The 124,117-nt window shown below is 32.2% G+C and overlaps 2 protein-coding genes and 1 long non-coding RNA gene across 3 annotated transcripts; all 3 read left to right on the top strand.

Moving 5' to 3' along the window:
• Positions 1–17,351: 17,351 nt before the first annotated feature.
• Positions 17,352–82,250, top strand: LOC132720325 (sushi, von Willebrand factor type A, EGF and pentraxin domain-containing protein 1-like). The gene is made up of 41 exons (XM_060704483.1): positions 17,352–17,603; positions 23,631–23,705; positions 40,104–40,178; positions 46,419–46,529; positions 47,924–48,139; positions 48,785–48,952; positions 50,152–50,325; positions 50,641–50,814; positions 51,446–51,619; positions 55,713–55,886; positions 56,074–56,247; positions 58,945–59,118; positions 59,412–59,585; positions 60,227–60,400; positions 61,102–61,275; positions 61,818–61,991; positions 62,918–63,091; positions 63,307–63,480; positions 66,187–66,360; positions 66,631–66,804; positions 68,528–68,701; positions 68,950–69,123; positions 69,666–69,839; positions 70,773–70,946; positions 71,152–71,325; positions 71,572–71,745; positions 71,998–72,174; positions 72,416–72,517; positions 73,633–73,724; positions 74,014–74,217; positions 75,978–76,049; positions 76,187–76,301; positions 76,627–76,758; positions 78,304–78,373; positions 78,576–78,678; positions 79,145–79,191; positions 79,449–79,561; positions 80,359–80,535; positions 80,660–80,833; positions 81,756–81,866; positions 82,129–82,250. The coding sequence occupies exons 1-41, from the start codon at positions 17,543–17,545 to the stop codon at positions 82,248–82,250; spliced, it is 5,997 nt and encodes a 1,998-aa protein (XP_060560466.1). The 5' UTR covers positions 17,352–17,542.
• Positions 82,251–86,397: 4,147 nt separating this feature from the next.
• On the top strand, positions 86,398–87,989 carry LOC132719581 (uncharacterized). The gene is made up of 3 exons (XR_009624251.1): positions 86,398–86,491; positions 86,945–87,059; positions 87,927–87,989. It is a non-coding gene; the product is annotated as an uncharacterized LOC132719581 (long non-coding RNA).
• A 682-nt stretch (positions 87,990–88,671) lies between these two features.
• On the top strand, positions 88,672–98,320 carry LOC132719713 (adhesion G-protein coupled receptor D1-like). The gene is made up of 12 exons (XM_060703591.1): positions 88,672–88,771; positions 89,215–89,317; positions 90,112–90,262; positions 90,876–90,945; positions 91,145–91,211; positions 92,246–92,331; positions 92,725–92,851; positions 93,354–93,395; positions 93,573–93,641; positions 94,407–94,449; positions 94,766–94,836; positions 95,091–98,320. Exons 3-12 carry the CDS (start codon positions 90,172–90,174, stop codon positions 95,256–95,258), a joined length of 834 nt encoding a protein of 277 aa, XP_060559574.1. The 5' UTR covers positions 88,672–88,771; positions 89,215–89,317; positions 90,112–90,171; the 3' UTR covers positions 95,259–98,320.
• The last annotated feature ends 25,797 nt before the right edge of the window (positions 98,321–124,117 follow it).

Here is a 124,117-nt window from a genome sequence, read left to right as displayed (position 1 = left end):
AAAATAACAATGACCATACACGACCAATGACTACCAATAATTATTTATTGCAAATGTAAGCTTGAGCCATCTAACAAGTTTACTGAAATAAAAATCTGTTGCATTAAAAATAGCGAATGAAAAGTACTAGCTCTTTATTGAACAAGTGTAAAAAGTAGCCCAGAACTAAGATCATGTACACCATTCAAGTTATCTCTTTGTGGTTTTTTTTTTTGTTTTTCTTCATTAAGAAAATCTTAAAATTTTAAAGCCAGCACAGTTACAATTCATGATTTAATCTTGACTGTCCGACGGTAAACAAATAAATCAGAAAGCGTGACGCATTGTATACGCCATTTTAATATCAATAAAAGTGAAGAGGATAAAATGATTTTTAATGAAGTAAAAATGAAACCGAAAAAAATATCTTGTTTCAGTTTTTTTATGCACAGGGAACGTTAACTACACTCGTAGCAACATATTCCTTATTTTACAAGTCACAAATTACCTACTATGTGTTTGCCTAGCCTAAATATACATGTATAATAAAAATGGACATGTCGCCTATGTATTAGAAATTACACATGTATAACTTATATCTCCAGTGCTTGAGGATTTAATATATAGAAACTACCGGGATATTGAATGTGACTTAAAGGCACATGTGCCTGGGTGCTTTTGTTTCTTATTCTAAATATTTGTATATGGTTAGTTTATTATATATAAAACACTCACTCACTCACTCACTCACTCACTCACTCACTCACTCACTCTCTTTCACGATGAAAATTAAGACTTGGATGAGTAAATCACACTAATTAGTGATAGTTTAAAGGGTTCGAAACATGTTTAATATTTCAAAAAGATATGCACGCCACTAGATTGTATGTTGTAAGAACACGTGCTGTAAAAGATATTTCAGTTTCAAAAACTTAATGAATACGCTTCTGTGTGATTATTACAAATTTCTATTTTCAAATTCTGCATTTAAATATTTTTTTTTGTTTAATGAAAAACTACAATTACCAATGTTTTTGTTATCATTACTATTTTTAAAATAACAACGAAATAAATTAATTCGCAATTTTAATATTCCCTATATATATATAAAATATGGATTTATATAATACATAAATATTAAATGAAGACTTAACTTGAAAGTTCATTGAACGGCTTAATTATGGCAAAAATAGAGTACATGATTAAATGTCAGAGTTTAGGACACGATTTATTTTCGCTAATAGTTATTCATTTTCGGCTGTTTTGTACATTTCGTTAATTGACAAATTTATTCTACTCAGTAATTGCAATGTGACACAAATGTTGTTGTACTTTAAGTACCTGTCAACAATTTCTCGAGCACTTAATTTAATGATGATAAATTAATATCAATCTATTTCCATAAAAATAGTCCGATTGTAAACAGATTGTACGTTGTTTGTGTCATTATTCGTACCAATTTTATTATCCATATATATGGTCAATATTTTAAATGGATTTCAGTTAAACTGAGCCTGCGCCTATCACATTTGTAGACTTTGTCTGCAGTCTTAGTAATGATTAAACTTCCAAAAAAGGTAACAATTGATGACTTATGAAGGGCTGGTGGGGGCGTGCGGATAAGGTTACATATTAAAGCATACTATTTTTTGTCTAGAAATAAAAACACAATTTTTGAAGTAACATTTTAAATCTAAACATTATAATGGTTTTACCGTTAGCCTGCTGGTGTCTACTGCGTGTCCCCATGCGACCGTGCCATCTGCATTTTTCATTTTTCATGAGTGAAAAGTTTCCCTACAAATGATATTTGCTTTTGTCCATATTGAAAGATGAAGAAGATATTTTGCATGATAGGGTTAAGTGTGTTGTGCTTTTTAAATAAAAGCACCTCATTTGTAAAAACCCTTGATAGTACAAAAAGTAGTAATAGTACATAACTATTTTTTGAAGGAAAAACTTTAACTTTGCATATATAAAGTATATTTGTACAACATTTTTGGTCGTATTAAATATAAGTATTTTTAAAAACATTTCTCTTAATAATTTTTTGGAAGCACTAAATGTATTTTCTCTTCATGTTAAGTTTATTGTTTCTCAAATATGTTTTCAGAATTTGTAGGATGAGTGAAAATGTGCATTCAAGGAAGTACGTCTATTACAGAAAATAAGAATAAATTCTAACGTAAAACGAAAATATTAAATTATAAAAACAATCGAAAATAAACATTGCATTAATCTATTTCTTTGGATATAATTGGAACTGATTAAAACGCAGACGGTTGTCTGGTATTTAAATGAATGGCACTATGAGCAGCTGTTTATAGATGGTAAAACGGGGGTAAAAAGGTCTTTCATTGGAGTGTATTTTAAAAACTTGATATTTATAAATGTTCTTAAAAAGTAGAGAAAGAATTGATAGGGTATTAAATACTATGTTATGATTAATACACTATCAAATAGTATATGTTAGTTATGATATACGTTTATCACTTCCAATGCACATGGTGATCATCATTATTAATTTTTAAGATGTGGAAAAAACTTTTTTGATGCACGGGAGGCCAAATGAGACCAGTATATATATGCAGTAGATATATACTGACTACATAATGTTTTTATGTTTGTATTATATGAGTTTTTTTTAACCAATTAATACAAACAACACAAACATAAACGTTTCAAATGATGAAAAACGTGGAAACAAAGCACAATTACTCGTTACACATTTTAATAAAATCGTATGTATTGAAAGCCTACACACTAATATACTTTTTGCTATGGAAGCGCGAACATTTGACTATTAAGAAATTATTGGAGTAGAAATATTCGCCCTAAACATGAGTTCGCGAATCGAATGTCACCGCGAAGATCGCGAAAATTAGAAGCTCGCGAATATTTCTACACAAACAGTAACTTAACATTTTTCATAGCATTTATTTAAGATGTTAAGATCGTGATTGAGTTTATCTTCCATCGTACTGATATTATTTGTAGACATAGCTAAAGAACTAACATCTGCAGAAAGTCATGTTATACTTAAAAGGGAATCAGCATTATCATTAACGTAAATATATTAAAAACAAGAGATGCCAAAGACCGAGCCTTGAGGGACACCGCCATAAAGGTAACGTAAAAATTACTTGAAATTCAGTACTGTTTTAATTTGAAGATTAAACCCTTATGCCTAACGTTTTAGATATATAACATGAAACAACCCTTGTCGGAAGCTTTACAAATCTGATCATACAAATCTATAACTTGAAAAAACTGATAAGAAACCTGATTGATTTTGAAATATTAGCGAGTTTTTATGTAGTTAAACACGTGTTTAAGAACCACACGTTATATTACTTAGCCATTACAACTCCTTATAGAATAAATAGGCCTGTAATTTATCTATGTCACCTGTTTAAAAAAGAGGCATTAAATGTCCTTATGTCGAACTCTAAAGCTATATTTTCTCTGACAATAAACGGTTATAAAGAAAATAAAGTGATTTACACAGTGTTTTAGAAGTTCCTACCAATTTTGTCAGGCCCAGATGCTTTGGTTACCAATAGATTTGCCAGAATATCTGTATATTTCTGTTCACATATTGTAAAATTTTAAGAGTTGCTTGTGTTCTTAAAGACAAATCTGTAAAATTAGGTTTAGATTTGTTAAGGTTTGAAATGGTAACAAATAATCCATAAAGCGTATTTGCCTGTTCAAAATCTGTCATTGAATATTATTAGATTACTTTCATTATTCGAGTTTTCATTGACAAGCAGTTTTCATTGACAAGCATTTCAACTGTATGGCAATATATACGAGGATTCAAAGAATTAACCTTTTACCGCGTGAGAATATTGCTGTTTCATTGAAAAGCCTCCTGTTACCAGTTAAATTGCTATAAACAACAAAAAATGCTTCAATACTGATCAACTAGTCGGTGATTCTATTGGCGTTTAAATTGTGTTCAAACCCAAAATATATAGAATTTAAACAGAAATACATGCTGAAACTTTAAGAAATGTCATTTTAGCGTGATTTGAGTACATAAGATCATTTTAACTTTTTGTCATTATTTAGCCTGAATATCCCTTTAAGGGGGAATTTCAGATTATTATAACTATTTCTTGTGCATATTTTTTTACATGTTATTTATTGTTTTTCTTAATTGTTTATATAACACCCAGTCAAATGATCTATTAGATTTCAATGCTTTGTGAAACTGTCTTCATCTTTGACGCGATTTTCTGATTTGAGCCAGGGTTTTTCTTTAGGCCTTATCAATGTCATATATGTAGGAATACACTGTTTTCTAAGATAAAGTCAAAAGCTTGATCTATATTTTCATTTTTCATACCTGGCCATTCAGTGAAGCGCATAACATTATTAAGCTTGTTTGTAGTCTAAACATGTCGTTATAATGGTTTATTTGAATGAAAATCGATTTTTAGAATATAGAGATATATTTGAAAAGGTCACTATCTTATTTGGTGTTTCAAATATACCCGAATCAAAAACAAAAATATTGTTTGTAACTGCGATAGGATCAAGACATGTCTGAGAAGCAGATGTTATTCGAGTTGGTGCATTTATAAAATTAGTCATATTATTTAGTAAAAGGATATCAAGGAATGTATGATTGGAAAAATTGATACGTCTTCATTTATATCACCGATCGCAATTATATTCTGTTTTAGTTCAAGAGCTATTTCTAAACATCAATTCACTTTGTCCCAAAATGCGACGATGTAGTGTGGAGGTATATAATTTTTTCATAAAAGAAACGCCAGTTTTTGTCATTATCCAATCTGATTTAAGAAATACATTTTCTGAACTAAAAAGTCGTTTAGGTCATAATAATGCAGACACATAAACTTCAATTCCGCCGCAATGACTAGATATATTTTCTCTCTCAAAATAAAATCAAAACCTGTTAATTTTAAATTACTATCTTTTACATGTACGTCAAGTTTGGACTTCGTAAAACACAAAATATGCATACCTAATAGATATAATTATCATTTATAAAATCAAATTTGTTTCTTATGCTCCGAATAATTTGATAAAGTATAAATAAACCATCTTCATGATTAACCTAGGTTGGTCTCAATGTCGCCGGACAAATTCAATTGATATACTAAATATAAGAACTAGATAGTTATATTTAAATTGACGAGCGAAATATAATCATTAATATTAGTATTTTCAGCAAATCTAATTGAGTTTTCAAAATTTAAGAGTAATTGGCGTGGTACCAAGGAGAATATTTTTGTGTTGAAGTTTAATTTCAATTCCAATACTGCTGTATTGGTTATCCCTAGATCGAATCTAATAGTTACATGTATGTTATCATTTACGTAGAAAAGAATTCCACCCTAAGTATCAGTGATTCTGTCTGTTCTGTGTAGTGATGAACAGTTTCTGAAATGTTAAGTTGAAGAATTAATGTCTGGGCTTTACCATGTTTCGATGAAAGTAATAATGTCGATATTTGATAGCTCAGTGAGAAGAATATCTTGTTTGCTTAGGAAGTTCTACACATTGTAATGAACAGCACTTAAAATATTGGCAAAATGTCAAACACGGATGTTATTGATTCAGATCTTGTATTGGTATGCACGTCACCGAAATGTGTAATGTGTAATGAAAAGGTTTAACTCAGCAGAGTTTTAAATTTTTTTTTTGTTCAGTTACCAGTGAAGAACAGAGAAAAGACCTAAAAATCTGGAAACAAAGTTATAGTTGCTTAGCATATAGGAGTATTGATATTTACCCATATTGTTATTGAAAAAAAAATGTAGTAAGTAAAAGCGAATTCGAACAGCAGGCCCAGAGGGTCAAAATAATAAACTTTATACACAACGTGTCAATAGAATAAAGAAAATATAGAAATAGACGCCATGACAATATCAACTTCCAGTAGATTCCCGTTTCACGATATCTTTTTCACGAAGTGGAATTATTAATCCGTAAATTGGATTTAAAATGACTTTGTGCTTTATGACAGGCTGATTGAATTTAAATATATCATATAAAGCGTGAAATAGTTGTATTTCGAAAGAAAAAGTGTATGGTAGAGTTGAGTGAATTGTTCGGCCTAAAGTGTGCGGTTCGAAGTATATTGTTATCATAAAATGTGTATTAAAAAGTTTGCAGCAGCCGAAGGGTTTAACAAATATGGCCATAAAAGTGATATGTATTCGATCTATAATGTCTTTTCAAAGAGCTCGATTGGAGGATGTGCCTAATTCATATTATGAAACAATAATAACTATTCATCAGTAGAATGTCAAACTATTGATGCATAAAACACAAATACCTTTTACTTGCTTTAACTCTCCTTGTAATAATTTAAGTATTTTCAAAAAGGGACACTAACAATGAAAACTAATAAGCACAATGACTTGTTAAAAGAAAGCAGTTGCTTCCCCTGGCACGATGATAATATGTTACGTTTACCCTGCGCAAGTATGGTAGTCACGTTTATCCTTTTAAATGGGAACGGTCAATTTTTAGCTAAATACATGTTAGAAAATTCAATAACAGATAACCGAGGTTAGTAATTGACAAAGAGGTGGAACAGTTTAAAATTGATTCAAGAGTTTTTATAAAAAAGATATGACTAAACAATGTATTTTTTTCCGATCTGATCGGGCACGATACGACCTTGGCGGAAAATGGTTACTCCCAATTCGGATATGTTGTTTAATAATTTTGACCTTGTCATGAAGAATCAAAGTTTATGTATAAAGTTAAAGGATTTTATTAGTACGGTCGGTTAAATGTTAAACACGATTATTTGGGCGTGACATCCCTACCTTCGAGTTTATGATGATGTAACAAAAGTTGTTTTGTATTGTTAATATCTTACAATGTCGTTTAGGTTTACATTCGTGCATGCCATACTGGTATGTGTACATACTCAATAAAACCGAGTCTGCAATTTTCCACTTTATTGCTTCCGAGGGATCACCTTTTACCAGATATTTACAAGGTTACAATACCAAGGTCGAAAATCATAAGCATTTAAACGTAAAAGTGTATAAAACAAATTAAAATAAAAGTAATGAAATTGGAGATAAGCTGATGTTTTAGTTGAATAGAATGTAGATAGCCTTAACAGCATTTGTGCAATGGGTTATCAAAAAACAATGTTTGTTTCCAGATCTAGTTAGTTGCCATCAATATAATATTAATTTTTATTCAACTAAACATTTATTATTCAATCGACACAATATGCAAAAATACACACTATAAAAAGGCATACAGATAATAGTATGTAAAAAGTCATAAATACAAACAATTTTATCATCGTAGAACATATGTGCATGTCTAGTTAATTTGGATATTGTTGCATTTAATGCTAACCACTGTTTACACCAATTTATGAGTACAATAGTCAAAACAGAACAGCCATTATCCAAAATACAAGTCAGAAAATACGTGTCAGATATATAACCAGGCATGGTTTTGAATACCATTATATAAATTAATCATGTTACAATACTAACAAAATTGACACAGACTATGGGGAGAACCGTAGGATTCATAGTCTGTCAAAACAAGTTAATTAATAAACATCCGACTGCGGACTGTTATTGCTGGTTATTTTAATTCTGTTTGGAAAATTGGAAAAACTGCACATGAAAAGCGATTTTACATTGACGGCACTATTTACAAATTTACAAATGAAAGGAATTCAGCTAAGCGTGAAATTGTAGTGTTTGCACGTGGACCCCATGCATGCTGAACGATGTCACAATGCCACAATGTTTACCATAGCAGAGGGAAATCAAGTTATAGAAATGCCGCTGGGTGGGGCTTCTGTTGTTGACGTGAGTGGAACGTTTAACTGCAACACAGTTCATGAACTTGTAAGACACTATAGACTTACAGGTGATTTGCACGATAGTCCAAGGCCAGGTAGGCCAAGGGCAACTACCCAAAGGAACGATCGTGCAATTGTTTTAACTCAAATACGTGATAGGTTTAGACCGGCGACCTTGACCGCACCCGCGTTTAACGTAACTGCTCAAACCATTCGCAATCGGTTGCGTGCACAACAACGCCCGATTAGAGCGCGATGCCCATATACGAGGGTTGTCCGGAAAGTTCGTAGACAAGTCTATAAAATTATTATAAACTGTCATATCAATATGATAATTGAATACTTTGCTTAAGTATTTATTTGCTACATATTTCTAAATTAAAAGACATGATAAAATAAATATCTGTAAAGCGCCGATCACTATGGAAACATGATCAACGAATCACGGAGCACTTTGATTTCATAACAATAGCTACTCGAATAATAAGTTGCTAAAAGTTGTATTTTAATGCAATCTGTCGTTTTAATTTTGTGACATCATAGGATACTATTACATGATATTTAGTGAAAATTATATCGTCATACGTAAATAAACAGCTTGTTAACGACGATTATAGGCAATGAAGTTGTATAAATTTTGTGTTGCAAAAATGACGTCAATTTTACAGACGGAGCAACGTTATGATAATATTTAACTTCATAGCAATGCTAATATGGCGCCAACTGAGATTTTAATCAACAAAATCAACCATAAAATGTTAAAGGCAACTTGTGTTTAAATGTCAAACAAGATTAAGAAGCGGTGATGACAGGATGTCGTATAAGAAACGCTCCAGATGACCAAAAGTAGCATGGCCGATATATCGAACATTGCGTTACAATTTTTGAAAAAGACAGACATCTCGCACACTGTATGGGAACCAGTGACATCTTTGTTTTTTAAAGAATAATTTTAAATATGAAATTTATGAAGTGCTAGTAATAGCAAAGGAACATTACGTGTATTAAGTATACGCCAGACAGGTGTACCATGGTTATTGAAAACGGAAGAAATTGAATAGTTGGTAAACATGAAGTTAATTTGACGCCGTTGACGCTGTCAAAGTACTCCATGACGATGTATATATGTAAATACTGTTAAATTACAAACGTAAGTCACAGTTCAGTAGTGTTTGATAAATGTGTTCGCTTGATATGTATTTTCATGCTGACAAAATTTGTACAGCGTATGTATTGTTATACAATAAAAAATGAAGATGTATATGAACTTTCCGGACATCCCTCGTACAGGTGGTATTCTCATTTTTATGCCATTGCAAAGCACGTATTAGGTGGGCACGTGCGCACCATCACTGGCGGCGACGTGACTGGAATACTGTCATGTTTTCAGACGAGTCTCGTTACAATCTCAGTCTTACCGACGGCCGTGTAAGAATTTACCGTCGAAAGGGCGATAGGTTTGCACCTGTCTGTGTTAGACGGCATGATCGTTTCGGTGGTGGAAGCGTCATGGTATGGGGCTGGATAATGGGTGAACAGAGATACATCAACGAAGTCTTGAATGCCGAGGCTATTCCGTTTATGCAAAGAAACGGTCCCGTTGTGTTTCAACAAGACAAAGTAAAAACAAAATAAATAAACAACAAAATGCATATCAATGTTGTACACGAATCTCTTTTTCATGCCCAACATTCGTTTTTACATTACCGTCATCGATTTCCTGAAAATAATAATAAAATATGCACTGTCAGAATTCTATTTTTTGCTGAGTGTATTAAATGTAAGAATTGTTTCGGTTTAACTTCATACGATATTGAATTTATTTATTTTAGTTATCTTGTATATTTAACTCAAATATTATGTCATGTCAAAATCAAATTTGCGTTGGAGTGACATTTCAACAGGAATTCAATGCCGCTATTGGCTAATGAAGAAATCATAATAACTTTTCTTAAGGTTAATGGTAGACAGGACATGTCAGTAGCTTAGTTAAGTATGGTGTTAATGTATGTATGTTTTGATATATACTATAGATATTTATATACATGACATTTTTAAATATTCTTTTGTATTGGAAAACAAAATAATCTATATATAGCTAAAGTTTACAATAAAATTATAAAACTTTGTTTCTTATCTTCATATTCATTATCCGTTAAGTATAGGTTATAGTTCCTATATAAGATAGTATATAAATTTAGTGCAATGGGGAGTAAGTGGCCGCTGCACTTTTTTTTTATAAAATTCTAATATGTGACCTAAAGCCGGCTTATAGTTCACTCTTCCTAATTTTTAGCGATCCGTTTCATGTAACTTTCACCACACTCATAATAGGATATAAGCAGCTGTTAAAATTTTGAGCGACGAAGTAAACGTGTGACTATTTTCCAAAACCTTGTAATACCAAACGGACGATAACATTTTACTGAACAGGTAGAACATGAATAATTTGCGGGTCAGTTGATGGTAGAACATCGACTGGTCATTGCTGACGTATTTAATTTTAATCGATGATACAGTATTTACTGTCAAAGGGAGAAAACAACATGTCATTGAAGCAGTTACTGATGATGAAGACGCAACAGCTCCTGAAAGAAATACATACAGTCTCAGCCCTTTTTTCGTGGCTCTTTTGCACCCCAACATATTTAAAAAGTTGTTCGGTCTTGAAGTCAAACTATGAAGACTATTCCTTTTGTGGAAGTTGGGCTATGTTGTGAGAAAGCACCATTCATACTTGAATGAGTGTAGTTTAATACTAAATTTATTGAACGAGTTGAATAAAATCATATTATGCGAGCCTCTGGCGAGCAAAATATTGTTTTCTTCAACGAGTTCAATAAATTTAGTATTGAATCTACACGAATATAATATTCTATTTATCACATATATAAAATAAGATCAGTAAACTGTTAAAATGAGTATTTTTTCAATGACGCGCCAAAAATGTAAAGCTAACATTAGCGCGCTTTTAACGCCACGTTTATATTTAGCGCAAATGATGTCACGCCAAAGTGTTATTACACTAGTGTAATATCGTTTTTATTAAATGGCTTTATTATACTTCTGCGCCGCGGTTCATGTGATAAACATTTTTATTAACCCTTCTTATCTAATTTTGTTCTTTTAATATATGGAGATAACGTTTGTCGCCCTCTGCCCTTTATTATATGCATGAGGAAGAAATATGATAGATGTAAAACATTGGTTTGCCTTTATTTTACAGACAAAACATTGAACCTACGACTGTTTCGTTTAATATGTTAATTATCAAATAACATGAACAGAAAGAGTCAGTCTGTGCTTAAACAGAGCTTTCTTAAGCCACCCCTTTAATTGTTTCCTCAATTTTCTTGTTTACATAAAGAAATTGCGCAATATTGATGATGTTCAATTTTTACCATATGAGTAAGTGGAGCAAAAAGTTTAAAATATCTCAATGGTGATTTGGTGAAAATCATAGGTAGGTGCAGTGTGAACTATAACTTTCATTTAAAATATCAAAGTATTTTTAACATGTCCTTTTAGAAAAACATGATACGATTACTTTAGAGTTGAAGCGAAACCTTACTAAAAAGTTTGTTAAAACATTACTATGCTGTTGTAACGCTCATCCAAAGTGTATACAAACTGCATTAATTCGTTCAAATGTTTATGCAATGTATATTTATATTTTCAACTGTCATGATGATTAAAGTGAAATGTTTTGTATGAATAAAGTACAGCGTATAATATGTCACATTTAATACATTATTGTAAATTAAAAAGAGAAATATCAAATTTTAGACACAATTATCGGTAAACTGAAGATGTTTTTCAAACGTAATAGTAGTATATTGTACCGAGTGTTAAACCTCTCTACCGCTAAACTTAATTCACATGCAAGGTTGACTTAATTTTATTCAGTATGTAATAAATTATTTTTCTATTCATTGCGTGATCATTTTGTTACCTGATACAAAAAAGGAAAAAGGAAAATTTTACGAATTTATTTTCTTTAAATGTTATGTTTATTGTCACAGTGGTAGAACACCCCTAATGACAGTATACAAAACTGTACAATTGACAACAAAGGACAGTTATACGCCTTAAAGGACGCGTGTTTGCAAACTTTAAACAAAATTAACCGTATGGTTTTTGAGTAAGGGACATTTTTCTGAACTAAAATTTTGCCATTAGAAGGTTTTTTTCAGAAATGAAGAAACTTTAAATAATCTACAATATCATCATAATGAAATTTGTTTGCCTATTGATCATTGTTAAGAAACAAATAATAGTATACATGCAACAAATTACACGTGCAAAATGATTGTTTCTACACATAATGCTTTCAATATATATGAAAATGTTACCTACCCAACCAATTTTAAACACATATTTGACAATTTCCCTATTTAAAAGCCTTATTCAAAATATCCCTGAAATTTACCACAATGAGGGGTTGTATTCAACCCTAAATTATCTTAAAAGTATATTGGTTGATCTAGCAAAATATAAAATACTTCTACCGTGTATATTTTATTTTCACTAAACTTACCTACGATAATTATATAATAAAAATTCAAACATTTTTTCCATCCCATTACGGATCTGAGAGATACATAAATAATGTTAAAAAGAAAAAAAAGATAAAAATTTGCCCCTTTTGGGGTTTGAACCCATGCCCCCAAGGTTTCAATTCATCTAGCCTATTTGAATACTTTTCAAAGCGGAGGTAATGCAATAGAGGTATACTACCTTAACATGAAATATCTATTTTCAGTATACATGTGACCTTTTTGGCATGATATGTAATCTTAAAGCACTTTCTTATTGCACAGTGCCTCCCAAGACATTCCGTATAATAAGTCCTTTTAATATAATTATTGAACCCTAATTTTAGATTCTATGATAACATTTCAAGAAAAGCGATTGCAATATTTTGCATAAAAAAGATTTAACTTTTTACCGCAGGAGCATACATTTGTATTTTATAATTTAAAGTTTTCATTGAAAAGCTTTCTGTTACAAGTTCAAACTGCTATGGAACTATAGAAATTCCTTCAAACTTGATGAATATCGACTGAACCATACCCAATGCTTTTGTAACAGCATGCTCAATCTAAAATGTCCTGTAACAATGGCAATGAATTGCCAAAAATCACTATTTTGCATTTTTCCCCATCAAAACTGATTTCAAAGTGATGCAACCTTTCAATGGATAGAGATAGAGTAAATGGCTTTTTAACGTTGGTTACACATTACCTTAAGATCGACCTGAGGCCATTTTTAGCTAGCCTGTCACATGTCAAAAATATTCTTGGCGATGAGGGGGACTACTGTCCCCTTCAAACTCCCAAACAGAAAGGGGGCACATCGCCCTATGGACCCCAGAGGTAAAATAGACAGTAGGAATTTCGGTTGCACGTTTATATTATTGGTAAGTATTAAAAAAGCTGATAATACAAAATTAGACATCAAAAGTTTAATGTTATATGCCTTTGAAATCTTATAATGATACATTGCTTTGTTTTTTAGCATCGTATTGTATACATGTCATATCTAATTTTTACACTAACATTCTGATATTTAAAACTTATGTCTAACTATACATATTAACATATGTCTAGCCTATTGTATTATTTCAATCTTGTTGATATGTTATTGATAAATAAAGAAAACAGAAATAAGCAATTTTGTATCAAAAATTTATTCAAAATGGATAATTATAAGTGCCCTTCATGCATAAAACACAACTTTGTAACTGTTCAAGACATACATATTTATTCAACTCGGGCAAATTAGCACACTTTAAGAATCCCAAATGTAAAGGAAAAGATAATAAAACCTTCTTTTATAGTGCAATTAATGACTAGAATGCCTTGCCTAAAGACATTAATAAAGGGCACCATGCGAATGACCTTAGAAATGATGTCAATATATTTTTGTAATAGTCATTATTTGTAACACAATGCTTAAGTTCTTTTAAACAAATATATCTATTTACTGCTGTTATAAAAAAATTAATGTAGAAATGAGTTATTGTGTACATGCATATGTGTGTTTTTAACCTGAATAAAAATCAACCAATTCTCAATCTACATTTTTTTCTGTAGAACAATATTGAATCTCTTTAACACGTGTTACTTCCGTATCTCATAGTAGAAACAACGAACCAATCGAAAAGTACAAAAGAAAACTTCATAGCAATGCCAATCTATTTAACTAAATAACACGTCAGTTTATATATTGCTTCCAACACCTGGCCCTTAAATATCTCGTACGTTGCATTAAAAGAACCATCTGCGGAAATTGTAATACCTAAAAACGAATTTCATCAATATCTACGATCTTGAAATAAAAGCTATATATTGTATGAGTAAATAGAAATCGTTTTTGTTACCCCTGATCCTGATCCAATGAATATGGAATATACGTTTAACCTTAAAATTTTAAATTAATGTGTTTTATAAAGTCTTGTTTTCAAAATAGCTGTGGTTGGGGTTAGACTAGTTGACATGGGTAACAGGTTTAGTAAAGTTCTCTTTCCAAAGTTCAGAAATAAACAAACTTAAATGGTGCACTTTTGGATTATCTTACTATAAACGGGAATGCACGATGGCCTCAATGATCACCTCATGTCATGATATACTAGTTAAATCAAAAGTACAACAAGTATAAATGTTGCTGCAATGCAGCAATTGAGAAGCTCCGCGCAAAATGCGCTCATTACACATACCTTACCAAATCATACCGACACACAGGTCATGTTCTATTCAGATTAAGATAGGCCATATTTTAAATTTCAAACAGATAAATGTTAAGTTCTTATGCAAAAACATTTTCAACACTTTTTCTCCGGGACTTATTCGTAAATACGATTTTGTTTCGTAAATAAAAATATTAACTCGTTTTACGAAATATTATTTCCTATTTTCTAAAGAATAATTCGTCAAAACAAAATATAATTTTTTAAATACGAATTAATAGTTCGTTTTTACGAGATAGATCCTGTGAGTTCACGCAATCACTATAGCAACATTAGCTTCTTTCTTGCCGGCTCAATAACTTAATACCTATGACATTTACTGTCTTTATATTTAATAAAGGAAGAGACAAGTGAGGCCCTGGCCAGTAGATGACCCCTATTTATTTTCGGGTCTGTCGTCAAAGTCAATGTTACAATGACATTACTGTTAAAATCATACAGGGCTTGTTCCAGCTATTTTGGGAAAAAGGCCCTTGTTTCAATTTTCGAAAATTATTTGAAATTTTCAAAAATTATAAAGATATCTTATCGGTGCGATTGAAAGGGGGTATAAACGAATTATTATTTCGTTAAATGAAATAAGATTTCATAAAAACGAATTTATATTTCGTAATTACGTATTGATATTCGGTAAAACGAAATAATATTTCGTAAAAACGAAATTATATTTCGAAAAAATCGAAATAATATCCGTAATAATTACGAATTAAGTCGCGGGAAAAAAGTGTGGATAATGTCACCTTGGGGATCGTAGTTTCATGCTTAGCTGTAATTATCGATTTGAATGTGTGCGCTTGTTATGATTTATATAAGTATAAAGTAAATAAACGATTAAAAGTCACGCATCATTTACTTATGGTACTTTGCAATATGAAAATACTTGATGTTTACTTTATTAATTGTTTTTGTAAATGTTATTTTATTTCATTCAGAAAATGCAACTTATGCACGTATTTGATAATTATTATGCTGAATATTATTTTTTTTTATTTCTTATTAACAAAAATAATTAAATCCAATAAACAGTCTTATTTGCTACTTTATACTTTAATATATGATTCTTTCATGTGAGGAAGCTATCCAGCTAGCTTACGGAGCGTCGGTGGTTCTACTCAGGTACCCGTTCGTGCCTGAAATAATGAACGGAAGGGCACCTGAGGTCTTCCTCCACCAGTAAAGCTGGAACGTCGCGATATGACCTTTACTGTGTCGGTGCGACGTAAACCCGAAAACAAACAAACAAACAAACATAACTTTAATATATATTCGTATATATGGACTTCATGAAATTAGAGCGCTTTTTAAATATCATATTTATCTAACTTTTTGAACAAATGTATTACACTAGCCACGGGCAGAAGTGTAATAAAACCATTTTGTTTGTAACAATCCTCGATGGATTTTCCGGTCCTTATAACTTTGAAAATGGCGGTACGGACAGCACAAATAAATGCATACGCCCGAGTGATAATTGTTAAACGACATTGTGTAACTTTTCATCATCTAGATTGGCTTGTTTTATCTATGAAATTATTATTCATGATTTTTGTTTAACATTAGTAATATCATCGCCATCTTAGATTGATTTTCTGAACTTTTTTTTTAGCTCCAGTCTTCATAAATCTATAAGAATTTCGTCCGAAATTGAGGCTATCAGTGGGTATTCAAGTAAACATTGAATAAATATGACTTTAAATCATATTTAAGCATTAGAAAGAAAAAAAAGATCTTATTGTGTGTGTGTGTGTGCGTGCGTGCGTGCGTGTGTGTGTGTGTGTGTGTGTGTGTGTGTGTGATGTAATTGTATTTTTTCTCATGAACTTCACGAGTGTTTTCTCACACGGGGCAGCCACTCATGAGATACTAATTGTAAAGCTCACTCGATAAAATATTATTTATCTTGCTTAAAGTCACAGACATATTCTATTTCATACTATTATTGTTATACAAATCGAGCAAAAATACAGGCGTGTAAATGGAAAATGTTAGCCAAATGCGGCCATTTAAAACCCGAAGACATTTTATTTATTATCTTTAAATGTCATAGAGAACATATTAACCTCGATATCTTATAACAGCAAGAAACATTTTGACTCCAGTGACCGTAAAGGTCATTGCTTAACTCTAAATGTTATCCTTCTTTTGTCAATAATAAGTCGAAGGACAAAAAGAAATCCGCGCCATTTTTGTGCAAGTGTTGTAGAAATTCTACGAAAAGGTCGAAGGTTATACCTGTAGGCCGCAACGTTTTGTTCCTTTACAACGTCTCATAAAATATCGCGGCAAGTAAAAGCAATTTTCAGCCGAGACTTTTCAATGAGACATTTACTGGCATAAAAAACGAAACTTTATGCTTAAACTCGACTTTTTACAAAGAATGCATCAAAACAAATTATCGCGGATTATAAAGACCGCAATGAAAAGTATGAAAATAAATCAATGCCTTACCTGACAGGGTCATTATAAGCATAAACAAAGATTTTGAATTTCATAAGGACTGTATATAATTATTGTCTTGGGCACATCACTTCCCTTTCTCTCAATTGATTTATATTCAAAATTTATTGTTAAAGGCTTTTGAACTTCAATGGGAAATTTAAACATTGTGAAACAAAGTAACTTCAACGTCCTGTTCTTTTGCGTTAGAAAAAAAATCAATTCTGTTCGTGTTCTTTTTTCGTTTTTGTTTTATTTGGGGAAACTTTTATTTTCTTCCTTATATCCTTTCTCATTTACCTTATATATGTTACCTTTGAATAAAACAAGGATAAACGTATTCCGACGTATAACTTTTCATGCCTATTGTCATGTAAACAGAAACAAGATACGCTTTTATTGAAATATATTGTATAGGCTATATAACCTAGTTAATACATACTTTATCTAACACTTTACTGATCTGCTTATTTCAAAAATAACAGAATTCAAGCGTTTAAAACGGTTCGAGATAGCGGATTTAAAAAAAAGGAATAAAAACGAGGAAATAAGAGAAAATGGAGTTTTTGTTTCGAATTTACATGTTTTACATAATCCTCCATGGAATAAATGCAATAGGTAAGAAAGATATTTATTTCTTAAATATTTCACATTTGTAAATGTTTGCAAAAATAAAAAATATTTTTTGATGAGAAGATAAGCTTTTCCTGTATATTAATTGTGCAATTTTTACTGTGATAATAAAATTCATTGTTACAATTTTTAGGATTTTTGTTCGTGTTAATATATTTTAATAGAGTTCTTCATTCGATTGCAAAGTAAACTCTAGATATCAATGAAGAAACACTAAAATATAGCTGTTTTGTCAACTTAAAAATAAGAAAAAATACTCGTACACCTCATGAGTTGTTGTTTCTTTTTGTGTTTTGGCATATCAAAACTATCTAAACAAATCTGTGATTGCAAACGTTAAAAGTTATACAAGGGGCATTTTCATATAAGTGTCAATGGCAGCGCAAAATTTTAATAAGTCATACCTGTAAAAATGATAAGAAGGTCCATCAAAAGATTCAACATGGTCCTATTCACACTTTTTCAGCCTCATAACTCATTCCGAAAGCAGTTTTGAACTGTTTTTTAGGAACAATGTTAAACAAACGTAGAGAGTGCTTCCGACGTCACAACGGGTTTCGAACCGGCGACAGCGAAGGCAAAATTTGATGTATGGACTAAACCAAAAGTCACAGGATATGTTCAGGACTATAAGCGGGATGTAGCAAATACCTTAATTATCTGCTCCTCTAAATAAGCTTCAACCAAGGCTGACCGATGCGCAGTGATTAACTACAGCAGTGAGATCATGGTTACGGTAAAATATTCCAGTAACACTACCCCTGCCAGGCACAGCTACACGGGTCTCTATTCCATCACTGTCAAAATATGTAACGTACATAACTCTTTTCACTTTCCTGCTACGTCGATCACACCAACATTATGTTACAGATATTATTCTCGTGCTTAAACAAATAAAGCCACGTTAAATCCCCTGTGGCATTATTTTCATGCGTCTAGGATTTCGATCTATAAACTTAGTCAATAAGCCCGAGGCTTTTTCAGCCCTCTCCTTTTTCTAGTCAGAAGTTTGCAAATGCAGGATCCAAAGGGAGCACACTTTTCTTAGCTTTAACTTTTCTTTCAAGAAAACACATATGATACACTAGGGCTCTATATGTCACATATCTCCTCCACGGTAGATCTTGCATCTTCATCAACTATGTCTTTGACAGTGCTGATGTCCTTTTCAGAAGTAGCGAAACTGGGCCGCCAAGGGCGGGTATCATCCTTAACAATAGTTCTACCTTTCTTAAACATTGACTTTCACCTGGAAATTGAACAATTATGGAAGGGTATTTTCTCCAGAAACTAAATCTAGATCCGTTATTATTTCTGGCGCGCATATATCCAATTACCCATGAATTTTGCCCTATATCAAATCACAATGCAACTCAGACATCTTTACAACAATTACAAAACAATATGCATTAAAATGACCTGCTTATTTATATAGAATTGCTCCTGCTAAAATAAAACTGTAGGATAGAAAAATCAATAATCTTAATAGATGTACTTTCACGTGCAAGTCATGGTTAAATTTAGTTGTTGTCACTTATTAAACCTATCGGCTCTTTTGTAGCGGTCTAGTAAATATCACTTACCGACCGCTTAACAGGTCCGCAAATATATACCGACCTCTTTTTGTTCTATTGTTCTCTATACAAAGAAAATATTCGAAGTCAATATTTACTGTAAACGTATATCCCGTAACTCAGAAGTTTTGAAAAATAACGCTGAATTGTGCAAATTAATATGGAAGGGGGGGCGATAATGACCACTTCGAATAGGAAAAAGGGTTGATATATATTTTCAAATTAAAAGAAGTGAATTAGCGCAAACGGCTGTAAGGACCCTCATTACATATGTTCCAGATTATTTGTGAGAAAAACGAACTGGCTACTGTTCTTGCGTTGAAGTTTGTGTTTTCGCCGATATCAATAAGTACAATAACGCAAAGCCTTTCTTTATAGTTAGCTTTTCGGTATACCTAACACACGAATTATATAGCTTCATTAGATACTTGTTTTCAGTATTATTTCCACAACTATGTTAACCTTTGCTCAATCTTGCATTATTTTAACAGTTCTGCATTATGGGATATATACGACGATTACAAATTATTTCCTACTATTCAAACATGTATTTGTTTTCTTTGAATTCCTTATCAGTTACAAAATATTTATCATTTTAGTGATTATCCTGTCCGTGCTCTGTCTTGTGCCCTTTCCTGTTTTTGTTTGGGGTGCGACTGGGCTTCTTGCCACTGGCTCTTGTTGCTGGGTCATGTGGGGTTGCGTTCATTGAACGCCGCCTTTCCTTTGTTGATCTTGTTTATCATATTCTCTTATTCAAGTTGTTCACGACAATATCAATTTTAAACGGATCAGAATTTATCTTAACTTTATTTCTTCATAAACCATATGTAATTTTTATATGAGATGACATCATGACCAATTTATGGCTCTTGAGGATACGCAAGATATATAATAGAAATTTACTATTGATGACAATTAAAAATACACAGGCTATACCTTGTTTTGGCCGAAGATTATTCACCTGTGTAATTTCAAATATGCACTGGAGTTATAAATGGAAAACGCTATGAATTAAATTTTCGTACTTTATTACAATTTTGTTTACACATGCGCTACAAAAAGGTAATTCCGTATCTGGTTAATTCTAAAGAGATGATGAATCAAATTATAAATATTTATTGATATGATTAAGATCAATCAAAGCTGGATAATCAAACAGTCCCTGGGTTGGTGAATAGGCAGGCCGTGCCTGGTTTAGACGCTACAAGTGAACATGAACAGTCCCTGTCCCTTGATGAATTAAACAATTTTCCTTTCAAAAGACTCCAAGAACACCATACCTTCATCAAAAATAAGCTGGATTTGGATGCAGAGATATACGTAAAATGTTATTTACATCACTGTTTAATGTAAGATTAGTAACATCCTTTGTGTGACTTTAGCTCGACTATACGAAGTATATGGAGAGCTGTCCTACTAGCCCCGGCGTCGACGTCCGCGTCCAGATTAAAGTTTTGGTGCAGTACAATGTTTTTTATTATAACTTTTTCATTTCTTAAGGTATCAACTTCAGGCTTCATAATCCTGATCCCGTTTCAAAATTCCATTTTATTTAGTTTCGGCACATGCATTCCTTTACTTGGGGACCATACGCCGCTTTTCGCGGAATGGCACTACTCCAAGATAACCGCCGTATGAACACATCTGCGGATGTTTTTAAATTCAAAATTTCACCATTTTCGTGTTTAAATGTTGAATCTTGCTTAAGACGGTGCTAGAGGGCGTGGACGGTAACTTGCACTGTCCAGTACCGTCCATGAACAGGCTCATCAAACAGAGCCTACAACATTTACAATTTTACTGTGTGGGACTTTCTTTAGGGATTCTGTATTTCTCTATTTCAGATATATGTTCCTTATCATCAACCACATTTTATGTGACAATAACTCAAGCACCAATATTTTCAGATTTATCTCCCCTTGAACTTAGAATTTTCCTAAAAATTACTATTTTTATTGTTACTTCTTTACTTCTAAAGAGATCAACTTCATACTTCAAATATATGTTTCTTATCATTAATCATATGTTAAATAACAAGGTTCATAACTCTAGCACCAAGATTGCAGGAATAATCTCCCTATAAACTTAGATTTTTTTACTTGAAAAATATTATGTTTGACTATAACTTCTTTAGTTTTAAAGTTTTAAAACTTCAAATACTTATTCCTTGTAATCAATTTATCTTATGTGACAAGGTTCATAACTTTTGAAGCAATATTTTCAGATTTATCTCTCTTTGAACTTAGGATCTTCTTTTAAAAATATTATAACTTCTTTACTTTTTAAGGTATTTACTTTAAACTTCAAATATACATTTCTTATAATTTAACATATGTTGTGTGACAAGGTTCATAACACTAGCGTGACTATTTACAGAATAATCCCCCCTTGAACTTTGAATTTATGTTAACAAATGATATTATTTTACTATAACTTAATACATAATTATACATTATTGATTTTTCTTTAATAGTTTTGTCTTGCTTACTGCGTCCAGTATTTTATAAGTCGAGCTTTGCTGTCTCCTGTGACAGGTCTTGTTAACTTAGACAGACATCTTGCATAGTTATAAATAACGCAAACTTATCATACGTAATATTTTATCTACCATGTCCTTTATGTCACTTTCATTTAAGTAATTATAATTCTGAATTATTTAATGTTTTTCGCGTGTGATTCCTAAATTTGAAATAAAAGCAGGTTTTGCATTGAATTAGATGCAGAAGTCTGGTGTTGATAAAGATAAAAAATGATAAAATAATAAGAGGATATTTTTTCGTTTGAGTGAAATATGGAATATATTTTCACGAAACATGATAAAATGCCACATATTTTCACGAGCTGGGACAGCGAGTGAAAATATGTGGCACTTTATCATGTTTCGTGAAAATATAGACCATATTACACGAAAAACGAAAAAATAACATTTTTATTTAATTTCATTGTCAGAGAAAAATGGTTACAGACTCCATTGCTTGCTTACGCAACTGCAATTGTACAGCGCGCAGTAATATATTATTGCGTCTTGTTTTGCACGCGATATTTGACGCGACATTATGACGTCACGTTAACAACTCTTTAAACGTCTGTACAGCGTTAATAACCGAATTAAAGATATTGGTCTTCGGATTTATTTTCTTAGACCATTTTCTATCATTCTAGATAGTTTTCAAAACAAAATTCAACAAAAAGTTGTATTTATCAGATTTTTCAAGCAAAACGGCGAACTGAGTCCCTTAAAATAAATATGAGCTTGACTCCGCTCACTTTTATATTTATATTTCATATTTATTTAAAAAAAAAGAAATACATGTATATATGACTGATATAGCACCATATTTCATGGGTAAAATTAAATAATTGGCAGTATAAGCCAAGGATATATTATATAATTTACCGTATATTCATTGAATGAAGTTATTGGTAAGATACCTCGTGTATGACCTCACAATACAATGGAATATGAATATCACTATTATAACTAACTCAGAAGTATAACAAAAGTATCGTGTAGAATTACGGCTTAAATATGATGGCATTTATATTTGCTGTTATATGCGCCTTATTTATACAAAATGCCTACGATTGCTTTTATTAAACATTTTTGTCTTTCTCAGAATACTTTAACGTCATGATCTGCTATATGATCGATGACATTTGACGAACTTACACAGATGGATATTCGTCACATTACATAATGATGAATTTGGGTTATTGTTACGATCCAGGATATCCGTTTAGTATGATGTCACAAAGGTGACTTTCATATTTTTTTTAAATTTGAATTTTCTTTTATCTCATTCCCCAAAGACACTCGTATTACCGAGTCACTAAGTCGTGGAGCAAGATGAAAATGGGGAGCAATTTAAAAAGGTATTGCATATAATTTATTAAAAAAATATAACGCAATAAAAATGAACCGTGTTATGGAAAAAAATGTACAATAGGTACGTCTAGGAAATGGCTTATTTACACGTGTGGACGAGGTCAGCTATATGTCCCGAGAACGAGTTAGCTAAATTCCGTCGGAATGAAGCATTAAGTCCTTCCTCGACATATTTACAAACCTTTGAAATAATCCATCTGCTGGATCGGAGTGCCATTTGTCACTACTTTTAGTCACAACTCTCTCTTCTATTACACATTCATATAAAAAAATAATAAGTGCGTTAACTGGCAAAGGTTGCCATGGATTTGACATTGAATATAAATCGTTAGAGATCATATAATTACCAGCATAAGCGGCGCCATTTGTTTCATTTAAACCCATATTCTTTAGATGTTCCCGGCATTAAGCGGTCATAGCCAATCAGAAATTTCCGAGTTTGACGTTAGAGTTTTGCGTCCCCGCAATTTCCCGTGTTTCAGTTTTTTCCAAATGGTATTTCAAGGTTTTTTAGGTCATTGCTTTGGATATGTACTGTTTCTATTACAGCTTGCAGCAGTAATGCAGACTGTCCCAATGGAAGCAACATGACTTGCGATCTACAAAACTTTCATTGTATATACGGTAGGTACCTCAGCTTATCATCCTTTCAGTAACTTATTTAATTGAGTAGAGTGTGATAATTGCACTCACTTTTTACTGTTCTTTGATGACTATAAAAATGACCGTTTTGTTTTGGGACGGAGATGATTAACAATGCGTTCACTTTGAAAGTTTCTTATATGTAAGCAAATTTATTGACATCGGGATCATACGTCTTAAATTATACTTGCTTTGTTTTAAAAATCAATTATCATGTTTGATAGGAGTAGTATAATTTGGACACTTTCAGAAAGCTTCAGTATTAAGCAGCTAAGCTGCTAACCAGCTGTCATCTGGTGACCTATTATATAACAATGGGGTAATTCACGCGTAACACCGTGCGAATAATGGGTAATACTGCACCACCGGTATCAGTTTTCGTGAGATCATACCCGAAATGTAGGTCAGACCCATTCATTTTACGTAATAACGGAAGGGTCTATTATAATACTACCCTTAAGGAACTAAACAATAGGGTCATAACAACGCTGCCGCTTTTGTATACATAAAAAAGAGGATTTAAAGATTCCTTTCATTCCTAAATTCATTCCGAAACATTTCCTGTACCATATGACGTCCGACACACCTAATATATCGGAAAATTCCGTTATTGACCTTACCTACATTCCGTCCTTTTAGTTACATAACACAAGAGATTGGTCATATTTCACACGGGGGATAATTTAAAATACCATACATCGATAATAGTATTACTATTATTATTAACCACGGTCACTGTAACTTTATACATCCTTTTTCAAGTCAATAAGTAAACATATAATATTTCAGCTTTAATTTTTGACAATACGGCGTGTGCGAAGGGCGTGAAAAAAGGATATTCTCATACAAGTATAACAGTATTTTTTATCTTTTTTATGATCGATTTCAACGCTTAAAACTTGAATAAAGTTTCATTAAAAAAAAAATTAGCCCCTATCGACTGATATCAAATAACCAGTTGCCCTAGGAGCAATATAAAACCAAACTTTTTTTTCGTAATTTGATAAATTAATTATCATTTTACATTTGAAATTCAATTTTAATTAGTCTAATCTCCTCTTTTACGAAGGAGATTTGGTGCAATAGCGCCTTTAAAGTTTTTCAAGTTTCTCAAAGTTTTGAACCGTCAAAGCCTAAAACAAAAGAAAACATTCTAACACCGATATATCAAACAATTATATCAATTTAGTATCATTCCGTATTAAATATAATATCCAAGTATCCATATCTATTAACGAATGTGCGCACGTCGTGTCAGTCTAGAAATTACAAATAAGTCAATGCCCTACGAAAATGTGGTTATGACAAAACGGTGTGTGCGCAGAGCGCAAAAATGGTTGACAGTAGTTTTATCTCTTTAATCAATTTCAACGCTTAAAATTTCAATGCATTTACAGTTAATATATTAAACGTCAAAAACATCTTGTCTCATTCGAAAAGTAAATTTTGATATCGTATCCTCGTAAAGAACAAATTTGATACAACATGAACGTTGTATGCGATAAGTGTACTATACCTCGAGTCATTTAGTCCGGTTAATTTTTAGTATGTTTCTGGGATAAAAGCATTATTGCCCCGATGATGACGAAGGGTTTTATTACGACAATGAAGGTTCTGCATTGTACTGCGAGAGTTGCCTGGATAAAGACATAAAGAACGCACAAGGTTCAAAACGTCTAATTTCATCATAAGCAGTGATCGTGTAAACATCGTAAATATGAGTTACCAGTGTAATTTATGTGACAAAAACTACATTTGGGAACACGACTTGAAAAGACACTGCAAAACTAAATATACTAGTTGTCAGCAGCAGCAATATAACAGGGATATGTTTCAGCAGCAGCAGCAGCATAATCAGCTTCCACCAGCACCACCACTACCTTAGCAGCAGGAGCGACCAAAACCACCACAGCAGCAGCAGCCACCACCACAGCAGCAGCCGTTACCACCACCACAGTAGCTGCCACAGCAGCAGCAGTTACATCCACATCAGCAGCCACAGCAGCAGTGACCACCACCACCACAACAACAGAATAATCATCATAAGGAATTCAAGTTTCAACATCCTTTTACCTGTATGGTGTCAGGACCAACCTGATGCAATATGGTGATAAACCATAAGTTGGGTTCCTTTCTTAAGGCTAATGTATATGCTTATCTTAATTTAAAGGATTGACCGCGAAAGATCAACAGGATACGGATCTCTTCACAGAGGACAGTCATCACAGGAATTTTTCAGTGATTGCCCTGAACCAAAACTTGTATTTTAGCAAGGATCCCACACAGAGCAGAAACTGTCATAACGTGGTATTATTAATTAATCCTGTAGATAAACAGCCGACCGCGACCCTGGCTAAACAAATATATCCAACAAATCCTTAAGCGCTGTTAAGGCACTTTGACGACGCTACAAGTCAGCCATACGGATATTTACTGGTTGACTTAAGCCAATGATATATTTCGTATAAAAGAGACATACGACCATGATAACGATCATTTCATGGAAAACAATCAGAGAGTACACCCCCTGGAAGTCCTGTGAAACGGAAAGATAGTTACAACTACTCGACGCGAAATCGTCAGAAAAGCATTTATCAAGGGGGAGCAATACCTTCTTGCGACGACTGTGGTATCGTTTTCGAAAATATACACGATCACGTGAACCGTTGGTGTTCCGAACGTCAATCACAAAAGCGACAATCACCTGATGAAGATGTGTATCCCAATAAAAGGATGAAATAAGAAAATAGAAAGCGATGACCCTTTTCAATACTCGGATCAAGAAAACAAGGTTTTCAAAAAGTTGGCCGAGATTTTTAGGGTTTAAAATGAAAGCGGGAAGATAAGGTGGATAAATACAAAAAGCAGGGTTTGTATTCTTTTAAAGCTAAAACCAAAGCCAATAACGTCCTTCGAGATGACGACGTACGTGCTTTCATGGAAGCATACGCCATGTTCATATCTTACATTTTCAAAGTGAAAGAGGGTTATCTTTACAACAAAATTATGAAACGTGTAGACAAATTACTCCAACAGGAATTGGATCTGGAACGCGTCGCGCCATTCGTCTATCATTAACGAAATACAGACATTATTTCGAAGCATTTATGGACGAGTATATTAAAAAGAAAGATGTTGAAAAGACAGAAGCGACGAGAGCGACGTCGACGACGATGATAATGATGGGATAGATTGAAAGTATTTGCCACATAAAGTACTGTATATCTATTGCTCGATACTTTGTTTAAAGTATTTAACACTATGACATAAATGAGTACAGACGAAACTATGGGCAAATGTCGGAAGAGGAACGTAACAAAATCAGCTTCAAAAAGTATTTCACTTCATTCTGGCAGTCCGGTGAAAGACTCAAACCTATGGGACAACCAAAGAATGAACAATTTTATATACGCCGGGTTCTACTGGCGAAACAGATGACAGCCATAGCCAAAATAATGCTTGAACGTCAGGCAAAACGGAAAGATTTTTCGATCCCATAATCAAAAAAATTTACCGTTATAGGAAGGAATTGGAAAAAAACCGATAATGTGACAATCTGAACCGACTTGAACCCCATAGTACTATTATGACATTATCGATCATAACATAGCTATAAAAAAAATTTACGCGATATATGTACAAATCAGACCAATAATTGAGTGAAATATTACTTACGTGAAACCTTTTTTCAAGTTTTAAGCGTTGAAATCGATATTAAATTTAAAATCATTTTATAATTGTATGGGAATAAACATTTTCACGCTCTGAGAACACGCCGTATTAAGTTAAGGGTGAAATATTATATGTTAACACACAAGGTTAATGATATTGACTTAAAAAGGATGTATACAGATACACTGAATGTGGTTAATAATAATATTATTTTCAAAAAAATGGTAAGAAATTTAGCTGCGGTTACGTATAAAATCTATACAGATGAGTATAAATTGAAATAGTGCGTGGCAACGTAATTTTCATGTATAATATCTTAAATTATCCCGCGTGTGAAGTATGATTAATCTCTATTGTTTTATAACTAAAAGAACGGAATAGGTAAGGTCAACAACGGAATTTTCCGTTATTTAAGGTGTATCGGACATCATATTATACATGAAATGTTTAGGAATGATTTAGGAATGAGAAGAATCGATAAATCCTCTATTGGTATGTAATACAAAAGCGGCTGCATTGTAATGACCCTATTGTTTAGTTCCTGAAGGGTACGGCTCTGACAATATGGGATTTTTTAAGTAATATAATAGACCCTCCCGTTTTTATGAAAACAGGATGGGTCTGGCCTACATTACGAATATGACCTGGTGTTTTTTTTTACTGTTTTTGTTTCCGTTCTGTTGCATAAAAGTTTCTAATTATTCAAGAAAACAACACTAAACTGTTGTTTTTTTTCTCAATAAATCAACCGTCAACTTATTTGTAAGTAAGAATTAAATAAACATACCCATGCATATTATGAGTTGTTTTTTTTTTTTAGGAAATCAAAATTTAACTCGAGTACATCTTCAAAACGTCTGTGATTAAAAACGTATCAAGTTATACTAGGGGCATATTTTAATTTGTGGCGACAGAAGCGCGTTTTTTATAAATAGGCCATGCCTTCAAAATATTCACCATTGACTTGACACACCTAAACATCCTTAGAGTCAATTCCGAAATCAGTTTTGAAATATTCTTTGAGTATACTCTTTATACACTGGTAGAGAGCGCTTCCGATGGCACTACGGGCTCTAACCGGTGACTGCGAAGGCATCTTTTGATGTATGAATGTAACCAAAATGCCACAGAAAAGGAAGTCAAGCTTATTAGCGGGATAAAGCTAAACCTCAATTCTTCTTCTCTAGATAAGCTTTAAATCAAGGCTAATTGGTGCGCAGGTTTATTATCATGGAGTTATCTGATCATGCACACCCTTGAATTTGAGTTCTTTGTAATCTATTGATTAACTTCAGAAGTGAAAACATGTTCACGATCAGATTTTCCAGTGACACTACCCCATCTTTGGCATAGCGACACGGGCTACTATACCATTTATATTACGAAATAGTGTATATAACTCTTAAACGCTCCTCATATGTCGAAATCCCATATTTTGCTACTGAGTTTATATTTGTACTCCACAAAATGAAGCCACATTAAATCTACCTCCACAATTTCTCGTTAGCGTCTAAGGTCTCGATCTTTTAACCTAGTCAATAAGGCGAAGACTCTTTAATCCCGCTCCCTTTTCTGGTCAGATGTAAGCAAATGCGGGTCCATCGTGTAGTAATATCAGCTGATTAGCTAGTTTATAATATATGCACATTGCGCATGCTCAATAACATGTCTAGCCAGTACCTTGATGTTAGGGATTTGAGGAGAATAAATTTACATCGTGTAGAGTATACACGTGTTTGTGTTATTTCTTTATTTGATTATTATTACTCCCAACAACAAAACAATCGGGTGCACACTTTCCTTAATTTTAACTTTTCTTTCAAGATTGAAAATACATATGGTGCACTATCGCCCGATATGTCACTTATCTACTACACGGTATATATTGCATCTTCATAAATTATTGCTTTGTCAGTGCTGATGTCTTTTTCAGAGGTAGCAAAAATTTAGTTCTACCTATTTAAACATTGACATCCACTTGGCAATTATACGATCATCGAAATAAGTTTTTTTTATTTCTGATGCGCATTTACCCGATAACCCACAAATTTGCAATAAGCTCTTTGTTCTCTCCCAATTCACAATGCAACTAAGCCATCTTTACAACCAGTTCAAAACCAACGTATTTTAATGACCTGCTGAAATCTTATTGCACGTGCAAATGGTGCAAAAATAAATTGTTGGTTACAACAGTCCATAACCTTTAAAAGGGTTACTTACACATGTCTTTTTACGTCCAAATTAAGCTGAAATTGAGTTTTTGTCACTATTTAAAATATGTCTCTCGCACATTTAACATAAAAGTTCAAACTTATTTTAAAGTGAATTGCTCTGTAATGGAAGGTCTGTAAAACAATAGATAATAACGTTGATAGTATTCAGTATATTATAAAACTTCGAAATAATTGTGTATGGGTGATGTTGGCAAATGTGAGACACATGATCCATTATTTTACAAATTTATTTAAAGATAATAAAATGTTCAACACCACACAATGTCGCTATCACTTTAATTTTCATAGTAAACACTTTAGATAAGATAACAAGATGATGCAATTGTTTTATTTTTAATAATATTTGAAAAACTCATGGAAAATGTGTTCATTGTAGACCTTTTCTTGGCTCTCGCCAAAACCGCTTGTAAATATTATGAACAAATTTCACAAGTACAAGAACAAATAAAACAGAAGTAAAATCACTATGGGGTTAAAGTATTGACCCCATGTATCGATAGTTGTAGGCCTGAAATTACCTAACTGCTATACACAAAATTATTTACCTTCAAAATAACAACAGAATGTTTAAGATTAATTTAAATAGTAAAGTTATTGAATATATTGTGCAATGTTAATTTAACTCTTATGAAAATAAATCTTTTGTAAAAAATGACTCTTTCGTTAAACTATTTATGAAATGCTGCGACATTTGCTCGTGATATGCACATGACATTGTGTATTGATAAGTCTACCGGATATATAACAGACAGTTGTTTGAAATGATGCTACTTCCAATTAAAAATTTGAAATATACAAAAGAACCTAGGGTGTGAGATAAAAACAAAACAAGTCAAAATTTGAAGTAAATTATAATCCATATTTATCAAAGAAGAATCAAATTTTCAACAAAACAAAAATTAAATTTGTTTGCACAACTTCATGGAAGGTTTTACGTGTTTTCTTCAAGGATTGGAATTTATTTTAAATTTGGAGTTATTACAAAGTTTAAAAAAATAAAAAAAATGTTTGCTACGTGCGAGGTTAAAAACCACTTAACTTACTAAAATGTGTTTTTTTTTCAATCGTTTTGCAAGTAAGACCTGCCTAAATAATTATTGGCACAAAACAAACCTTATTCACATAATGTGTTCTATGACGTCATGAAAATGTTTAATGGTTTTTTGTCAATTGATAATAAACAGAAACCAATTGTACGGGAACCAAATGTACGGCAACCAATTGTTTTGACGACTCAGTTTTAAACAGTATGACTTGCATCGCACTGATATATTTCAATATCTCATTTAAGACACCAGATACAAATCGTTTCAGGAGCATTGGACCTTTTTTCTCAATGTTTCTACCCGTGTTGTTTTGCATATTGATTGTTCTTTGTATAATTTGTTATGTACTGCTGTTTTGTATTATGATTGTTGAATATATACTTCCTGTTTGTATTATATATGATACACTGAGTGATTAAAATTGAGTTAAGATCAAATGCAACCGAGAAACTCATTCATTCATTGGGCGATCACGACCGGATTTAATAAATTTTATGTAGAGACATACATAAGAACTTGTATACATCTCTGTTATATGAAAGACTTGTAACATCTATAGTGTGATTTTGAAACTAAATGGACATCTTGGATAGTTATCATCAACCTAAACTTATCATACGTAATGTTCTATCTATCATGTACTATACGTCACTTTCATTTATTTTGTGTCAATTCTGAATTATTTCAATTTTTACAAGTGTTATTTACTTGTCTTAAACACTTTATTTGTTTCTCGTTTTGAAATGTAAACCGGTTTTGTCTTGCGTAAGATTAAGAAGTTTGGCTGGTTTATAAAGATAAAAAAATGATAAAATAATTACTCGAGGATACATTATATAATTTAACTTATATTCATGAACTAAAGAAATTTGGCAAAATACCTTGTATTGTCGCAAACTGTGTTACTTCAATGGATTATGAATGCAACTTTTATTAACTCAGAAGTATGACGAATTTTTATCATGCAGAATTACGGCATTTATATGATGACATTTATATTTCGCCGTCTTATATATAAACATATGTATGCGATTTCTTTTTTACATTTTCCTTTCTAAGAAACGTTGACGTCATGAACTGCATTATGATCGATGACCTCTGACGAACCTACACAGTTGGCAATTCGAAACATTACGTATGATTAGTTTCGGTTATTAATAACAATCCAGGTTGTTTTTTGAAAAAAGAAGATCGTGGGAACGAGTTAAAGAAAACGGAGTGTAGTCACATTCAGTATTGTATTTAAACAAAAGAGGAACAATAGCGCTATCAAAAATGAACCGTGTTATGAAAAAGAGCAGTGTACGTAAGCTATGTTGGAACGAGTAAGAGTAATCTATATGTCGTGGAAATGAGACATTAAGTCCTTCCACGACAAAGCTAACAACCTTTAAAATAATTCATTTGAAGGATCGAATTTTTGTCAAAACTTTCTAAACGTATTAAATGTGTATTTGAAATTGCAAAGATTCATGGATTTGAAATTGAAAAAAAACATTGTCATAGGGCAAATTATTACCAGCCTTTGCGGCGTTCTTGTTTCATTTAAACCCACAGTCTTTAGATGTTTTCGGCATTTAGCGGTCACAGCAAATGAGAGATATTGTCCGATTTTGATTTCATATTGTTTAGTCCCCAAACGTTTCCGAGTTTTAGTACTTTAAGAAATGGTATATTACAGTATACATGTATGTCGTATGGTCCTTTTCAAATGTATGAATGGTCGTTTATGCCTGTAAGGACATAAACATACGCCTTGATAAATAAATAAACAAGATAAACAATTTCTGGCGCAAACCAAGAGAAATATTTATACCAAAGTGCATATAAATACAGATCCGAAATACATAAACGATCGATGGAAATATGCATGATAATGAAACATAATGAATAACAACAATTACCTGTAAGGACATAAACATACGCCTTGACAAATAAATAAACAAGATAAACAATTTCTGGCGCAAACCAAGAGAAATATTTATACCAAAGTGCGCATGCGTGAGGTGGATTTTCCGGGAAGTTTGTAAAAACGGAGGCCCGGCATGCAAATTATGTCAAAATGAAATATTAGAGATTAGTTGTTATATTGAGATGATGAAATGGAATGATATAGGAATGATATGGGATAATGGATTGTATATCGGACTGTAAACAGACAAATACAAGAGATATATATACAAATACAAGGACAAAATGATACATAAAAACGATATTCAAAAACACGAATATCGACCACATGACATACTTCCCCACTTTGGGGAATGTCGCCCCGACATTCATAAAATATTAAAGAGGAAGAGCCTGAATCAGACATTGCAAGAAGCAAGCTTAGACCATAAAGTAACTAAACTACTAGGTACTACATAACTAAATCTAAATACTGAAGGCAATTACAACCTGTGAGTAAATATATAATACCCGGGCAAAATACCTTAAACTCAAGCATGTTCCACAAAAATACCGTATGCCGCGAATCGCGAAAAATATATGTCACGCGGAAACAAAATTTTAATTTATCAGTAGAACTGTGAATTCATTGAAGAGGTGCACTCTCAACAATAAATCCTTTATTTTTAAAGTACTGTAAAGTACATTTATAAATTACCAAGGTAAAATATATGGTACATGGTATAAAACATAAAACGAAACACATCAGGTACTAAGCAACGCCTAACTTCAAAGTTGAAACACACCTAGACTATAAATCAAAAGAAAAAGCATTAATCTAATTTCCAGTTATCATTAAGCATCCATCCGGGTTTCTTTCTTGTACGTTTCTGCCTCTGTAAATTGTTGTTGTTGTCCTTAGATGGATTTCTCAGTGCAGGAATGACATATTTTGAACCTGTAATAGAATGAGATGTTTTATTTGGAACAGAATAAGAAGTTTGAGTTGTTGACGTGGCATCTTGTTTGCTGTTTGATGTTCCTGTAAAAGAAGTTGACATACAATTGTTAGAATCATGTATTGTGGAAGAATTGCTTTGTGAAACATTTGATGGACTTGATGTAAGTGAGGGATTTGAATCTAACGGAGCTGTAATGGAAATATCAGAGGAGGGATTGGAGAACGAGTTCTGATCCGAATGTAAGTCAGAGGAAGCGGGCTTGTATAAGGACTCAGTTGTTTTGCACATAGGCATCCCCATAAATGTCCTTGCTGTTTTCCTTCTTCACCTCATAGATGGGAATTCCAGAGGTGGGCTGGCTGAGAATGGTATAGACATCTTTCTCCCATCTATCGGCAAGTTTGGATTTTCCCCGAACACCTACATTTCGGACCAGTACTCGATCCCCGGGCTTCAATTCCGCTTCTCTCACACGGAGGTCATAGTACCTTTTATGTTTCTTGCCTTTTTTCTTGGCCTCTCGGAGTGGTGCAACAGAATATGCAAATTTTAGTCTGTTCTGGAGACCGGAGACGTAAGAATGGTCCTTGACAGGAGATTTGTCTGGTTCGATGCCAAGAAACGCATCGATGGCGAGCCTTGGGTGGCGACCAAACATGAGAAAGTGAGGAGAATAACCAGTAGAAGAATGGGGAGTAGAGTTATAGGCATGGACAAGAGCGGGAACATGAGACTTCCAATTGACCTTCTTGTCATCTTCCAGGGTCCCCAACATATTCAAGAGGGTTTCGTTAAAGCGCTCAGGCATCCCATTACCCTGTGGATGATACGGAGTAGTCCTGGTCTTGTCAATATTGGCCAACTTGCACAACTCCCGGATAACTTCACTTTCAAAATTTCGCCCTTGATCACTATGTAACCGACTAGGAAAACCATAGTGACAAACAAATTTTCAAAGAGAAGTTTAGCGGTAGTATGTGCAGTTTGGTTCTTGGCAGGGATAGCCTGAGCAAAACGAGTGAAGTGATCAGTAATGATCAAGATGTTTTCATAACCACCCCGAGACATCTCCAGAGAAAGAAAATCCATACAGACAATTTCCATTGGATAACTCGACTGAATAGGATTTAACTTAGCAGTCGTTTTATCCAATGACTTTCTCCGGATACATCTGGGGCAGTTTCGTACGCCGTGTTCGATATACTGCTCTAACTGAGGCCAAAAGGAACGTGAACGGAACAAGGAAATCGTTCTTGTACAACCTTGATGTCCTGCCTCATCATGCAAACCCTGGAAAGCTAAATCAAGCATATGTTCAGGGAGAACAAGCTGAGTAACAGGATAACCATTTGAAGTACCTTTACGGTAAAGAATTGAATCCTTAAAGTAAAGGTTGCTCCATTCCTTCAGAAACGATCGCACCTTGGCCGTTTCATGTGACTTTTGGCGTTCAGTTAACCTATGACTAATTTCAAAGAGTTGAACTAAACGGGAAAGTGTTGGATCATCTTGCTGCTCCTTCTTCCAATCAATAGACTTAAGGCTGCTTCCGACTTCGATCTCGTCTCTTGGATTAAGAGAAAGAACAGTTTGATTAAAAGAAATACATTCAACAGCTGGAAGTTGACCTGGACCTTCAGATTGAGAAAACAAAAGAGCCTTGACAGCATCTGAAAGGAGAATGTTAGAATCAGGAAGAGAAGAAGCTGAAGGAATTCTAGAAAGGGTATCGGCGTCGATCTTCTCTTTACCAGCTCTGTACCGCAAGTTGATGTCATACGCAGACAAGGAGGATAACCACCTGTGACTGGTAGCATCAAGCTTGGCAGATGAAAGCACATAGGTAAGTGGGTTTTTGTCTTTTCTTACTTCCACAGAATTACCATAGAGGTAATCATGGAACTTATCACAGACAGACCACTTAAGAGCCAAGAACTCTAGTTTGTGAGCAGGATAATGTCTTTCTCCTGCTCTCAAACCCCTACTGGCATAGGAAAAAACATGCTCCTTACCATCAGCACCAATCTGGTAAAGAACCGCTCCCAAACCGCTAGAACTGGCATCAACATTAAGAATGAATGGTTTATTGTAGTCAGCAAAAGCTAAGACTGGAGGAGAAGAAAGTTTATCTATCAAAGCACAAAAGGCATTCTGCTGATCTGGACCCCAATTGAAAGGAACTTTAGATTTCTTAGAAGAACTTTTGCAGGTGGGAATACCAATAAGAAGGTCATTCAAAGGTTTGGCGATCTGTGCGTAGTCTTTAATGAACCTCCTGTAATAACCTGAGAAACCTAACCCTTTAAGTTTAAGATTGTGCATCTCAAGACGTTGAAAGACAGACTGAAGGCGACGGAAATGAGAATCAATAGAATCAGAAAAGATGATAATGTCATCGAGATAAATCAAACAGTCACGAAGGTGAAGTTCGCCCATACAACGCTCCATCAGACGCTGAAACGTTGCAGGGGCATTGGTAAGACCAAAAGCCATTCTGTTGCACTCATAGAATCCGAGAGGCCCAACACTAAAGGCAGTCTTTTGCTTATCAGATTCTTTGACTGGGACCTGCCAGTAACCTGAGCGTAGGTCGAGCTTAGAGAAAATAGTGGAACCTATGAGAGAATCTATAGTTTCGCCGATGCGAGGAAGGGCATAAGCATCCTTGATTGTACGGTTGTTCAGTTTCCGGTAATCGATACAAAAACGCAAAGACCCGTCCTTCTTTCTTACTAACACAACATTAGAAGAAAAAGGACTCTTGGACTCACGGATCGCTCCTGCCGAAATCATGTCTCGTAAATGCTCACGTACCTCCTCAAACATCCCTGGTGGTATTCGGCGATAAGGGTCTTTAAAAGGTGTGGGATCAGACAGATTGATTTCATGTTCGACCAAGTCAGTAGAACCAAGATCAGTAGGCCCAGAGGAGAAGATATGTTTCCACTGATTGAAGAAGGAAGTTGCCTTAACCTGCTGTTCAGAAGTTAAAGTTTCAGTGGGAATAGAAATACCAAGGTCATCAAGAGACTTGTCTGAATTGTGGGATTTATCAGCAACGCCCTCTGAAGGATCAATGGTGCGAACAACAGACACATCATGTAAATTACAAAGAGTCATTCTTGGATGAATGGTAATAGCTCTAGCAGTCAAGTTACAAACACGTACTGGAACCCTGCAAAAAGAAGTACCAGGTTGTAATTTAACCAATCTAGGGCACACATTCAACATAAGAGAATCAGTAGACTCTGTAACACCAGATGACATGTTGCCAATATGTCTCACCTTGCCCTTGTTGTTGTTTCAAAAGGCTTCACAATGACAGTCTGATTATGAAGAAGAGTAACAGGTTTGGTGACAATGTCAGTCAAGGAAGATATGATGTCTGAAAGTGGAGATGATGTTGACTCTGTTCCTGATGACTTCAAAACGTTCAGTATGTTGGTGCCTATTATCAAAGGAACTCTGCATGAGTACTCTGTGTCTGGAACAATCAGAATAGGAGCTGAAAAAGATTCTGATGAAAGAGAAGGAAAAGAAATATCAAGAACTGAATATCCAAGATATGGTACCTTAGAACCATTAGCAGAAGAAATATCCAACATAAAATCTGACAACTGTGACATGACAGGCTGGGGCTTTAAAGATTTGAAGAATGAAATTCCAATAGATGAGATCATAGAACCAGTATCTATCAAAGCTATAGTAGAAGTACCATTTATAAGAATTTCAGTTTCATTAGAACAGCCAACTAGAGGAAATGTAGAAGCAGGGGAATTAGAAGGGGAAGTGTGACCTCTCATCTGCCCTGCGATGGAGGTCGACTGTAGTTTAAAGGACTGGCAGAGGCTTTGACATCCTGAGTGGAAGATCTCTCTTGTTTCAAGCCCTTAAGTTCCTTCTCCATACTAGACAGCCTGGACTCCATGCCTTCCATCTGCTTAGAAAGGGCCCTTATTTCCTGGAGAAGTCTACTATCTACAGTAGTGACACACTGCTGTGCAGGATCAGACTCATTAGGAGTATTAGAAGTAGAAACAGAAATATTGGCCTGCTTGCGTGGAAGAGTAAGAGAAGATGGTAATCTGGACAAGCGCAAGTCTTCCTCAATGGCTCTCAACTCTTTACGAAGAGTATTGAAGTTGAGGTCCTTCTGAAAAAGAAATCGAGAGGCATTCTTCAGCTCTATATCTCGAAGGCCTGACCACAACCTACCCCGCAGCATCTCATCCTTGGACATCCTATCAAGATTGCACGGTATCCTGCTAAGCAATCTCTCCAGACGCAAACTATAATCAGCAACAGACTCATCCACCTTCTGCTGTTCATTATAAAACTGTTCCTTCAACCTTTCAGTTGAATGAACATTACCATAAATGCCATCTAACTCATTCAAGATCTCAGGAACAGTGGCATTTTCACCTAAATGCAAAAGAACACCTCTGGCACTGCCTTTCAAAGATTTACGAATGGCCTCCCTGATAATAAATGGTGGATAATTACCCTCATCAATGACACAATTAACATCATAGCGCCATATCTCGAACATTGACGAGTTGTATTTCCCATCTCCTGAAATAGAAGGTAACTCAGGGATACGGGCATGTACCAAGTCCCTATTTGTCACAAAAGACAAGTATACTTGAGGGTTAGGCATGGGTGGAGGAATGCTATAAACAGGTGGAGGAAAGTGAACCTGATGTGTACCTGAACTGCTGATATGTTCCCGTATAGGAGTAGGTGTAACATTAAATGTATGACTTGAGTGTACTGTATGAGGTGTACTTGCCATTGCATTAACTTGAAACTTACCAGATTTCTGTAACTGTCTAGCAAAAAATTCTAGATCTGCATCTGAATAGTCTAAGGACTGAGTTGTACCATCCGCCATGATGAGAAAACAAAAAAAAAATGGATTGGACCAAAACAAAATGAACGTGACTTAAAATTCAGGATTTCAAATGGCCCAAATTGTACACCATACACTTAAAAAAAATGATTTACATCAGTAACCAGCTTAGGACTATATAGATGTAATAAAAAACAAACAATAGAAATAAAACAATTTTATTTCAAGAGAAAAAAACACAATGACTTGAAAATAATCAATCAACTTTATTCAAATTATGACCCACACAGTGCACCATACATTACACCATAGATCTAATAACACTGATATTCAGTCTCTATTATAAAGCAGTATTAAATTCAACTGAATAATATTCAGTGCTTAACTAACTAAATAAATAACTTATCACAGACACCTTAGATTGTCAAGTTACAGGTAACAAGTCTATAAAATTATATTGTGAAATGCACAGACACTTGTTCAGTTACTTGCTATAAATTTCAACTAATTTATGGTAATTGCTAGAGACACACAGGCTTGTGAAATTATATGCAGGAATTCTGTATTGCAAACAATGTTCAGTCCAGTACTCTATACAATATCAGAAAAAAAATCCCAAAGACCTAACTTACATGTATATAGATTATCTATAAATTTACTTGTTCAGGCACAGACTCAACTGAATACAAGTACACACAAAGCTTACCAGGATAAATAAATGTGTAAAGTTTTCTTTCTTCTGGTTTAGACAATTTTTTCAATGCAAAATGTTTTATTTTCAGTTCATAAAGTAAAATAATATACCTATCAACAGACTTTTTATAATGACTAAGTGAGTAGAACCCAAATTATCAACTTTTCAACTGTGATACAGTAGCAACAATTGATTTGCTATTTGTATATATGTTAAATTCTTGTAAATATAGAATAATTCTATATAAGAAAATATATTACCACTTACACAAAATACTTCACTATTCGAAAATGAAGAAGAAGTTTAGTGTCGGTTCTCAAAAACTGTGTATAAAAATATAAAATCAGCGGGATTCAAAAATGAACAATTTATTCTAATTAAAGAATTAATATTTCACTTCAAATCTATTTACCGGCTACATGATACCGTCGCAGTATTTCAAATGAAATGCTATTTTAAGTTTACAGAATTTTGAATATAATTGATTTTAACTGCCCGGGTTGAACAATTTATTCTAACTAAAGAATAAATATTTCAAACCTACTTGTATACTTTATATTTACTCACAAGTCAACTACAATGATCTGTTCCTACAATAAATGCTAAACTATTCAATCTACATGCTTACTTCAGGCAAAATTCTGGTTCAAGCAAGTCCTGCTTTAAATAAATAATAATAATAAAGATAGGTACAGTAAGTAATCAGGTACAATAAGTTATCAGGATAGGATATGAAATAATTCAGCTGTAAGATATATAATATCTGGGGTAATATAGGATTTATTACAGTAAATGGACAATACCAGACTGGATGTAAATAATTTCAAATAGGGGCAGGTGTAATATACTAGTTATTCAGACCAAGATGAAAGATAAAAGAGACAGAGTGTTAGCTCACCAACCACCTGATAGTTAAATGCTGTGTCTACATGTCTGTGAACTGTATCAATCTTCTCCCCTATATAGTGAACAGTTCTGAACCGTGACATGTATATTTTGTTAATTTTTGGATATTGTATTGTTTCTATTTCAGCTTGCAGCAGTGATGCAGACTGTCCCCAGGGAAACAACATGACTTGCAATCTACAAAAGTTTCATTGTATAAACTGTAGGTACCTCAGCTAATCATCCTTGCACTTTTAAAATTTGGTAAAGTGATATAATAACACTTACTTCAACGATTCGGGTGAGAATAAACATTTTTGACATTTTTGTTTGAGATGGGGATAGTCAAATTTAAGATAAGATCTACAAGATTACTCTTTAAAAGTTCCTAATTCGTAAGAAAATTCATTGACATCGGGATCATAATACTTTTATTTCACCTACTTTGGGAAATCAATTTTCAGGTTTGGTAGGCTGTCTTATTTAACTTTAACTTATATTTTGTCTTGTGATTTTGACTGGTTTTTTAGTTCCTCGTTCTGTTGCATAGTAGTTTTTTTTAAATATACAAGGAAAAACACTAACGAATAGCTTTTTTCATAATAAATCAACCCCGTCTTATAATTTTTATGTTAGAAATAAGGAAACATACGCATACATCTTATGAGTTGTTGTTATTTTTTAGCATATCAAAAGTTGACTAGAATATATCTTCAAAACTTCTGTGAGTGTAAATGTATCAAGTTATACGAGGGGCATATTTAAATTGGTGACAACTAGGATTCTTTGTAATCTAGTGATTAACTTCAGAAGAGGGGACTTTTTCAATACTCCTGAAAATATTCCAGTGACATTACCCCTTTTAGGCACAGCGACGTGGGTCACTATTCCATTACTGTCTAAAAATAGAATACATAACTCTTTAACGCTCCTGCAATGTCAAGAACGCCGTTTTTACCTACCCATATTTTGCTACTGAGTTTATTATCGGACTCAAAAATGTCACGTTTAATGCCCATTAACGATTTCTCTCTAGTGTCTAAGTTCTCGATATTTTAAGCTTGTAAAAATTGCCAAGGCTTTTTCAAATCCATCCCTTTCTGGTTTGGAGTAAGCATAATTTATGCGGGATCTAATCGGCGCACACTTTTCTCAATTTTAACTTTTCGTTCAAGACTGAAAACACATATGACACACCAGGGTTCGATATGTCACTTATTTCCTCCACGGTATTTTGCATCTTCTATAGCTATGTCAGTGCTGATGTTTTTTTCAGAGGTAGCGAAAATTTGCCGCCTTGTGCGGGGATAATCCTTAAAATAAGTTCAACCTTTCTTTAATAATTGTACGATATTTGAAGACCATTTTCACATTAAACTAAATCTAGATCCGTTATTATTTCTGATGCGCATTTACCAAATAACCCTCGAAATTTGCAATGAGCTCCGTGTTCCTCTCTCTAATCACAGTGCCACTCATCCATCTTTACAACCAGTACATAACCAAATGTTTTAAATGACCTGTAAAAATCTTATTCCACGTGCAAATCGTGCGAAAATATACTGTTGGTTAGAACAGTCCATACTCTTTCCACGGTTTATAATACATGTGATTTCAAGTGCATATCCTGTTGAAATATTGTTGTTGTCACTAGTAAAATATATGTCCCTCGTATATTTAACGTAAACATTCATACTTATTTTAACGTGAATTGCTCTGTAACTGAAGGTCTGTAAAACAATAGATAACTACGCTGATAGTATTCAGAATAAGATATATCAACAAGTTTTATGTATATTATTGCATATCAGACAGGAATATCTACTGTTTACACCGGTGCTTGAAAAAACCTGTCTGACACCCCCGTGTAAGACAAGTGGTGTCCCTTAAATGACGTATATCCGCGCGCCTTTTATGAATGAATTCCGTTCTTCGGATGACTTTATATTTTACAGTTTGAATAAAGTTGTAAAATATGATAAACAAGATCAACAAGGAAAGGCGGCGTTCAATGAACGCAACCCCCATATGACCAAGCAACAAGAACCCAATGGCAAGGAGCCCAGGTGGACCCCAAACATAAAAAGGACAGGGCAAAGACACGTTAATCATTAAATGATAAATAATTTGTAACTGATTAGGAATTCAAAGAAAATAATAATAAGCCCACAAAGGGGAAGGGGACAGGAGACCGGGGGAAGGGGGGAGGGGGTTAATCAAAGAAACAAAAACTAGAGGCAATGGGGAAGATACTTACCGTAGACGAGAAAACAACAAGGGACACAAGCAAAAGTGTCACCAAAACAGTATGAAACAACATAGACATACATCTGAGGAACACAGTGGGGCGCCGCCTTGGAACGGTCAGCAGCATGATTAATGACTGCTGGGAAGTTTAAACCGGTTAATGGTGCACCAAACCTCGCTCTTAGCCCCACCATGTTCCTATAAACGAGACAGTGTAAATAAAATGAATCCCCCCAAGTGAAACTCTAACAGTTGTCATGGTTACAAAAGTAAATAAGTAAAACACTAAAATGATCATGTAGAAACATATAAAAGTAAACCCAATAACCAAAAGTACTCAATGTGCTAAAGGAAGATAGAGCAACAAGAAAATCACCTACAAGGGCCCGACGAAGCAAGGCAGAAGACGAACATTAAGACAATTCAGTCCCAAAGGGCTTTACGAACTGTCCATCATAGTCTCCCACTTGGTCCGTCAGATGTAATCAAAAGAGGAAAGCGTAGTGTCCAACTGTAAAAAGGTTGAACACTAAACATGCAGCATGTCTTAAAATAGTAGGGTCATAATCTGTTTTAATAAAACGTTTAATGATTTTAGTAAAAACAGCAGAAAAATTACCATGACACAAAATCTTACGAAGTTTTTAAAACACATCGCCATAAAAAACAAGCTGGTTAATCCCTTGTCGCAGTCACTATTGAATTTAGAAATTAAATGTTACGATTGTAAAATTAAGTAAAATATTTCCGTAATTTATGATAGCGGTAGCCCTGTTTTAGAAGCTTGCTGGTAATAAAAAAAAAATATTCCGCTCGTTGAAATCCTTTACGTTGCTACAAGCTCTAGCGAATCTAATTAACTGAGAAACATAAACCCCGTAAGATGTTGCATGGGGTACGTCTCCATCTAAATGTGGATAATTAACTATACAAAAGTCAAAGTCATCTCTTTTATCATAAATTTTCGTGTGAATAGAATTGTTGTTGATAGTAATATGAAGATCCAAAAATGATGTACTAAAATTTCAAGCGTTCGTTTTATTAAGTTGTAGTTCATGCGGATAAATGTCAGACACCATTTGATCAAAATAAGGATTATCTAAATTAAAAATATCATCAAGGTATCTGGAAGTATTATTAAATGCGACTATAACATCTTGTTGTTTCTCTTCAGAGAGACTCAACATAAAGTCTCTTTCATAGCAGTACAAAAACAAATCGGCGACCAGGGGTGCACAATTAGTACCCATAGGAATTCCTACGATCTGTTTAAATAGGGTATTACCAAACCTGACATAAATGTTGTCTAAAAGAAAAGAGAGTGCTCTACAAACTTCGTCACAGGTCCACATAGTATAATGTTTAACAATACAGTTAGTAAAAAAAGCTTTGTTAGAATTACATGCTAGAAAGGTAACTTTTTTCCCGAAGTTCATACGCTACTATAGTAAAAAAGTGCATGATAGGAATATCAGTTTCTGCAATTTCTGTTCTGAAAATAATTGATATGTAATATGCAAGAAAAGAATCATCAGCAGAGCCTCGTAACCACCATAAACAGTTACTCTCGAGCTAGATATTCCGGTTTGTAACGGCAGCCATTGTACGATTCTTATAAGATATACCAACAGCCTTCAAAATAATTGCATATGGATGATGTTGGCAAATGTGAGATATATGACCCGATATTACACATATTTATAGATAGATCATAAAATGTTCCACAACAAAAATATTATCCTTCACATTTATGTTCATACTAAACTATTTAGAACATGTCAAAAATAATGCATGAAATAACAAGATGATACATTTATATTGCTTGTAAGAACATTTGAAATACTTAATGGAAAATGAGCTCACTATAGACCTATCCACTTAAAGTTTCTTAGGTATCGCTTAAACCGCTAGAAAAGATTATAAGGAAATTTCACAAGTAAAAGAAAAAATAAAACAAATAACGCGACGTAAAATCATTAGCAGGGTAAATAGTACAGATAGTTACAAGCCTGAAATTATTTGATACTATGCGCAAGTATATTTACCTTCAAAATAACGAAAGAAGTTGTTAAGTTAAATTTACATATATAGGTAAGTTATTGAACATGTTATTGAACATGTTGTGTTATGATGTTAAGATCTTATTTAATTAACTCTTTTGTAAACAAATGACTCTTTCGTGAACCTATTAATAAAATGCTGCGACATTCCATCGTGATATGCCCATGACTTTCTGTACTGATTAGTGTGTAGTAAATAATTGTTTGAAATAATGTTAGTTTGAGCTACTTTTTTTAAATATTCTAAAGAGCGTTGAGTGCGAGTTAACTCAAAAGAAGTCACAATTTGGGGTTAATTATAAACAATATTTGTATAAAAAAGGAAAATATTTCCAACAACAAAAAGTATGTTTTCATCAATTCGCGAAAGGTTTCACTTATTGTCTCTCTCTAACTTTGGCAAGGGTTACAGAAATCTATAGAATTGAAGTAAATGCAAAGTTCAAAAATTGAAAACAAAGTTTGTTACTGTAGAGTTTATACCCACTATACACACTAAAATGAATTTTCTTTCAGAATGGAGGTTCTAAATTCTTTGGCAAGTACGACCTGCCTAAAACAAACCTTATTCATATGATATGTTCTTTGACAGCATATGGGGCGTCCGTAGCCAAATGGTTATGGTCGTTGACTTCAAATCACTTGCCCCTCACCGCTGCGGGTTCGAATCCCGACATGGACTTTGGATTCTTTCATGTGATGAAGCTATCCAGCTAGCTTACGGAACGTCGGTGGTTCTACTCAGGTGCCTTTCGTGCCCGAAAAAATACACGGAAGGGCACATGAGGTCTTCCTCCACCAGTAAAGCTGAAACGTCGCCAAACGACCTATACTGTGTCGATGTGACGTACAACCTAATCAAACAAATCAATCAACTTTGACATCATAAAAATCTAATAGTTATTCTTCCTTTGACATTATGCGAGGAACAAATGTACGTGAAATAAATTGTACGGAAACCAAATGTACGGGAACCAAGTCATTTAACTCATTTGTAAACAGTATGACTTGCATCACACTGATTTATTTTAATATCTCATTCAAGACTCTGATACGAACCGTGTCAAGAGTATTGAAACGCTTACGTTGTCTTATTTTTGATTTCCGTAGTTACGACTTTTGCAAGCAATGTAAGAGCATTAGACTTTTAACATACTTGTTTTGCATACTGATTCGTGATTGTTCTTTATATTATTTGACATGTACTGCTGTTTTGTATTGTACACTGGGTGATTAAATTTGACTTAAGATGAAATGCAACCGAATTACGTCCAATTTCATTTCCATTTGGCGATCACTGCTGGAATAAGTAATTAATTATATTCAGAGACATACATAAGAACTTATATATATTTCTGTTATATGTAAGAATTGTAAACTCTATTGTGTGATTTTTAAACTTAACGGACATCCTGGATAATTATTATTAAACCCAAACTTATCAAACATAGTATTCTATCAACTATTTGCTATAAAGCAATGGATTAAGAATATTACTATTATTCCTAACTCAGAAGTATAACGAATTTGTATCGTGCAAACTAACGGCTTATATATGATGACATTTATTTTTCGGCTTAATATCCGTCTTATTTTTAACAATATACATGCTAGTATCCAGGATGTCCGTTTAGAATGGTGGCACAGAGTTCATGCATATTCTTTAACTTTTTCTCTTTTCTCGTTCCTGCAAGACACTCGTTGGAACGAGATCAAAAAGGAGTGCTGTTATATTATGTACAGCATTTCAAGAAAAAGAAAGCATATGGCTATCAAAAAAGAACCATGTTATAAAAAAAAAACAGTGTACGTGAGCTATGTCAAGGTTAACGACTTACTCGTAGGAAAGAGCAATCTATATGTCATGGTAATGAGAAAATAAGACCTTCTAAGACAAAGCTAACAACCTTTGAAATAATTTATCTAAAGGATCAAACTTTAGTACCATTTATAGTAGTCACAACTTTCTCAGTCATGTGTAAAAAGTGTATTTAAATTGGCAAAGTTTGTTATGGATTTGAAATTAAAAATATGTGATAGGGCAAATTAATTCCAGCCTAAGCGGCGTTCTTGTTTCATTCGTGTTTTTTTACAAATGGTATATTATAAATATATATATTTTCATTTTTATTAAATATGTCTCGTTTTTATTTCAGCTTGTGGCAGTGATGCAGACTGTCCCAAGGTTAACAACTTCACTTGTAGCAGTGTCAATGAATGCGAGTGTCCATCTAATTATTTCCTATATCACAATTATTGTCTGTACGGTAGGTATCTAAGCTAATTATCCATTCGGTCAATTATTCAATTGAGTAGAGTTTACTGTTTTATTTGATTATAAATTTTTCACCGCTTGTTGGGATTGGGTTTGTCAAAGTAAGGAGAATATGGAATTTTATGGATTTACACTGTGTTCATGTTAACAATTTCTTATGTGTAGGAAGATTCATTGATATCGGTATTTTACTGCTTTAATTATACATACTTAGTATTTAAAATGTAATTAAAAAAAGGCTGATAGGTTGTCATTTTAAACTTTACTAAAATTGCGGTAGGAAGTTACCACCAGAGTACCTGTTCAAATTGTGAAAGAAGAAGTATCTATAAAAAGATGTTTGGCCATTTTATTACTTTTTAAATTTTTTTTATGAACATGGATTTCTTTGATCGTGAACGTTATTGGTGATATCGTTATTATAGACAAGTCTTTTAAAATATCTAAAAAAAATACAATTTATAGCAAAATTGTATGTTATATGAGTTTATTATTAGATGGTAAGTAAAATTCTAAAATATAAAATGTTTAATGGCTGAAAGGTCCATAGATATTATTGAATTAAAGTTGAAAGTTTGTTTTCGAGACTCCTTTAGATTATCTAGGAATTTAAACGTTATAATATTTTAATAATTTAAGAATGACCAATAATATTCCCTGATTTCATATTCTAGCTTTAAAATGACCAAATTGAATGTAAATTATACTTATATTTTCTTATTCCATGCACATTTAAATGAAAGTCAAACAATTCTCCGACATACTTCACAAATAAATGAAAGAATAAACAACATAAATTCTGAGAGAACACGTACTAATTGGAAATAACTAAGGGGTTAAAAAGCGAGATCTATAACCAGCGTTAAAATGAAAATGAAATATCCGATAGTGGGATATTCAAGATTTTTATAGATAAAAACTGGAATTCTTTTCATCAAGTGGTATAAAAGTGTGCCGAAAGTTGCAGTTGTCGCATGTGAAATATGATAATTTGCATCCTCGTACATGATGGAAATAATCTGTGCATTTATTATAGAAAAAAAAAACAACATATGTTTATAATATATTTTTGATTTTTGACATTTACAATTTTGAAGACCTCCCCCCTTAAATTGTGCGCATAAGCTGAATTTAGAAAAATGTAGTCCGGCAAAACACCAATGAAAATACGGAAAAAATTGTTTAACTGTAGTGAAAAATGTTTTCTTACAATAATAATACAGATAACAAAATTAATTTCACCCACATTTCCTAATATTTCAAATATAAGTATATAATATGTATTTTCCTCACAAAAATACAGCAATTATATTCTTAACAATGTGTACCTTACAAAAATACAGCAATTATTACTTTGTAGAATATTTGCATCTCATTCTGTTTCAGATTGTGGAGATCCGCCAGTTTTTGAAGTAAATGGAATAAACTTAAACTATACCTTACACTATGCTAACGGTTTTGAAGATTATTTGGTATTTTATAATTGTCCTGGCGGCTATACTACGCAATGGGATTATATAGGGGTGTGTCGAGAAGGAGGCTGGACAGCTTATTATTTTTATGACGGTTTCAGAGAAGTGTGGAGTGACGTCTGCTCACGCGGTAAATGTTATTTTTAATTGCAAGATTTTTTTTTAATTAATCATGTAATGAGTCATAACTACATTTTATGTCTATGTGAATTTCAAAGATTGAAAATTGATCTTACTTATTCTTACTCTTTTTTTGTCAATAGATATAATTACCGCCGGCTCAATCAAACCTAGCCTGCAACATTTTCAATTTTGCCGTGTTGGGCTTTCTTTAAGGATTCCTATTTTCTCTATCTTATCGCCACATCGGCGTTGTTTGTGCCGTACGGAGGCTGTAAACATTCAGTCAGAGGTGTTGTATTTCCGATCCTTAAAGATCGTTCAGCACGACATTATTTTTGTTCTAATGGTAATTAATTCTTTCGTTTTTGGGTGGTTCCCGTATTCCCCACTTGAATACTGTTAAATCATCCTTAGGATATGTGGCCTGCTTTTTAAATCTTATCAGTGATATGCAGCCTTCATAACCTCTGACCCCCTTTCAAAATTCCATTTTATATAGTTTTGCCCATTGTTTTCTCGTTTAGGGCACACGCATTCTTTTACTTGGAGTTCGACAAACAATTTTTAGGTTTTATGCTAGAATATAAAATAATTTGTTTTTGAATAATTTCACTAAATTAATCGTACTAATAAGTTCTCAAACATTTTATAGGCTGTGGGAATTTACCAGCTATAACTAATGGAAATATGACTCTTGATTGTACTACCACTGTCGGTAGCACAGCTACGGTGTATTGTTCTGATGGATATTCAGGTAATGCCTCAAGTATTACATGCTTAGACACGGGGCAATGGGAAGTTGCTAACTGTACTTTAAAAGGTAAATATCAATACTCTTTAAATATAATGTGATATAAATAGAAATATTCTTTAAAGCTGCATGCCTCCAAATTAGCAAACATTTTTCGATAAAATCAAACCCGAGAAAAATGAACTAAGATTTTAGGAAATGTATAAAGATTCAAAATTCTAGTAAAAAATTACATGTAATGTGTGATTAATGACCGAATTTTTCAGTATTTTTAACTATATTTCTACTGCATTACTAACGCCGTTAGGGCTATTTTTACATATTTTGACCTCTTTATAGTAATTTACATAGGTTGTAAGTGCCATTGATCATGTGTTAATTGCATTATTTAAGCAATTTAACAATATTACACTGTTAAATACATTTTCAAATTTTCAAGAAAGTTAACATTATTCTAGAGGCATTCTGCTTTTACAGGCAAATATTCGCTGACTATTGGCCGCAATTACAACATGTCGGCCTGAAGGTTGTGTATGTCATCATATATCCGGATTAAAAATGTCTTTCGGTATTTTCGTCAGTGTTGTTAATCTGTAGGTAGAAATCGACAAACTAACGTGTAAAAACTTTTCAGTAAAATTTCGATTTCATTTAACATAAATTTCCAAAGTAGTTCTCTTAAAGGGCGGGGGAACCTTTACATACAAGACAATGAAAGAATTTTAAGAAAGCCAATGATAATTTATTTCATGTGTTTATATTAGTTTATATAAGTAAAGCTTTTTAAGTTATGTATTTATGACATCTTTAAATTTGTAAACCAATATTGACATGACTTTTAATACTAATTAAAAAACAAAAATAAATAAAACTAAATAAAAAAAGAATATTGTATAGTTAATAATTTTGCTATTAGAATTGCGAAAAATTGTCTTCTACAGTATGATACTAAATGTAACATAAAAAAGACATCTTTTAAATAAATAGTGTCAACTTTTAATTTTGTAGAAGGTCCATAAAAAAGTATTTTAAGCAGATGACTGGATCAAATATACATGTATACTTTTTCTGAACCAATCATTTTGTATACTAAAGAAATCACCATTGTTGTATTTGAGATTCTGTAAAAAAATAGTTACGTTGAACAGTACACAACCAATAATATAATATAAATTTTATAGCACATACACAGTTCAAAATATACATATATATATGTATATATGATTGTTATTATCAGAAGTTATTATTGTGATTTTATGAATTTGCAGACTGTGGAGATGTCCCAACAATATCCAATGGAACCATTCATCTAAAAGAAATAGGAAATACCACATACGGAGCTTTAGCAGAAGTAGTGTGTGAAAATGGCTATAACGAAACTCTAGATTTTATCGAGTGTCGCGATACAGGGGAATGGGATGCCGTTGGGTGTTCTTTGGTTGGTATGTAATGTTTTGAATGTTTGTATTATTACATTTGGATATGTAAGCTTGAGTTGACTCTCGTGATTATATTGTCGTAATAATTCATGTTTTGGCATGTCGACATGTATTAACGCGACAAGACTTTTTCTTTCATTGTTTTGACAACGTTTTATTGAGGGCATAGCGACCCATATTTTGTCCACGTATGCAGTTGGTGTACAACAACATTAAAATAGATATTTCCATTTCTCATTTTCTGAGAAAAAACACATCTGTGTTCAATTTTAAACTTTAAAGAGAAAACAGAAAAAATATTATTCTACTTTTCTGCAGATTGTGGAATACTTCCACCAATTGATAATGGAAGCATTGTTTTGATAGAGGACGGCAATAGCTCATTCGGTGCTTTAGCTGAAGTGACGTGCTACATTGGCCATAGCGCGACATTAGAAACCATAATGTGTCGGAATACTGGGAAATGGGATAATACTTCATGTGAAGTTATAAGTATGCAGCTTACGTGTTTTCTCCTTATTTATTTTTATAAATCAAACGAAACATATGTTATAGATGAAAAACCCGACTGATATAGAGTTATAATATCATTTATAACTTGAAACATAATTTGTTGACATATAAAACCATAAGAAGAAATTCTATAAAACCCCTTACAGGCAATGAATTGTAGAATTAGACGAAAAGAATACAACAAGATATTGTTATCGTCACTATTATTTCCCCAACACATAGTATTTTGAATGTATAATTAATGTTTTGGACTTATGGCCATCGCTTATGAAGCGTTTAATGTAATACAAAAAAATAATTTTCATGTTAATGCACTAAATATTATATTGAATTCCTTTTGCTTTAATGTCAGGCTGCGGTGATATCCCGCAGCTCGATAATGAACTTGTAGAATTTAAAGGGAATGTTACAAGCACTTACGGCGCTGAAGCAAACGTAATATTACCATTTGGCTTAAATGCGACTTTGGAAATGATACAGTGTCTTAATAAGGTAAAATTGTTAACAGAAATTGTAGAAAAATACTTTAATAATAAGTTATAAAAAGCCATGTTTCGAAATTTTATCCAAAATGTGTTTCCATTAAGTTCTATATATGTTATAATTAAAGATTGCGGAGATGTGCCTATTGTTATAAAGGGATCTGTTACATTATTAGAAGAACATAACACAACGTATAGCGCACTTGCAAACGTGAGCTGTGATACAGGTTACAATTCAAGCATAGGCATAATACAATGTCTAGAAACGGGACAATGGCAAACAACTGAATGTCAGCTACTTGGTAAATTTTCACGCATTATATTATCATTTTGTATCACTATCAAAATACGTTATTATACCCCCACAACAAAATGTGGGGGGGCTATAATGGATTCGCTTTGTCGCGTCGGTCGGTCTGTCCGTCTCCATCATGGTGTCGCTCTAAAAATCCTTTACCAATTGAAGAATTTTCTTCAAACTTGGCACAAATGCCTCAACAAGGGGATGTGCAGGACCCATGTTGCCTATGTTTCAGCTCAATGTCAAGGTTACAATTGAAGGTCAAATATCAAACAATCAAATATTAGACAGTATGTCGTGTCCGCTCTGTAAGTCCTACACTAATTGAAAGATTTCCTTCAATCTTGGCTCAAATGTTCACCTCAACAAGCTAATGTGCAGAACTTATGTTACACTTTTGCCGGCTTAAGGGCAAGGTCTCACTTGAAAGTCAAAAATTGACTAAGAAAATATTCTTAAATTTTAGCATGTACTTTAATATTTCGGAAACAAGCACAGATTTTGCTTGAAACTTAAAAGATATATGAAGTGTCACAAGTAAGATATGCAGGTCAAGTTTCATAACTCTGTATTGCATTTTGATAAAGTTATGCGTCTTTTTAAGTCCTTAAATTTACATACAATCAATATGTCTTTTCCGCTCTATAAATTCTATACTAATGGAAGGATTTTCTTCAAACTTGATCCAAATGTTTACCCCAACTAGGCAATGGGCAGAACCCATCTAACCCTTGTGCAAGCTTATGGTCAAAGCCACACTTAAAGGTCAAAAATTGATTTAGAAAATGTTCTCAAATTTTAACATGTACTTGAATATTTCTAAAACTAGAACAGATAATCATTGGAAACTTCAAATATATACGAAGTGTCGCAAGTAAGATATGCAGGTCAAGATTCATAACTAAAAAAGTGGGGGGATAACTTTGTATTGTATTTTGACAAAGTTAACTCCATTTTTATGTCTTTAAATTTTTTTACTATAATATTTCTTAAACTAGAACAGATATTTACTTGAAACTTAAAATTTTTTTCAAAGGTAACAAGCAAGCTCAGATGACGAAAATTCTACAATTCCATTGAATTATGAGACAAGTTATGCCCCTTTTAGGCTTAGAAAATGTTCTGATATATAACCATTAATACTTAAATGTTTCTGAAACTAGAACTGATATTCACTTGAAACTATATGATATATGAAGGGTCAGAAGTAAGCTCAGTATGCAAAGTTTTTCCACTCTTAATTACATTTTGACATAATTATGCTATTTTCTTAACTTCACTGCTTTTGTTTGTTTTAGTACATTGGGAAAATGAAAGGTTATTTGTAACTGTTTCGAACATTTGAGAATATATATTTATACTATTCCCTGTATAATTTGTCTTTTTTCACCAGAGATAATTTCTTTTTATGTATATGTATTTGTGCCACTGAAGTTATTCCCTTAACCACTTTTCAAAGTGGACCGCCTCCGTGGTCGAGGGGTTAGAGTCGATGACTTCTAATCAAGTTACCTCTCTGGCGTGGGTTCGATCCCCGAGAGATGCTTTGGTAGTTTAGCACAGAGGAAGGTAGTCTAGCACTGGTGTATCTCTCCAGGAACGATGGTTAGGAAACTACCCGCCCACATGACTGAAATACTGTTGGGAAACAAACAAACAAACTGCATAAAATATCATTTTATATCTAGTCTGTGCTCGCCCATTTTGAGTATTTTACACCAATATCTTACAGCTCTTTTAGCAGCATTTATAAACATAGGGAATCCACCACAGTTACCTAAGACACCTGCATTAATTATTTTTACTTTCAAACATGAATATATTTTGCATGCATAGTTATGCACTAACTCTGGTTGTACTAACTTGCGTATAAACCAAATTTCTGATCCATAAAGTAACACATTTTTTGTCAAAAATATTAAAAAATACTTTCGGGGGTAACTGTCCGTAGTCATATAATTACGAAAGTATACAAATAAGTATTCTTTTTGCTTTAGACGCTTGTTCAGTAGTCATTCTGTTTATGGACCACTGTTGTGTTAAAGTTACACCCACATAACTAAAATTGCTGATTACTGCAAGAATTTGATTATTTTAAATCCATTTCTTGCTTTTCGCTAATTTCTCACCATTCTTAATCACCATTTCTTTAGATTTACGTTTGACTCATAGACATTTTTTACCAATTTTAATAACTTTTAAAGACCAACCACAATATCTGCAACTAATGCCAAATCATCCGCAATTAATAAAGATGATAACTCGGTTGTATCAGGGAACAGCTGGATACCTCTGATTCCACTATTTTTATTTCGTTTAAGTAATTCATCAATAAAAACTAAAGATAGAATTGGCGAAGCCATGCCACCTTGTTTTAGACCGATGGGACAGCTGACATATTCAGTGAGCCCTTCATTAGTTCTAACACAAGCTGGAACCGATATATACAAACCAAATATTGCATTGTATAATTTACCTTTTTAACTAGCTTGTACGGTGGCACAAATGTGACGTGTGTGTGTTTTTATTTATCTCGTGGCCACGAAATACTATGTCGTGGCCACGAGTTACTAAGTCGTTGCCACGAGATACTATGTCGAGGTCACGAGTTACTAAGTCGTGGCCAAGAGATAGCTAAGTCGTGGCCACGAGATACTATGTCGTGGCCACGAGTTACTAAGTCGTGGCCACGAGATAGCTAAGTCGTGGCCACGAGATACTATGTCGTGGCCACGAGTTACTAAGTCGTGGCCACGAGTTACTAAGTCGTGGCCACGAGATAGCTAAGTCGTGGCCACGAAATACTATGTCGTGGCCATGAGTTACAAAGTCGTGGCCACCAGTTTCTAAGTCGTGGCCACGAGATAGCTAAGTCGTGGCCACAAGATACTATGTGGTGGCCACGGGTTACTAACTCGTGGCCACGAGATAAATAACCAATCAGATTACACCATTTATATGAATTTACCTAATTAACTAGACATGTGCTATAGTACAAGATGCCCCTTCTTCACCAGCCTGTAAAAGTGTCATTTATACAACTTATTGACTTGTCAATAACCTTACATTTAGCGTCACTGTGACCCGATGTTTGACCCAATTACCTCGAAAATATTAGATGTCATCTACTGATCAAGTGCAATGATCTTTCTGGGTTTCATTAACCATGCCTTATCCTTTTTAAATTATTCATCAGACAAGGATTTTACCTTATAGGCTATTTACTGTTCATGGGCAATGTCCCTTACAAATAAAATAAACCAGGACTTATTCCTTCTCATGTTATCGTATAAACAAGGTTAACAGGCCGTAGTACGTACAAACTTACCAATTCGATCACAAACTTGTTCAACAAAGAGCTATAGTAAAAAATAATGTCTGATGGGCCTTGGAAGGTGACTTTCTATTATGATCTTAAAGACAAGTTCAAAGTGAATATCTTCAATATTTTCAAAAATTAATGTTCCATGTAAAAGTAAGTTGTCAAGTTTAAAAAAAATCATAATATATATAGTGTATTCTGATTGGTTAATTATCTCGTGGCCACGACTTAGCTATATAGCTATCTCGTTTCCACGACTTAGTAACTCGTGGCCACGACATAGTATATCGTGGCCACTCGTGGCCACGACTTAGTAACTCGTAACTCAAATAGGACGCAACGGACTGTATAACTTACGAGGATTACATGTACAAATCGATATTGGTAGAATAAGAATTGAATAGACTTTATTAAAGAATCAACCATAATTGGACCAAAATATGTCTCGAGCAAAACTAAGGTAACTCAATGATAACACTAAGGGGCAAAACGCTAACATAAGGTTGAGGGTTGGATTGATTTTTGTTTCTGACCTGACTTGAAAATGTCAGTGGTGGTTAAATATATAGGACAAGTCGCATGATTTGACGCTTGGTTGCTATTCAAATATTTTACATTTAAGCATATTCACGGTATAATTTGTCTATTACATTAAACTCATTTCTGGGCCACACAGCTACTGGCTGAAGAACTATCATATTCATACAAATTTTCTTTGAAAGAGAATTATGATTAAAAATAGGATTTTCATATGCATGATGTTTAATTAAAGATTGTGAGACAGTTCCGGTAATTGCTAATGGACAAATTACTCTTAAACAAGATGGAAATACCACGTATGCAGCAATAGCGAATGTTTCATGTTCAACAGGATATAACGCTACAGTAGATGTTATACTGTGTCTAGATACAGGAGAATGGGATAATGCAACATGTAAATTAATAGGTTTGTAGTCAATCTCAATTTTCTTTGCAATTAAGACAATTTTAGAACAAACATTTCTTTCTTTGGATAAGACATTATTTTGAATTTTAATGGAGTTCTGCTGTGTCCACTTGTAGGTCAAAATATTTTTACGATAATTCTATAGAAAATTATTTGTAACAATGTTAAGAATATGGTCGTCGTTTAGATTGTAGTGCTGCCCCAAAAGTTGCAAACGGAAACGTAGCTTTACTCGGAGAAGAAAATACTACATATGGAGCATTAGCGGAGATAACCTGTGAGACCGGTTATAATTCTTCTGTGCAAACTATACAGTGTCGTGATACCGGAGTCTGGGATACTGCAACATGCGATTTAATTGGTAATAACATTTTCAATTTATTGTTGATTTTTGGCCTGTTTAAATGTAGTGAATGCTTTGTGTTATTTTAATATTAAATAAATATCGTAATTGGATCCTGGTCTACCTTAATTTTTATATGTTCCAATGTTTACATTAAATTAGTAAGGAAATTTTATTTAATTTTGTTACATTATGATATTAGTTTGTGAACCATCACCAACGGTAGAAAACGGGGAAATCATTTTACAAGACATCTCCATAAACCTTTCCCGTGCCTAACACGAACACAGCAAATATCTAAATATATAATTCAATAAACAGATATATCGCTAACATCTGTGTCACATTTAAGTACAAACTGATACAGATTGCTTGTTACAAGAACAATATCTCATCTACCTTGCTGTATAGGGTTAGGTCGTCTCCATGTTCATTTTTGACACCACCATGTAATTCTCTAAAAGGGTCTATTAGGGTTTTATCTTTAATAAAAAATAAATAACAAAAATTCTAGCCTTTATATTATGATTTGTTGACTGATAATTATGGTAAACTAAGTCTGGATTATGAACAAGATTGAAGTTGAAAAATTAATGAATCGTTATCAATAAACGAATCTAAAATATCATAAATGTTTTTTTTAAAGAAATTTGGACTTTTAATGTCTGGAGCATATACATTAATTAGTAGAACATTTATTTAATTAACTGATACCTGTAAAATTTTCAGAATAATCAGTTCTCACTGAACTAGTTTAAATTCCTAAATTGCTCCCACATAAAGTGTCTCTACCCAAAGTATTAGACCTTCCTTCCATGGCTAAAAATATAATTCATCCCATTCGGAGTAAACTTTCTTTTCAATTTCTCTTATAAAATGTGATTTTTGTAGACCTAGTATATCAGCTCTTTTTGTATGGAATAAGTAAAAAATATCACGTCTCTTAATGCTATCATTTAAACCTCTGCAATTATAAGAAAAAGAATTAAGATCACTCATTGGCAATTGTTATTTGGATGCATTCATTGTATAAATAGCTACACCTGACTGAAATTTATACATTATCGCAGTGAAACAACTCTAAATAATCTTCAGACCTCAATAAATTAAAAAATCTATATTTTAACATGAATAAACTCAAAAAAGTTAAGAAAGAAAATAGAAACTAGTGACAAAATACATTATGCAAGAAATTACACATGGAAAAAAAGAACAGAAGACAAGTTTTCACAAATAAAAGGGGAGGGGACAAATTTTTACATACAAGAAAATAAAAGAAGCTTTAAGAAAGTCAATGATAATTTATTTCATGTGTTCATGTTAGTATATATAAGTAAGGCATTTTCAGTAATGTATTTATGACATCTTTAAATTTTTAAACCAAAATTGATATGAACATGACTTAAATTACTAATTAAAAGTAAATTTTAAGATGTCTTTAATCAAATTCAAAATTGTACCAGTTCATGTTAAATGTTGAATTCTCCTTAAGCCGGTGCTAGGGGGCGAAGACAGTAGTTTGCAATTTAAATCAAACCGAGCCTGCATCATTTTCAATTATGCCGTGTTGGGCTTTCTTTAGGGATTCTTATTTCTCTCTACTATATCGCCACATCAGCGTTGTTTGTGCCGTGTGGAGGCTGTAAAATGTCACCCCGTACATTCAATCAGGAATGTTATATTTCCGATCCTTTAAGATCGTTCAGCACAACATTATTGTTGTGCTTGTGGTATTTTAGTTCTTCCTTTTCGGCATCTTTCTTGTTGGGTGGTTCCAGTATTCCTCATTTGAATACTGTTGAATCACCCTTAGGATATGTGGCCTGCTTTTTAAATTTGTCTTTTGACATCATATCTGTGATATGCAGGCTTCATAACCTCAGATCCCCTGTTAAAATTCCATTTCATTTAGTTCCGCTCATTGTTTTCTCGTATAGGGCACACGCAGTTTTTTACTTGGGGACCATATGACGCTTTTCGTGGAATGACACTAACGTGTCACATTGAAGGTTCAATGATGACCGCCATATGAACACATCTGCGGATGTTTCAAAATTCAAAATTGTACCAGTTCATGTTAAATGTTGAATTATGCTTAAGCCGGTGCTAGGGGGCGTGGGCGGTAGTTTGCAATTTACAGTACCGTGCATGAACAGGCTCAATTAAACCGAGCCTGCAACATTTTCAATTATGCCGTGTTGGGCTTTCTTTAGGGATTCTTATTTCTCTCTATTTTAAAACAAGAAATTTAACTAAGAAGAAAAGAATGTTGTGTAGTTAATAATGTTGAAATTAGAATTGCGAAAAATTGTCTTCTACAGTATGATATAAAGTGTAACATATAGACATCTTTTAAATAAATATTATCAACTTTTAATGTTGTAGATGTTCCATTATATAAGTGTCTCAAGCAGATGACTGGATCAAATATACTTGCATACTTTTTCTGAACCTAATTGCTGTAATTTAGATTGTGTGAAAAATGGTTACGTTGTACAGTACATAAACAATAATATGTTATATTATTTTTTAGCAGATACATTTTCTTATAGTACATATACAAATGATTATACCGTATATACATATTTTAAATGCATTTACCGAACATACATAAATGATTATACAGCATAAACATAAATGAGTATACAGTTCAAAATACATATATAAATGATTGTTATTATAAGAAGTTATTATAGTGATTTTATTAATTTGCAGACTGTGGAGATGTCCCAACAATACCCAATGGAACCATTCATCTAAAAGAAGAAAGAAATACCACATACCGAGCTTTGGCGGAAGTAGTGTGTGAAAATGGCTACAACGAGACTCTAGATTTTATCGAATGTCGCTATACAGGGGAATGGGATGCCGTTGGATGTTCTTTAATTGGTATCTAATGTTTTGAATCTTGATCACAAGTATAACTAAAATTGTGATATGTAAGCTTGGCTTGTGCCTCCCTTGATTTCATTATCGTAAAAATTCATGTTTTGGCATGTCGACATGTATTAACGCGTCATGACGTATTCTTTCATTGTTTTGACATTACATTGAGAGCTGGCGACACATCGTTTGTCCAGGTATACCAAAGGTGTACCACATTTTACTGAATATTTCTGAGAATATAACAAATCTGAACATTAAAAAGAAAAATAGAAAAATAATTATCTTCTTTCATGCAGATTGTGGAATGCCTCTACTGATTGATAATGGAAGCATTACTTTGATAGAGGACGGCAATAGCTCATTCGGTGCTTTAGCTGAAGTGACGTGCTACATTGGCCATAGCGCGACATTAGAAACCATAATGTGTCGTAATACTGGGAAATGGGATAACACTTCATGTGAAAGTATAAGTATGAAGCTTACGTGTTCTCTCCTTATTTATTCTCATATAAAACATTTGTAATTTCATACACATACTCTATAGATAAAAAACGCGACTGACATAGAATCATGTTATATTTTATTAATTGAAATATACTTTGTTGACATATAGAAATATAGGAGCTAATTCTATAAAACCTCTAACAGATAACTCGCTGTAGAGTAAGAAAAAAAAGAATACTTCATAAAATATTGTAATCGCCAATTTGGTTGCCGCAACAAATAGTATTTTAAATGAACAACTAATGTTTTAGACTTATGGAAATCGCCTATTAAGCGTTTCATGTTATAAAAAATATTAATCGTCATGTCAATGCACATAATATTATATTGATTTCCTTTTGCCTTAATGTCAGCCTGCGGTGATATTTCGCAGCTTGATAATGCATTTGTAGAATTTAAAGGGAATGTTATAAGCACTGACGGCGCTTAAGCAAATGTAATTTTAACAATTGGCGTAAATGACGTTGAAATGATACAGTGTTTTAATACGGTAAAATTGGTTAACAGAAGCTATAATTAATGGTTATTGATAAGTTTTATAAGGCGATGCGTCTAGATTTTATCCAAAATGTGTTTCCATTTAGTTCTATATATGCTGTGATTTAAGATTGTGGAGACGTGCCTACTGTTATAAAGGGATCTGTTACATTATTAGAAGAACATAACACAACGTATAGCGCACTTGCAAACGTAAGCTGTCATACAGGTTACAATGCAAGCATAGGTATAATACAATGTCTAGAAACGGGACAATGGCAAACAACTGAATGTCAGCTACTTGGTAAATTTTCACGCATTATATAATCATATTGTATCACTATCGTAATACGTTATTGATTATAGTGACCGTGGAGATTTAAAATAAAAAATAGAAACAATAATAAAGCATAAACTAATGACAATATTCCTACTTGAATAATGTTGAATCACCCTTAGGATATGTTGCCTGCTTTTTAAATTTGTCTTTTGACGTCTTATCTGTGATACGCAGGCTTCATAACCTCTGATCCCCTATCAAAATTCCATTTTATTTAGTTCCGCCCATTGTTTTCTCGTTTAGGGCACACGCTTTTTATTACTTGGGGACCATACGCCGCTTTTCATAGAATGACACGGAAGTGTCACATTGAAGGTTCCATCATAACCGCCGTATGAACACATCTGCGGATATTTCTAAATTCAAAATTTTACTATTTCATGTTTAAATGTTGAATTCTGCTTAAGCCGGTGCTAGGGGGCGTGGACGGTAACTTGCACTTTCCAGTATCATCCATGAACAGGCTCAATTAAACCGAGCCTGCAACATTTTCAATTTTGCCGTGTTGGGCTTTCTTTAGGGATTCTGTATTTATCTATTATATACCCCCAAAATTGGTGAAGTATTTACTGACAAATCGCGTGTCATTACTCATATGTTAATCATTAGTAATGAAGTATGCTGTGTTAAGCTTTGCAAGTTACTTAATCATTGTCTTAATACAGATTGTGAATCTGTACCAGTCGTTTTGAATGGGGAAGTCGCATTGATAGAAGCTGATAATACAACCTATGGACAATTGGCAGAGGTCACGTGCAATAAAGGTTACAATTCCACCTCCGGAAAAATAAAGTGTCTAGAAACTGGAAAATGGGAAACCACACAATGTGAAATATTGAGTAAATAACCTTTTATTTATTTTGATAAATGCCCTAATGCCTCTTATTTTTTGAATTTATATTTATTGATTGTGAAAGCAACCATTCGTTTGTATGTATGTCTGTATGTACGTACGTAGGTACGCACGCACGCACGCACGCACGTACATACGTATGTTTGTCAATGACATACTTGGATTTCAAGTGTCGAAAATCGGATCTAATTTCGCATTCCTTTGGAAACTTTATCATCATTGGATCATAATATGTCTCGGTCAAAACTAAGGTACATAAATAATAAGATTCACTCTAAGTGGCCAAAGACTAACATCGGGTTGGGGGTTAAATTGCATTTTGTTTCTGACCTGACATTCTAAATTATTCTCGCAAGTGGTGATGAATTGTATATGACATGTCGCATGATAAACGCTGGATTGGTATTCAAATATTTTAGATTTCAGCATATTCACGATAAATTTTGTCTATCACATTGAGCACATTTCTGTTGTCACACATCAATTTATGATTAGGAAATGTAGAACATGCATGATATTTATATTAAGATTGCGAGGCTGTTCCGGTCATCGCTAATGGACAAGTTACTCTTACACAAGATGGAAATACCACGTATGGAGCGATAGCGAATGTATCATGTTCAATAGGATATAATGCGACAGTAGATATTATACTGTGTCTAGATACAGGAGAATGGGATAATGCAACATGTAATTTAATAGGTTTGTGTTGAATCACATCTGTCTTTGCAATTTAGAAAATTTAACAACAAATGTCTTTCTTTGGATAAGACATTATTTTGAATTTCAGATATATTTCTGCTGTGTCGTTTTTTTTATCAAAATCACACGATTTATCCTATCTATTTCTCAAAAACAAGTGCACTAATGGCTTCTTATATTCTCGTCTCGCTGTCATCAGAACTTGGACCAGGGTTTGTTTCAATGTCACCAAAAATCAGTTAAAGTTTTCTCTGTATACCTGAGAATAGTGAGCAAAGTGTGAATGGACTGGAGTATGTACCGAAATCAACTGGCTCAGAAAGAATATTACCATACATAAGAATTTGGAATTTCTTTTGAGCCTACAACAATTTGATAAGAATGACGAGTTACGTTGTTGGTCCCCACTTGCTTCCGTACTTTTTCCTTGTTATCGCCGCTGTTATGTAATAATGTTGTACACACCATGTAAAGAGTGGTCAAATAGGACGCAACGGACTGTATAACTAACGAGGATTACATGTACAAATCGATATTGATAGAATAAGAATAGAATAGACTTTATTAAAGAATGAACCATAATTGGACCAAAATATGTCTCGAGCAAAACTAAGGTAACTCAATGATAAAACTAAGGGGCGAAAAGCTAACATAAGGTTGAGGGTGGGATTGATTTTTGTTTCTGACCTGACTTGAAAATGTCAGTGGTGGTTAAATATATAGGACAAGTCGCATGATTTGACGCTGGGTTGCTATTCAAATATTCTACATTTAAGCATATTCACGGTATAATTTGTCTATTACATTAAACTCATTTCTGGGCCACACAGCTACTGGCTGAAGAACTATCATATTCATACAAATTTTCTTTGAAAAAGAATTATGATTAAAAATAGGATTTTCATATGCATGATGTTTAATTAAAGATTGTGAGACAGTTCCGGTAATTGCTAATGGACAAATTACTCTTAAACAAGATGGAAATACCACGTATGGAGCAATAGCGAATGTTTCATGTTCAACAGGATATAACGCTACAGTAGATGTTATACTGTGTCTAGATACAGGAGAATGGGATAATGCAACATGTAAATTAATAGGTTTGTAGTCTATCTCATTTTTCTTTGCAATTAAGGCAATTTTAGAACAAACATTTCTTTCTTTGGATAAGACATTATTTTGAATTTTAATGGAGTTCTGCTGTGTACATTTGTTATAATAATTTATTAAATGATAACTTGTAGGTCAAAATATTTTTACGATAATTCTATAGAAACTTATTTGTAACAATGTTAAGAATATGATCGTCGTTTAGATTGTAGTGCTGCCCCAAAAGTTGCAAACGGAAACGTAGCTTTGCTCGGAGAAGAAAATACTACATATGGAGCATTAGCGGAGATAACCTGTGAGACCGGTTATAATTCTTCTGTGCAAACTATACAGTGTCGTGATACCGGAGTCTGGGATACTGCAACATGCGATTTAATTGGTAATAACATTTTCAATTTATTGTTGATTTTTGGCCTGTTTAAATGTAGTGAATGCTTTGTGTTATTTTAATATTAAATAAATATCGTAATTGGATCCTGGTCTACCTTAATTTTTATATGTTCCAATGTTTACATTAAATTAGTAAGGAAATTTTATTTATTTTTGTTACATTATGATATTAGTTTGTGAACCATCACCAACGGTAGAAAACGGGGAAATCATTTTACAAGACATCTCCATAAACCTTTCCCGTGCCTAACACGTACACAGCAAATATCTAAATATATAATTCAATAAACAGATATATCGCTAACATCTGTGTCACATTTACGTACAAACTGATACAGATTGCTTGTTACAAGAACAATATCTCATAGGGTTAGGTCGTCTCCATGTTCATTTTTGACACCACCATGTAATTCTCTAAAAGGGTCTATTAGGGTTTTATCTTTAATAAAAAAATAAATAACAAAAATTCTAGCCTTTATATTATGATTTGTTGACTGATAATTATGGTAAACTAAGTCTGGATTATGAACAAGATTGAAGTTGAAAAATTAATGAATCGTTATCAATAAACGAATCTAAAATATCATAAATGTTTTTTTAAAGAAATTTGGACTTTCAATGTCTGGAGCATATACATTAATTAGTAGAACATTTATTTAATTAACTGATACCTGTAAAAGTTTCAGCATAATCAGTTCTCACTGAACTAGTTTAAATTCCTAAATTGCTCCCACATAAAGTGTCTCTACCCAAAGCATTAGACCTTCCTTCCATGGCTAAAAATATAATTCATCCCATTCGGAGTAAACTTTCTTTTCAATTTCTCTTATAAAATGTGATTTTTGTAGACCTAGTATATCAGCTCTTTTTGTATGAAATAAGTAAAAAATATCACGTCTCTTAATGCTATAATTTAAACCTCTGCAATTATAAGAAAAAGAATTAAGATCACTCATTGGCAATTGTTATTTGGATGCATTCATTGTATAAATAGCTACACCTGACTGCATTATCGCAGTGAAACATCTCTAAATAATCTTCAGACCTCAATAAATTAAAAAATCTATATTTTAACATGAATAAACTCAAAAAAGTTAAGAAAGAAAATAGAAACTAGTGACAAAATACATTATGCAAGAAATTACACATGGAAAAAAAGAACAGAAGACAAGTTTTCACAAATAAAAGGGGAGGGGACAAATTTTTACATACAAGAAAATAAAAGAAGCTTTAAGAAAGTCAATGATAATTTATTTCATGTGTTCATGTTAGTATATATAAGTAAGGCATTTTCAGTAATGTATTTATGACATCTTTAAATTTTTAAACCAAAATTGATATGAACATGACTTAAATTACTAATTAAAAGTAAATTTTAAGATGTCTTTAATCAAATTCAAAATTGTACCAGTTCATGTTAAATGTTGAATTCTCCTTAAGCCGGTGCTAGGGGGCGAAGACAGTAGTTTGCAATTTAATTTACGGTACTGTCCATGAACAGGCTCAATCAAACCGAGCCTGCATCATTTTCAATTATGCCGTGTTGGGCTTTCTTTAGGGATTCTTATTTCTCTCTACTATATCGCCACATCAGCGTTGTTTGTGCCGTGTGGAGGCTGTAAAATGTCACCCCGTACATTCAATCAGGAATGTTATATTTCCGATCCTTTAAGATCGTTCAGCACAACATTATTGTTGTGCTTGTGGTATTTTAGTTCTTCCTTTTCTTTTCGGCATGTTTCTTGTTGGGTGGTTCCAGTATTCCTCATTTGAATACTGTTGAATCACCCTTAGGATATGTGGCCTGCTTTTTAAATTTGTCTTTTGACATCATATCTGTGATATGCAGGCTTCATAACCTCAGATCCCCTGTTAAAATTCCATTTCATTTAGTTCCGCTCATTGTTTTCTCGTATAGGGCACACGCAGTTTTTTACTTGGGGACCATATGACGCTTTTCGTGGAATGACACTAACGTGTCACATTGAAGGTTCAATGATGACCGCCATATGAACACATCTGCGGATGTTTCAAAATTCAAAATTGTACCAGTTCATGTTAAATGTTGAATTATGCTTAATCCGGTGCTAGGGGACGTGGGCGGTAGTTTGCAATTTACAGTACCGTGCATGAACAGGCTCAATTAAACCGAGCCTGCAACATTTTCAATTATGCCGTGTTGGGCTTTCTTTAGGGATTCTTATTTCTCTCTATTTTAAAATAAGAAATTTAACTAAGAAGAAAAGAATGTTGTGTAGTTAATAATGTTGAAATTAGAATTGCGAAAAACTGTCTTCTACAGTATGATATAAAGTGTAACATATAGACATCTTTTAAATAAATATTATCAACTTTTAATGTTGTAGATGTTCCATTATATAAGTGCCTCAAGCAGATGACTGGATCAAATATACTTGCATACATTTTCTGAACCTAATTGATGTAATTTAGATTGTGTGAAAAATGGTTACGTTGTACAGTACATAAACAATAATATGTTATATTATTTTTTAGCAGATACATTTTCTTATAGTACATATACAAATGATTATACCGTATATACATATTTTAAATGCATTTACCGAACATACATAAATGATTATACAGCATAAACATAAATGAGTATACAGTTCAAAATACATATATAAATGATTGTTATTATAGAAGTTATTATAGTGATTTTATTAATTTGCAGACTGTGGAGATGTCCCAACAATACCCAATGGAACCATTCATCTAAAAGAAGAAAGAAATACCACATACCGAGCTTTGGCGGAAGTAGTGTGTGAAAATGGCTACAACGAGACTCTAGATTTTATCGAATGTCGCTATACAGGGGAATGGGATGCCGTTGGATGTTCTTTAATTGGTATCTAATGTTTTGAATCTTGATCACAAATATAACTAAAATTGTGATATGTAAGCTTGGCTTGTGCCTCCCTTGATTTCATTATCGTAAAAATTCATGTTTTGGCATGACGTATTCTTTCATTGTTTTGACATTACATTGAGAGCTGGCGACACATCGTTTGTCCAGGTATACCAAAGGTGTACCACATTTTACTGAATATTTCTGAGAATATAACAAATCTAAACATTAAAAAGAAAAATAGAAAAATAATTATCTTCTTTCTTGCAGATTGTGGAATGCCTCTACTGATTGATAATGGAAGCATTACTTTGATAGAGGACGGCAATAGCTCATTCGGTGCTTTAGCTGAAGTGACGTGCTACATTGGCCATAGCGCGACATTAGAAACCATAATGTGTCGTAATACTGGGAAATGGGATAACACTTCATGTGAAAGTATAAGTATGAAGCTTACGTGTTCTCTCCTTATTTATTCTCATATAAAACATTTGTAATTTCATACACATACTCTATAGATAAAAAACGCGACTGACATAGAATCATGTTTTATTTTATGCTTTTCAGTGGATTACTGATTTATCCGTGAAAATTATATTTGGTAATTTCACAGTGAAAATTATCAAAATATAATGTCAGGCTGTTTAAAGAAAAAGCAAAACTGAAATTGATTAATAACTTAAATGTCAAAAGTAATAAAAAAAAGAAAACTTACTTCTATTCATTCAAATTCATGAAATTCCAATCACCAAATTTCGTTTTTTTGTTTCATTTTGACAGTCTCAAAAATACATTCCTTCCCCATGCAAAACTGCTCTTGATGACATTTGGGCATATTAAAGTATCCTACGAGCAATAACTGCCGTATGCTTTATGAAAAATTGAAAGCACTGACAGCCATAACTCGAAGAATAAGTTAAATCAACCCAGCGTTCTTGAGCAGGTTTCCAAGAGTTTTCCATTTTCCTAGCTCCTTTTCTGAATGTTTTCACATCTGTCAACACTTATTTTTTGTTTGTTTCAATCCTCAAATAAGTTGTCTTTCTTTTAAAAATGTGTATGACTAACAAATCCAAATTATATCCCTCTGAATCTTACACAATTATTTTCCTCCATGAAATACACAACTTTAAAAAATGGCTGCCGCTTACAATTTACAAAGCCAGGTCTAATATAAAATTCGCACTAAGTAACAGAAATATGGATGGATGGTTGGACTTTTTCTCCCTACAAGAATTGTTTGTTTTTATTATCAAAACAAGCGATCATTCATATTTTTTTAATAAAATTAATAAATATCACCGTCATTTAATGTTGATTGGCGGACTTATTTTCAGCTCAAGACTTCTTTTTTTTTAATGAGAAATTCTGAATAAATGGGGCTCTCAATGGGGGAAACAGTTTTAATATTAACGTTAAAATTATGGAAATTTCGTTTTAACTTGTTTTTAAGCATAAAATAAAAAGAAAATTTGTCTGTTTGTTGTGTAAGATGTAATTTTATTTCATCTCGTGAACTTTAAAAACAGTATTCTCACTCGTGGCTTCGCCACTCGTGAGAATACTGTTTTTAAAGCCCACTCGATGAAATAAAATTTCATCTTACACACAAACAAACAAATATCCTCTATATATTTTATTAATTGAAATATACTTTGTTGACATATAGAAATATAGGAGCTAATTCTATAAAACATCTAACAGATAACTCGCTGTAGAGTAAGAAAAAAAAGAATACTTCATAAAATATTGTAATCGCCAATTTGGTTGCCGCAACAAATAGTATTTTAAATGAACAACTAATGTTTTAGACTTATGGAAATCGCCTATTAAGCGTTTCATGTTATAAAAAATATTAATCGTCATGTCAATGCACATAATATTATATTGATTTCCTTTTGCCTTAATGTCAGCCTGCGGTGATATTTCGCAGCTTGATAATGCATTTGTAGAATTTAAAGGGAATGTTATAAGCACTGACGGCGCTTAAGCAAATGTAATTTTAACATTTGGCGTAAATGACGTTGAAATGATACAGTGTTTTAATACGGTAAAATTGGTTAACAGAAGCTATAATTAATGGTTATTGATAAGTTTTATAAGGCGATGCGTCTAGATTTTATCCAAAATGTGTTTCCATTTAGTTCTATATATGCTGTGATTTAAGATTGTGGAGACGTGCCTACTGTTATAAAGGGATATGTTACATTATTAGAAGAACATAACACAACGTATAGCGCACTTGCAAACGTAAGCTGTCATACAGGTTACAATGCAAGCATAGGTATAATACAATGTCTAGAAACGGGACAATGGCAAACAACTGAATGTCAGCTACTTGGTAAATTTTCACGCATTATATAATCATATTGTATCACTATCGTAATACGTTATTGATTATAGTGACCGTGGAGATTTAAAATAAAAAATAGGAACAATAATAAAGCATAAACTAATGACAATTATATACCCCCAAAATTGGTGAAGTATTTACTGACAAATCGCGTGTCATTACTCATATGTTAATCATTAGTAATGAAGTATGCTGTGTTAAGCTTTGCAAGTTACTTAATCATTGTCTTAATACAGATTGTGAATCTGTACCAGTTGTTTTGAAAGGGGAAGTCGCATTGATAGAAGCTGATAATACAACGTATGGACAATTGGCAGAGGTCACGTGCAATAAAGGCTACAATTCAACCTCCGGAACAATAAAGTGTCTAGAAACTGGAAAATGGGAAACCACACAATGTGAAATATTGAGTAAATAACTTTTTATTTATTTTGATAAATGCCCTAATGCCTCTTATTTTTTGAATTTATATTTATTGATTGTGAAAGCAACCATTCGTTTGTATGTATGTGTGTATGTCTGTACGTACGTACGTACGCATGCACGTACGCACGTACATACGTATGTATGTCAATGACATACTTGGATTTCAAGTGTCGAAAATCGGATCTAATTTCGCATTCCTTTGGAAACTTTATCATCATTGGATCATAATATGTCTCGCTCAAAACTAAGGTACATAAATAATAAGATTCACTCTAAGTGGCCAAAGACTAACATTGGGTTGGGGGTTAAATTGCATTTTGTTTCTGACCTGACATTCTAAATTATTCTCGCAAGTGGTGATGAATTGTATATGACATGTCGCATGATAAACGCTGGATTGGTATTCAAATATTTTAGATTTCAGCATATTCACGATAAATTTTGTCTATCACATTGAGCACATTTCTGTTGTCACACATCAATTTATGATTAGGAAATGTAGAACATGCATGATATTTATATTAAGATTGCGAGGCTGTTCCGGTCATCGCTAATGGACAAGTTACTCTTACACAAAATGGAAATACCACGTATGGAGCGATAGCGAATGTATCATGTTCAACAGGACATAACGCGACAGTAGATACTATACTATGTCTAGATACAGGAGAATGGGATAATGCAACATGTAATTTAATAGGTTTGTGTTGAATCACATCTGTCTTTGCAATTTAGAAAATTTAATAACAAATGTCTTTCTTTGGATAAGACATTATTTTGAATTTCAGATATATTTCTGCTGTGTCGATTTTTTTATCAAAATCACACGATTTATCCTATCTATTTCTCAAAAACAAGTGCACTAATGGCTCCTTATATTCTCGTCTCGCTGTCATCAGAACTTAGACCAGGGTTTGTTTCAATGTCACCAAAAATCAGTTAAAGTTTTCTCTGTATACCTGGGAATAGTGAGCAAAGTGTGAATGGACTGGAGTATGTACCGAAATCAACTGGCTAAGAAAGAATATTACCATACATAAGAATTTGGAATTTTCTGTGAGCCTACAACAATTTGATAAGAATGACGAGATACGTTGTTGGTCCCCACTTGCTTCCGTACTTTTTCCTTGTTATCGCCGCTGTTATGTAATAATGTTGTACACACCATGTAAAGAGTGGTCAAATAGGACGCAACGGACTGTATAACTAACGAGGATTACATGTACAAATCGATATTGATAGAATAAGAATAGAATAGACTTTATTAAAGAATGAACCATAATTGGACCAAAATATGTCTCGAGCAAAACTAAGGTAACTCAATGATAAAACTAAGGGGCGAAAAGCTAACATAAGGTTGAGGGTGGGATTGATTTTTGTTTCTGACCTGACTTGAAAATGGTTTGCGTCAGTGGTGGTTAAATATATAGGACAAGTCGCATGATTTGACGCTGGGTTGCTATTCAAATATACTACATTTAAGCATATTCACGGTATAATTTGTCTATTACATTAAACTCATTTCTGGGCCACACAGCTACTGGCTGAAGAACTATCATATTCATACAAATTTTCTTTGAAAAAGAATTATGATTAAAAATAGGATTTTCATATGCATGATGTTTAATTAAAGATTGTGAGACAGTTCCGGTAATTGCTAATGGACAAATTACTCTTAAACAAGATGGAAATACCACGTATGGAGCAATAGCGAATGGTTCATGTTCAACAGGATATAACGCTACAGTAGATGTTATACTGTGTCTAGATACAGGAGAATGGGATAATGCAACATGTAAATTAATAGGTTTGTAGTCAATCTCATTTTTCTTTGCAATTTAGAACAAACATTTCTTTCTTTGGATAAGACATTATTTTGAATTTTAATGGAGTTCTGCTGTGTCCATTTGTTATAATAATTTATTAAACGATAACTTGTAGGTCAAAATATTTTTACGATAATTCTATAGAAAATTATTTGTAACAATGTTAAGAATATGGTCGTCGTTTAGATTGTAGTGCTGCCCCAAAAGTTGCAAACGGAAACGTAGCTTTACTCGGAGAAGAAAATACTACATATGGAGCATTAGCGAAGATAACCTGTGAGACTGGTTATAATTCCTCCGTGCAAACCATACAGTGTCGTGATACCGGAGTCTGGGAAACTGCAACATGCGATTTAATCGGTAATAGTTTGATAGTTGCAATTTATTGTTGCTTTTTTGTCTGTTTAAAAGTAGTGGCAGTGAAGGCTTCGTTTTATTATATTATTTTAATATTGAACCAAGTTCAATTGAAAAATATCGTAATTGTATCCTGGTGTAGCTTAAAATATTTTATGTTCCAATGTTTGCATTAAATTAGTAACAGAATTTCGTATTTTGATCTTAACACTGAACAAGAATTAACTTGAATTTATTTTATGATATTAGTTTGTGAACCATCACCAACAATAGAAAACGGAAAAGTATATTTACAAGAAGAAAGCAATTATTCTTTTGGTGCAATAGCTCGTATTGACTGTGAAACAGGATATATTGCAAGTATTATTGCTATACAATGCCGTGAAAATGGGACTTGGGATACTGCCATCTGTTCAATAATAGGTTTGTGTATAATATATAGTGAATATATTTACTGAAATCTTTAAAGTACGAAACAAAGACAAGCAAAATAATAATCAAAATCCCTCTCTCTGAAAAAACACATAATGTTCAAAACCTAATTTTATAATCTGTATTAAGTTAACTAAATGCTTCACTTTTAGTGCGACGTTTTTAACAGTTCTTCCATAATGTAAAGATTTTAAATGATTGTGTTTTATGAAAGTGTTTATGACACTAACTTATTTGAATCAGATTGTGGCAGACTAGATGATCCAATGAATGGTAATATCAATACTTCTAATGGTACAACATATGGTTCAACTGCCACATATACATGTGATGAAGGTCTTGATATTATTGGTGATGTAACTCGAATATGTGATTCAAACGGAAAATGGAGTAACACGAAGCCAGATTGTTTACTTAAAGGTAACTCCTTAATATTTGATTAAACTAAAACATGAAGTTAATTGATTATTAAACTCCGTTAAATAGTTGTTTTGTTTCATTATTTCGAGAGTTATAAAAATTGTGCTTGGCTGAACATTATGATTCTGGATCAAATATAGTTGCAACCTTTATAATAACAACACATCTTTAAAATGCACGTGTCTTTCTCGTCATCTTTAAATTGAATCATAACTTCTCATTTAAAGTTGTTGTTAAACAGGTGCAAAGAGGTGTCCGGATAATACCGACGAAAGAGGAACTGTTTGGAAAGCAATCGCAGGGGGAAGAAACAGAAGCAACGCGTGTCAAACTAATTTTACTGGTAGGATAGGTTATGTTGATTGATGTGTTTTTTTTTAATTTGTCTTTTGTCGCCTTGACCGTGATAAGTAGACTTTATAACCTCTATTAGAATTTTGTTACATTAATTTCTTCTTTTATTTTCTCGTTTTGGACATTTTACTGAGGTACTCTATCCCGCTTGCCATGGAATGGCACGAACGAATTAAATTTCCATAAAAATAAATGAACTAATCTGCGGAGGTATTTAGAATTCAAATGTCACCAATGTCATCTTGAGATGTTAATTCTGCTTGAAGCGGTGCTAACGGGTATGAACTCTAGCTTACAATAGCCACTACCGCAAAGGAACAGGATCAAAATAAACAAACCTAAATGATTGATTTTGGTTGTTTAGAGCGTTCTTTATGGTTTCGCTTTTCTTTTGAAGACTTTTTCTTGACCAAAGAGGTATTGCCTTTAAATAAACACTTTTATAAAGCTTACACGATGCACATTGAAAATTGAAAAGTACATTATCTTTCCACATGAATCTTTCCTACTTATAGGACTGGAAAAATATCGAAAAAACAATGTCACAGTCTGAGGAGTAAAACAGTCCGAATAATTCATCTTTATTTTCAAATATGGAATGGCGAACATTTCATTATTTATTATTTTTGTCTTTTTTTTAAATAAGCGTAAGTTGTATTTATAGCATGAGTGTGCGAGCCTCTGGCTCTAATGAAAATGGTAATCATGATCAGTTACCCAGCAATATGGTCTGCTATTAAAACAAATAGTTAATCTTATTGTATTCAACATATTTATTCATTTCACCATCCTTTTTATGCAATATCTTATTCAATTACACACAATTTTGGCAATTTAAGCTGCCAATCTTACAAGAAAAAGGATTAAGATCTTTATATCCCTCTATTATTGTACTTAATCGTATCGGCAAATGTCCACCGTATCCCCCAATGACGTCATCCAAGGGCGACAACTTGAATACGGTCTTAAATAAAAGGGTCTATACGAAAGTATAATACTATTTATTACATATTCAAATTAGCATTAAGAATTGCCGTGCAATGCCGTTTTAATGGAGTCGAATATTATATTTAATGCCAAATATTTACCTGTCAAACGTGTTAGGTACTGTAAATCGACAGTGTGGAATTGATGGATTCTGGAAGTTTCCCCAGTACCTGTGTATACGTGAATCAGTTAAAAAAGTTATAAACACGGTAAATATATATTGTTATTGTTAAATGCCACTGTGAATCAACGATTTGCTTCTTGTTTACCATCAGATATATATTTTGTTACAATAAAAAGTAAATTAATTAGCATTATGTAAATAATATAATTCATTGAACGAATACGCTTACCAAAGTAATAAATGTCAAACACGCCTAAAATGATTCGCATATTATGTAAGTTTCTTTCAGCTGTTAGCAAAGAGTTTAATGATATATCTTTAATTGTGTTGGAAATGTGATGACAAGGATTAAATATTCTTTGATGTTTTCACAGATAGATTTGTTAAATGAAGATACATCACATCAAGATGTTTTGAACGCTTTACAAGGTCTAAAAGATGTAACCACGCAAGCTGAAAATATAGTTGAGCAAGATAAACTGACTGATTTTGAAGTAAGCAGGTTAATAACATCAACGGAGACAGTTGCAGTTCTTTTATCATCGTCACCAAACTTAATCAATAACCAACTTACAGATGTAAGTATCTGACTTAAATTTAGAACAAATAACAGCATAAATGCATATCTATTGGTACACCTGTCCTGTTAATGCACACCCATACCTATGATCTGTGTCCGAATGATAGTTAAATGAAGGAAATGGTATGGAAAGTGTACTGAACTGTAACCTGTAGACCGTAGTGTTATAGTATGATATTAATCAAATTATTATAGCTTATAGCAAGCAGTATTTGAGTGCTTTACTGCTTCATTTATGCCAGGATGAAACAAAAACACATGTTATAGATAGCTGATGTATGCCCTTTATCTTACTACCAAGCACTGAAAATAATCGAGCGCACTGTCTTCAGGACGCCTCTTATTATTTGTTAAGTTAAGGGTCCTTGTTATAACTAAAACAATCAATGAGTTATCAATGTGCGGTGCGAATTAATGATGTATTGATATTATTGCCTTTTGATATTTTACGATTTATCGTTGTTTTTTTTTTTGTTTTTTTTTGGGGGGGGGTGTTTAATATTTGTTCGGAGTATAACTTGAAATGTTTAAGATATACGTATAAACACTAAACTTCATAGATTAATATATCTCATTTAGGAAGAATGCAATGCCAATGAAGTAAACGTATCTCTATAAATCATTTTTTTATTTATTACCCATGATTGTTTTGTCCGAAGCATAAATATGATGTATAAGGGAGATCTAATCTTGAAACTTCTTAGTTAGCTATATCTATGAAGGAGAAGTACAGTACATTAAGAAAATTAATAATAAGGTATACAGTGCCGACAAATGATTCTTAACACAGTTCCTATGTTAAGTCTGATTCTTTACTGAAAAAGAAATTATAAAAGGAGGCTCTGAATTATTGAACTTTAAGCAAAAATATTAAAATAGTAAGGGGTAAAAATATTTTCACTATCATGTTCATCTTTAGTAAAGTATTTGTCGTTAAAGGATAAACACGAGAAGTACTGGAATAAATATGATATAACATGTCTATTGTAGACCTTGTCGGAAATGTTGTTGCTAACATTATGAAAACTTGTAATCATACCCATTTGCACAATTTTATGCAATTATTTGTTGTTTTTTTTATTATTTATGACCATATATATATATATAACTAATACGTGCACTTATATATTGTTAAACAGTGATGTTTTTTACTTACTTTTAAAGTCAGTAAGCGGATGTTTCTAAATTCAAAATTTTACAATTTAATGTTAAAATGTTGAATTCTGCTTAAGCCGGTGCTAGGAGGCGTGGACGGTAGTTCGGATTCGACAGTACCGTCCATGAACCAGTTACACCGAGTCTGCAACATTTTCAATTTTGATGTTCTGGGCTTTTCTTAGGGATTCTTATTTTCTCTATATTATTTCACTATTTTTTGAAGCAGAAAATACCTGATTTGTTCACATATTTTTTTGCGTGTTAGTTCACTCTAAACAACCATTGAAAAGTTCCTTTACTAGTAATAATTTCGTTAGGATTACAACTCCTGAAGACAAATAACTCTTATCATGGTGTTTTCCCTTAGACAAACTGGTAACGGTTTTGCTTTGCACACCTTACATACTTCAACAACCAAATATATTTATTTAAACTTCATAAATGTTAAGGGCAACATTTTAAAATTGATTGTCACTAAATTATTGCCATTTATGAATCAACAAAATTATGCAATGCCCTACCTTTATCATGATACAGTATGCATTTCGTCAACAGTTTTTATTGTGTGATATGATGTATAATGTCTTTATACTTCTTCAGGTGTTTACTGAGACAATAAGCAACTTGATAGATGTAAAGAACTCTGGAAGTTGGAATGCAATAACACAAAATGTAGGTTGATTAATTTTATCTTATTTAAAATTGTATTGATTTGAATTGTATATTTTAAATGTATGAATGTAATTGAAGAAATATTATCACAATTTGTGCATTTTTACATTAAAATATTTCTGTTTTTATATTTATAGAGTAGTGAAGTGGCCAAGAAAATGTTAGCTTCTGTGGACACACTTGGTAATGCAATGGCAATACGAGTGAATTCTACAGGAAATAGTTTACCGGCAGTTGTAAAACCAAACATAGGTAATAATTATATTTTCTAAATAATCATATGTACATTTCATTAATTGCTGTAACAGGTCATTATATTATCGACTTTTATTGAATGGCATACAAAAGGCAATTAACAAGAAATAGTTTAAGCAAGGACAATGTGGATACCGCCTTCAGTATACTAGGTGGATACTTCCTTCAGTATACTAGATGTTTCTGTCTTAAATAGATGTGCAACACCAACAAATAGTTACGAGTACTGTTTTACTGTGTAATGAGATGTTACGCGTTCAATGATGCCAATTCCTAACAAGTTGTCTCCAAGTATCTTTGCGAGATCTGTTTGATATTTCAGCGCTACACGTGAAAGCAGTGTCATCAAACAATTTTGTTTTCCCTGGTTCTGATGCAGTACAGGAAACCAGCAGTGATAATTGGTTACGAGCAACAGATAGTCAAATTAAGTTTAACCCAGCTTCCTTTGGCGGTAACTAATCTTTCTTTTTTCAATATTTCTATAGAGTTGTTTTAGAGAGGTTTATTTATATACTTTAAATATTATGTGAATTAAATCCATTCAATAAATTCTTCTGTTAACTTTCCGAAAGGTACAAACTGAAAACATTATAACAATATGTTGCTTGGCAAGAGGAGTATAACTGTTCATATGCTTATAATATTATTATTTTAAAGAAGTTTTAGCACACCATTTAAATATTGACATGGAACTGACTTGTAAAATATATACACATTGTAATTGTGAATAAATCTAAAGATTATTATTAAACAATTTCATAATAATGCATATATCGGAATCTGTGATACTGCTTCATAAAGTTAAAAGGGCGTACATTAAATATATGGGTACAAAACTAAATTTATTTAACATGTACTGCGCTGAACTTTAAGTGAAATACTTCTATTGCAAAAGAATACTAAAAGCTAAGCAGTTCTCAATAGATATGTATGATTTGAATAAGAGAATACACAAAACCTGCTTGGAAAGCTGAAATTTCTATAACCGACAAAGTTAATTCGGTCCTTGCTTTAAAACGCCATTTTTTTCATGATTCACATTGAGTATCCTTTGAAGCGTAACCCATCATCTTTATGTGTACTCAAAAGGTTTTTATTCTACATTTATAAAAAGAGATTGTATAACAATTATCAATATTATTAAATGTCACATTTGAGCATAATACGTGTATATCTTTAAAAAAATCTTTAAAACTCTAGACCATTCGTAGGCAGTAAAAAAGAAAATTAAGTGGTGGACATGGAAGAATGTTTGTTTGAGTCTGTTCATAAGCAATTATGAAATATGTAAACTCTCTCGCGTCCCTAAGCACCGACTAAAACAGTGTTCAATCTTCATCACAATTAGAATTGGAATTGGAGTTTACAATTCCAGCGAAGACTAGCACATATATAATACAGCCGGTAGGCAGTGCTTTTTACACTGTTTATATTACTAATGCATATAATGATTAAGAGGGTATATGTAGGAAAGGAACACATTAAAGTGGTATCAAACTCTGTCATGAAATAAAGGAAATATACGATCTCAAAGAACCTTTTAAACATATCAACATAGCATTGCAAAGTTCTTGGCATTCAACAGCTGCCTCACAACATTTAAAACAGAATTGCTGCTAGATTTATGCTTATTTTCATAAAAAATCCAATAATAAACTTTAAAGAAGCATTTAGTGAAGTGAGCAAAGAAAGTAATTTACACATTGCAAACGGCACTTACAATTTACAAACATGAATGCGGATGTTTCTAAATTCAAATGTTTGCTTTTTTTTCTTTTTCTTTTTTAAATCTTGAATTCTGCTTGGGTTTCGATGATAGCGTGCTATTTCCAGTACCGTCTATGAACCGGGTCAGTCGAACTGGGCCTTAAACATGTTAAAGGTAACGTTTTGGGCGTTCTTTAAGGTTTCTCAATGTTATTATCACATATGTAGGTCAGAAACGTTTTTGTTTGTTCCATGATGATTTATTACGTTATTGAACTTTCTCTTACAGGAACATCTCAGCAACCTGTAGTATCAGCTGCAATATATAAAGATATTTCAATTATAATGCCGGATAAAAGGTAACATTATAACATCACATCAAGTAATTTACTGTTTGATATGACAGTATAACGATGTTACAATCTGATAAATGAAACAAATATGTTTTTAAAAAAAATATTTTGTCTGGGGAAATGTTGTCTTAAGATTCTTCTGTGGGAAATATTGCTTATTTTATGGACAACTTACATAACTGTTAAATCAATACTTTTTTATTTTCAGTGATAACGAGCAGCTCAATGGTCAAGTTTTGTCATTTTCTACATTGCCTCCATTAAATGGCACTTTTGATCCGCCAATCACCATGAAATTTGAGCTGACTAATGTATGTACTATATCTTATCTACTACGTACCTTTGAGTAGATATTGGCATTATATAATATATTTCCACAGTATTCAGAATACATTACAATGCAGATAAAAAGAATATTGAATAAGTAAGAGGACATCAGATCAAGAAATACACTAAAGTTGAACATGTTTTATCAAGAGAAGCACACTGAAATTTGCACTTATCATATAAACAATGTAACAAATTGGTATACTTTTACTGAACAATTGCTCAAGAAATATATAACGTCATGTATATGGATACAAGCTGGTGCCGTTTTCCCGCAAAACATTGTAAAAATATTTGGATGTAATTGTTGTTTGAGATTTGTTGTTTGGCCACTCAACATATGCATTTTACTCTAAAACAATTATTAATCGTTTAGAAATTGTATTAATATATTGCTAATGTTTGGAATGTTTGCCTTTGATAATACCTTTGACACTAATCTATTTTTAGGAACAATTGACAAGTGCGACATGCAGTTTTTGGGAAACCGGAAAAAGGTAACACTTTTTTGATTTTGAAATCCAAACAATCAGTTAACATTCTACAATACTTAATTCGCAAAAAAGACTTAACTGTCCTAAAGATTTGTTTTAAATTTTCAAAATATATTTGTCCAGATAAATTCCAAAATAAAATAACAATTTTGCATAACAAACACATTCATGAGTTCTTGTTTCACTGGATGGCAACATGACTGTTTGATCCATTTATGATTAATTTATATCTAAAATGATTAAGAAAGTTGTTGTTTTAGCGGATCAGGTGCCTGGGCAAATGAAGGATGCACTGGTAGATCTATCAGTGAAAATTTGACAGAATGCGAATGTAATCACACAACAAACTTTGCTGTAATTCTAAGTTTGCAAGGTAACATAATTTTCTATCGAATTATCCGAAACATGTTTCTTTAAATTATAGAAATTTATTTAAATAATACGGAGTTCAATATAACATATTAGACATATTACACAGTTTTGTTGTGTAAACATGTTATCTGGTATTATTTAGCTTTTTTCAACTTGGGTAGTTCTAATATTCCTTATTGAATACTGTATAATTACCCATAAGATATGTTGCCTGCTTTTTAAATTTGTCTTTTGACGTCTTGTTTGTGAAATGCAGGCTTCATAACCTCTGATCTCCTAATTTCCATTTTATTTAGTTTCGCCTATTCTTTTCTCGTTTAGGGTACACCCATTCTCTTACTTGGGACCATACGCCACTTTTTATGGAATGGCACTACTGTGTCACATTGAAGGTTACATAATAACCGCCGTATGAACACATGTGCGGATGTTTCTAAAATATAATTTCACCATTTTCGTGTTTAAATTTTGAATTCTGCTTATGCCGGTGCTAGGGGGCGTGAACGGTAGCTTGCACTTTCCAATACCGTCCTTGAACAGGCTTAATCAAACCGAGTGTGCAACATTTTCAATTTTGCCCTGTTAGGCTTTCTTAAAGGATTCTGTATTTTTCTATTTTACTTTTTTATTAGTAACATTATATGCATAATATTATACAAAATTAAAAAGATACGTTCCAGAAGTTTTATGTTTGACTTGTTTTATTCAGAAAGTCTATTATGGACTTAATATTCAATCTAGCAAAGAAAATGATTTGTATAAACCAACAAACTTGTCACATTTGTAAATCATTTTCAGATTGTGGAGGATTAGGATCCCTTGGCAATGGTGAGATTGACAACTCTGCTGGCACTACGTACAAAGCAACGGCAAATTTCAGATGTAATAAAGGATATAATATTAATGGTGCTAATACAAGCATGTGTTTATATAATGGCTCTTGGAGCGCCCCAGTTCCATCTTGCTTTATCAAAGGTAATATAATTTACTATTTAGAAATACTTATGTCCAATTGTCATTTTTGTTTGAAACGTTTAAAATTGTTATCCGTTACTTTTTGGTTAAAAAAGTACTATTTTAATGTAATTTTCTTTTACAGATTGTGGTATTCTCAGTAATCCATCAAACGGTAATGTATCAACACCTAAAGGAACGACATTTGAAAACAAAGCAGATTACAGTTGTGACAACGGATATATTCTAAATGGCACAGAAACCCGTCTTTGTTTATTAACGGGATCATGGTCTTCCACTGCCCCGACATGTGTGAAAGGCATTTTTATCTATTGCAATTATTTATTATTCATATTCACGCCAGTTTAAATTGTTTTAAAGTGTAAATGAAAATGTTCCTTGTGTGGGTAAATTTCTTTAGGAAACTTTATAAATACTTAGGCAAGCAAACTTTCGTAAGGCGAGTCTGGCGTTATTAGCATTTGTAAAAGACACATTTGATATTATTCTTATGAAGATTAGAAAGCTCCCGCAAACGATTTCACTTATGGACCATCAAAATTATAGAAAACATTTAAGCATGTTTAATTTGGCGCAAAATTTTAAGTACAAGTACTTCGATTGTAATAAATTTGATAGAAATAGTTTCGAATACGAATTAGTGTTCAACTTTATTTGTCATCCAATGAAAACGCTGTATTTCTTAAAAATTATGTGCGTTAATTTTCATAGAAGAAAAAAAAGTCGATACTATATCGAATTTCTTTCATAGTCGACATCTATTTTTCACAGTACTTCATAGAACGGCATAGTGACGTAATAAAGTGAGTGATTATGAGGCCAAATAAAGTTTGACACTAAATATGTTAGTATTCATCCGTAGCTGTTCTACAGAAATTAGAAACATTCTCTTGTCGCTATCGCTCCCGTCGAAGTTTCAAATTTCTGTAGAACAGCACGGATGAACACTAACATATACTTAAACTGTAAAGAATGAAAACCTTAATGAATGAGGAAGTAACCTTCATATAGTAAATCCGGAAGCACGTCTGCGACCATCATTTGCATAACATCATATTTGACTTAGAAAAACATGTTGACATTCATTGGACATATTACAGTCTGTGGTTGCTAATGCTCTAGAGCGTTAATCATCTGCTTTCGTTATTCTTAGATAGACCTTATTACTAGTATTGAATTTACACGAATTTAGATATGATTATCTCTTCATTATATTGTAGAAGTACAAACACCTAAAACTTGTAAGGAGAATGTAGACAGTAGAGGACTAACTTGGCAAGAAACAATATCTGGAAATACTCGGAATGAACTTTGCCAAAGCGGATTTACAGGTATAAGTAATACTTGTTAGCATTGATTGTAAACTCTTATTGATCTTACTTAATTATTTTCAAAATAATTCAACATAGTTATTGTAAGTAGGGCGTTATATTATATATGTATATATTTTATAGTTAATCCTTTTTGCTGAAACACGTAGTTTTATATCATAAAAAAACTATTCCAAGTCACTGTAAGTAACAATTTGAAAATATATTTATATAACTGCCTAAAAATCCAATGAATATATATATTTCTACAACAAAACGTAAGGTTCAAGATCTAGAACATGTGGTGCTGGCGGAGTGTGGAACTTGCCACAATATGATTGCGTTCGTAAATCGATAGTAAAAATTATCGAAACGGTTAGTGTGCCAATACAATTTTATTCTTGAAGTATTCTTATTTTATTTTTGAATTGAATTGTTATAGTAAAATGACAAAAACGTTGATAATTTTGTGTGTTTATTTTTCTCTCCATTTTTATTTTGATGATTTTTTTCTTAAAGTTTAAAAAACTACCAAATTTTATTTTTTCATAAAAATGCTTTTTATTATTGATTAACCCCTTTCTAAAAAATTTTTTAAATTTTAAAAAATTTAAAAATTTTTAAAACACAATTTTTGCACAGTTTCTTTTTTTAAAGGTTGGGGAGGTCAACAACAGCCCCCTTTTTTGTCTTAATCAAAAAAAGTGTGCCTTAGCCCCTTACATTCATAAATTGCGAACAAATGACAAAAACCCATACAAAAAAAATTTTAGGAAATTTTTGACTAATTGTGTACACTTAGTATAACGCTGAAAAAAATGAAAACGGGGGAAAAAATTGATACGTCTTGAGGACATTTTAAAAGTGAAACCGAAATAAACAATGATAAAACAGCATTTAACTGATCGCGAAAAGATCATTTTCTCGTTGAGACAGTTCGGAGTGGGCTTTTTTCCCGGGAAAATCATAAAAAAAATTATGGATAAAAAAAAACTTATTTAAAATTTTTATACATCAAGATCTCTTTTAGACACAAACTTTTAAAAAAAAATTTTTTTTAAAAGAAAGACATCACACTTGGAAAGATTTTTTCCTTTTTATTAAATTTTCTTTTAAATCTTGGCGGATAAAAACTATTTTATCTTGTATGTAATTCAAATTGTTAAACTTTCAGAACTAAAAAACTCCAACTTACATGACATTAAATGAAGCAATTATTATATCATAATATAGTAAAATAAGATAGTAAAATAAGATTGGTTTAGCTCTATTGCAACTCACTAAAACATTATTGTTTCATAGACAGTAACTGGATAATTCTCCTTGCGATGTTCAATTCATTTTTGTTTTCTACGATAGGAATTCCTAGAAATTGCGAGTAATCTTGTCGATGAGTCCAATCAGGAGAGTTGGCAGTCTCTTTCTCAGTCGGTGTGTATTGAACGAGTCTTCGTCCTTTGTATATAATATTGAAGTATCCAGTTCAAATGAGTGACTATATAACATTGATTTCATTACTGAAACAACAACAACAAAAACAACAACAACAAAAAAAAACAATCACAAACAAATCAAACAGAACTGTTATTTTTATTTTTTGTTTTTAAAATAATACATTAACATTAAGCATAGTAGACTGAATGCTGATCAAGCAAAAAGGTATTGCACATCATTTCATTTCTCACAATCTCTGGTTATCAATTAGCCTGTCCGTAATTTTCATAATGTTTGTTATTTCCGCTGAGAATTGTCTTGTAACTTGATTTCTTTTTTCAATTTGAGGCAACTTTGGTTTATTCAAATATGTAACCAAAACGTTATGAAACAGCAAAATATTTCAATTTTCTAGGAGAACAATGATGAATCAGCAAGGGTGCTAAAGGCAGTTGATTCCTTGGCTATGGTCCTGAGTAATTATTCAATTGAGGATGATCCCGAAAATAATGGCACCCTAATCGTGAAGAAAAATATTGGTATGTTTTAAATATGAGAGCCAATTTGGTAGAGCTAGATATTTTTGAAAATAAAAAAAATGTATGTTCCTTGAATATACAAAAGGATATTCAAATATGAATTCATCTAGAACATTATGTTGTTTAACATTAAAAAGACAACAGAAAAAACAAAAACACACACATACACGCGCACGCAAACACACATACACACACACACTCACCAACGCACACATGCGCACACGCACACGCACGCACACACACGCACACACACGCACACACACACACACACACACACGAGGAAATGAAGATTATAGGGTACATATACCTGTTAGCTTTACATTGATACCGCATTTACCAAAACATTTCACTTAAGCTGTGTTTATAGCTCGCATTCCAAACTCAACTCGTATACAGTAATAATACAAATAGTTGGTATATCAGAGTATGCCATTGGAATAGTTTCTTATATGAAGAATCGTAGTTTCCTTGGCATAGGGTGTTAAGGTATTTCTGTCGATTGATTGTTGTTTAAACGATATCCAAATTACAATGCACGGTATTTTGTATATGTCGTCCATGTTGAGGAACATTGGTTCATTTTAATAAGCCAATACGAAAGCACCAAAAGAACACGATCTCGGCTGCAAAGTCAGTGTAAAGAAGAAATTGTATGCCATTATGTTTGCAACTCAAGGCCCACGCCACTCAGGTTGATGTTTTTTCCTCAAGGCAAATCTGTTAATGAGACATTTTACATGACAAAATGTCTTCAAAAATTAATCAAATACTTCCAAGAACGGAAGACTCGCAAAAAATGTTGCCAATGTAAGATTGCTGCATGACGACGCGTCATCGCACAAAGCGCTTATAGTTCAAATTTTCTGAAGCAGAAAAGATCGTTGTGCTTCCCCGTCCTCTGTATTTATCTCACCTTGTCCCCTGTGACTTGCTAATAATACCTTTTAGGCCAAAGATTTGTTCAGCGCAATATTCCAGTGTCTTCATAGTGTATCATATGTCTTGAAATTGATAAGCCTGTCCGTGCTACGCCTTGTGCCCTATCCTGTTTTTGTTTGGGGTCCGCCTGGGCTTCTTGCCACTGGTTCTTGTCGCTGGGTCGTGTGTGTGTGGGGGGAGGGGGCTGCGTTCATTGAACGCCGCCTTTTCTTGTTGATTTTGTTAATCATATTTCAAACATTGGACCCGGACATTAAAACATTGTATACATTGTACCTGAGGTAAATACTTTGAGGGAACAAAATGAAAATAAAAACAGTGAAACCTATAGAGAATTATATTTTACGTGCTGAGATGCGTTCAAATTTGAACACTCCCCGTAAGTATAAAAATTATCAAAAAGAAAACGCTTAGTAAGCCAGTCTTGTAATTGACTATCTCGAGTTTTTTATAATTAATAATAAACGTCACAGATATTTTTCATTTTCAAAATATGTTTAGAAAACATGCAAAATATAAAGCCAGCTGATTTATTATTATATTTTACTTATCAAATCAGATAAAATTATGTTGATAATCGACCTTCACTTTTTTATAAATACAACGGATTGTTGGCTTTTGGATACATTTAAAATTTTATTTTACTAAAGACATTTTCAGGTTATCATCAAAAACCGGGAAATTTAAAAAGTTTCCCTTTTTGGCCCCGAACCAAACAGGCACAAATTTCTTACCCTTTTTTAATTTAATTCATTTTCAATAGACCATTTTTTCAATTTTACCTTTACGCGTTGGGTTAAAAAAGTTTTTGATGAAGATGTTTTAATTTTCCGGTCCAGACAAAAAAGGGCAGACAAAGATAGTAAACCCGGTTTTAAAAAGGGAAACATTTACCTTTAAAACTGCCGTTTGAAAAAATTTTTTTAGGGCTACTTTTTTAAAGCAACATTAAATTTTTAAATTGGTTTTTGTCCAAATTTTTAAAAGTTTTTTTTGTAAATAAATTTAAAAAGGGGATTTTAAAAATGGATACAAATACAGATTTTTACGAGTAAAAAAAGTCCGATTTACAGGTTTTTTCAGCAGTGCGATCCAAAAAATAAAAAATTGTTATAAACAACTTAAAAGACCGCTTTAATTCACATAATTATTTCTTGACATTTTACGAAACATGTTACTTAAGTACAGTTTTTTTTTACCAAAAAAAATTGAGGGGGATGAGATAAATTGCAAGAAAGTATTTTGAAATGAAAATTAAAACGAGCCTATATTGGTATGTTATGCATTTCAAAATTAATGTATTTTCTGAACACTTAAACGAAAACAAGGCTATATCAGACATGCATTTGATGTGGATATTTTTGGACTAAACTGATAATATGTGATCCAATAGTGATTACATTTGGAACATTACATAGTTTAAACGTAGAAAGTCCGTCGATTATATCTCATAAGGTGTGAAATAAAGTAAAATATTTAAGTAGTGTTTTATTGACGTTCTTTTAATAACAATTTCCTTTCCAAAAGAAAGATATATCTCTTCTATAGACATTAACAATGCATTCTTTTGAATATATCTTTTCTCTTTTAAAATTTAGTATTTAAAACCTGAAAAATATTTAACAGCACATTCTACTCTACTTCAGGTCCATCAGTGCAATACGCTACAACAGCCGTCATGTATAGAGATTTGTCCAAAATCTTGCCAAACAAACGAAACAATACAAATAACAAGTAATGGCTTCCTTTTTTAACATAAAATAGTGTAATATCGGAACATTTAGAAAGACTGATTTACATAATTCGGAATGACCATGATTTGATAACCCGTTTTTGAATAACATAATATTATGGTAAAACATTTCTTTGTTTATTCAAATACACATTAGTTGAATGAAATGTAGGCACGTTATGTAATACGTCTAAAAGCATGCAATTCATACGTTGTTAATTCAGTTGCACTTGAATCTGTTATATCATGAAATACATATGACTCTTGCGTTTTGTTTATTTTAAAAATAGGATTTTTTCATTTTCATATCGTATTGTAATCATTATCTTTCCATTTCCAGTGCCATATGCTACTGGTTTATATTTAACAAATACTTACCAGTATGAACCTATGTTATATATTTAAGTTGTATATCTCAAACAGTATTTTGAATCCAAACATTTGTTCTGTTACAGGGCGGATGATACTGATGATGTTATAAATGCACCCATTCTTTCGTTGACAATTTCACCACCAATAAAGTCGAATAAATTGGATCCACCACTCCAATTAAATTTTACTCATGACATGGTAGGAACTTTAAAGTCTATCAAATTAGAAAAGCTGTAAATCACTAGATTATCAGCAATATTTCTTGTTGTAAAATTTTTTATCGACACCGATAATGATTTTATACAAGGTGCATCTTAATTCAATAATGAATGTCATAAGGATCCTACACCGACTTGCGAAATATCTATCATATTTCAAAAAGAAATTATTAAAGAAAACTCACATTAATTTCTCATTTTTTCTTATTATAGCATATAAATTTACAACTCGTCAATGACGTCATTTTAAGGTCTGACGCAAATTTTTTTAAACGAGAGATGTTAAAGAGGTTATCCTTGCAACGGCAATTTTGTTTGGTTTGTAAGAATAACATCGTCTAAAGGGATATACTTTCAGTTGATGTAATTTGCTTGATAATTTATTCTCATAAATTGAAGATTGAAACACATTATTATAATAACAGTTTATGTCAATGTAAACGTTTTTTTTTTTCTTTCATTAAAATACATTGTGCTTTATGTGTTTACTCTTTTCTGTATCTTTAATATACATAATTTACAAGTAGTTTATACTGAAATATTTTCTTGATATCAAATGCGGTCATCTTGTCAATACTTTAGCATTTATATAATTAGTGTTTATTAAGACTTTGTCTATCATTAAACACCTAGTAGAGTTTTCCCAATACCATACATTAATTAATAGACTCAATTCATATTTAATATTCTAGCCATTTGTTATCATCCTGCAAGATGTTGTTAACCTTTACTTCTAGGCTGTCAAAACTGATGTTAATTCTCTCTTTGACTCTTGAATTATATATATGTATATCAAACGCTCGTTCAATTCAAATTTAAAAAAAGATGTTCCTGTCTCATATTTCAGACTAATTTCTCTAATCCATTGTGTTCGTATTGGGCATTTCCAAAGTAAGTAAGCTTCGATATGAATGTATACGATATAACCCATGACATTTTTTAACCAATTATATTAAGTATTATGAATGACTTTTGTGTCGATATCATTAATTGTTTTGGAGATAACCAATTTAAATATTTCAAGCAGATGCTAAGGCGGTAAGTTCTGTAAGTTAGTATTTTAAATTTTAAAATTCTAGGTACAAACTTTTCGGATGTTTTATGTTTTTTTGTTATGACTGATTTTTGCTGAAGTCTTCTTTTTTTATATATAATGTTTTTTTTTTAAGTGGGGAACAGGAAAAAAAAGGCTTTTTGGGCCAGATGGTTTTTATTGTAAAAAAATACAAATACTAACACCAATTTTTCTATGTACCATCGACCAACTTTTCGTTTTGATACCCTTTCTTTGGGGGTATTTTGTTTGATTTGAGTTTTAAAATTGTTTTTTCCACTTTTGCTTTTTTGCCTGAATCAAACAAAGGGTTTACCTGTTTAATTAAAAATTTTATGGGGGAAAAACATTTTAATTTCACATAGACATTTTTTAGAAAGTTCACAATTTTTTTAGTTTTAAAAAATTTCTCCCTTTTTTTAGTACACAAAAAACTTTGTATTGGAAAATTTTCCTTTTATTTTTCAAAAAACTGTAAAAACGAAAAACGGAAAAAAAAGCAAAGTAGGGAAAAACATAATTTTTACTTTCTAGGGAGATGCAGCATCCAAAGCACTCCGAATAATTTCTATAGCCGGTATCGGGTTCTCAATAGCTTGTTTAACAGTTACCCTTATCGTTTACATTTTCTTTTGGAAGTAAGACTTTATTTTTACTAGGGGTCTAATGTATCAAAATCCAATACTAAGATCAAAATCCAAGACTAAGAAATTAATTTTGTTTTATGTTATTTCTAAGTTGTTTTGATTTTTTATCTGTGGATTCATGCACGTATTACTATTGTGTTAAAGTTTTTATTTATTCAGTTTGTTTATGAAAGTTATGTATACACCTCAATATAGAACATCATGGTTTTTATGTATCGTGAATATTCAATTATCAATATATAACAAGGTATTAATGAAATCAAAATGTACAGTAAAATGGGTTTGTTTAACATAGTCCGCTGAAGATTCGTAAGTATTCTATAATATTATAATCATGTGTTATAATTGTTTTGTTTGAACATGATAAAATTATTAAGATACAACATACATCCATGTTTTTAAATAAAATATGTTCACTTTCTTTTGAACCAAAGGTATCTGCGGAATGATCGCACCACTGCCTTGATAAATTTGTGTGTAGCCCTTTTACTTTCCTACATTCTATTTTTGGCGGGAGTCGACAGGACAGAAAGTAGTGTAAGAAGTTACGAATCGTGACTTTTAAATACGATATCTATTTGAATAAACTTTTATCCATATATATAATAAGATAATCAGATTCTCAATATTAATTTGTTTATTACATGTATTAAAGGCACATTAATGAAAGCAAAGATCTTAAAGGAAAACTGTTCATTGCACAGAGTCACCAATATTAGGTGTATATATTTTTAGCACTGCTTTAGGGAAATATTTGAATTAATCTTTTTAAGGCATGAAAATTAGTCATGCTTTAAAGCTTAAAACTTAGCTTCAACTGAGAAGATATTGTATTTTACTTGTACGATCACAACTTTCCTAAAATTTATCAATGTATTAATTTATATTATATGTTCTTGCATACGTACGATTAATCTGTAAATTAGCTGTAGAAATTTGCATATTTATTTCTTAATATAAATATCTGTAAAGCAAAACGTCTCCATATTTATTTTAGTTGTTTTTGTTAATATAAATGAAATGAAAAATATGCTTACTTGTAAACATGTTGTTAAGTGAGTGTGCAAATGAAGTGAATTAACAAAACATCCACAAAATGACTTTAAGCAGGTTCAATTGCAAACATAACCCATACACTTGTAGTAAGGGGATAAAATGTATGCTAATAAGGATATGAATGCAAGGTGTATCTTAAATTATGGTATTGTCATTAAAATGTGCTTTGATTTTTTTATAAATTTGTAAAATTATCTGGAGGCGTGTAACTGTATTCAAACATTTTGATGTCAGTGTTATATACATATATGTTTAAATGAGGTATTTGCCTGCAGGTCGCATGTGCTGTTATTGCTGCTGTGTTACAGTATATATATTTGGTTGTGTTCTGCATTATGCTGGTGGAAGGCATTGAAATAGCTATCACTGTACTATATGTGTTCAAAACAAAGTCAAGAATACGAATCATGCTTATATTTGCTTGGGGTAAATCCGAATTTAAATACTCATTTTAATTTAATGTTTGTTGATAACTTAAAATATTGTGTAATAATTTTCAATACGGACGTTCAACTTGAGATAAAACAAATATAATCAAGAACTTTGTAATATTTTACTTTATTTCTCATCGATGAATCTGATGATGGTAGAGAGCCATTTTCTTTTGTTTTTCAATTCTTTTGAGTGTTCTACCATATTGATATCGAAAAGTTCAAGATATTTCTTAAAATAAATGTCCGTAAATGTCTGTAATTAAACCGGAATTTATGGTAGCTTTAAGAGTCAATGTAGATGGTCTCACGTCTGAATAAAGAAACCATTGAAACATTCTTCATCGAAAAATATCTCGTCAGGGGTCATTATACATTATACTATAACATTTCTTTTTTAACACTTACCAATACCATTGTATAATCAGCAACAAAATGTCATTGCTGCACTTTCATCGCAAATGTTTATGTTTTCTTTGCCCTATCATTATTAATTCACTTTATATCATCTTTGTTATTACCAACAGTAATCATTTAAAATTTGTTTAAATACTTTTGACAGGTAATATAAGTGTTTGTTTTGCACATATTATTACTTGTGTTTACAGTGATACCTGCTATTATTGTGGGAATTTCTCTCGGTGCTACACAAGCTGAAGGCTATGGCAAGGACAATTTGTAAGACACTACTTTTATTTAAAACAATTAAAAACAAGACTTGTACGTTCTTGATAAATACTTGATAAATCAATTTTGTTTATATCTCATACAATTTATAAAAGTTTGATGTGAATAAACATAGTATTGTTATCAGATAATAATTATTAGATTTTGGTTGATTTTAATATCTTTGCAACGCATTATTTATTTATTTTAGTTGCTGGTTGTCAGTTGAAAATGGCTTGATTTGGTCCTTTGTTGGGCCTGCATTATGTATAATTATTGTAAGTATGATAAAGAGTCCAATGTGTATGCGTTTTTAAATAACATTATAACATGCCTTTAACTGGTCAATCTTGGCGTTACAGGTTAGAAACGTTGATAGCTTGAATTTGAGAAGGAGTCTATTAAGTGTGGAGATTGGTTAAGACAAGAAGATTACCCCTATTTATTTTTTCGCTCAATAGGTCAAAGTTCAGACACTGTGGCCTTGACTACTGATAGCTTGTCTGAATTATAAAAAGAAAACGCTTTTTTCAACAGTATTTTGAATCGGTATGGTGGTTAGCATTACAAGGAAATTACCACTTTTGATTTTTGACTATGACAAAGGCCAAGTTAACAGTTGTTGTTAACATCACATTCAAAAGCTTTTGTTTGTATGTTGGTTATGACTTTAAAATAGACACTACATGTATTTAATTTGAGATTAATAATGACTAATATTACACATCTTAATAGTTATGGTCAGGGTTGCATATAAGCAATGACTAGAGATAAATGTGGAAGATGATCAGGAATAGTAAATAATCCCTTTTTATTTAAATGTCATAGGGTCAAAGGCTAAGTTCACTATGACAAGATTTGTAAAATACCCGTTCTTTTGATAACTTGAGAAGGAATAATGCTAAGTTTTATGAACCTAGTAATGTGCACAGTCCTCTTATCAATTACTATAAGTTTATTTTCATTGCCAAAGACATGAAGGGGACACTTTTTGACTTTGAGATCATTAGGTCAAGTTAACTGTTACACATGAAATACGTTTTTAATCAAGAATAAGCATGTCATCGGTCATAGGATTGCGAAACCATTTGACTTTTATAAAATATGTAAAGGAGTATTCAAATAATTCACTTAGATAGCCAATGAAGTAGGGACATAAGTGTCCTATGGACACATATCCTAGATAAGTGATTTTATGTGAAAATGCAGCATCCGTTTTGCCAAATGTTTTCAATTAGCTAGAAGTGAGGCAAGTCATTTTTCAGTGCATTTTAGTTCAAATAAATCAAAGCGGCTTACATTTTTATTTCAGTTCAATGGAATTTGCTTAATTATTGTGATTCGCACAATGTTCAAAACAAAAGCAATGGAGACGAAAACAGTTTCGGAAAAAATAAAGTAAATATTACTCACAACTGCAACAAATTATATTGTGAATGGAAATGTATATTTCACCAAAACATAAAGATCAAAAATGTTGAGTATCAGTTTAATTATATGAACAATTAATAACTTTCATTTGTGTCCTTCTCGTAAAAACTGTATGCATTTTCATGTTGAAAGGGGTCACATGTTGTGTTCAGATTATCACACCTAAATCAATATATTTTAGTATAATTACAGGTAAACAAACAAGTTTACATAAAAGAGGTTGTTTAGTTCATGTGTTTCAAATGAGTAAACTAATTTTCTTATAAGTAAGAAGCTAAATTCATATTAGTCTTTACAATGAACAGATAATTATACCGATACCATCTTGTCTGATAAAGAACTTATGTTTTATTTATGCAGAACAAGCTTCCGGTCATTGTGTGTGCTACTTCCTGTTATGGGGGTGTCCTGGATTCTAGGAATATTCTACGTGCATGATAGCTTTTACTTCATTCAGTATATTTTTGCAATACTAAATGGACTTCAGGTAGGTTAATATGTGGTGATAGAGAAATGCGTATTTTCCTTATTTTATTGCTACTTGGCCATTTAGCAAAAAATATAAACTTCATAAAAATATATGTGAAATGATATTATACGTTCAAATCTAATCGTGACTAGCAGATACATTTGTAAAGTACAAACATGAAGTTGTAAATTTACTCTCTGAACATTAATTTGCAGTTACGCTTTTCTCCAGTTTTATTTTCTATAATAGGCATAATCAATTCGTGTCCAAATACATGATTTTAAATGTATTTAAAATTTACACTTATTGATTTCTAAGATTTGCTTTAAAGAGTATTTCTAAAAAACAATAATGTTATGTAATAAGGAAAAAAGAAATAACTAACTATATTTCATATGTTTTACAGTGGAATTTTGAAAGTGTCTGGTTAGCTGTTTAAAAGATTATATTTGAGAAAAAAAAGGCTATCTTATATTAAATTATTAAATATATTCTAAATCGTTATTTCTTTCTTTTTCAGGGATTTTTTATATTTTTATTTCATTGCATCCTAAATGAACAGGTAGGTAATTACATTCGTTAACCATAAATTAAACAAATTTAAGATCACTATAAAATATAATGCTTAATAGAATTACTGAACAAGGATAAGATTTTGGCTTATCAGCATTTCATTTAATAAACCTCGGGAGAAGACTACAATGTTCAACGGTCAATGTTATCCAAATATTCTTTTCAGGTAAAGAAAGCTATTCAGCTTAGAAATAGACGGAGATCATCGGTTAAAGAAATTTTGAAAAGCATGTTGGTAAGCGTAAAATATTTACAACAATGTATAATATTTATAACAATGTCGTATAGATACAGAACTTAATTTTACACTTAATTGTTTTTTCTTCAAGACATTTTGGAGTTATTTATGGATTTTTTTGTTGTAAAAAACAAAGTAATGTCATTTTAAAGTTTTGGGATATTTTAAGATTAGCAGAAAGAATATTATAATATTATGCATATGTTTTATTATATGATCTATAAAAGCTTTGAAATGCTTTTATCTGATTGGCTAAAAATAATTTTCTGTATCATATAACAGGTAAATTTTATTTTATGTTATAAAAGAAAAATTAAAATGTATTTCACTGATTAGCGAATAAGATACTTTTTGTGAAACAGAACATGTTAATATCAGAGTATATTTACTTTTCTTTCCTAATAATAGATTTTTAGAGAATTTTCACCGTTTGTTTGTTTCTCGCAAATAAAAGTCAATTAGTCTGTTTTAGTTGCGTCTTTATTTTTTCTAAGGACATTTCGAATTAATCGTTACAATGCGCCTTTTTAAAGATGAGGGCCAAATATTTGAAAAAGTTTACAAGCTGAAGAAATGTCGACGTCCGTCGTATTCAATGCCAGATTTGATATGCCATATAAAAACTATAATAAGACAGATATGTTCGTATGAATATGATATGATATGAGACAACTGAAAAGTCCATATTTGTATACATAATTTAACAGCTTATTGCTTAAATGAGATGGTTGATTTTTACCATCAACTCTGTTTATTTTTCAGAGGAGTTATTCGAGAGATGAAAGCAAGTCGAAAGACCTTATAGGTAAATGTGTGACGTCTCATTTTAATGTTTTGAATATCTTGAAAATCCAACACGGGCTAACTTTAGTAAACCAGAAATGGTTAATTATTCCCTTCAAGATGATTAACGTTCCAATGAGATAGAAAATAACAGTTCATATAATTGCATTACTTACTTGTTGTCTTAAGCTAACATCATCTCAAAAAATGGTCGTGTAAACATAGCATTTGTTCCGTTGTTTATCGTGTGAACACCGTATCTGTTTGGTTGTTTTTGTTGTTGTAGATAAATCTAGTGCATTTAAGAAACACTATTATTCTACTTTTCGTTTATCCAGAACCGAGGAAATCATTTATTGATAGTGGCGATTTTACTACTCAAAACGACAGTGATGGTTGGAAGGATAAGGTATGTTATTAGATTCATTGTTGTCAATGTTTTGCATCATTTTTGTTTGTTCAAATAAAATTGCCAGTTAGCCTGTATTTTATTTCTCATTTATGTGGCTCTGATTTTTTTTTTACATTTTAGTTTCGCCTATTTTTAGTATTTTCTATGTCTTGTTATGTTTCCGATTATTTTGCATTTTTCCACACTAAATGTCGTTTGTTAATCTTCACTAAATACCGTTTGTTTATTTTAAACATTTTTTCCTACTTTAGATGATAAATTCTCGATACCCGTCGCCGGATGTAAAGTTTGCAACGCCGCTAGGATTTTATGGAAATGGAAGACGAGCAGCTACATTTTCTGTTGAATCACGTGACAAATTAACTAGCTTTGTTTCAAAATCAGTGTCAACGCCTCACAGAAATACAGTGGTCACTTAGAAGCTAATCTATTTTCTGCAAGACTGTGTAGACACATGATTCCATGTACACCCCTATGAAAAAGGTTTAGTGTTATGACATGTGTATCTGCTTTGATGTTGCTTTTTTATCTATATAACAGAAATTTTCAAATGTGTCCGTTTAAAGCGTTAATATCCTTGCTTTTGCTTTGTACATTTTGTAATATATATTATTTGAATTGTGCGAGTATTTATGTTTTCCTCAATTGTTATTAAGAGCCAAAAATTATGGTGCTGTATAAAGTGGCCCATTACCAAATTACCTTCTATTATTCTTATAGAAAGCTCTGTTCATAGCCAAAGCATCGGCATCAAAGTGTCTGGTAAAGGTTTTGTGTGATTATATAAAATATCATTTATTTTACTCTTTACAAGATGTAAACGATTCATTTTTATCAAACTTTATAAAGTTTGAAATTTTAAATTATCAATTCTTCCATTTCCAGTTACACAACATGTCTTTAATAATCCCCTTCCACGTAGCGGTAAGGGGATTATAGGAATAGCCTCCGTCTGTCAGTTCGTCCGTCCTTCTGTCAGTATGTCTGTCCGTAACACTATTGTGTCCGCTCAATAACGATTGAAATGATCACCATTTTAAGACGATGTGCAGAACGCAATATTAATGTTGCTAAACCCAAGGTCAAAATCACACTTACAGTTCAAGTGTTAAAAAGTCTAAATCTCATGTCCGCACCATAAATATTAAACTGGTAAAAAATCTTTTGAAATAACTTGGCACAAGTGATCACTTAATGGTTGAAAATGGTAGACATTTTAATATTGACATCGTGATTGTATGTATTGTGATTCAATGTTAGAGGACGAATATCACTTTCTTATCGTGTGTTCTGTATATGCAACTGTACGTTCTCACTATATACCATTGTATTATTATCAATATCCGCATGTTGGAAAGTTCTAATCTTTGATAGTCACTAAAGACGAGTCATTGATATGTAATGTTGCTATGTATATTAATTATGCAATGAAAGAAAGAGACAATTTCCTTAAATGCTTTGAATAATTTATATTCAGATTGTACGTTATAATTGCATTAGAAATTTGACCATCACTATATCTCCAGCAATGCTAATTTGTATTGTATATTGTATACACTGCGTATGGGCCGGAGGCCTTTTGTACAATAAAACCATTGAATTATATTGAAATGATCACCATTATGAGACGATGTGTAGAGCGCAATAATTGGGTTGCTACCCCCAAGGTCAACGTCATTCTAAAAGGTCAAGTATTAAAAAGTCTACATTTCGTGTCAATTCCAAACACGCTGCACTGTTTTTAAGATGACTTGGTAGAAATCATCACAATTATTATCACCAAAATCCAGGTTGCTACTATCAAGGTCATAATTGGTTAAGGTCAAAAAGTACACATTCATGTCCGCTGCGGAAGGGGTTTGAGCTGTCCTTCAGACTGTCTTGTTTCACATTGTTATTAATATGGCAATTTAGAAAAAAATAAATGTTTTGTGTAAATCATATACATTTCTCCTCATACTAAATAAGAAACGTAAGCGAATTCTATATATTATGATATATGTTTTGTTTTGCGTCTGCGTGCATTTACATGTAATCGTATTAGAATGATCATAAAATGACGTCATCGGTATTATGTTGTGACACTCATTCATTTTTCAGACTGTTGGTAATTGTTTCTGATTAATATGGTTTTAAAATGTATTCTTATTTTCTGTTACCTGCTAACACAATCTCAATATACATTTCTTTGTTTCATGTTTACCCTTATGACAATTTAATTACTACTTGTAATTCTTCATGTGCCAATACTTTGTCCTCATTCATTTATACTTTTTTCAATCATTTATAAACCATTATGTATTACACAATAAAGAATCAGATAAATATTTTCTTTACTGTATCTTTTTGGTTCACTTTTATTCTTTTTTATATTGGGGACTTAATTGTTGTAAGAAGCACAAATATTTCAACTTTTTAAAATTTAACTCCCGTTGACGTTGATAATTACGGTATAAGTAATTGTAGCGAATAATTTCAAGCTTTATTGATAGCCGAAGAGTTGATCGTACTAAATCTACAAAGGTGCGACAACCGATTCTGAACACGCGGCAATAGTCATCTGCTAGTATAATGTCTGTAGCTCTTTAAACAATTTGACAAAATACGTCACATTTTATGAATAATTATGTATGGCAAATCAATTTAAAGAATATGTTGCTTATGATTCCAACAAACTTTCAAAAGACAATAAGTTCCAAATAATATAACAGGTCATTTTTAACCTATGAATTGCTTTGTTTGCATAAATATACACTGTGGCGTAATTAAATGAATAGAAGTAAATGCGTACGCAGAACTGATACTGTTTAGATGATAACTGTGGTTGCTACTCGTACATTGTCATGTACTTTATAACATTATTCGTTTCCTTTACAGTGAGAATTGTGATGTTTGATTATGATATATTGCTAAAGAAATAATGTCTCATGACAATTTTGTGAATGTATATTACTTTAGAGCAATGACAAATTGTAAAAAAAAGGACAAAATGCAGGCTCTGTGTGACTTTCTTTTCATAATATAATATGAAAGGTGCAGCATCTATAATACCTCCATAGCACAGGCTTTCTCGGAAATAAATCTGCAGCACCATAATCATTGGAATAAATGATCACGGAGGACCATAAAGATAAGAGGTTTTTGAAGTTTTATTTCTATACATACGGGAATTATTTTCACCGAGTTGTATGAAAATAAATATTTCAAGAGTGACTTGACGAAAATTAAACAGTTGATATTTGTTTAGAGAAATCTGTTTGGGTTGTATTCCTGTCCATGTTTTTTCCTAATGTTATAAGATAAAGTTACTCACATGTGTAGATAACTCCTCAGCAGGGCCTATTCTAACCCACAAAGTTCAATAACTTCTGCAGCAATTTAATGTTCTGCTCAGTATTTTGGGTTCATGCTTCACAATCTTGTACTGCTGTATGTCCATGGCTGCCTAAATCAAATGAAATAAATTATTTTATAAAACTCATCTGTATCTTTGTCTATTTTAATTTCCAATTCCATATTGTTTTCTTGTTACATATCGAAAATAAACACTGCATTAATCTATTTCTTTGAATATAATTGGAACTGATTAAAACGGAGACGGTTGTCTGGTATTTAAATGAATGGCATCATGAGCAGCTGTTTATAGATGGTAAAAAGGGGGTAAAAAGGTCTGTTATTGGTGTGTATTTTAAAAACTTGATATTTATAAATGTTCCTATAAAGTAGAGAAATAATTGATAGGTTATTAAATACTATCAGTATGTTATGATTAATACATTATCAAATAGTGATGCACGGGAGGCCAAATGAGACCAGTATATATATGCAGTAGATATATACTGACTACTTAATTTTTGTATGTTTGTATTATATAATTCATGAGGGTCCACCCGCCCTTTAAGACACAAAAACAGCTTTTGCTGTCGAGGAAGGACTCCGGACATATCACCAGTCATGTCTTAAAGGGTTGATTTTGAAGCACAAAGTTGCGTTAATTTACTCCATGCAATTGTCATGTGGTATTAGCCACAGATAGAATTTTAGCCAAAAGTAGGTCAGTGTATGGCGGCCAATAAGAACCTACCTAAAATGTACAGTAGACAATATGAAAAGTGGTAGCCGTTAATGGAACTGCTTTTAAAGCCGACACTCTCTGTGCTAGCTGCTTACACACCTTAGCACAATTTCCTTTTCGTCCCTGCCTACTTTCTTTGTTTGGCCACTCCCTACGGCTTTAGTCAGGACATCGGCAACTGGTCTACAGTGCTGCTCGAAGTAGAGAAGAGGTTGTTTAGAATTGTTCTACTCGCTGCGCCGCAAATCTATGTCGATGTCCTGTGATTTCTAAACGACGTGCACGTAACGAGTGGTGGAAGTGAGAACACCGACTCTTTTTACACACCTTAGCACAGTTTTCTTGTCGTCCTTGCCTTTTTTGTTTGGCCACTCCCTACGGATTTAGTCAGGACATCGGCAACTGGCCTACAGTGCTGGACGAAGTAGAGCAGAGGTTGTTTAGATTTGTTCTACCCGCTGCGCCGCAAATCTATGTCGATGTCCTGTGATTTCTCAACGACGTGCACGTAACGAGTGGTGAAAGTGAGAACACCGACTCTTTTTGCACTGTTATTATACTGCACTAGAATCATCTCACTGGAAAAACAATTGATAATAATATCAAAACGTCGTTTGATACAGAATCGCAATATTACAAGCGTCTGCTGCCTGAAATTATTTCTCTTACAAACTATTGTTTGTCATAAACAGTTTAAAATTTAAACACATTCGTTGAATCTCTGAACGTTCTTTTTTATTTTTTTTTTTTGGTGACAAAATGACTAAAATACTTTCAATATCTTGATAATTTTTTGTCGGTAAAATTATTAAACACTTACTTTTGAACTACTGATAATATTTGTTGGCAAAATGTCTAAAATACTTTATATGATGACAAATTTACAAGCGTCATATTTTTTTAACAAGGCAAACATGGGAGGCAGCTTCGTTAAGCAAGGTACGCCATTACGTCATGTTTTTTACTCACAAAAACTTTCAAATATAGATCTAACTATAATTAAATTAATTCAGCAGTAATATTTACAAATCCGATTCTTTTTGCGTTATCGTATTGAATTCAAGAAAAGTCACCTTTCTTTCAATCTTTGAAAGAATGTTAAAATCTGCCGGTCATAAAACAAATAAAAGCTGTTTTTCGTAAGGAAATTTTAACACAAACCAATTAATACAAGTTATTAGTAATGTAATGAATATTTCCTCATCAACTTTTATGGCATCCATTTTAAGAATGTATCGTTTAACTTAGATATCCTTCATCTGAAAAGTGTTTTGGTGAACATTCTGGTACAATACCCCCAGTAGGGTATGATATTTATACATTGGCACACATGTTTTTTATAAAATTGTATTTAAGATGTTTTTATTTTTAGAATTTATAAGAAATTAAACTTATAATAAGATGTCGACATCCCCAAAGTTATTCAAACACAATACATGTATATGCTTTGTTTTGTTTAATATTCATTCATTGCAACGTTTGCTTTTGTAACATTTATTATTGTGCGTTTGCCATATGTATATTCATGTTTGTATTGCCAGAGGGAGATATCTGCTGAATGACACTTTAAGTTTGACTTTGATTTTGACCTTGGTAAAAGAATGCACACTCTGTCGAGATATGAACAACATTTTGTTGACATTGATATAAAAAAGACAAACAAACAAAAACTAATGTTGTTTATCTTGATTATTCGTTACTTAATTAAATACACCACTATATTCAGTTGCTACACACTATCACAGAAAACAATACTATAATCTGTCTTTATTCGATGTTTCACAAAACTCGCAGGAAATCAATTACTCTTATCTTTCCCTATGTAATTATTTTTACCCTAGCGACTTAATAGTCTGAAAAATGGTTTGTTTATCTACAAAATCAAAAGTTCTCCAACATTATCTCCTTTGTCTAATGCCCCTAATATCCAAACAGATCTTTAAAAATATAGCATTGTTTGTTTGCTGTTTCATTCTCTTAAAACAATAAACAGTGTTTATTATAATATAATTGACTTTTTAGATAATTGATTGAAGTATCGTTCTCATCCCTTATATCGGCTTAATCAGAAATCAGCATTATATAACACTATACATGAAAATGTAAGGTATTTCGTAAACGTGGGGTGCGAGACTTAGAAAAGACATTTTTACTTACTTACACGATTTTAAAAGTGTCTAACACTTGAACAGTTTTTCTACAGAAATATATACCAAACAAAAACAATATACCGTTTTTTAGATGACGTACGCCAATAACAAATGATAAAGCAAACCGGAGCAAGAAAGTTACATTACTTTATCGCTTGTTAGTACAAACAAATGTGGACTGACCTTTTTGCAAGCAAACAAAATCTAAGAAATCTTACGGATTCTTGGGAGCTTCAGAAAATTATCCGGTTGACTGGGTGCAATTTCCATGACATTTGATGCAGTTTGGCCAAAACATGCGGGTTGTTAAACATGATCACTAATATGAGACTCTGTGTACTGACGACTGACATTGTGATAACGATGTTCAAATGTGATTTCACTGCATCTTGTGTTTTTATGTTACTTGCTGAATGTTATTGAAATCCCTTTCTACTGCCTTTTGTTCAAGGTGTTGTAATTGTTAATACTGCTGTCATTTTTGGGCCCACTTATCTGTATGATGTGGTTAGGCACAACACCAGTATCAATTAATGTTTGCACCATCCCTTTCAATTCACTGTGTAACAATTATATGTTAATCTTTTTATACATAATAATATGATTTGTTTGTACAGCAATTAGCAACATAAAATATAGTATTTTGAAAAATGGGCATTAAGTAAAAAGGAAAAGCAGCATTTGACGTCATTGAATTTATATTTTCATTCCGGGAAAAAAAACCTAGTTGTATATTTTATTCACATAATGTAAATTGCATAAAAAACACTAAGTTTTACTTCATTTGAAAAATATTCAACAATTTCTCTTCTACTCGAACGGTACAAATATCGCCTTATTATTGATAATACAGAATTTTATGCGATTAAAACATTTTTAATGTATTAAACATGATTGAATTACGATCTTTTCTTTTTTCTAATGAATATTAAAATAAAAATTTGTCCGTTTTATGTAAAAATAAAATTGCACACGATTTTTTATAATTCATAGAGATCAAAAATGTTTTAATACAAATTTTGCACGATATTATTTTTCTAATTAAATATTAGATACAAAATACTTTAATAACTTGTCTGAATGGTGTTAAATTTGGTTGATATATTTTTGCTGCTTGCTAACGCTGTATGCCTTTTAAATATCCACACCTGATTTTTTATAAATAAGGCCGATTATCTTTTTTTTGAAGATACTTCTTAATTATTATATTGATATGAATAATTGAATTTTCTCGCTTGTCATCAGATATATCCTTATTTCTTTGATAACTAATAACGTTTTTGTTGAGATAAGAAAATATTATTCGTCGAATGAACAAAAATTGTAAATAACCAATGCTTTTACAATAAATTGAAAAAATATGTTTAGCATATGCATTTGAATGTTTTTATTATCCTTGCAATAATTTTAATACTCACAAAATTAATTGTATCATTCCGCAGTAATCAAAGTCATACAAGACTCGGCTGCTTCTCAGCCGAATAATAAAAATAAAAACTAATTGTGCTTTTGCGCAAATCTCAACGAAGTCGTTCACACAATTAATTTGGTTTATTGGTATAAATTCTGTAATATATGTGCTTCCTTTATAAAGAAATGGTTTCAATCCCAAGCCTTGTTATGCTCATCATTTAAGCGTGTCAGGACAAATGTTAAACTGTTGAAGATACAGATAGTGTCATATCGTGACAAAGATAAGTTTCCTTACTTTACTGCTGATGCACAAATATCTTTATTACATTATGAGAAGACATTGATATGGGAACTTATTGACAAGCGGCCAAAGCGGCATTAAATAAGATTAGATAATAAGAATCTCCCAACTTTTGTTATAAAAACAAATTAGTAATATTCAATAACACGTGTGCTTATTTAACGCTGAAAGAGAACATTCAAGCAGATAGAGCCATGACGGCAATAAATTAGGGTATAAAAAGATCGTGCCGATTTTCTCATCCATGTTGTTTTGATTTATCCGGTCTTTCTATTTTATCCAGTCAACTTCATTGGGACATTATTGCGCGCGATTTGATTTTAGTATTGATGCTTCATGTTTATGAAAAACATCTAAAAAACTTAAGATAAGAGCGCTTGGGTAAGCAAGACCTTCATCAAACACAGACTTTAGTTGATCTATTACAGATTACACTTAAATAAGATCAAAATAGAGCAGTAAAACGAGTTACAAGGGGATATCTGATGACTGCCGATTTATTTTATTTGTTTATGTTTATCAATTAAGAAAAGTATGAACGTTCAATGCAAGTACAATTGCAATTTAGGATTTAATCTTTACAGTTTATCGGCAAACATATAAATCAGAGAATATATACGTTTGTTTTGCAATCAGAGAAACAAACTTCGATCTCTCGAAGAATGCACAATGTTTATGCCCTTTTAATATAATCACAAAAAAGGATATAACGATTTTATTGAAGAATGAACATTAAACCCGGGAAATATATTGTTATAGCTTAAATGCACAGGGAAAATTAAGTATATTCGTAGTAATATATACCTAATCTTACAAATTACTTATATCTGTTTGCCTAACCTAAATGTATAATAAAGTTATATTGCATACGGCGTCTTTGTGTTAGAAAATAAACATGTATGACTAATGTGCTCGATATATATAAACTACATGAATTTTGAATTTGACTTATAGAATGATGTGGCTGGTTTTTATTTTTACTCTAAATATTTTTTATATTGTACTTAACACTCACTCACTCACTCTCTCACTCAATGAAAATGAAGTCTGGATAAATATATCACACTAATCAGTGGCAATCTAGAGGATTCGAAACATTTTAAAGATATGTCAAAAAGACATGCACAACGGAAGGTTTTACTGAAATATTTGTAAGTTGTTCAGGTGACATACAAAAATATTTAAGTTTTAATAGTGTGATTAGTACATTTTTTTTTAAATTTTAAATCTTGCATTTTAATCGAAACTTCTTTTAATTCTTTCTTTAATGAAAAACTAGTTTCAAATGTTTTATTATCATTATTTTTAATTTACCAACGAAAAAAAAGCAATTTCAATGTTCCCTAAAATATATACATGTATCAAAATCTGCATTTATATTGTGAACAATACTAAATAAAGACTTTACTTGAAAGTTCAATGGACAGCTAAATCATGGCAACAATAGACAATATGATTAAATGTCAGAGTTTATGACACGATTTATTTTCGCTAATTGTTATTCATTTTCGGCTGTTTTGCAACTCTCGCTGATTACAAATTTATTCCACTCAGTAATTGCTATGTGACACAAATGTTCGTGCACTTTTATAACCTGTCAATAAGTCCTCGAGCACTCCATTTAATGATGATATATTATTATTAATCTATTTCCATAAAACTAGTCCATTTGTAAACAGATTGTACGATTTCTTGTTATTTTAGTACTAACCAGTATAAACATAGTCAACATTTAAATTTATTTCAGTCAAACCGAGCCTGCACCTGTCGCATTGGTAGATTCAATGGGGGGGGGGGTGAGTGCGAGGTGCGTAGGTTGTTACATATTAGTTCACGCTATTTTTTTCTCTTGAAATTGTAACACAATTATTGAAATAACATATTAAGCGTTTCCATTTTTCTACCTTAAGCCTGCTGATGGTTACTACGTATACCCATGTGACAGAACTCTGCAGTTTTCATTTGTCGGTAAGTACCTATGGTGAAAATTGTCAGTATCCTTCGTAGAATTTATTCCTGTGTAGACTTGCCAAATAAAGTATATTATACAACATCTTCGGTCATATTGAATTAAAGTAAAAAAAAATCTCTTTATATTTTGTTATGAAAAGCAATGAATTTAATACATCTTCATGTTAAGAATATTCCTTTGTATATATGTTTTCAGAATCGTTAGAATTAATGAAAACATACAAGGGCATTCAAGGAAATACGTATCTGTTACAGAAAATGAAATTAAATTCTATCGTACTAAAACGGAAATATTGATTCATAAAAACAATAAACATTGCATTTATCTTATTTCTTTTGGATATGCTTGTAACGAGACGGGTGTTTGCCATTTAAATGAAATACTCCATATACAGATGTTTACATCTACTTAAACTGTGATAGAAAAAAGGGTTAAAAGTCTGTTATTGATAAATATATAATTTTTCCTATATAGTAGAGAAAGACAAGTAATATACTATTAACTATTATATGCTTAATTTTGATATACTTGAATATCTTCAAATTCACACGTTTATCATCATCATTTAAAATGAAAATAAAAATAAAGAATAGGAGGTTATCTGTTATCATTTAAAAAATGTATTTTATACATTAAGTAAGATACTCATATATAGGTTTCCTGTCATTCCAGGAGAGTGCGTAAATGTCACAATTCAAGTTTTTGCCAAAATGTGGTCTATTAATTTTAAATTCAGTAATTTACTGAATGATACTTAGTATGAGCATAAGTCTATTTTTTATGACGTTTGATGTTTTGATGCACGGAAGGCCAAATGAGACCATTATATATATATGTATTATACTGACTATTTTTGTACGTATGTATTCTATGCTTAATTAGGGTTCATCCGCCCGTTAAGGAACAAAAACAGCTCATGCTGTCGAGTATGGACCCCGGACACTCTCTGTGCTAGCCACTTATACACCCTAGCCCATAATCCTCGTTGTCCCAGCCTATTTTGTCAGGCCACTCCCTTTGACTTTAGTCAGGATATCGGCTGCTGGGAGAAGTAGAGTAGGTGTAGTTTAGTAAGCCTATTTTGTAAGGCCACTCCCTTTGACTTTTGTCAGGATATCGGCTGCTAGGAGAAGTAGAGTATGTGTAGTTTAGAGTTGTTCTGCCCGCTGAGCCACAAATCTTCTGCCGATGTCCTGTGCCTTCTCAACGACGTGCACGTACCGAGGAGAAGTTAAGAATACCTGATCTTCTTAATATACCTTCAGAATCATCTAACTTGAAATTGATTGGCTAATAATATCAAAACGTCTTTTGAAACAGATTCACACTTAAAATTATAAGCGTATGCTGTCTGAAATTATTTCTCTTACAAATTATTGTGAATAATTAACCCATTATAATCGCATTTTTAGCCTTTCACAAGTCTCAAATTTTCTTGGCGTTGAGGGTGGTGGTGGAAGTCCCAAAGCAGAAGAGGGCACATCCCCGCTCTGGCGACCCCTGATATTTTTTTTTCATAGGAGGCGACGCCTAAAATTTACAATATAGCGTCATATTTTTTCTAATGCTAAAAGCATTTGCCAATAGGAGGCAACCACGGTAAGCATTATGTACGTTTCTGTCACATTATTACTCACAAAGTTAGGTCTTATTTACAATTTAACTTGACAAATGACGATAATTATCTGAAATTTTCAAACAAAGATCTATTATTGAATCAATTAAGCTGTAATATTAATAAACTCAACTCTTTTTACCTTACTCTGTTAAACTAAAGAATTTACCTATATTTCTTTTTGGGCAGGGTCTTTTAAAACCGGTGAAAATAAAAATATCGGACCCTCTTTGCAAAATTGGCGAAACGGTCCTCTTTGAAATCACATTTTTCCTCGCTAAAACAAAAAAAACGATGGATAAAAAACCGGGAAAAAATTTAAATTAACCGGGAAAGGGAATCCCTACAAAAAATCGACATGTCTGCCCCCCTCTTTCACCCTCGACATTTTTTGGGGGCTGAAATAAAACCATGGTTTGGTTTTAAATATAAAAATAAACATATTTATTATGTTATATACATATAAATCTTCAACAAATAGCATTTATATTTCAAAAAAAAAATTGTAAAAAATAAAACCCCCCATTTCCCCCGGTTTTTTGAAAGCGGCACGGCCCCTTCCTTTCATTTGATTTTTATATCACAGGTACCCTCTCATTTTTGAACATATGGGTAACAATATTTTTTAAGATAATGCGATGTATTATCGATTTTTCTAGTTGTATTGTCTGTGATTTATGATATAAAATTACATCCTTTTAATGTGTGTAATCAGTACAAAAATTTCTACATGTTTGAACGTTGAGAGAGAGAAAAACTGTAAGTAACAATGATAATTTTAGAGAAATGCAAAACAAATATATTTAAGCTGTATATTTCAGATGCGACATGATTTAAATATCTGTATGTTGTAAAAGCGTATTGCGCTGAGTACGCATTACCCTGGTTAAAATAGCAAAACAGAGGGACATAACAATAATTTAATTATCATACGTTTATATTTGCATAAGTCTGTCAATTTTGAAGTAATTTCTTTTTTTGTTTCTCTCTTATAAAAGAAATTTTCCGTTTATAAGATCGTTGTAAAAATTCTTTAAAAGTTATATGAGCGTATATTTACCGTTATTAGCGGCTCGGTTATACATGCAGACCACTGTTAATGTAGGGGCCATATAACCTTTTAATCATCTATCAATATAAATTTTATGGGAAAACAACAATACGCGTCTTGATACTTTAAGTTTTTTAAAACCAAAAAGAAAAAATACATATAAGGGGTTAAAATTGTAAAATTTTTTTCATTTTTGATTTTATAAGCAAGGAAAAATTTAAAGTCTTTTCGAAATAAAGGCCCCAGTTAATTTTCACATTTTAACGCTTTTTTTATACGGGTTTTTTTTTACCAAAAATTTTCTTAACGGCATATCGTATATAAAAGTGGGGAACCCAATTAAAAGCAAAAAATTGATTTGCATTTTAAAACTATTTTTTAAAATTTGGGAATAATATTTTAAATTTTTAAAAATGAAAGAACCATTTTAAAGGGGAAATTAAATATTTAAAAGATCCCCTTTTTGGGGAAACGTAAACGGGGTTTTTGGGAAAAAGAAAAGCCTCTTTGGGATGAAAAAAGAAAAAATGAATTTTTTGTTTTTGAATTTTTTTTACTTAAAGGGTTTTTAATTTTTACATAAAAAAAACAAAAATTAGTAGTGGTTTTACTTAAATTTTTAATTTTGTGATACAAAAATGGCTTTTTTGGTTCCTGTTGTTAAAATTAAAAAATTTAATTTTAAAAATTTGTAAGGGGGAAAATTTATACTTGTTTCCCGGAAATTGATGCTGGTGCCAAATGTCATAAATTTTTTGATATATTAATGTAAAAAAATAAAAAACTCTATAAAAGGTTAAAATTTAACGTGCCCAAAACCTTTTTTAAAAAACGATTTTAAACTTTGGGAAGAGTTAAGGGATTGCTTTTTATCAGCTATTTTTTAAAACATAAAATTATTGCAAATTTTAATTGTTATTAAAATTTCCCCAAAAGGGGAAACAAAGAGAAAAAAGTAAAATCCTAAACAGACGTTTACATTTTTTTGAAGTGTCTGGGGCAAACCCCCCCTACGTGCGTTTAATGTGGGGCCTGTTATAAGAAATTTATAAATTACTTTTTAACTGGGGAAAAAAGGAAAAACTTAAAATACTCAATAATTTTTATAAATGTGTTTGAATGGGAAATTAAAAATAAATTTAAAAGTTTTGAACGTGAACGTAAAAAAGAGTTCAAAAGTCAAACCCCTAGAGAGGTAATTTAAAAGAAAAAAAAAATTTTTTGGGGGGCCCAAAATTTTGTATTTTTTTTTTTTGGGAAAAGGGGAAAAAATTTTTTTTTCCCAAAATTTAAATTAAAAAAATTTTAAAGGTTAAAATTTTTTTTGTTTATTTTTAGAAAAAACCAAAATCAATAAAAAATCCCTGCCCTTTGAATAAAGATTGTCTCAATTTAAAACTTTGTTAAAACTTGTTGAAGGCCATGAGAAATACAAGACAACTTTAACAGCGGGGACTAAACCCCTTGCTTTTTTAGATTTTAAAAATATTTGCTTTAAAAGGGTCCCGCAAAACAAAAAAATTTTAGACAGTAAATAAAAAGAAAATTGTTTTTTTTCCGATTCTTTTGGGAAATTTTAATTTCGGCAAAATTATAGGATTTTTTTAAATTTTTAGGAGAATAAAAGGTTTTGGCCCCGGAAATTAAAAATTTTTCCGGAAATTTTGAAAATTTTACCGGTAAAAAACAATCTTGTAAAAAATTTATTTTAAATAAAATTTTTTTCCCTTTTCGTTTAAATTTCCCTTTTAGGACTGTTTAAAACCCTTTAAAACCCTTAATCTTCCCAACAATGTTTAACCGTTTTTTGTTCAACTATTTTCCACGTTTTTTTTTCTTACTGGAAGCCATACATTTCCACTTTTCCGGAAAACATACCCTTAAAATAAAACAGAATAAAAGAAGATTTTAAAAGCACTTTTCCCCATCAAAGAACTTGATTTTGGTCGAATTCAGGCCCAATTTCTTGGCTTAAAAAATTTGAAAATTTATTTTAAAATAAAAAATTCAAAAATATCAGTTTTTGTGGGCTTTTTATAAATTTAACAAAAAAATTTTTTAAAATTTTATTAAATCAATTAAGAAACAAAAATGATCCCCTTCAGTAATAATTTGTTTTTTTTGTTAACCTAAATTTGAACCAAAAAAAAGAATGTCCTGGATTTTTTTTTTGTAAAATTTTAAAAAAGGACAAAAAATAGAAATTTAAGATGAGTAAATAATCCCTAGAAACTAAAAATTTTAAACCAAAACTTAAAAAATCAAAAAAATTTGGGCTTAAAGGGAACATAAATTTTAACTTTTTTAAAAAAATCCACAACACTACAAAACTTTACATCTTTATGGTTAAATCAAAAAAATTCTAAAAAATTTTCAACTTTTTTTCCCTTTTAAAAAATGTTTTTCCACCCCAAAATTTTTAGAAAACGATTTAAAATAAAAATTTAAACTTTTCCTTTAAAAATGGTAAACTTTTCCTTTAAATAATATTTGTTTAAATTTAAGTAAAAAAAAAATTGCAAAAGTTTCATTTTTTAAAATATGCTAAAGGGGGTAAAATTTTAAGGGAAGAAATTGCCCCTGAGAATTTTTAGAATGAAGTTTTGATTTTGTCCCGAAAAATTTTTTAAAAACTTTAATTTTAATATATATTTTTATAATTAAAATTATATCCCTTTTCAAGTTTTCAAACTTTTACTTTTGATTGTTAGCATCTACAGTTTTTTTAAGAAAAATTTAAAATAACAAGAAAAGGTTTTTGCATTAAATTTTAACCCAACAATAAAGGGGGGCCTAAATTTTAAAAACTTTACCCTTTTTCCCTTAAATCGAAAACCTTTTCAAAATAAAGTAAATTCAACACCTTTTTTTAAAGGGACAAAAAAATTTACGGTTAGTTTATACAAAAAATTTTTTTTGGGTTTTCCACGGGGGAACGAAAAAGCCGGGGGATAACAAAAATATAAAACTAAATTTATTTTATTTGAATAGGGTTTTGGGAAAACCCCTTAAAACGGGAAAACTTTCCATTAATTTAAATTTTTTGTGGACATTTTTAAACAAAGCCTAAATTCCCCACAATAAGTTTGAAGGTAGGCATTTTGACAAAATTCGGGGAAATCAGTAACAATGTATGAGGACGAGTAAACCCCAAAAATTTTTTCCTTTTTTAAAAAAGGGGTTTATTTTTTCACGACTTAATTATCAAAAATTTGGGAGAATTTAAAAAAACCCGAAAAAGCCCCCGAAGAAACATTTAAAAAAATTTTTTTTTTAAAAAGACGCCCAAACCTCAAAAAATGTATTCCCAGTAACTTTAATTCAAAAACTAAACCCGCCCTTTGCTTCGGGTATCCCCAATTTCTTTTATTTAAAAGGGGGAGGGGGAGGCAAACCCCAAACACGGGGCCGGGGGGCCCTTCCCTCAAGGAAATAGGGGAATACAAAAACCTTTGATTGGATAGGTATCTTTTTCAATTTCCGTAAATTCCTCAAAAAAAATTTTATTAAAAACTACCGTTTGCATTTGGGGGAAAAAAAAAGGTTTAAAATAAAAAAACTTTTTAAAATAGTACCTTTTTCCCTTTAAATTTTTTCCCCCACCAAGCACAATTTTTCGGGCTGTTTAGCAAGGAAACCAAATTTATTCATGTTGGGGGAAAATTTGAAAAAAAAAGTGAAACAAACCCAACCCAAAAAAATTTATGGAGTCTGAAATGAAGCCCAATTAAAAAAGATCCATTTTTTGACTATATGAACATACTTAAAATCGTTCATCGGGGGGTTACCTCCAAGGGTTTTTCTTGAAAAAGAAAACATCCACCCCCGGGCTGTATGAGAAAAAACTACAAAATTGAAATGCCTTCAATAAAAATTAAAAAAAGGGTGGATTTTGGGTCAAAAACCAAAACTTAAAAACAAACGCACAAAAAGGGGGGGTGGCCCCCAAGGGGGTTAAGAAAAGGGCCAAAAAATTTTTAAATTTCGGGAAATAAAGGGGTTTTAAATTTAAACCCAAAAGGGAACAGCTAGAAAACCTTTACCCCGGGGGAATCTCCACACCCAACCGAAAATCCTCAGTAAAAAAACTTTTTACTTTTCCCGTTTTTTCCACAAATTTTTTCCTTTGAAATATAAAAATCTAAACCAAAAAGGGGAAACTCATACCCGGATATAAAGAAAAAAGGAAAAAGGTTTTCATTTGTCCCCAAATTTTACCTCGAAAAACCCGGGTTTGAAATAAATCATAATTTGGGTAATTGTACCGGGGAATTCAAAAATTTACTCTTTAAATTGATTCTTTTTTTTTTATTTTTTTTCAAACCTTTTACCTACTTTCCCCCCCCTTGGCTAAAAAAATACTACAATAATCAAGATTTAGTAAAACATAAGCCCTTTTTTTTAAAATTTTGTACTTTTGGGAAATAAAGAATTCTTTTCCTTTTTTTAAAACCATGAAATTTGCTTAGTCATCCAGATAAATTTTTTTGAACAGGAAATTTAATTTTTCCCGTCACGCAAAATAAACTTTTTTTCCCATAAGAACCTTATGTAACTGTCGGGGAATCAAACAAAAATTTTTGGGATTTTCAACAAGCTTGAATTCATCGGAAAATTAAAATTAAACTTTTCCCGCCAAGAAAACCCTTTTTTTGGGAAAGGGACTTTTACTTTTGAGCGGAATTCTTTGGGCCCAAATTTTGCACGTTTTAAAAACACGACTTTGGGTTTTGGAAAAAACTAAAAACGATCTTCAAGCAAAACTTTGAAAATTTAAAAAATCAGAAGTACCCAAAAAAAGGGAAGTTCACTGGCTTTTTTATTTTGGTGGGGTGGTTTCGCGTTCAAGGGCCCCCCTTTTTTGGTTGTTTTTTATCATTTTTTTTGAAGGGGGGAATTAACCAAATATCTTTTTTTATTCTTTTATCGGGAAATTTTTTAAGCTTTTTAAACCCTTAGAAAAAAGCTGTCCTTGTACTTTTAAAACAATGTCGGGCCCAAAAATTTTTCAGAAACGTCAGCGCACGAAAATTCCCCCTTTTTAAGAATTCGGTTATTGTTAACAACTGAATTTTATTACATCAGGTAGATTTTTTGCGGCCTATGCATCAAAGATCCACTTTTGTTATAAGACTGATTTAGGTGATTTAAATTCACTCTTGACTTTTGCTATCCCCGGGCAGACACAAGCAAAAAAAAAAGCAGTATATTTAGGGGAAAAAGGGTTATTTTTTTCAATGTATTCCCAAAAAAAGACACCAAACCTAAGAAAGGGTACGAAACTTTCATATTTTTTCTGGGTTAAATAAATTAAAGGGCCTATCATTGCTTTTTTACGGAAACGGGACAATCATAATTTTTCCATCAAGGAAAATATCAATTTTAAAATTTCAAAGTTTTCAAAAAAGGGAAGCCCCCGAAGACGGGGAAATTTTTTGATCGCCTTTTTCCCCCTTTAAAATATGATTGATCCGGGTCTTGTTTTTCTTTAGAAAAATACTTTGGGGTTGTAAATGGGCCCAAATTAATTTTTCCCATTTTAAAAACCCTTTTTCTCGGCCAGCCCCTTTTTGGGAAAAATTTGCCCCAAGAGCCTAAAGGGGCAGAGTCAGACATCAATTTTTACTACAAGTTGCCGTTTTCAAACAGACAAGTGCAACTTCTCTGCTTATTCAAAATTAGGTTTTAGTTTAAAAACATAGAAAACATAATCATGATTTCGCGGACAGGTGTCGGAGATGAAAAAAGATATCGCAACTAGTCCAAACAACTATTCAATTTGTTAAAGTATTTGTATCAAACATGTAAGCATATATTTGTGTCTTGATCTGTTGATCTGATCGGGGCTGACATTTGATATTAAAAAAACTTAATTCAACAACTTAATCATCAATTTGTCATTACTTAATAAAGTCGCAACTTTTGCAATTATTCACTTTGAATGTTCTTTTGAAATGTGAAGATACATGTACAATTTTAATTCATTGATAATTCTACATGAAAATATCTCGATCCTTTTCAGTAATGGCCGACCCAAAAGAATATCTATGTACCTCCTGCGAGAGTAGTTATCAATGTGAATGAAATAATAATTATTTAAGGAAGCTCATAGCACATGAACGGACGCACGATATCAAATCCAAATTCTTCTGTTGTGGTAAAAGTTTTGTGCGTGAAAAGAATTTGAACCGCCATAGGTATTAATGAAATAGAGAAAAACAGAATCCCTAAAGCCCAACACGGCCAAATTGAACATGTTGCAGGCTCATTATTATAGTATACATCTAAGTTTATTGATGCATGATGATATGGTATAAAACATGTTTCTCTGTTTCACGCCTTTCGGTCCATTTTATGAATTCCCTTTCATCCAAATGAAATTTAGTTCTTTGAAAACCAACAAATCCTCGTGTTTAACTTTTTTGTTGTTGTATAATTAAAAAGAATCATTTATGATAAACAAGATCAATTAGGGAAGGCGGCGTTCAATGAACGTAACCCACACACGGCCGCCCAGTAACAGATAGTGGCAAGGAGCCCTGGAGGACCCCAAACAAAACAGGACAGGACACGAGACAGAGCAAGGACAGGCTAATCACTTAAATGATACATAAGAAGAAATAATTGTAACTTGTAATTTGTAAAGAGTTAATGTTATAGATGCAGTACAAAACAATCCTTAGTTTCTATCTAGATGACAAACAAAAAAATGAGAGACGAAAAAGGACAGATACAAGGAAAATTTATTACTGTCATAAATATGTTCATTAAATTAATTTGGTTAATTCAAGGTGACTGCATAATATGCACGGAAATACAAATTTGAATAAATTCAAATATTTGTTTAGAATACAGCCAAACAGATGAAAATGCAGAACAAGAAAGTACAAGAAAAAGAGAACGAAATGACAGTTTTAAATAGGAGGCAAAAGTCACAGGTAGTACACGTTTGGAGCTCTCGGATCAAATGGCATTTAAGCACAGAAAATACATGCACATAATTATCTGGTAAGCAGTTAATTAGCTGACACAAAATGTATTTAGATAATAATTGATTTTACAACATCCGATGACAGCCTTTTTTCTACAGTTGTTTTTAATGGAAATGGAAAGTTCTTTTAAATGTCAACAGGACTAAAAAAACATCTTCCCTGAATACCTGACTTCATTTAGTTTTAATAATCATCTCTTTTAAACATTATACACATATAACGTTAAGGATGGTCTTCTTAAAATAGTTTAATATTGGAACATAAAACTATTTATTTGAACTTTTTGTTTCTGACTGTTGAATGACATTGTCATAAACTCTTTCCAAGTAGTCTTCTAAACTGGCGTATAGCAATCCCAAAATACGACAAACTAAACATGTCTGTATTCCTAGAAGACTTAACTAGAATAGAAAACCCGACAACATCTCATGAAACTTCTTAACCAATTTCTTTATCATAGGTATTAATGTAGCTTAATTTAAGAATTGAACGAGATTACACGTAAACTAAACGGATACGAATGTCATGATGAGTCCTCATCCTAGATTAACGTGAGAGGTCAATATACATAATTACATTTTCAGTTGACTATTTTCATTTAAATAACTGTTAATAGCTGTTTACAAATAAAGATAAGTTTACGCTATTCCATGTGACGAAAGTTACTACTAAATTATTAAAAACAACGTGTGTTCAAGAAACAAATGTTGTTTTTTTAAATGTAAAGATAGGTCACTTGTGATCTCGGGAATAGAGTTTTATTCTACTGAAAACGGACGACTTTAAACAAGATATACAATAAATATAAATTCATAGTATCGCAAAAATGAAGTGAAAATTCTAAAGTAACCAACAGTTTTCTTACTATATGTCACAGGGTGAGAAAAATGTGCAGCCTGACCGGGACTTGAACCCGGGACCCTCGGAATACCGTACCGCGGCTCTACCGAATGAGCTATCCGGCCGCTTACACATCTTCTCCCCGAAATAGTGAACAGTTCTGAACCGTGACATACTCCCCTGCTTTATTGAAATTCGTCCTCGAATTTCACAGAGTTACAGAGTAATGTAAAATAAACTCTGAGCTTTATCAGTCACGGTCCCCCGTTGGACGCCAAATGTGACAGGGTGAGAAACATGTGCAGCCTGAGCGGGACTCGAACCGAACCCGGGACCATCAGAATACCGTTCCGCGGCTCTACCGACTGAGCTATCTGGCCGCTTACAGAACTTATGCCCTAAATAGTGAACAGTTCTGAACCGTGACATACTTCACCACAATATTGAAATTCGTCCTCGAATTTAACAAAGCTACAGAGCAATGCTAATTGAACTCTGAGGTAGAGGCAGTCTCGGTCCCTCGTTGGGCGCCAAAAGACACATGATGAGAAAAATGTGCAGCCTGACCGGGACTCGAACTCGGGACACTCGGAATACCGTACCGTACTGAGCTATCCGGCCGCTTACACATCTTCTTCCTGAAATATTGAACAGTTCTGAACCGTGACATATATATATAGAGAGACACATAACTGAAAAATAAAAACTATTCAGTTTTTATTGATTGGAAAGAATTTATACTGTATATTATTTAATGTAACTAAAATGTCATTTATATTACTTGCAGTCTGCCTACAATACGTTACATCACTTGTATGGTTAATTTTAAAGATGCCATTCCCAGGCTATAAAAATCAGAGACACACCAAAGGAATATTTGCCATTTATAAAAGGCAACGCATTCACCATCTTATCCATTGCAAATGTTATTCTATAACGACTGTATATGTGTACGACTCATTGAAACAAAACATCGTTACATTACAAACGTAAAATTTTGCAAATTGTTTAAGAGAATAAAGTTATCCTGTCCTTTGTTGAGCATGTCGGAAATTGTTCAATTTTTAGATAAACCTTTCCTCGACCAGATTATAGCTGGAAAAGAACTTCAACACGTCAATCCATTTTTTAAACTTAAAGTTATATAATTGTCAACACTGATGTCAATAGAGACCGATTTTGCTTCTGTAGGATATCTGAAAATCATAAAAAAAGATTTTTTAATATTACTAGGTTAATAAAGAAAAAAATGCAGTTACGAAAATAAGATGGCGATTTAAGCCTGATAATTGGAGTGAGGCGTAATATACGAAGTATGCAAACACATCGTTTCAGGTGTCTCACATTTTTTAACAACTAACAATGCATCTTGACATATGTATTATTCTTGTGACAATATAATCAATTACATAATATTGAATAAACGTTGATTGTGTTTGTCATGATAAACTGACATCAATGCATACCCCCTTCCTAAAACTTAGTTTAATGTTAAATAGAAATATTGAAATTGTATGCTTATAATTATTGTATAAATGATAAGAATTTAAGAGATAGTCCTGGATAGATGAGATATTTTTTCTGTGTCGCTTCACTTTCGTTTTGTAAACTAACAATTAACAAACTAATAATTATTGATAATGCAACGAAACTTTTCGGTAAAAATAACTTGTAATAAACAAAAACACCCAGTTAACCTACTGATAATATAAGATAAATCCTAATATACAAATATGGACTATCGCCTCGGTCAATATTAATTTTTTCAGTACATATCACATCATATTCAACAGCTAAAAGTACATATCTGTTTTATTACATAATTTATAAATAGCTTTTATATGGCTCATCACATCTGCCATTGCATACAACGATATCATTATTTTTCAGCTTGTCTACTGTTTCCATAATTTGGCCATTTCCATTGGCATGCTAATCCCTATTGTTCTTAAAAATGTAAAACGGTAACTAAAATAGACTAAACTAATTTGATTCTTATGTACACCCCACTCTGCGTTTTTGCAGAATAATAACAACAAACTTGGCGTGACGTCACGTCAAAATCTCGCGTCGTTTAGGGATTTCCAGAAAATCTATTTTTAGAAGAAAAACCGGTGACTATACTTTGAAAATCTATTTTTAGGAAAAAAAAACAGTGAATATACTCTGATATTGACCTGTTATTTTTTACAAAAAGTTGCTTGTTAGCCAATCAGCGAAAGGCATTTTAAAGCTTTTTATAGATTATATAATAATATTCTTTGTTTAATACATTGATTAGAAATTGTCAGTGTGAGAAGTATTGTTTGTGAAATGGCATAACAATTTTTTGTCATTTTATCTAAATTAGTATCTTATTCTTTTATAGAATTTCCGATGACAGCACATTCAATATCTTAATATTCGTAAAAAAGAAATAATGCACAGTTTTTCATTGTCAAATTGAGCTGAAATATATTTGAAAAGATCGGTCATTAAAAAGGTGATTGATCAACAAATTATACTGGAAAATGTTTTAAATAAAATATAAATTTGGTAAAAATATAAAAAGACTGCTCCACTTTTTATAAATTGAACGTCTCAGGCCAAATTTGATTGATATTTATAGACATTTGTTGAGCCACGTGAGTTATCTATCGTTCATACGAAGTAAATTACAGAATTGGAAGGAAATATGGCAAAATGTAAAATTATTTTGAATTCACATAAAAAGCACAATGATACAACCGTAAATACGTAGTTTAATTATCTGTTTTAAACCGTGATTTTTAAATAGAAAAACGTCAATGATACAAACTTTTAAATCATACAATGGCAGGCTCAAAAAGTAGGTCAAAATAACAATGGTGCTTAATATTAATATGATGCCGTAAGCTACTCAGTTCTTATCAAGTACTCATTATCAATTCTGGGATGAAAGAATATCCGAGTTAAATGAACGCTGAAACCTTTCAAATGGAAGAAAACATGATAATCATATGTAAATTACTTTGTTGAGATTCATGGACATGAACTGATAAACTACAGTATTATTCACGCGAATGGTATAAATTCCAACCCTTTGAGACACGTGAGCACCGAAATGGAAACTATTCTAATAATAACGGTCAGAAAAGTCTGTTTGATTTGCTTATATGAAGAACACTATAACCATGTTCACGCAAACTTTACAATTTGTTCTAAGAAAAATACCTGTTAATGGTACACGTTAAAAACAAAACATGCAAGCGTCAGAATATTTGAATGATATTTCTATAAGAAGTGAACCTAAACAAGACGGCAATTACAAAGAAAATATGAACAGAACAGACATTTTATTTCAGACTTTATTTTTGTAAATGAATGTGTAATTTTTAGTTTCTTCTTTTTGACCTTTTTTCAACTTTGGTGATTTTAATACACACGCATTTTTAAAGTGGGGACCATACGCCGCTTTTCATGGAATCACACTACTGTGTTACATTGAATGTTCCACGATGACCGCCGTGTGAACACATCTGTGGGTATTTCTAAATTCAAAGTTTCACCGTGTTTTAATGTTGAATTCTTCTTAAGCCGGTTTCTGGGAGGCGTGAACGGTAACTTGCAATTTCCATTACCGTCCAGTAGTAATCTTTATTTATATCTCATCATTGTACAGACATATACACAATGTTAAAAAAATTACAGCATAAAAGTACAATGCCACTCCAGCATGGAGTTATAAGAGATGAAAAAATATCACAATATTAGAATATAAATATATATATATACATATATAAATACATAAATCATTAGAACAACACGTTTAAGTGATAAAACTCCATCATACTAATAAAAGGAAACATCGTGACTACCTAAAAGAAGCAATTTAAGATAGTAAGCGTACAACATTAAAACTGAGAAATCGTATAAAAATAACTAAAATAACGATTTTATTTCAGTTAAAAAAAAAACAAACAAACAAACAAACAACAAATTAATAAGAATAGCTAAGAAGAATAGCTGTAGTATTTCATACAAATGTGAAAGATAGAAATATTTACATGAATAAGAAGCTATTTACATAATAAAAACCGGCGTCTTTGTAAAATATTAAAACAGGTTTTGGCACAAATACGAATCATATCTATGTTTGTAAAAAGAAAACGGTATTTGTCATCATCAGACAGTGTCGAAAAGCTGTTATTTAAGGAACATGCTTTAGCCAACAAATCCCGCCTTATATCATTGTAAAGAGAACAATTCAAGATAACATGTAATTCGTTTTCTATACTATCAGTATTGCAAAAAGGACAGATCCTGGTTTGCTCTGGTAAGCCTTCATACCTCCCAGTTTCAATCCTTATGGGAGCGACCCCAATACGGAATTTACAGAAAGCAGATCTATGACTTGGTGGTAATACAAGTTTACAGTATTTTTCTACTTTATACTCAGTTTTAAATTTACTATACACTCGTAACTTATTACGTCCACGACCAGAGGGCCCAATAACATTGTTGATTTTGTTATACCAAATACTTATACAATTATTCAATGTTTTCACTTCAACATCATGGGCAAAAGAACGAGGTATAGTACTGATAAAACTGGTGTACAAATGTAAATCATTGACATCATAATAACTTCTAACATGAAAATACCAGTTTCTACATGAGCGACTAGCTTTATTATAAGACCAGAGTGCCAAACGTTTATTAATTCTTGCCGAACTCATACATGATAGCTTAGACCAGTATAAAGAAATACATTTCCATTGTCGGACAATTGGGGGTTTCCAACCCATATCGCCTGCTACACCATCATTAGGTGAATATTTCCCGACACCAAGAAAGAAACGCAAAGCTCTGTTATGAACGGCCTCGATACAAGAATATGACCGGAAACCCCATAATGGAGCGCTGTAATTAATAACTGGCCAAACGTCCATGAACAGGCTCAATCAAACCAAGCCTGCAGTAATTTCAATTTTGTCCTGTTAAGCGTTATTTAGGGATTCCGTTTTACTCTATTTTATTGTACATAGGTAATTGCAATGCAAACAAATAAACAAAACAAAGTTTATGTCACGTGGTTAAGTTATCACAAAATACAATATTACTAGTATATTTAGTCAGGCAAGATAAAATACATTTGTTGACAAAGAGAATGTTGAAATATGTAATTAGATAACATTTTTCTCAAACAAACAGTACTAAAAGCTTTCTCGGCACCCTCACAGGATATTGTATACCATATTTTACCCAGTGAGTCTAACCAGCCAACTGAAAAAAAAATGAAATGGATGTTATATGTTGTTGCTACAACTGATATTTTCAGAACTTCTACATCAACAACAGCAGGTGTCTAGTGATGTGTGGCAGCTGTAAAAAGTAACAACTTCTTGATATTGATGTTATATTTGTATTGTCTTTCAATACAATTAATTTTAATACTTTTGTATTATAGTCTGAATAAATTGACCCGTCAATAATGAATACATAATAGCACTCATTTAAATATTCAATTTCACTTCGGTTCTGTCCTAAAAGATTACGAAGATTAATTTGGAGTATATGACTTGAAGAGTTGTTCTATCTGAATGTTTATGTTCTGGTCATATTCGCAATAGAACAGTCGTTTAGTAATTACCTAATAAATTTTAGGTCTATGGTTCGATCTATACTTTTGCCATTGTTTTAGACCTATCCTTTCCCGATTTTTGAAGTCTGTTTTACTGAAAAGGCCTTGCAAAAAGTCAAGACGGATATGGAAAAACTTCGAAACACCGATTTGTCTGTTTTATATTGTATTGTATGGCAATGAAATAATATTTATTAATTTTTATTTAAATTCTTAAACCATGGTATTTAAAAGTGTATGGCATTTGCCAAATAAGTGCTAATATATATATAAAAAAACATCTTAAAAACAACAATCATACTCTCAATGATTTAAAAGTGTACATTTAAATAAGGAGACAAAAATTTAGTCATACGCAGTCTAGATCTTACAACACATTGCACATTTAGAAGTTAAAAACCGGAAGTTTACCAATTTCCGCTATAACGGTCAGTATAAATATTTCATAGAAACAAATTCAATTTAATCAAATCTTACTGCGTTCATCTACGAAGTTTACCGATCATTTATCAAAGATTAATATCTTGTGTGCATTGACCGTGTATTCAGTATGCAATTGACAGGATAATACAATCAAACAATACCAGTTAAATTACGTTTAATCCCGTGCTAGAGGGCATGAGATATTCTGCAGTCCAAATAATAAGTCCTGAATGGACGAGATGTTTAATGGTTGTCAAGGATACCCCTTTCCAAGATTGTCAACAGTACCTTAATATAGTAATGGTTTAATTTTCGATATCGTTCTGTAGAACATTTCTTTTAAGTAGAAGATAATTTTGTAATTTCTGCGCCAATGTTATTGTCATGTCATACAAATATAACACAGATTATGTGAAAAGTAATATAAAATGTAGTATATATTCAAATTTAGCAAATTATTGCAAACAAAACCCAAGCAAAAAAACAAAAGCAACAACATGTCTCTTACAAGCCTTTACAAATCTTGTTTCTTCAATGTAGATCAAATAAGTATTACTCCACTTTTTGTGAATATTTTTTTTAAACATGTTAAGCATTTTGAGTTCTCTACAAAATGTAATCGTATCAATATCTTGACAGTATTTTTAGAAAGCCTTTGACATGTATGTAAAAGTCGATGATTAAAAACTTTTAATGAAAAATAGGTAGACATTATGATATATGAAAGAACGCACAACGCTGCAATGCCATGCCACACAGATCAACGGAAAAGGCTACCTGTTGTGTATCAGACAAAACTTGGCGAAAACTGAAAAAATAAATAAAGGAATAAATAAATAAATTAATTAATTAATTGCGTACACACTCTTTTTGTCTTCCTTTTTGACAACGGACAAATTATAGTTGTTTTTATTGCGTGCATGTCACAATATATCTAGGTGTATGTAACCATCAATCTTTTGAAAATAACTTTCATGAAGATATATGATACATCCTGACATAAGTGTGATATAATCTTTACTGTGTCACTTAATATTCAACTTGTTAGGATATTGATTATCAAACTTGTTACGAGTGTCATCTTGATCAATAAAAAGCGCTGATAATACATCAAACAAGAACTTTGTAATGTGTTGATATAAAGTTGTCATGTTTAGATGTATTGCATTTTATGACATTCAAGATAAAATATGTACATGAGTTATAAAAAGGAGTTCAGTTTTCAATTTACTTCATTATCTTAACTTCCGCCCAGACAGAGGGAGCGATAAACTGACAATTGAAGAATAAGTTAAATGAAACAAACAAAAAAAAACATGAAGAATAACTTTCGCAGAAATGACCTCTTTTAACGCAGTTCATAATAGAAAACAATGGAAATAATTTCATATGCATTATACAGTTAAAAGCATTATCTCTATAAAAATCTGGAAACAAAGTGATCACTCGGAAGCATTAATCACAACAAAATTACAAGAGAATTGCAGACTCGGTTTGATTGAGTCTGTACATGAGGGATAATGGATATGTGCAAAATCCCTCACGCCCCCTAGCACCGGCTTGAGCGGTACTCAATTCTCAACAATTAATAGTGCTGGCATCAATGATCCCGAAGGACCAGAAAATATAACAACACTGAAGTGAAGTACGGGGCAACTTTTTACAGCTGCCACACAGCACTTGACACCTGCTGTTGTGAAGTATAAAATTCTGGAAACAAAGTGATAAAAGCCAAAGGCATGCACAAGTTTATGGTTTCCTTTCGTTGCATTTGTCATACTATGCTACATCAAACATAACATAAAATTATAAAATGTAATAGGCAATAAATGTTATGACATTTATGGCATTGTTAAAACATAAAGTATTTTTTTCTTTCTGGCTAATGTAACACAATTTGTAATGAGTCTATCCCCTTTCAAAATTCCATTTTATTCAGTTCCGCCCATTGTTTTCTCGTTTAGGGCACACGCATTCTTTTACTTGGGGACCATACGCCGCTTTTCATGGAATGACACTACTGTGTCACATTGAAGGTTCCATGATAACCGCCGTATGAACACATCTGCGGATGTTTCTAAATTCAAAATTCTCCATTTTTGTGTTTAAATGTTGAATTCTGCTTAAGCCGGTGCTAGGAGGTGTGGACAGTAACTTGCACTTTCAAGTACCGTCCATGAACAGGCTCAATCAAAACGAGCCTGCAACATTTTACAATTTTGCCGTGTTGGGCTTTCTTTAGGGATTCTGTTTTTCACTATTTCGTAGTGAGAATGATGCCCGTTTTCTCTTACATTTTTATGATTTTTGGAACGTCTTTTTCCAGTTCTTGGATAATTTAAGTATATATTTAATGCTAACTTTTTATATTGTTGCACATCTATAGGTTATTCATGTACCAGTTTTAAGACTGCAGTTTGCTACAGAAGCTGGGAACGTTTACATATGTCAACTATTCTTTACTTACCTGTTTAAAGAGATATGAATTTTGCTTTTTGGGACATAGATACTATTTGTTTCCATGTGACAATTGTCAAATGTGTCCGATCTAATAAAGATAATTCATTCCATTATCGCTATCATCTTGAATCATAAAGTTGACCTTATTTATTAATATATTGTCATCTGAATTTGTCTTGGCAACCTTAATACAAGCATTTAAATGTTCAACGGTTTTTGTTGTTCCATATCCTCAGGAATAAACTCAATTTAAGTGTACGATTTGTTTCTGTTTTTATCGTTTCTAGGATCTTCCCTTTCCAGAATTATAATCTGTACCTAGCTAGTATAGATATCGTGTTTTTCCTAATATCTGTTTTTGTTTTTGCTGTTTGGCAATTGGTA

The sequence above is a fragment of the Ruditapes philippinarum genome, unplaced genomic scaffold (genome assembly GCF_026571515.1).
Source record: "Ruditapes philippinarum isolate M1 unplaced genomic scaffold, ASM2657151v2 ctg2376_1_1_1_1, whole genome shotgun sequence".
Classification (NCBI taxonomy): domain Eukaryota; kingdom Metazoa; phylum Mollusca; class Bivalvia; order Venerida; family Veneridae; genus Ruditapes; species Ruditapes philippinarum.
Note: the sequence above shows the minus strand (reverse complement) of the source record. Positions and strands in the feature narration are given on the sequence as shown.

Bases quoted from the DNA above. Each gene is read 5' to 3' on its own strand.
- LOC132719713 (XM_060703591.1), top strand. From the start codon at position 90,172: ATGCTGGTGGAAGGCATTGAAATAGCTATCACTGTACTATATGTGTTC. The intron at 93,396-93,572 runs GTAGGTAATTAC...TATTCTTTTCAG, and splicing joins ATTGCATCCTAAATGAACAG to GTAAAGAAAGCTATTCAGCT. The intron at 94,837-95,090 runs GTATGTTATTAG...TTCCTACTTTAG, and splicing joins GTGATGGTTGGAAGGATAAG to ATGATAAATTCTCGATACCC.
- LOC132720325 (XM_060704483.1), top strand. From the start codon at position 17,543: ATGGAGTTTTTGTTTCGAATTTACATGTTTTACATAATCCTCCATGGA. The intron at 69,840-70,772 runs GTTTGTGTTGAA...GTTTAATTAAAG, and splicing joins TGCAACATGTAATTTAATAG to ATTGTGAGACAGTTCCGGTA. The intron at 71,326-71,571 runs GTAATAGTTTGA...TTATGATATTAG, and splicing joins TGCAACATGCGATTTAATCG to TTTGTGAACCATCACCAACA.